The sequence below is a fragment of the Pipra filicauda genome, unplaced genomic scaffold, assembly GCF_003945595.2.
Source record: "Pipra filicauda isolate LSUMZ 115617 unplaced genomic scaffold, ASM394559v2 scaffold200_size1382263_pilon, whole genome shotgun sequence".
In the NCBI taxonomy this organism is placed as follows: Eukaryota; Metazoa; Chordata; class Aves; order Passeriformes; family Pipridae; genus Pipra; species Pipra filicauda.
The window spans coordinates 490,070-631,283 of NW_024104311.1; the positions used below are offsets into that span (position 1 = coordinate 490,070).

The 141,214-nt window shown below is 41.2% G+C and overlaps 7 protein-coding genes and 1 long non-coding RNA gene across 16 annotated transcripts; 7 read left to right on the forward strand and 1 right to left on the reverse strand.

The window, feature by feature from the left end:
* The first annotated feature begins 21,066 nt into the window (after positions 1 to 21,066).
* On the forward strand, positions 21,067 to 29,068 carry GCM1 (glial cells missing transcription factor 1). The gene is made up of 5 exons (XM_027724070.2): positions 21,067 to 21,168; positions 22,934 to 23,186; positions 24,137 to 24,249; positions 25,246 to 25,374; positions 28,463 to 29,068. The coding sequence occupies exons 1-5, from the start codon at positions 21,067 to 21,069 to the stop codon at positions 29,066 to 29,068; spliced, it is 1,203 nt and encodes a 400-aa protein (XP_027579871.1).
* Positions 29,069 to 44,095: 15,027 nt separating this feature from the next.
* Positions 44,096 to 64,820, reverse strand: FBXO9 (F-box protein 9). The gene is made up of 13 exons (XM_027725543.2): positions 64,501 to 64,820; positions 60,646 to 60,723; positions 59,506 to 59,664; positions 59,022 to 59,079; positions 56,054 to 56,153; positions 52,725 to 52,855; positions 51,294 to 51,408; positions 50,639 to 50,757; positions 49,707 to 49,797; positions 48,603 to 48,698; positions 47,655 to 47,748; positions 46,776 to 46,930; positions 44,096 to 45,476 (listed from the first exon to the last, which is right to left on the reverse strand). The coding sequence occupies exons 1-13, from the start codon at positions 64,501 to 64,503 to the stop codon at positions 45,368 to 45,370; spliced, it is 1,308 nt and encodes a 435-aa protein (XP_027581344.1). The 5' UTR covers positions 64,504 to 64,820; the 3' UTR covers positions 44,096 to 45,367.
* A 148-nt stretch (positions 64,821 to 64,968) lies between these two features.
* On the forward strand, positions 64,969 to 92,077 carry CILK1 (ciliogenesis associated kinase 1). Of its 5 annotated transcripts, none has more exons than XM_027725759.2 (14): positions 64,969 to 65,357; positions 70,638 to 70,896; positions 72,772 to 72,826; positions 74,343 to 74,464; positions 76,475 to 76,554; positions 78,876 to 79,008; positions 79,434 to 79,605; positions 80,158 to 80,325; positions 82,658 to 82,954; positions 83,996 to 84,186; positions 84,728 to 84,882; positions 86,027 to 86,155; positions 87,882 to 87,995; positions 88,436 to 92,077. In XM_027725759.2, the coding sequence occupies exons 2-14, from the start codon at positions 70,796 to 70,798 to the stop codon at positions 88,588 to 88,590; spliced, it is 1,872 nt and encodes a 623-aa protein (XP_027581560.1). In that variant the 5' UTR covers positions 64,969 to 65,357; positions 70,638 to 70,795; the 3' UTR covers positions 88,591 to 92,077. The 5 variants fall into 5 exon arrangements, with proteins under 5 accessions (XP_027581560.1, XP_027581735.1, XP_027581471.1 ...); XM_027725934.2 differs by having other exon boundaries at positions 70,717 to 70,896; XM_027725670.2 differs by lacking the exon at positions 64,969 to 65,357 and adding an exon at positions 67,247 to 67,367.
* Positions 92,078 to 93,504: 1,427 nt separating this feature from the next.
* Positions 93,505 to 103,044, forward strand: LOC113990605 (glutathione S-transferase 3). 2 transcript variants are annotated; one of them, XM_027726283.2, is made up of 7 exons: positions 93,505 to 93,519; positions 95,891 to 95,997; positions 97,818 to 97,869; positions 98,616 to 98,748; positions 100,487 to 100,628; positions 101,618 to 101,743; positions 102,270 to 103,044. In XM_027726283.2, the coding sequence occupies exons 2-7, from the start codon at positions 95,911 to 95,913 to the stop codon at positions 102,411 to 102,413; spliced, it is 684 nt and encodes a 227-aa protein (XP_027582084.1). In that variant the 5' UTR covers positions 93,505 to 93,519; positions 95,891 to 95,910; the 3' UTR covers positions 102,414 to 103,044. The 2 variants fall into 2 exon arrangements, with proteins under 2 accessions (XP_027582084.1, XP_027582004.1); XM_027726203.2 differs by lacking the exon at positions 93,505 to 93,519 and adding an exon at positions 95,140 to 95,420.
* A 3,306-nt stretch (positions 103,045 to 106,350) lies between these two features.
* LOC113991085 lies at positions 106,351 to 108,509 on the forward strand. The gene is made up of 3 exons (XR_003541827.2): positions 106,351 to 106,463; positions 107,872 to 107,984; positions 108,158 to 108,509. It is a non-coding gene; the product is annotated as an uncharacterized LOC113991085 (long non-coding RNA).
* A 3,516-nt stretch (positions 108,510 to 112,025) lies between these two features.
* Positions 112,026 to 120,173, forward strand: LOC113991029 (glutathione S-transferase A4-like). 2 transcript variants are annotated; one of them, XM_027727056.2, is made up of 7 exons: positions 112,026 to 112,097; positions 115,526 to 115,644; positions 116,339 to 116,390; positions 117,967 to 118,099; positions 118,424 to 118,565; positions 119,622 to 119,753; positions 119,889 to 120,173. In XM_027727056.2, the coding sequence occupies exons 2-7, from the start codon at positions 115,558 to 115,560 to the stop codon at positions 120,009 to 120,011; spliced, it is 669 nt and encodes a 222-aa protein (XP_027582857.1). In that variant the 5' UTR covers positions 112,026 to 112,097; positions 115,526 to 115,557; the 3' UTR covers positions 120,012 to 120,173. The 2 variants fall into 2 exon arrangements, with proteins under 2 accessions (XP_027582857.1, XP_039236705.1); XM_039380771.1 differs by lacking the exon at positions 112,026 to 112,097 and adding an exon at positions 112,478 to 112,486.
* A 1,281-nt stretch (positions 120,174 to 121,454) lies between these two features.
* LOC113990970 (glutathione S-transferase-like) lies at positions 121,455 to 127,732 on the forward strand. Of its 2 annotated transcripts, XM_027726943.2 has the most exons (7): positions 121,456 to 121,529; positions 122,557 to 122,669; positions 123,328 to 123,379; positions 125,100 to 125,232; positions 126,113 to 126,254; positions 126,887 to 127,018; positions 127,343 to 127,732. In XM_027726943.2, the coding sequence occupies exons 2-7, from the start codon at positions 122,583 to 122,585 to the stop codon at positions 127,460 to 127,462; spliced, it is 666 nt and encodes a 221-aa protein (XP_027582744.1). In that variant the 5' UTR covers positions 121,456 to 121,529; positions 122,557 to 122,582; the 3' UTR covers positions 127,463 to 127,732. The 2 variants fall into 2 exon arrangements, with proteins under 2 accessions (XP_039236704.1, XP_027582744.1); XM_039380770.1 differs by lacking the exon at positions 127,343 to 127,732 and having other exon boundaries at positions 121,455 to 121,529; positions 126,887 to 127,244.
* Positions 127,733 to 131,830: 4,098 nt separating this feature from the next.
* Positions 131,831 to 138,164, forward strand: LOC113990865 (glutathione S-transferase-like). 2 transcript variants are annotated; one of them, XM_027726739.2, is made up of 7 exons: positions 131,831 to 131,928; positions 132,990 to 133,102; positions 133,754 to 133,805; positions 135,526 to 135,658; positions 136,544 to 136,685; positions 137,319 to 137,450; positions 137,775 to 138,164. In XM_027726739.2, exons 2-7 carry the CDS (start codon positions 133,016 to 133,018, stop codon positions 137,892 to 137,894), a joined length of 666 nt encoding a protein of 221 aa, XP_027582540.2. In that variant the 5' UTR covers positions 131,831 to 131,928; positions 132,990 to 133,015; the 3' UTR covers positions 137,895 to 138,164. The 2 variants fall into 2 exon arrangements, with proteins under 2 accessions (XP_027582540.2, XP_039236706.1); XM_039380772.1 differs by lacking the exons at positions 131,831 to 131,928; positions 132,990 to 133,102; positions 133,754 to 133,805 and adding an exon at positions 135,135 to 135,213.
* Positions 138,165 to 141,214: the final 3,050 nt, after the last annotated feature.

Below are 141,214 nucleotides of genomic sequence, written 5' to 3' on the forward strand. Positions count from 1 at the left end.
TCCTCTGGGAGGTGCTCTGAATGCCTGGGATGGTTGCTAAGACAGTTTCCTCTTCTTCACATGCCAATTCAGCTTTGAAATTGAGGGTTTTTCTAAGCGAGGTTCAGTAAGGTGCAGTTCTTTAGATGATAAGCCAAATCTAGAGGAAATACCTGGAAGGCAGAAGCCACAGCACCAACCTGGCCTTCCCCAGTGTGCCAGAGGGGACTGGGCTGCTGCCTCCAAACCTCCCCTTCAAGGTCAGTGGTAAAACGTGATTGCTTTATCATTGTTTTGCACCATGTAGACCCACTGGCTTTGGCCAAAACTGGCAGGAGGTGTGATCTTGGGAACAATTATAGCATCAGTAGTGTTCACACCTGCACAGAAAAGAGTGTGGCTCCTGGCTACTCTTCTACACTCTCGGCAGCAACTGAAAAAAGTGTCTGAGATGGGTCTGTGTGGGTTGGATCAGACATCACCTTACATTACTGATGGACCAGGCAGGAACCTTGGTCACCTGGCTGAGCTTCCAGTGCATTACCTGACCTGGAATTAGTAAAAGCCTTTGGATTACCTCCATTCCCTGATCTCCTGCAGTTTTCCTAACAGATAACAGCTGTGATTGGTGCTTGGGATTATGAAAGAGTCCTCAGAAAGGACTTTCTGTGTTGTAAAGGCTGGAGAGATGAAAAAAGACCAACTGCGGCCAAAGGGCTTGAAAAAGTTTCACGTAAAGTTGGCTGAGGAGAATGTGATAGTTCAGTAGCTATTTCCAGGGTGAATGACCAAGCTTCAAACTGTTAGGTTAAGATCTTGTGCAGCTCATGAGCTGACCAAATCCCTCCCTGCACTTGGGCCCTACAGCCTGAGTGATGGAGAGAGAAGTGTTAAGCTTTTGTTAAGCTGTGAATGGGATAGATAAGCTTAAAGGCCCAGAACACAGCTTTTCCTAGGGTGGTCCTGGTGTGAAGAATCCAAGTGCTGTGTCACAGATGTGTGAACCACCCCTGGGGCCAGGATCACTCAGGCACTTGGATTCCTGACTTGGCAGGAAGAAGAAAAGCAGAGAGAACTCTGGAAGTCTTTGCGGTTGATTGTGTATTTTATTTGATGCAAGGCAGATGCTAAGTAAGCGTTGGAGCTTCTGATAGGACATCTACCACCAAAACTAGGGCAAAGAAACCCCCAGAGCCCCAGACCTAATGGAGAGCTGTTCTGGGGGTTGCTTCTGCCTTTGATATGTGGTAGCTGTATTGAGGTGTAAGTTGATAAAATGTGTGTCTCTTGTATGAGACTGGAATGTATATTGTTAAAAGGTATGCATTATTCAAAAAAGGGATGTAAAAGTAAGCTGGATGCTAAATAAAATTGGAGGCCAAATTAATTTGACTGTGGGTTCTGCTGGGAATCCCCTCAAGGCAGTGCAGGAGATGATAAAATATAGATAGAGATGTCTCGTTAGAGAAATGTGGCTCAGAGTTGTATCAGTACAGAAATTTAACTTACATTGTCACTATCACCCTCTTGCCAAGAATTACTGAACCAACAAAGGTGATTAGTTGTAATCATCAGGATGTTTCAAGAACTGGCTTATAAAGCAAACTTGAATTCAATTTTCAACTTTTAATCCATTTAATTTAAATAGATGGATATACACAAAGGGGTCAAAATGTTTCTCAGTTTCAGTACAGCACATTTGGATGAGCAGGGGAAGCTGAGTTCCCATGACATGACAGTAGTTGAGGCATTAGATTTTAAGTCAAAGCTGCTAAAATCATCTCAAACAGAAAGGGGAGAAAAGAGCAACAAAGGTCTAGTTTGAAAAATAAGTATCTTTTGTTTAAATCAGTCAAACTGGGATGTGGAGAGGAGGAAAGAAGAGTTACATGTTTTATGTTTCAAGGATATATAATGTAGATACTATATTTTCTGTAGGAAGAATGTAATTAGTGGTAGCTGGTAGACTTGATAGTCTGATTTCAGTATGATGAAAGCTTTCAGAATAAATGGGAAGAATGGCTGAGTATAAGGAGGGAAAAATAAAATGAGAGAAAATGTAATGCAGCTTTTCTGGAAATAATCACACCTGACTTACCCGTATTGGTTTTTAATAAAAAATACCATGTAGATAAAGGAAATAAATCTTCCATCCATCTGGAATAGGTTGTATTTTTAATCTTGGAAATTACTATCTAAGCTAGAGTGTGTGGTGACCAGCCAGAGGATCTATGGACAAGCAAGGTCAAACTGATGAGCAGTTGGTTTGTCTCAATGCTTTCAGCCTGAACAGAACCCATTATAAATGTTTTAAGACAGAACCTGGTATGAAAAGCAGGACTATTTGCAGTGATATTTGGAGATGATGTTAGGAAGCACTGTCACTGCCAAGGAAGATTACAAACCCCACAGCAACAACCACATGACCTTGATGGCTGGAGTAAGAGATGGGATTAGTGTAAATCCCCCTTAGGCACAAGTAACAGAATTTCAACTGTTTCCACTGGAGTTTTAGTTGGACATGACTGAAGAGAAGAGAAAAAAAAGATACTTGAGAACCATCTGTTCAAGAACTTATAGCTGCTACTATGAAAAAAAAAGGGGAGGGAAGTCTTATTTGTTAATCGGTCCATTTCTAGTAGGAGGAATGTGCTAGAGTGGGAGAATGAGGATGAGGCTCTGGTGGGACTTCCTTTTGAGGAATACACCTGTTCTCAAAAAAACTCCTTCTAAAACATGCACTGTGCAGAAGAGTTAGGGGAGCAGTCAGAGAAATGGAGAAGTCCTGCAAAATGGGTATTTAGCAAGACCAGGAAGGAATGAGAAGGAATGTAGTCCCACCCAACACAGACATCATGACAGCAGACAGCATGAAGGAAAATGAACTATTTTAAGTGTGTGACACAAAACAAATGGGTATAAGCTACCCAAGAGTCAACCTAGGCTAGAAATAGGGAAAGGGCCTTTGTTGGTGCAGTATGGCTCTGGAGCATTTTTGCCATGCGTAGTATGAAGGTCTGGGGGGTTGCTTGAAGACAAGGCACTGGCCTATTCTAAAGCTTGTAGGATCACAGGGTGTCCTGCTCTGCATTCTGACAAAAAGCAGCTGTTGGTGCCTTTTTGCAAGTGTATTTAAGAAAGGGCAAAACACTGCTCAGCAGAGAGAGGAGTGAGGACAAAAGTGTGAGAAACACCCCTGCAGACACCAAGGTGGGAGAGGAAGGATGGGGAGGAGATGATCTGGGTGCCAGAGCAGATTCCCCTGGAGTCTGTGGAGGAGACCACATCAAAGCAGATATCCACACTGCAGCCCATGGATGACTGCATGGTGGAGCGAGTGGACATGCTCTGAAGGAAGTGCAGCTTATGGAGAGCCCACACTGGAGCAAATTTATCCCAAGGGACTTCAGCCCATGGGAAGGACCCACGCTGGAGCATGAGTAGGAAGGAGCAGAGAGGAGCTGCTATGGAATGACCACAGCCACCTCCACGCTACTTGGAGCAAGGGGGATAGTGAGACAGCCCTGGAAGAAGGGGATAGGGAGGTGTTTTAGTTTTTGTCTTTGTATCTCACTATTCAATTTTATTTTAACTGGAAATAAATTATTTTTCCCAGAACCTGTTTTGGCCATGATGATTACTGCTGAGTGACCTTCCTGTCTTTATCTGAAACCTCAAGCTTTTCATCTTATTTCCTCTCCCAATCCTGTTGAGGGGGAGGGAGATCAGCAGCTGAGTGGCCATCTGGCAGGTGGCCAAGGTCACCCCATGCCACCTGGGCACTTTGTCTGCTTACAAATCCAACAGTTTGGGCAGAAGGCAGCTTCCTTGATGATAAGGAAGGTCTACCAAAGGCCATGAGATACCATGGCACCAGAAGGCCTAAAGTCTTGATACAGCTGGAACTCTTGTAGTCTGGGAAAATATGCCCCCCTGGAGTGAAGCAATCACTCTTTAAAAAGAATTTATCTTGTTTTTTTCAAGTCTAATACATGTTAAAGCAACACATTTTCCAGGAATCTGGCCTGTAATTCTTGGAAAGTTTTTAAAGGCAGTGGAGGAACCTCCTGTTTGCTGCAGGAAGGTAAAGCAGTGGCACAGTGTGTGAAGAAAGCCCATGTTCAGCAGAAAGGTCCTGAATTTCCTCATGAGAGGAATTGCCTCACACCCTTCAGAGGCAGGTGGAGCCCCAGCTTTTCAAACAGGGATGGTCCAGCCATGCAACAGCAAGAAATGGAAAATTGCACTGTTTGCATTTCATTTGGAAACAGGTGAAACTTCAAGGGAACTGAATCTGTTAACATAAAAATGCAATCCCGTATGAGTTGTCTACACCTGTGCATTTGCTGCTCCTGAGCTGGTGTAATGGGGAATGCACAACCCCTGTGGCACAATTGCACTTTTACTGCTTCAGACTTGTCTAAGTAGATATTCACAGTGTTTCCACTAGGATTAGCCAGCTCCAGAGCTAATGCTATGTGGTGATAATTTACCTGGTAAAAGTATTTAAAGTGAAGCCAAATGAAATTTATTCCACGCATACTGAAGCAAGGTATCGTGGTATTCCTGTAATTGATTAGACACACAGTGTCTCCATCCCACTTAGCAAGCGGGAAACATCTTCATCAACTGTTCTGTCTGCCACTGGAAGCCAAATGTTTACTAAATGCTACTAATTCAATTTTACCAGCTGTTGTAGGAAATCAGAATCTCAGCTCACTAAGCAGAAATAGGAGCTTTTTGAAAATAAAATTAAAAAGCCAAAAGAGAAATCCGCAGCCTATGCAGTTACCTAATTGCCTTGCTTCATTTAAAATCAATGGATCTCAGTGCTTCAGGGCCCTTCTAGGTCTAACACTTTTCTGTATATTTAGAAAGGATTGCCTCTGAAAGATCTTCTGTTAATTTATCAATTTGCTTTGCTTCCCACAGCACTTGGGGTTGAAAGGGAGTGTGAGAGCAGCTCTTGGTGTGCTGAGCTAGTAGGGACTTGAGACATCTTAGATGCAAATGCACTTTTGCTCAGTAGAATAGTGATGAGTTTGCCGAAAAGACCAGGAAATACCTCCCATGCATACAGATGGCATAACTATTATCAGCTAACTATTATCAGCTGTGTTTCCTTTTAAAATTGTTTGTACAGATTTTTGCAAATCATCATGAAAAAGACCCTTCTGTTCTCAGAAGTTTAAATAAAGAGCTAAGAAGTCATCTTTACATCTGACTCTGGTTTCCATGTGAAGTAGACTGGAAGAATTGCTGCACAGTCCTGCTGTTATAAAGCTGTACAAGTAGATTTTGAAATGCGTGGGAACTCCTGAGACCAGACCTGGTAATTTGGTGATGGATGCTCTGCTTAGTTTCTCAGCATTTTTTCAATATGTAGTATTTGCCTTGCAAAACAGGAAAATTGGAATAATTAAAAATTAACTCTTGTTTGGTCAGAAAGGAGCAACATACAGGGTTTCAGAAACCTGCAAAAGTATGGGGCCAACTACCTGGCTCCATCTGGCCAATAAAAATGATAGTCAGTGTGAGATTTTACTTTATGAAGTACAAGTAAAAAAGTCCCAAAACCAACAGAACGAATACCTCTCCCTCAATTCTCTCACAATCAAAACCCATCCATCCCACCCTGCCAGAAGAATACTAAAATGAAACAAAACAAACAAAAAACCCAAACACAACTATGTTCGGTTTTGCCTTTTGGCCTTAAAATTGGAGAGAGCAGCTCTGAGCAGCATCTGCAGAGGTGACTTACCTCTTGGGCAGATGATTTTAAGGAGGTTTAAGAATGGTGTAAGCAAGCACTGGGATTTTAAACCAAATCCTCCAATAGTCAGGTCTGGTTAAACCCAGAACTGATGTCCCTTTCCGGCTGAGAGGGAGAAGCACAGGAGGTGGCTGTGAGTCCCGACAGGGACGGTGAGCATCTCGGACCAAAAGCGGGGTAGGGGGATAACTGGGGGCACCCGAGGGGATGCACTGTGAGCCGATGCCCTCTCCTGGCGGCGCCTGTGAGGTGACAGCTGGGGACAGGCTGCTGCTGCCGACACCCTGGAACCAGGAGGATTTCATAGAAAACTGGAGCTGACACCGGTGACAAATATGACAGTATTTAGTATAAGAGAGGATGGTAGATCAATATTTATATCATGATACAGACTTCACAGTCAGAGACTTTTTACTTGCAATTGCACTGTAATATGTTCCTCAAAGACCATGTTTAGCCCCTTCTTAAAAGAGGAAGATGGGGCAGAAAGGTAGGTGTTAAACAGAGCTCCTGACTTATATTGGAAACATCTGCACAGTAGTTTCTAGTAGTAGCACAGATGAACAGAGTATAATTGATTTTGAATAGCAGAGGAATAAACCAGCATGTTGTCTTTTATTTCACGGCTGCAAAGACTCTGTAATCAAGAGCATTTCCTAGTGTGGAAACAGGGGTCATAAAGGAGGAGAAGATTAAAAGCAAGCATATCCTACATAATAGCATTTATGATGCACATGACCTTGATTGCACAAATAACCTTGGGAATGTTGGCTTTTGGGGAAAAGCAAGAGCTCTTTTTTTTTTTTTTTTTTTTAATGATCAGAATGCAGATCTGTGTATCCTGGACTGTTTCAGAGATTTTTACAGGTAGAGGTGAATTTATCTGTTTAAGCAGGGAATAAAAAAGATAAACACTCAAATTCAGCCAAAATCTCAAATCAAATCTATATTTACATTAAAGCTTAGCCTGTAAGTGTTATTAACATAATACATCATCACCTGTCCAGCACATACAAATGACTGGTAATTATTTAATAGCATTCAGTATCTATCGTGCTTTATACTAGATAAATTTAAGTAAGCAAACCCCAAAATCTCTGGCCTTGGAAGAGGACCACGAAGGGTGGTGCTAGGACAGCAGCTCCTCTATATTACAGAAGAAAGCATCCTCCTTGCTGTGACACCTCAGAATAACAAGCAGCTAGTTAGGAAAAAATGAGGAAACACAGTTCAGATGAAAACATTCACAGTAAGAAGAACACACACAGATTGCTAGAAGAAAAAGCTAATGAGAGGAGAGACTCTAGCAGGCAAGAAAGAAGGATACTCTTGTGGCAGTTTTGAGAAGAGGGACAGGAAAAGAAACTGGAGAATGTGAACTGAACTGCTCTCATTTTCAGCAAGGCAGGGGAGATTCTGCACAGATGAGAACACACCACCAGATCAGAATTCTGATTGGCTGCAGTTACTGTCCGTCTCAGCAGTAGGTGTTTGATGGACACCCAAAACCATCCCTCCTCTCTGCAGAGCAGCCACAGCTCAGGCTTGATGGGTAGGTTTCCTTCAAGCAGCACTAAGAAATGTGTTCTCTGTCTTTACTGCATTCTTTCTTTGGTGTTATGTCAAATGGCCACATACACCATCTAGGCATGGTTTTGTTTCTAAGGATGTTAGTCTGGGTCAAATGATTACCAGTTCTGCTGGCAGTCATGCTGCTCTCTTCATCTTGTCTGTACAGAAATCTGGTGCTGGACTTCCACCACATTCACTGATGCTGCTGTTTGCTAGGAGCACCTTCTGGACTTAGCTACCTGGTAATGTTTTCTTTACTGAAAGCTCTTGTGCATTTTATAACCCTTGTCTCCAGTCTTGATGGCTCTTGTTGAGCAGAATCATTTAAATATCTATAGAGGGAGAAACAGGTTGTCATCAGAGCACCACAAATAGCATCCCAATACTGCTGTTGAAAATAGTGTCACATATTAACCCTTGATGCCTTTAGGACGGTGCAGTTTGGCTAGATGTGGGTTGTGTGGGAACACCTCTCTCCTGGCAGCTGGCCTCTGTCCTGGGCAATAGGAGCTCAGCACAGGCTGAGACTAATTTTGGGGGGAAATTGAAATATGCTGGCGTATGGGGGCAATGGAAGAGGAAGGAAAAGGATTGCTGGTCTTCCTCCTTCCCTCAGTCCCATCGATCTTCCTGGGCCTATCCTCAGCACTATGTTTGGCTGGCTCATGCCCCGGGGAAGTGAAGATGGCCAGTATTTGGGGGCGAGTTTTCACTCTCTCTCCTCCATGATGCTACTGCATTAATATACTGTCCCTTCAGATGCACTCACTGCAATGGTCTGACAAGTTCCCTGGGAAGCCCTCCCCTAGGGAATTACCATATCCATTGCCTGAACGCCAGGTGTCACTGAGGCTTAAAGACAACATTTCCTTGCTCTTTATTTTAGTTGATATTTTTCAGTTATTTTGTTGAAAATATGGGAGGGGTTCCCTATGGAAAAAATACATCTCCATTTCTGTCAAAATGATCTATAGAGAAACACAACACAAAAATACTCTCCTACAAGCAGTAGTAAAACATAAATTAAAAGAAAACACACAGTCTTAAGTGTCCAGAAGCCTGTTTGATATTTGTCATACTAAAGCAAATGAAAACAAGCCTTGTCACTGCTAAAAGATCAAATCACTTCAGTGAAGCAACATCTTCTCAAAATAATGATCAGAAACATTTATGATTAGACCAGAAGTACATTTTTGTTGCAGAACTGTAATAACTTTGCTGACTGTTGAGATGCAGGTTCCTCTCAAGGGAAAGGTTATACGTTAATCATTCCTGGTATAATGTGAAGAAACCAGGTCATAAGGACACTGAACACATTCTAAAAATAATGTAATCTGGTGGGGAAATGAAGAGGTCTGCAAGATGCAAAATTAGAGGACACTCTGGCTTGACTCTTTTGTCCTTTGAAACTGAAGATCCCAGATCAAATCATACCTGGGTCTTTAGCAGCATGAGACTGCAATATGTACAGGCAGCATCCCATGTTTAACTTTTAATTGAGTGAGGCTGTATACCCAGCTCCACTGGGCTTTTAGGCAATTTGAGATATTTGGGAGCAGCTTGTTTGTACTTAAGATGTCTGAAATCTCAATTGTCCTCACTTTTTGAGGATGCCTGTGTTTCTAAGTCCTCTGTCTACCAGAGGGCATTGAGATTCAGGGAGCTGCAGAGTAAAGTGGGGGGGATAACTCACTGCTGTCTTCAGCTGCCGAGGGTGATAAGGAGGAGGAGGAGTAGAATCTCCTTGGAGGGGCACAGCAGAAGATCAAGAGGTACAATGAAAGAACAAATGCATAAGTTGCAGCAAGGGAGGATTAAATGTAAGGAAAGAAATCCTTCACAATGAGAGTAAACTCTGGCACAGGCTTTCTAGAGAGGCTGTGGGATCTCCATATGGAGATGCTCAACTGGTTCGATCCTGAGCATCCTGCTGCAACTCTGAAGTTAGCCTTGCTGTGAGGTAGGTGATCTCCAGAGGGACCCTTTATCCCAAATTATTCTGTGATTGTAGCAGTGCCGAGAGCCACAGGAGACAGACATCCGAGGTCTAGTTTACAGGGGGAAGCAACTGCAGTAACATTGCTACTCCAAAAAAGTGGAATGCAGTACCTCGGACTCAGCCCAAGCCAAACACGCCCAAATGGGAGTTGCTGCAGTGGAAAGCCAGTGACAGTTTTGTAGCATATGAACTTTGCATAGATGAACTCTGAGAGTGACTGAGAGGTAGCTTGGTTTGTAACCAGCACTACTGAACTACCCCATTAGTAACCCAGTGGTGCTTATTTGTTCCCATGTCCTACAAGGATTCAGTCTAATAGAGGACTGAGCTCTACAGAAAGGCAAGTTATAAAGATGAAATAGAAAACAAAGCTGGAAGAGAAATGTCTTGCAAACTTGGGGATAAGGGAAGAAAATGTTGACTAGGGCTTGCAGATAATGTTTTTGGAATTTGTTTCTCCAAGGGAACAGCCTGCTATCTCCTACTGAGGGAAATAAAGGCATTTATCAAAGATTTGTTGGTCTTCTTCATCCATGCTCTGTTGAATCACAGCTGGGAGATACTGCCACTCTTTGTGGCAGAATCATGGCTGATGGGACCTACAATTCCTTCTGTTACTGATTACATGGACTGCTAAACCATGCATGTCAACCACTCTTAAACTGGCACACCTTTCAGTCCTGACTGTCAACACTTGCTGTTTCCAAGCTTCAAGTGGTGCGGAAGACAGCTTTGTTCCTGCCCTGGGACACTTTGTCCTCCTGTTCTGTCACAGCCCTGAGGGAACATTGCTGACTCCTTCCTGTAATTGCCTCCAAGTGCAAAGACTCCTGAGATCAGGGAGCCTGAGTCATGTGTAGTGGGGTTTTGCCTTTTTTTTTTGGTCTCTATTCTCATTCTGTCCACTGTAAATGCACTGTAAAATACACAGATCTCTATCAGTTTAATGTGGTTATGAAAGTAAAAGCACACGAAGGAAGACAAAGAAAACAACATGGCCAGGGCAGCCGGCAGGTTGGGTGTGGTGCATGCTCACCCATGAGCACAGGGATTGAAGTGACTCACTGATACAGCAACATGGAGGCACAGGGAGCCTCTCCAACATTTTCAGCTAGCGAGATCATTTATTATAGTGAAATGATTCAGTGACCTTAAGAAGCAGCCAGAGGCTTTCTCTGGAGACTGCTGAAGAGGCCAAGTAACCTAATAGATGGGAAGCTGCACTGAATACTTTTTTTCTTGGTCTCTTTAACGATCTCATCACACACAGCCCATTTCAGCTCTCTGAAAATAGTTGGCAAGTTATTCTTGAGATTTTCCAATCATTTTAGGGCTGGTAATCAATTACCACTGAGGAGTATAAAGCATATTTTAGCCGTGTAGTGTTTATTTTCCAATGTATTTTTGAGACCTTTTGTAACATAAGTGTCCATTCCTTATTTATTAAGGTCACTATAGAGCACTTTCCTCTAGAAAAATAAAAATAAAAATCCACCTTAAGTCAAAACTGGAAAAACACTGTGTATTTGGGCACAAACTGCACATAGCTTGGACTAGAAAGAAGCAATTCAGGCAAGCAGTGAGTTTAGGTGACTTTCAAAGTTTGTTACTCCCAGCTTTACAATTCTGGAACATTTTTTAAATTTCACGTATCTATGCTAAATATGAAGGCACAGCATATGAAACTGGAGCTGGTAACATCCAGAACAAGCAGACAGTGTCTGTCCACAAAACAATTTGAGCACCTTATACACTTCCCTTTCAAACCTGTGGTTAGGGATTGTTGCTTCCAGTTCCCACTCAATTCAAATGGGAGTTTGCCCTTTACGCAGCTTAGGTGACATGGCGATTCCTGAAGTTATGCTGGAGCATTTCCAGCACTGTAGGGCCCTCTGTGCCATCTCTGTGGAAACTGCTGATTTCTCAAGATCCTGAAAGTCAGTCCAAGTTTTCTGCTGCCTGTAGACTACAGGCAGCAGCTTTATTACAGTAAAGCTCTGGTTTCATACTAACAAAGGCACAATGTAAAGAAAGTAAGGAAAGCAGGAAAACTGACACAGGCAGCCGACTGCCCCACAGCATTTTAACCAGAGATCCTTACAGGGGCTGTTTAGCCAAGGAAGGGTTCGAAGGTGGTTGGAAGTAATTTTACCTTGTGAACAATCTTCATAGGTTGTCAAAGACAGTGATAGAAAATGGACCAGAGCAAAGTGTAAGGGCATGTTGCACATCTTGCACCTGCACAAAGTCCTTTCCCATCTTGTTCTCTGTTTTCCCTCAGTGTTGTGTAACGTGGTGGGTGTGATATTAACAGTGGATGTTTATCCCAAATCCGGCCATTTATTTTCTTATTTGCCCTAAGAAGACGTTTGTTCTGAATGAGATGACTGATTCAAGTTTTTTTGTCCTTTTGAAGAATTTGCTGAATGGGAGTGAAAGAGGCAGCTTTCCCTGAATGCCTAACCACTTAAACTTTGCATTCCAAGAAGTTACATGTTTTTGCTTTTTTTTTTTTTCTGTTATGTGACTAATAGACGTCGTAGTGATTGCTGTAGTCATGGCTGAAAAGCCCCTTTGCACAAGTTCCTTATATATAAATGAGTTTCGTGGGTTAAAAAAAAGTCTTGGTGAGCTCAGCTGTTGCTGACAGCAGCAGTCTCCACCTCTGGGATGGTCACTCACTAAAGGCCCAATACCCAATCCCAGTCCTCACTTTCCACATGTGCCTCAGAGAAGCTGTATGACCAAGTTTTTATGTCAGTAGCCAGTATGGGCCTTTTCTTCATGTTGCTTTTTTCTGATTTTCTATACAAAAACTTCTTGGGACTAATTTCTGTGATTCAACTGCCTTAAGGGTCAATATATGATAGAAATCTTATGTGCCCCCAAGTATGCACAGTAACAGCAAGATTAGAAAACATCATCTTTATGTGCAAGGTAATTTATAAGAGCGTCTCTTGCCTGTACCTACTTAGAACTCATATATTTCAAGTATTTTACATTTTACATGGAGGAGGAAGGTCAGCAAAATGAAGTGGGTGAACAGCAGCTGAGAATGCAAACCATCATTTGCAAAGCCAGAGGACTAAACTGTAGTCAATCCACGTGGAAAGGAGAGAGGGTTCACCTGGTGAAGAGGGAGTAGTGAAAATTTGTTTCTGACCAGAGTGCAGGCACAAGCTTTTGAAGAAGGTATGAAAACTGCTGCCCATTAGAGCACTAGGACACCACTATTTTAGAAGCACTCTTGAAGTTGTAATTTCTCATATGGAGCTTTCCAGATTAATTTGCTGCCTTTTTCAAGGTGAATTAGAGTCATGCACATTCTGTGGAAGGAACAGACAAGAACATCCTGACTTTGTTTGTCTTTATCACTTTGCAAGAACTTCTGTCTAGCAGCCTTGAAAGTAATTGGGAAGGGAGAAGGGTGTAAAAAGCAATTTTCACTTGTTTATCAACAACAATAAAAATGGCTTTTTGGCATAATATTAGATGATCCCCAAAGAAGCACCTAGCTAAAATCCAACTAGAAAAAAGGTAATTCAGAAAACAGCAGTAAAATTATTTTGGTATCAGTGCTTTGTAGTGAGCTGTACAGCACTATGGGTCCATTGTTTCCATAAGGTTAATATATATAAATAATACCACATAATCAGTAAGACTTCCTGCCATACCCAGACCATGGGTGTACCCACAGGCTTCTGCCCAAACACACAGGTTCCCTGTCTGCTGTCACCTCTCATTCGTTGTCTTCCTGCTCCTGGTGGCCCCACAGAGGGGAACTGGTGCCAAGGTTTGAGATTTCAGGAAAGTTGATGACAGCTTGCATTTGGTCAATGCACACCGTGCCATAGCTTCTGCCCTAGATCTCTGCTGTCCTATGTCAGTGCCAGTAGCAATGTCCCTGGCTCTGTGGGACCAGGACCATGCTGCACACTGCCCTCCCTCGCTGCTGTCACAGATACAAGTCTGAAGGCTTTAGTTCAGTAACAGTCTGTGCAGAAAAAGCTGCTGGGCTTCATCTTCATGAAGGACAAATGGACAAGCAAAACACAGAGAAAGTGAAAGACAGGCTTGTCCTTCTGTGCTGATAGCAGTAGAATGTGTAAGGAAACCCAGTGGTAGTTAGCAAACTCCTGCTGCAGTTTGTGCCCCAGCATGACAGCGCCTACGTAGGCAGTCACTGGAGTGTGTCATCAAATTACCTGAAAATTGCTGCACCGTGTTATTAGATATGCTGAAAACTGTACTGTATCTTGTTTCAAACACAGTGTCCGTCTTCCGAAGGGGCAGTGGTTTGTTCGGAGCAGACACAGAACAACCTGCAATACCAGGCCGCTCGTGTGGGTGGGCTTTTATAGCAAGGCTGGTCTGACGCTCGTCAAACTGAGCAGAAAGACAGAAAGAAATTCTCCTGTCATGATGTAGTGCCAGACAGAAAAACTACAGCCAGCAGAGCTAAGTAACCTTGGCACAGCAACCTGGTAATGCAGCTGCACGGCTTCCAGTACCTAACCAGCTACCTTGCTTTATTAGAGATTAGATCACCAAAATCACTAGATTTTGGTGAGCCTGGGGTTCAGGTTGCAGGAGTGCCTGACAAGTTAGTCACTCATTCTGCAAACATGACTCAATCAAGGCAAAAGAGGGGAGGTCAGCCTCAGAGCTAAAGAACAAGGCAGCCATTCTAAGCTACTAGTTTTGCTGCCTATTATTTTATATGTAAAAACAACTTGGAAAAGCTGTAGGTATTGTGGACACTGTACTGTGCACTTTCCAGCTAGCTGGGGGATAGGTGAGTGTGAGTGAAGAAAGAAAGCAGGGCAAGGGACATGGGGAACAATGCTGCTGTCACCACTTCTAGGAAATTCATCTATTAGCATGTGAGGATCTTAGCTACAGTGGATTTTTAGAGAACAAGGTGTTGTCTTATGCCATTGGATTACATGATTGGCGTTACAGGTGTCCTAATATGAATCTGTGCTGTGAAGTGGCTACCACAGCTAGAACAGGAGAAAATACAGGGAGGGTTCACAGGCCTTTTGTAGAGGGAAACAAATGGTGGGAGTGAATTCCTTCCTATGGGGATATGGTGGGTATCAGACACCAGCTCAGAAGACTGAGAAACTCAGTTGGGCCCCCTGCTCCTGGGGTAGATACAATAGCAAGGACAGAGAGAACTTACAAGAAAGCAGATTTTTTTTCAAGCCAGTCTTGAGAAAGAGACAGCTTAGAAGTGCACTAATGTGATAGATGGATATTGAATGAGGAAAGATCATGTTGGCCATAATGTTGACAAAGAAAGAGGCAATAATTATCACCTGATCAGTACTGTCAGGGACTGCCCATGTGGGTGGACATATCTTTCTGGATCTGGCTTGTTTCCAGTTCCCATAAGGCAGAAGTGCAGCTGGCCTTCACAAGTTTTGCTGAGTACCTACAGAAATAGTTGCTGGGAACTGCTATGAAGGCGAAGGAGAAAATGTTTGCAAAGAGGATATTGGAGCAACTTTTGTTGGGTTGCAGTAGAAGAGGCCGATGGCATGTAGGGAATTCCAAGGCGTGACAGAAACAACCTCAGGACTGCCAAGCCTAGGCTTATAGCTGGGATTCCTCTCTCCTAAAGCAACAGAGATAGCACCTGGAATCGAAAAGATAATCAATCATAATCTGGCATTCCCCAACTGTAAAAGATCTGATCTTGTGTCACTGTTAAAATTTCCACCAATCCCTTGGATACTGAGCCCAGTCCGATGGGAAAAATAGCTATGATTTCTCAGGAGTAAAGCAAGCTATGCCCTGTTGCAAAGTAAGCAACCAGAACAAAACAGTTTCTCCCACACCGTGGGAGTTGCCCAGGCTGTGGGAAAATTCCTCTCGTTCTTAAAAGTATGGCAGACCAAACTAGTTAGTTTTATAATTCTACCTGAACACTTGAATCTGTGAGATAATGTAGTCTATAGAAAGGGGAACACATATAGGATCTCCCCAGCAGCTGATTATACCAGAAACAGTGGCTGTTCTGAAGTTAGGGCATGATTAACTGATAGGAATTTATTTTGGAATTACCTGCAGCTGAGGATGGATTCAGTAGATATGATTCTCCACCTGACCATGGAGAAAAGCAGCACGTGCTGTCAGAGGTATCAGAAATGAGGCAGTTCCTACAACACAAAAATTAGAATGCATATTGCAACAAGAGAGTGGGAACAAGGAAAACGATAATCATAGTGATATACCAAATTCCTATTGTGGAGCAGATGGACATGAAAGACAACTCATTTAGCAATTACACATTCTTTAAATCACAACAGGTGAAATTACAGAATTGCAAGGAAGAGAAAAGCAAGTGTCAATCCATGAGATGGGATTTTGCATGCATGTGATGTTCATGCCAGGCAGAATTGCAAAATTAAATGTATTTGCACCAGATGCAAAAGCAAGGTGAGGAGTGGAATGTCAGATCAGGAAAAAAAATGAGTGAATGCACTAGGCTTTGAAAACTAGCAAAATAAGAAAGCAAAATGGCCATAAACTAAAGTAATTTTTAAATTACATCATAATACCGTCACTAAGAGATTGTAATAGTTAAGCATATGACCCATAAAAAGCATTCCAACTAAAATTTTAGATAATCCATGAAAGCCAGTGATTTCAGTGAAAGCATTTGAATTTATGATCTCAGTGAAAAAAAAACCAAAAAAACAAATAAAGCCACACAAGCACAAAGCCAAAACCAAAAATCCACCAATATATATGGTTTATACAGTCAAGAAGATCACAGAATCACAAAATATTCTGAGTTGGAAGGGACCCACAAGGATCTTCAAGTCCAAATCTTAAGGGAATGGCCCATACGGGGATCAAATCCACATGCTTTGCAAAGTGTCTGATATGTTAAGAGAAAAAAAATAAAGAGATCAATAAAATGAATAAAAAGCTAGACTTCACCGCCAAAGCGTTACATCTTGTAGCTTTAATAAAGAACTGCCAAGGAATAAAGTAAATATGTATTCGCATACACTCAAGCATCCAAACAGATGATTAAAAAGAGCTCAGGTCCCAAACCTTTCACTTGGAACTATGTTCTTCACATAGAAGAAAAAGATACATTCATAGCAGTTGATGCTAAAACACTGCCCTGGAGAGAGGAGGGGAAAAAAAAAAAAAAGGAGCTTTCAAAGGATTATTGATAGCATTCTGTTCAATAGTGAGTCATTCAACTACCAGACTACCAGCTGAGAACACTGCTTAGGAGATAATGTACAGGTGGAGGAACATCAGTTTCCTCAAGAAGAGGGACTGAGAGGCCTGGCAGAGATATTTACTCTGTGCGATATGAGTGGGTAGACATGAGGTTCATGTGGCAGAGCCTCTGACAAATTGTGCCCCCAAGTGCATCTCTCAGCTGTAAATAGCCAGGGAAGTAAATAGAAAGTGAAAAATGAGAATATTGCAGCTGAATGACTGTTTAGCTGACACAGGAAAAGCTGAGATGATTGAAAGCTGTTCAGTAAGAGCAGTTCAAGAAATTACCATGTCAACAGCAGGATTTGAAAAATCCCCTTATTAAGGTGCTACGATGTGCATCTCTGGTCTGTGCAACACCAGCAGGCAACACACAGCACCTCCCAAGTGGTCTGGCAGAACCACCCTGAGCAGCTGTACTGAGTAGTGACCTAACCCCATGAGGGCAAGGGTGATGCAAGCTACATATTTGTAGCCTGATAAAAAAGAGTCCAAGACATTCATCAGTGTTTGAGCTCTGAGGTGAATTCTCTGCTAATCTGTCTGGTTTATAATCTACGGTGTAGATGTGTCTGTTTTACATGAAGTGACCAGCAGAGAACCCTGCAGAATATGTCACTTGAGACAGCACTCTAGAAAGAGGATATCTGGAAAAAGTAGGAAACAAAATTTTTAAATAAAAGCATTTTTTAAAAAATTGGTCTATGAGTGTGACTGGAGCAGCAAAGCTAGAAGAACTACACTACCTGCAACTGACTTCTTATCTAGAGCAGTCCAGAATTCAGAAATATGGTAACTGAACAAAAACATGAGATTATCAGCCGGTTTTAATCTCAAGGGCCAGTTTTGAGAAAAGAATTAAAGAGAAACAAAGGATAAACAAAACCAACCAAGGATTTAAAAGTACTTCCATCTCCAAATATGTCCATCTTTCTTTCAAAGAGCCAGACCACAAGGCAGAAACTTTCACTTTTGGATACTGAATGGTGAAGACAGCATAAGCATTTCAAATGATGTTGAATACAGGGGTAGCCAACTTGAGGATACGTCAGGGCAACCTGGGAACAAAAGTTTGTCTCCAGAAAATGAGCAACACCCCCAGTGCTTTTTTCCACAGGCAGAATCTATCTCCTCATTACGAATTATGTGTCTATTTGTAGTGAGTTTATGCTCCACATCTGGGAGATAATTATGTTGCTTCATCCTACTGCTTAAGTTTATCAAATAGCAAGATTGAACTGGAAGATAAAATTGTTACTTTTAAGTTTACAGAATGTTTTTTTGGGAAAAAAAAAAAAACAAACAAAAAACAAAAAAACCAGGCTAAATTGGAGAAATATCCTTCAAGGAGTATCAGTAGCACCTTGGTATAAGACTTGTCATCCAAACATGCTTGTTCCTTGATTCCTGTGGTGCTGCACAATGAAACTCAGCAGTAATGAAAGTGAGACCAAAGAAGGACAAGAAGCATGCAAAGGCAAACACCTGCAGTGGAGGAGAAGCAGGAGAGCTTCCACTAGGAGGGAGGAACTTTCAGCGTTAGGGAAAACCATGCAGTTGAAGGCAGGGCACAAAGCAGCCATGGAAGATAGTGCAATATGGGCTGTTGGCAGGACAGGTAACTCAGATCATGTAAAGTTCTGCTGGCTGCACCTGAGATGAGTTAGAGGTTGTCATTGCTGAAAGATGACACCAAAGATCAAAAGGAAGACTGATGGGAGCACTGACAAAAGCCCCTTCTTCATGTGGTGGTAGAAAAATACAAGAAAAGAGCCTGGCTGCTCTGTGACAGGTGACATCCACATGTTCCTGGTGTCAGCCACTGTCCTTCAGCAGAGCTGGGCAGCCAGACAGTGGAGGGCAACCCTTGCAGCAGCAGCTGCTTTCCTCAAATAAGAGTGTGCAGATTATATTGAATTAATTTAACTTCAAAGCTCATGCAAATTGGTAATATACATAATTTCTTTTAAAAATTCATAGTCCTTTTCCTAAATGGTCAACACCAAGTACTTCTAAGGAAAATAGAAGAAATCTTCCTAATCCTTGCTAGTTAAAAATTTTCAAAAGTCATAAAATACAAGGCTTAATATCTCGTTCTAAATGTATTTCTAAATGTATTATAACATATTTCAGATATTATACAGATTAAGTAGCAGATCTTCAGATATTATTTCTTTCCTATGTTTTTGATTTTGTCTTGTCTAGCGTTAAACCTTCATGACATACTAGACTAGACCAGTAGTAATGCTGTAGCATAAGAGTCTAAAGGAATAAGTGCGAGGCTTGTAGGGAGAAGGAAATAATCTTCATTAGACAAACCGATACTAATTATATAGTGATCCAAAAATACATTTCTTTGCCTCATTTTTGAATTTACCAATTGCTTTCACTCTGTGCTCCTGGGCTCTTGGGCAGTTAAATGAGAATCACTTCCTGCTCCCTCTACACCCTTCTGTATTTTAGGAGGGGGGAAGGGGAGGGGAGAGAAAACTATATTTCAAGCCTAAGAAGTTATAAAGCTGCTACATTTTAGTAATAATTAAAGATACACAAATAACAATCATAAATTTGATATGCCACATCATCCTTCAATTAGTGCTCAGATTTTTGCTACTATTTCATCCTTTGCTTTCAAGTAACATAATATGTATGATTCTCTCTAACTTCATTTTTGTGTGTGTGCTATTATGCAATAATCTGTATCTTCCATTAATCTTTATAGTAATATTTAATTATTGTTTTATCTCTATCAATATTGTATAAAGAAGAAACACTCCATTTTCTCTAATGAAGAAAATTAAAAATCAATTTCTAAGTTATCTCATTTTGAAAAGTATTATTAAAAGCAATGAGACTATAATTTTGGATTGTGTATCAAATCATTTCATGTTTTAGAACACAAGTAGTCAAGGGTCATTTGCTTAGCTAATTCAACTAGTTTACTAGTGCAGCTCATATTTTGTTTGTCCTGACTTTACTATCTCCATCTTCATTGTAGCGCAATATGAAAATACATGAAGATCTGATGTTTCTTAAAGCTGTTAATATTTCTGAGCGGCTATGTTCCCTTCTCCTCTGGTGTAAAATCTCATTTGAACCTGTGAGCTGCCCTCCAGAACTGGCCTCAGTTCATATTCCTGAACACACTGGTGCTGACTACCAGGCACCCCTCTGTGGGGGTCTTTTTCCATGGAGGGTGTTTTGCTTCTTTCTTCCCCACTGCCACAGTCTGGGCCACAACGTGTGGCAGTGGGGCTCTGATTATGCTACCAGAGCACCATACAGCCAAATGTTTCAAGTGTTCTTCAAATATCCACGAACTCTTCCTTTAGAGGTGATAATATAACAGATCACAGGTATTTTATAAATAGGTCAACTAAGGACTAGCTAAATCACTTTCCAAGGACAAAGAAACAACAATAAAATAAATTATTCTTAATAAAGTCTATGAAATAGAATCACGTCAAGTAGATTTTACTTCTCTCACTACTCAGTAGTCCTTAATAAATCCTTAAGTGGCATAACTACAATAACCATCCTAAAAATATTGAAACTTTTCCAGTTTCCAAGAAAAGAAAATTGAGTTGCCTTTTCTCTCCTTAGCAAAAGGAACAAAATTTTTCATGCATGAGATCCCAAAAACATCACTATATTATCAGCCCCGTGTTCAGCACAGATCAAAAACACAGCCCCCATACTAGCCACTGTGAAGAAAATTAACTCTATCCAGACAAAACCAGCATGACAGGTTATTAAGCTTGGCTGATACTGAAACTCAGAATAGGGCAGACACTTGCCTTATAAGACTTCAGGCAAAACCTGTTGGTTTTAACAAACATACCTTGGTGGGTTTTTTTTATTTCAATCTGCTATTGAGATAGGAAAATGCAGGTAGCCCAACCTCCTTTTCTACACTTCTCTCATGCAATTGGTAATCTCTCAGAGATGCTAACAATATGTGAAATGGTTGAGCACTACTTCATCTGAAGTGATGAAGCAGACCCCTCTTGTTGCTTGCTTTTGTCACATGCAGTGCACAAAATATCTAATGGGTAAGCAGCGACTCAAAGACCCCTTAACAGCTGCTGAGCTGTTCAATCAGTTTGGCCCCGGAAATATTAAGCCAGAGTTGAATCAGATGTTCAAAGAGCCTGTGAGCAGAGTTACATGACTATAAACTTGGTATGACAGAAGATCGAGCAAAGCAAAACAGATGACACAGGCACGATTTGTGTGCTGCAAATGATGTGTCTGTAACATCACAGGTTATCTCTAAGCTATATTTTCCACTGCCTTGCTGGCTTACAAAACTTTTAATGGAACAAGTTTTTCTGGCAGAAGAACACTGATTTTTATCTTTAATGAGCAGCCTCTGTATCATTTAGCTTCAGGAAACAGCTTCCTGGTTGTAAACTGCTTGAGAGTGCTGACAGCCAGGCAACTTCAAAAGCAGCCAGGGGAGACTTTTGCACTAACTTTGGGAAGGAATTCAAAAATGCTGAAAGGTGCAGATGAAGCTGCTGTGGAGCAGGAGAACTCTGCTTCCCAACATGGAGAAATGACAAGTTGGGATATCAATGACATCAAACTTCCCCAGGTATGTGTCTGTGATTAGAATTTTATTTTGTTCTGACCAGTCATCTCCACTACTGATCTTAAGTGCTTTCTCAGTCACCTATGCCTCGTTGCCTTTACTCTCTTTGTCACCTTGAGGTATGGGGCAGTGTTTTACTGAAAAGCTAGAAAATATTGACATATCTATGCATTTTTCCATAAAAGTATTATTGAAAGAGCTGTTGATGCATGAAAAATAGCAATGCTGAAGATACATTGCTTTTCTAGCCCACTGGTGGATGAGGTGCATAGAAAGCAGAGGGAAAAAAGTTAGCTTCTGCTGTGGGCATTCAATCAGAGATGTCCAGAACTTGTTTTTTGCCCTGGGTAGTACTTTATGAGAAGGGAACACAGCACCCACAACTGCCTTGGAACTGTGGGTGCTCAGTCTCACTTCAGATTGGGCTCCAGGTAGACAAGCTGTCTTCCCTTATGAGGGCAACAGTCTTTCATGGGCACCTAGGAAAACCTTGCTTAGTTAGCAGAGATCTGCTGAGAGGCAGAATAGTGATCTTCCCCTCCCTCTGTCCTTTTCTAGTTCTCTTATCTAAAAGTTTCAACCATGCTCTCCAGTGAAAGCCCACACACCCTGCACACCAATATCACCTCCCTGTCCCTCACCTTAGCATGTTTCTGCCAAATTTCTCCTGCTGCTGTCCTTCAGCGTCCAGATCTGCCTTTCACCTCCCAAACCTGTCTTCTTGCTGGATCCCAGCCTCTTCCATACTATACCAGTGCTTTTTGCCCAAAGCCTCCATGTTCCAGAATATCTCCTTCCCTGACCTTCACCTCAAGGTCGCCTTCACCTGCATTTCAGTCTGGAGGCTTCCTTGACGCCCTTTCCTACACTATCCAGTGGCTACCAGGAGAACATGGGAGTTGATGAGAGTCAACTGGTATTCTTTATGCTGTCATGGATCTCAGTGGCTGGGATTAGCAATTTAAAGGAAATTTCTACTAAGCTTTTCTACTCCTTACAAGACCTTTTCCCTCAAAACCATCAGCAGGCATGTCAGGTGCTTTATGGCTTACTGCATTTTACTGCGTTGACTGTACCCACTGAGATGATGTGTGTTTGGTCTTTTGGGGTTTTTTTCCAGTTTTATTTTTATTATTCCTTATTGTGCTGTCCTTTGGTTTTTCAATCATTTTAGCAGTGGAAATAAAACCTGACCAGGATGTCAGGTTTCTTTGTTTTGGACTTCAAAAAAATCCCTGTGCAAGTCTTTCATGGCAGTTAGGCCAAAATGAACTGAAGATTTACAAATTTGGACATAGTCTCAGTGTGACTCAGTTTTTTCCCTTTTTCCAGCGAGTTGAGCCAAATCAAACCAAATGATTCAGCGTAGCACTGCTTTGAACTGACTGAAAGGCAGAGCAGGATCTCTGCCATGAAAGCTAACGCAAGTTAACCAGGCAGTGACAGCTGCCTACAAGGAAAGTGTCTGCTATTTTCCATCAAGCACCTCACCTTCCACTCCAAAGGAGGTCCTGCACTGAGCTGGACCCATGGGTGAGTGAGAACAACATCCTGGCCAGGCCTTCCTGATGCTCTGGGGCTTGTAGGAAGCCACAGGGAACTGTGCCTTTTCTGTCTTCCCTCCTGACAACCAGCATCACCTGCTGGGGTGCTGGAGTTACCCCGGCTAGCGGACACCCAGCAGGGGACCAGCTCTGCTTGGATCTTGCACAAGCTCTTCTCTTCTCTTCCGCAGCCTAAAACATGGCTTGCTTTGGTTTTTCCACAGGATGTAAGACAGATAGACTGGTTTCAAGAATGGCCAGATTCCTATGTAAAACATATCTATAGCTCAGAGGATAAAAATGCTCAGAGGCACCACAGCAGCTGGGCAATGAGAAACACCAACAACCACAACTCTCGCATCTTAAAAAAGTCCTGCCTTGGGGTGGTGGTTTGTGGCAACGACTGCTCTACTTCGGATGGAAGGAAGATCTACCTAAGACCAGCCATATGTGATAAAGCCAGGCAAAAACAACAGCGTGAGTATGAACACAGCTGTTCATTATATGGGCAGTTCATAAGTGAACACAACATAAATCCAGGTATTGTATACTCTTTGGATTATCCAGCCTTCCTTCTGCCATTCCTTATATTCCAATGCAACTCTTGATTTGGAACAATGCATTTTACATTTCTTACTGTTGAGGAGTAGTTGTCTGCTTGTTTCTTTTATTTTTTTTCCCCCTAATACTTTTTTCATCTCTCTTTCTATTAGTTAGGCATTCCTCTTAGGCCCATGAGAGAGGCTGCTGAGAAAGCTGTGCAGTGCAGGCAGCTTTCTGCTGTGCTGTTCTTGCCAACTTGAGTGCTGACTTCATTATTGCACTGGCCCAGGAGTAACTCAGGAGGCAAGTCTTGCAGGAAAGAAGTTGCTCATAAACCGTGATGACTGGAAAACTGGCCTCACAGTCACAGCACTGGTGCAAGACAATGCAAATAGAGAACATGAGCCACGCGCACTTTTTTTAATGAGACAGTTCCAAACAATTGTGATTGCTCAACAGAACTAGCACATACTGATTTCTGGATCTGATGTATATTTTGACCAAAGAAAGGTATTGCTCATGCACTCACTGAGGTCATAATGATGTCTTCTAGAAAAGTCAAGACAAGAACACATATGACATTCCAAACACTGACAAGAGAAAAACAACTAAAACTGACTGTGATAATAAATTATAAAATTGCAATAAATCTATAATAGAAACAATTGTTGACAGTTATATTTAATAATGGGCAGAATAAAGGCAATTATTAATTTGTTTATATTGATTTTTGCTTATGTTTGAAAGTTTTTTGCGTAGTTTTTCTCAGTGTAGTTTCTGAGCCCCAAACCAAAGTGGCAATCCACCACCAATGAACCATTGTGTCACATGGGATTCGTCTGATCACTGTTGTATAGAAATGTTTCCCACTATCTTTACTCCAGGGAAATGCTGTCCAAACTGCAATGGACCACTGAAACTCCTTTCCTGCCGAGGCCATGGTGGTTACCCAGTTACCAACTTCTGGAGGCATGAAGGCCAATTTATATTTTTTCAGGTTGGTATAAAATTACCTAACATTATGCAAGTTAATTTTAAAGACTGTTTTTGTAAGTTTTATTAAGGAATTTTTTTTTGTTCCAGCAAATAAGGGTCATTGAATGTGACAAGGTCAAATGACTGTAAGGAGAAAGATTTTCACAAAGTCATAAGCAACCTGATCTGACTCTGAAGTTAGTCCTGCCTGAGCAGGAGTTTGAGCTAGACCTCCAGAGGTCCGTTTCCAGCCTAAATTAGCCTATACTGCTATGATTTTACAGCATAGTGTATTTTTTTATTTAGGCTCCTGGGAAAACCTGTTGATTTTGAAGCGTTTTGCCTCAGGTACATAGGAACCAACAAATCCTCAGAAAGCCAGAAATACCATGTTATCTCTTCCCTTCTATAAGGCCCCATGCATAAGCATGAGGCTATCTTGGAGCACTAAATGGTTGTACCCAAGGGATTGTCTGTGGAAAATGCCATCTGTGCTTTATAAGTAACTTATATCTGGAAAAGACTGTATGCAAGTGTTCAAATAATGGGCACTATTTCTGGAGGTTTTAGTCCTAGTTTACTACCATAACCACTGAACTGTCTCCTGCTTTCCAGTCTTTCACTTGTGTGCAGGCTAAATAAAATTAATTCTCTTTGGAAGCTAATGGAAATTAACATGCTGATAAACATGTCTAAAGTGTGAGAAGAATGGAAATAACCACAGGGACACTCTAGCCAAGCTGCAGAAGACCTTGTGGCTTCAGCTGGGGCTCTAGTATGAGGAGTGTCTTCTACACATAAACGTGGTGCACTGGTTTTATGATTTCAGAGAATTTCTACCCCATCCCACTTTATCTGAGATGTTTGTTACCTAAGCTCACATTAAATAATTCATATCAAATATAAAGCATTAAATTAGGCCATAAGTGTGATTTTGGTCTGTGCTACAAATTTTGCTCTCTTAAGATTAATAACAAGGTTGTTTCTAACTTTAACATATCATAATTACTTTCTGAAGTCCAAAGGAGCTCATGACCATCCACGTCCAGAAACAAAACTAGAAGCAGAAGCAAGAAGATCAATCCACAAAGCACACACAGCTTTTTCTGCATCTTCTATAAGATTAAAAAGAATACAGGAGATTGAGGTAACTCTTGTTAACTCAGTGAAATTTTGTGGTCAAAAATCTATGGTTCAAGGCATGGTGGAGGCTACCTGGACTTTAGGTCTGCGTGGTAGTAGGCTTTACACCTCCACATTCTGCCTCCCCATGATCAGGCCAAGAAGGACGAGGGCTGTCCTGAGCATCGTGACTTCCTCAGCACTGCTATCCACTGCTAGTGTCCCCTCTCTGGAGCCAATTTTGGCCTGATTGACAGCAGGAGATTACATCTATACTGGTAAACAAAGCAGGGCTGGAGGGCAGGCTCAGTCATACCACTATTCATGTGGTCCCTGATGTGGATTTGGTCAGTGCTAACTCGTGCTCACAGACAAAATGCTCTAGCATAGGTCAGGAGGACAGTATGTGCCAGAGACCATTTCCTAGCAGAATTTTGGACAAGGTTGAATCAGGTTTTGGTCCCTTCACTGTACACAGCTGGCTTTGAACCTACCTGTGCCCTTATGTCCCATCATGCTACAAGACATGGACAATTAAGAACCTCAAGCTGATGCAGTGAAAAACAGTCCTTGGTGAACTGCAACACAGCCCTTGCATGTCCATTTCACTTCAGGTCCAGAAGTTGCCCAAGGCCAGGATGTAGTCTGGACACCAACAGGCCATGCATTTTGGTCCTTGTTGCCAATGACAATCCTCAGTTTCATTTCATTTAGCAGTATGGGCATAGCTTTAGAGCATCAGCTCTTTCCTATTTTAAATGCAAGACTTACCGTTAGAAAAATTTCCTACAAGTTCTTTGTTAGTACTCTCCATAAATAAAATTAATTGCAAAGAAATCTATGAACAAATTAAGTAGATATTTAATCTAATCAGTATTGACACTGAAGGAGAACATTAGCAGGTTTTTATTGGATTTAACTTATAGTATTGATTGCACCAACTTATGAGAAAGTTGTAACAAATAAACACTTGAAAATTGGGAAATACTTTTGGCAACACCTGAACTCAGGAGGAAGATTTGTGTGTGCCTGTACACGTACACAGAGACACAAACTGTTTACTCTCTGAGTCCATTGAGGGCAACAAAGATGATTAGGGGAGTGGAACATCCCTCTTACAAGGACAGGCTGAGGGAGCTGGGCCTGTTCACCCTTGAGAAGAGATAAATGAGAGGGGACCTCATCAATGTCTACAAGTATTTGAAGAGGAGGTGTCAACAGGATGGAGCCAGGCTCCTCTCAGTGGTGTCAAACAATAGGACAAGAGGCAATGGGCAGAAACTGATGCACAGGACATTGCACTGGAACATGAGGAAGAACTTCTTTACTGTGCGGTGACCATGCACTGGAACAGATTGCTCAGAGAGGTCATGGAGTCTCCCTCACTGGAAATATTCAAGAACTGTCTGGATGCAGTTCTGTGCAATGGGCTCTACAATGACCCAGCTCAAGCAGGGAGGTTGGACCAGACAAACCGCTGTGGTCCTTTCCAACCTGACCCATTCTGTGTTTCTGTGAAAAGGGTTTTATTATAGAATACAATATATAGCATTACCTAAAGGATATGCCTGTTATATACTGTGTATGGTATCTTGACAAAAAACCCTTATCATTAACAAGGCAAAATCAGAAATCCTTACTTCTTCTTCCCCCAGTCCCCCAGCCATTACTTAAGAAAACCCAGTTACTTCAGTAGCAAGCCTGGATCACTTTATTCACAGACTTAATGTCCATCAGGTAGAGAAATGCTCTCCTGCAGGACAGCTGCCCCTGAGCAGGATTTGGCCACCTGCAGACCATCAAGGGCTGTGAGGACACCCTCAGATGCAGGAGGCACTGCCACATCCTTGGACAGACAAGAGGAAGTCAGGTTTTCTCCACACATGTCTCTTGGGACATGTGTCCCAAGCTTCTCCACTGACATGGAGAAGGTGCTGTGGAAAAGTGAGCACACCCCTCCACCTCTGCTTATTCCCCTTGGGTTTTCCCAGGTTTGAAATGGTCAGGTTATATTATTTACTGTCAACTGGCTTTCCAGTTCATGGCTCTTCAGCAGGTTTTCCTTGGGAATAACTCATCATATCTGTGTTCTGCCAAAACTGGCAGTGATACAACTAATTCAGGAATCTGATTTCACACAGAGAGCCTGTGTCGCTCAATCTGCAAAAATGTATTCTGAAGGGATTAAATTTTAATGTGCTCACAAGAGACCAGGAAGGAGAACTTTAGAAAAAGGTATGAGATGGGCCCCAAATAGAGCAAGTGATATATAGGATGTTCTCTCTGTGGCATCAGTGGGTCTTTTGTTGAAGGTGGGCTGGGTCCTATACCAGATTGCTGGCATTTCTTCTCAGTGAGTGGAGAACAGCAGAAAGGTTTGCTACTTTGCGGTCAGAAAAATCACTATAATTAAATGCATGAAAAAGCAGAATTATAAAGAAGAAAGACCTGCAAGTACTCATCAGAAATGATAGCACAAATGAGTGTTCTGAAAGGAATTGAAGTTTGCACAATTATAAACATATAATTAGGGCAATTAAAGAAGTTGTGAAATATCTAGAACAAAGGACCCAGAAGAATAATTCTTGTGTGCTGATCCATCCCTGAATGAAATTTGTTTGCAGGGTAAAAAAAATGTAAAGATAGGAAAATTTATTAGTTAGAAATAGAGTCTTGAAAAGAGACACATAATATTATTGTAGTGAAAAGATCACTTCAAAACAAACAGTTTTTAAAAATCATATACCTAGCTTTTCCAAGCTCCACAGAAAAAAAATAATTCTGTGGTGTCAAGTGTATTAGCATAATTGCATTTTTAGGTCCTTCCTCAGTATATGCTGGCAGTGGATCCCAAGGGCTGTGAACGCAAGGTCTAAACAATTCTTTCAGTGTGAAACAGGCTTTGGGCAAAACCTGAGGAAACAACCCCAAATCTGTGAACTGAGAGCCCTGTTTGGTTTGCCCCTAAAGCCCATGGTCACTCCCCTACAAGGAGGCTCTGCTACACCGTCTGCTTCATTACCTGTATTAATCGAGTGCACTTGTGAAGGTCTCACAGAGGAGGGTTGATAGACTACACCTTGTTTTACTAACCTATGCCTTGCTTTCCCAAGTCTCTGACAGGTGCAATGCCGATGCCAGAAGCATTGCCTTTGCTTCTTTCCAAGCCGGATGCCTACATGATACCTGCTAATTTCAGGGGACATTTAAGCAAAAGCTCCCAGGAGCCAACGCTGAGCAGCTGCTCTGGGCAGCTGCTGTACCCAAGGGCAGCTGGGGAGGATGAGGGCTCTGGAGAGGCATTGACCTGGAGCCGAAGCCCATCCCTTGGGAGGATCCCCAGTGCCGAGAGGCTGTGCAGTGGCCCTGCTGTCCCCTGCACAGCCCCTTCCCACCAGCACTGCGCCCACTTCAGCACCCAGCGTGTCCTGCCTGTGACAAAGGGTGGCCATGTCTCCTTCAGGCCTAACACTGGTCCTCTGGGAGATGGATCCTGTGGAGAGAAATCCCTGCTGACCTACAGCAGCAGCTGCCTCTCTCTACCACCTTACCCTGCACCTCAGAGTGGCCCCTGCTCCAGGGTGAGTGGGGCACAGCCCCACCACCAGCTCTTGGCACCTTTGAGGGGAAGTGAAGGAGACATGAGCGAGGGGGGGGCCCAGGTGGGTCTCAACTACTGCCACAATGACATGGTTTTTAACCTGTACCCATTACGGTGACCAGGTGTAAATGTCTCTGCTCACCCCTCCTCTGGCAAAGCGCCCAATTCTCCATCCCTGTCACAACATGGATGTGAAAGTGCTACCACACCAGTTCCTGCTTTAGCTCCTCTTGCAGGTCCCAGGAGGGACTTTCATACCTGAAGGCTTGTCTTTGTTCCTTTTTTTTAAACTGTTATATTCTCCCCCACTATATCATTGATCTAATAAAAGGTGTCAGATCTTCTTACAAACTGCCTCGCTGCCATTCTGGTTTGGTAGCATCTCAGCCCTCCTCAATACATAGTTTGTTCAAGCTGTGGGACTGTGGAGGGTGCAGATGAATGACCTCAAGAACCACAGCTGTCATGTATAACCTTCTGCACTCTTCCAGCTTCTTCAGGAAGTGATCTAAGTCCCTCCACTGCACCAGCCTTGCACACATGTTGTTTAGAATCATCACACAATGTTTTTGGCTTGGAAGGGACCTTCAGAAATCATCCAGACCAACCCCCCTTCCCATGGGCAGGGACATCCTTTACTAGACCAGGCTGTTCAAAGCCCCATCCAGCCTGGCCTTGAACATTTCCAGGGATGGGGCATCCACAACTGCTCTGGGCAACCTGTTCCAGTGCCTCATCATCCTCATAAAAATATTTCCTCCTCAAGCCCAATTTAAACCTACCTTCTTTCAGTTTAAAACAATTGTTGCTTGTCCTATCACTACAGGCCTTGGCAAAAAGTCTTTCTCTGTCTTTCTAATAAACTCCCCTCATGTTGAAAGGCCACTGTGAGGTCTACTCCAAACTTGCTTTTCTCTGGATTGAACAACCCCAAATTTTGAGCCTGTTTTCATGGGAGAAGTGCTCCAGCCCTGTCTTTGATCAACTTTATGGCCCTCCTCTGGGCCCTCTCTGGCAGGTCCACATCTTTCCTGTGCTGGGGACCCCAGAGCTGGATGCAGAACTTCACATGGAATCTCATGAGAGCAGTGTAGATGTGAGAATCCCCTCCCTTGACCTGCTGGTCACACTTCTTTTGATACAGTCCAGGATACAGTTGGCTTTCTAGGCTGCATGTGCACACTGACAGATCATGTCCAATACACCATTATCCCTAAGTCCCCCTCTGCAGGGTTAGACCCAGTTTCATATACGTATATTTTCAATATATATTGCCTTGCTGCTTTTTCCAACCACTTGTTGTTTCTTTTATTGCAGACTGTAACAAATCCTCCAGCATCCGTTCCATACGTCACCCCCTTTTCTGACCACTACCATAAGCTGTATTTTAGCAGGGCCTATCAGTTTGCTACATTTCTTAAAAAAAGTAGGGTGCCAAATATGAATTTTCTTGCCTGAACTTAGTGGCCAGCTCAGAGATCTTTGGCAAAGATTCCTTCACCTTTTCCCACAATTGACATCTGCATGACTTTCCTGCATGACTGGCCTCTGCTGCTCTCTGGACTGGGTTTTAGGGGCCACCTACACCTCCCCCCCCCCCGCAGAAGGAGGCACTTACGCACAACTCCGCTGCCGCCTCTGCAAGGAAGAGCTGAGGGATGTCATGTATGGCATTTCATGGCTGGTTCCTTTAACCACCGAAGGTAGAGAGCCTCATCTCTAGGGTCTGCCCAGCTGCCAGTTGTAACCATGCCCTGCCCTGCTTGTGGAGCAAGTCAAGCGCCAGAAATCTGAGGCAAAATAAACCTTTCATTGGGAGGAATCTGGGCGGACAGTATTACAAAACAAGTGGCAATAAAAACTTCACATTACCTCAGATTGTGGTGTATCTTGTGTTCAGTCTTTTTTTTTTTCCTCTCGTTTTAATTTTTTTAGATTCCTTTTTTTTAAGACTTTGAAATATATTAGTTACTAGGGAGACCACTCTCCTGGTGAAGGGTGTAGTTCAGAGACACTTAAAAGACAAGAACAAATTGTATTCATAGAGTGTTTCAAAAATGTTTATTGCAATTTGTGAAACAGAGGATGCATAGCGATTTGTTTGATGTGGAAAAAAATCTAAATGTAGATCACAAAGTAACAGTGTGCTATTGTATGTAAAGGTCAATTCACTAAACTTCTTTTTAGTCAGTGAGTTACTCTCACACTGACTCCAAACTTTGTGTGTTTTATAATGATTCTTCAGATCAGTAACTAGGAGAAGGAAACTTTGATCAAGGTTTCTAACAACCTCCACCTCTAAGACAGAAAAAGTAAAATCAAGAGGAGCCATAAGCACTTGTGCTTTGGGAGGTAAATTGCAGGATTAGGGACAGACAGGGCCCCTCGGGCTTCCGTCTCCCATAGCTGAGATTCCTCTGGAACTGCCAAACCAGTCACACCAGTGAGGGACCACACAGGGCATGCTGCCTGCTGCCATCGACTCTGTCTCATCTTGCCTCTCCTCTGAATTCCTTACTTCTCTGCTGCAATACTGCCAGCACCACCTCTCTCTCAGCAATAGTACCATACAGATGTGTGGCTAGAAGTCTCCTTGGACAGTGCTCCCACACCAAAGTATATCAGTTCCCTTTACACCCACCAATCCCTTCCTCTGTTTTTAAAAACTTCCAGCAAAAGGGACTTGATAACCAATCCCATAACCTGTTCCGTGGCTTCACTGTCCCAATTCCAGCTGTTAGCATTTTTTCCTCATGTCTGATTTTCTTTCCTGCAGATCAACCATTTCTTCAAGTTTTTGAAGATGGGTAGCATCCAGTTACTAAGTTTCACAGGCTTCTTAAAGGACTATTACTACAAAACCTCCCTAAAAGAAAGTTACTACCAACCTTTCTTCCTACCTGAGAAGCAAGAAGCTTTTTGTTGGTTTGCCTTGAAGTCTGAATCAAAAGGTTTCCAAAATGAAAGCTATTTCTGCAGTCACAGCTCCACTCAGTAGCTACCTGCCACAGAAGGGCCGTGCCTTCTTGCAGTTTCCATCCTTGTAACTCTGTGCAACCAGGACAGTCCCACAATGTGAGGAGACACTGAGTTCCTGTTCATGCAGCGTTCACACCAACTATGTTTCCAAAAGAAACACATTTCAGGCTCAAGAAGGACAGGTTATTAATTTTTAAAAAGGAGGAAACTAAGATTTTATGATTTTTCTATGGTTAAACACAGAAAGGCTTTCCAGATTTATAAGCTGGGTCATTTTGACCTTTCCACATTTTTGCAGTGACTTCTATGCTGGCAGCAACTCCCTCTACTTTAGGTACATTCAGCACAGTGGGTCAATATAACACCAAATTTGTATCTGTCTAGCTCAAAATACAAAGATACCAATCCCATCTCTGACCTTCACAACAATAAATTTTTGCAATGTGTTTGAGATACATGAAAAGAAACATATGTGTCATTGCTTTAAGCCTCTTTTAACCAGCTGTAAGGTACTGTGCACAACTGGGCTGATAATAATCATAGAATGGTTTGGGTTGGAAGGGACCTGGAAGATCATCTGGCTCCAACCCCCCTGCCATGGGCAGGGACATCTCCCGCTAGACCAGGTTACTCAGAGCCCTATCCAGGCTGGTCTTGAACACCTCCAGGGATGAGAGTTGTTCAACCTCTCCAGGCAACCTGTTCCAGTGCCTCACCACCCTTATAGTAAAGAATTTCTTCCTAATATCTAATCTAAACCTACCCTCCTTAAGCTTAAGACCATTCCCCCTTGTCCTATCACTCACTACATGCCCTTGTGAAAACTCCCCCTCCAACCTTCTTGTAGGCCCTTTTTAGGAACTGGAAGGTGCTCTAAGGTCATCCCAGAGCCTCCTCTTCTCCAGGCTGAACATCCCCAGCTCTCTCAGCCTGTCTTCATAGGAGAGGTGTTCCAGGCCTGTGATCAGTGTAGTAGCTTCCTCTGGACTTGTTCCAACAGGTCCACGTCTTCCTTGTGTTGGGGGGCCCAGACCTGGACACAGCACTCTGAGTGGAGTGTCATGAGAGCAGAGGAGAATGGGAGAATCAGAGGTGAAAGAGCACTGGATGCATTATCCTCTATTTTAAGAAAATATACTGAACACTGTGTTTATTCAGGGTAGTTTCATGAAGAAACTCCAATTGATCTGTGAGGATCCACCCATAGATAACCCTGTAACCTTATTCTCTGCTGCAGAAATGTCTGCTGTGCAAGGCACAGCTGCAGCAGAGCTTTAGGCAGGTAGCAGATATGCAAGGAGGTCAGGGTGTGGATGATTACACAGGCAAGATGGTTTGTTCTGGCTTATTGGTGTTTCTGGTGGCTGTATCTACTGCCAAAGCTAATACAAATATCCATACATGGCACTACATGACCTACACTACTTTTGCAAGGTCTTAGCTCTGAAAGCACCAGTCTCAGTATTTAAGGCTAATTCTCTGGGAGTAATCTCTGTGCTTGCTCCAAAGCAAGTATATTTCTATATAAGGCCTCTTCTCAGGCCATCAGAGAGCTACAGCAATGTTCCTCAGAATTATACATTAGCCAGACTGTTATCTTACAGAAACATAGCTTTTATATTTGGGGTTTTTTTGATTCATGCAGCATTTTAAGGTAAAATCTAGACATATTATAATAAGGAACTAACTCAATACTACAAGGCAGCACCTCCATTTTTTAGTATATTTATTCTGGGAATATTCATTTGAGAAAGGGAAATGTTTCTGTATCAGTCACACCAATGGGGAGATGAGAAAGGCAGAACAGGGATTTGACCCCCATCTCTCCAGCCTTGCAACATACCTTGTGTTTCTTCTGGCCTTCATCTCCCCAGGGTCACTGCCTTTGCATGGGAAAAGGATTGCAGGTCAGACTGAGCACAGACAGATATTTTCCTTTTCAACCCCTTGTAAAAAGCTCCTGCCCTTTTGACAGACCAGCAAGGCTATGGACTATTTTCTAAAATCTGGTACTAAACACATTCCCTGTATTTTTAAATGAAAAAAAAGTGTGTCAAACTGCTGGTGGTAGAAAGAACTGCAGCTAAGGAAGCTTTAGGGGATACATCCTGAGTCATTGTAGAGAGTTTTTCTTTCTTTGCGGCATTTGGGATGTTTACTAATCTGTGTGTCTGATAATCCTGGCACTTTTGCTCTGCTTCCCATCAAGGTAGTAATTTGGGGTTTTTTAATAATTATGGTCAAGGAGTTAGTGTTTTACTTCATTTCAGACAATATGTAGAAGTGGCCACTGTGGTGAATCTCAGCAGGGATACTGTTTGTCTGTGCCAGGAACAGGCTTTACATGTCTGGCATGGGCACTCAGGGGAGGCCGAGGAGGATGGGAAGGTGGCACAGTTTATTTAAGAATGAAAAAAGAAGGAAGTCTGCTGGTGTCAGAGTAAAAATAGATGCAATCAGTAATCAAAGCAGAGCATGAATAGGATATTAAAATTGTGCACCTGAAGCAGTTTGGACCTGACTCATGCAATCTATGCAGGCTGGTCCTGATTCAGTACAGTGTCTCTTCCTCTCTGAGCTGCTGCAGTCTCCAGGTACTAAAGTGTTTCTGTCTTTCACAAGGTGAACTTCACCAACACTGCTCACCTCCTGAAGCAAGGAGGACTCACCATCAATGCAGGAGAAACAGATTAGGGAACACTTTAACAAACCCAACATATGTAAGTCCATGGGCCCTGATGGGAAGCTGGCAGGTGTTACTGTGAGGCCATTCGTGATAATCCTTGAAAAGTCATGGTGATTGGGTGAGTATGAAGAAAGTAATGTCACTTCTGTCATCAAGGAGAACAGGAGGGAAGATCTGGGGAACTAGACTGGCCAGTGCCACCCCAAAATTTGCAAAGGTGATGGAAAAAAACTTCTTGAAAACTCTCTGCAAACACATGGAAGACTAAAAAGTGATCAAGAGCAGTCAGAATGGATTTATGAAGAGAAAATTGTGCTTAACCAACATCAGAGCCTTCTACAATGAGATGAGTGTCTTGGCATGAGGGAGGAGCAGTGATGTATTTTATCTTGACTTCAGGCCGGGCTTTCAGCACAGTCTTCCAAAACATCCTCACAGACAAGCTGATGATGTATGGGCTTATTAAGTGGACAGTGAGGTGGACTGAAACCTCAGCTATGCTGTGATTCTGGGAACACTGAGGATCAGTCATAGCTGTTTCATACTAGACAGTTGCAGTCTCCAGACGCTGCTGCTTGAATTACCTGGGTACAGTGTGGCACATCTGGAAAGTCATCCAAAAGTCTGGCATATGAGGAACACCCTGGGGCAGCAGGACACAGCCTTTGTGGTCCTGCAGACAGCAGCAGCATCAGTCTGAATGACACAAGCATCCTTTGCTCTCCTTGTTGGATTATTTGATTTCTGTGAGCAACATGAGATGATTTCCTGTATGGTACCAACAGTCTCTTAGAGGACAGGGCAAACCAGGAAGGTCTTTGGGCAGCTTTTCACTCTGAACTCATTTCTTCTGTTTCCACTTAGCAATCAAGGAAGCAAAACTGCCTTGGAGGGCCTCTATCAAACAAGTGCTTTTCATTTCTCCAAATCAGTTGTGTCAAGATTCGAACTTCACATCATTTGGCAATTGTATCACTACTGACGTGGTTTAAGTCTTCTGTTACCAAAGGTTGCCCAATCTATTTGTTCTTCTGAAGACAGATAGTCATAAATAATACAAATCACAGCACAAGAGTGACTTCTTTGCTCGCTGGTTTCCGTGACGGGTGGAAACTGTTAAGTAAAGGTCAAAGTCATATGGCGACTGGGAATCCCTTTTGCTTTTAGAGGAGATAGCGAACGTCTGTGTCATGATCAGGTCCCTCAGCCCTTTACCTCCAGCAGAACACTCCTACCAGGACGTGGCAGGGACCAGCTGGCATGGCCTTCCCCTGTCCCAAACAACAGGTGGAGAGTGGAGGGGCAACGACATGCTGCTGTCCTCATGTTTGCAGCCCCTCCACTGGTATCTGTGGGTGGCAAGGTGGGCTGGTGGCATCCCAGCCTTACTCTGGCACCTACAGCAATGAGTAACATATACCACATGAACAGCTGTGACCAACCTGATGTCTGTGGATGCTGTAAACATTTGGTGTCATGAAAAGCTGTTTGCCAAACATCCAGATTTCCTCTGCTCAAGTCATAGCAAAGACAGGAGGTAACCACGATCTTCAGCCCCGTCAGCAGTGGCTGTGGGCAGAGCAGGATCCCTGGAGGCAGGGCCCTCCAAGCTGATAGTAGAAGCAGCAGTACATTTCAGGGCAAAGAAGGGGTGGTCCATGGTCATTGCCTCTAGACTTTCCTGATTCCCTACAGAAAGGAATAGGATTCTGGTCTGAGGGGCTGGAGACAGTAGGATAAGGCTCTACACACGGCATTACTGAGGACCACTGATTCCTGCACTCAGAGGAAAGTCGGGGGGCAGGAGGAGAGCAGGAGAAAAAAGAATGAATGTCTGGCCTTGGGGTGGGCGAATACAGGATGAACAAACAGATCAAAGAGTCCTCTGCCACTCTCCCTTGTGAGTTCTTTGAGTTCTAATAATGGAACAGTATAAAAAACTATTAAAGTGCTATAAAGATTACTTGTGATGATATAAAAACTGAAAATAGATTACATATGGCAAGCTTTCTCTCCACGGAGATACTACAAGTGTCTCTTTTTACCCACTGCGTGCTTTCATCAAACCTGTCGGAACTTGGTACAACTGAATTTTTGGTATATCTGCCAAATCTATCTGGAAACTGGTCAGCGAGTGCAAAAGTTATCGGCAGAAACTGTCAGGCTTGACAAGATTACTGCTTAATACTTCATTTTGTTAGGGAACTGGCCAAGGGGTTCCATAGAGGGATCTGAACATGCTGGATTGATGGACCGAGGCCAGTTATATGAGGTTCAACAACACCAAGTGCCGGGTCCTGCACTTGGGTCACAACAGCCCCAGGCATCACTACAGGCTGGGGACAGAGTGGCTGGAAAACCACCTGACAGAAAAGGACCTGGGGGTGCTGGTGAACAGCAGCTGAACATAAGCAAGCAGTGTGTTCTGGTGGCCAAGGTGGCCAACGGAATCCTGGCCTGTATCAGAAATAACGTAGCCAGCAGGACCAGGCAGAGATCATTCCTCTGTACTCAGCACTGTTGAAGTACCATGCCTCAAGTACTGTGTTCAGTTTTGGGCCCCTCATACAAGACAGGCATTGAGGTGCTGGGGCATGCCCAGAGAAGGGCAACAAAGCAGCTAAGAGTGCTAGGGTTGTTTAGCCTGGAGAAGAGGAGGCTGAGGGGAGATGTTATTGCTCTCTACAACTACCTGAAAGAGGTTATAATGATGTGGGGGTTGTCTCTTCTCCCAAGTAACAAATGACAGGATGAGAGCAAATGACCGCAAGTTGTGCCAGCGGAGGTTTAGATTGGACAATAGGAAAAATGTCTTCACAGAAAGGGTTATCAGGCATTGGAAGAGGCTGCCCAGGGAAGTGGTTCTATCACTATCCCTGGAGGCATTTAAAAGACATGTACATGTGTCACTTACGGACATGGTTTAGGGGTGGACTTGGCAGTACTGGATTAATGCTTGGACTCCATCTTCTTCAAGGTCTTTTCCAATCTAAATAATCCTATAAAAATCAACCTGTAGCTGTAATAGGGCTTGGAATCCCAACTCAGGTAGGTTTTGATGCTGGTTCACTGCAGGGTGAGGCAGCACATTTGCTCCTGCAGGCAGTTGCTGTTATCTAGGTAAACTACAAAATGTGGTCTTTTTTCATCAAAATACTCTCTTTGTCTCCATGATTACTATAACTTTATCAGCTGTTGTCCCAGCCTACCATCCTAGTCCTGTTGACCAATGCAGATTTATAGCAGGGGAGTAAGAGTCCTGTTCTTTGGGGATTTTTTAGCTCTTGCCTGTTCCAAGGCATCAAGCCTGCTCCCAGGCCTGAGCTTCAAAATGAGAGAAAACTTAAGCTCACACACACTTCTGTGCATGCCAACCTCACTTCTATGTGAAACGCCTGTGGTTTGGGCACAGCTACAGTTAGGATTGCCTGGCCAGGTTCTCCATCATTAACCTCATGACGAAGACATAGGGCCAGTGCCGAGGAGATGGGTCAGCCAGTATCCTACCAAACACAGCCCGAATTCTTGCATGAGAGTGAGCCCCACTATCTGTGCTGTCTCCACAACTGTGTGGCTGCTCCAACCGCAGGGCAGGTAACACAGAAAGCTATAGTTTGCATCACTGTGCTTCAGTCTCCCCTGCATTTAGCCATTTGGACACTGCCCAAACCAGTAAGCATCCTCTGCACATAAGGGCTCCTGGAAAACTTGCAGATTCCTACTTTTGTCCACATTTTCAAACTTTCATCACTCTAATGCCTCTGTATTTTGGTAGTCCTGAGGTACTACAGCAGGGCAAAGAGCACTGTATTGAAGGAGAGCACAGCAGCTTGTTCCCTGAGGTCTCTTGGAAAACCTTAACTCAGGCTTGACAGTAAACCTGAATAGCAGTAATCTTTTCTCTGTTTAGATGCCGTAAGTTTAAATTTGGTTTAGGCTACAATCGTTCTATATCAAACCATCTTCAAGGCCTGATGAGAAGCTGAATTGCAATTTTAGGATAAAATTATCAGGAATGCTGTTGCGCTGATGCTCAGTGATCACCAGATGATCAACACTGCACTCTATTCTTATTTTTTTTAATTCCTGTGAATGGTAATGAGATGCTGACAATACACTGTATGATTTTGGTCTCATAAAAGACTCTGAGTCCTTGAAGAAGAAAGAAGAAAAACTTGATTCACTGCGTTGCACATACCCAGACAAATATTCATCTTGTCATCAGATTACTTTCTGTGGTAGTTTTTCAGGTTCTACAGACTTTGGTGGCTTTTTATGTGAAATGTTTAAAAAGGCACACTTTCTTAAAGAGGGAGCAGTTTCCAAACAAAATTTCTGGCAACTGTGGTGTCAGCTTCTATGAAAGTTAGCCCCCCACAATCTTCCCACTTTATTACCACTGGGAAATGCAGCTGACTTTAATATCTGTAGGTTTATTGTTCTCAGACTTTACTTTCCAGATCACCATCTGACTAGACACTGTCAATTACTAATATGCGTACTCAAGGTGAGTTTAAGGGTACTCAGTGTTTTCTTCTCCATGTGATTAAATTTCCAGGCAGACTGAACCAACCCACTATATGTTTGTCATTTAAGGTAGGTGTCAAATTATACAAAACAAAGTAAAGACCTTTTCATTGATTCAAAGTACAGAAGTTGTGGTACGTACCCTGAATTTCAAAGGTCTTCTTGAAGGTTGAATAACAGGAACAATCTTTTCCTTAGGTATCCCCCCACACCCCCAAAAAATCAGTGAGGTGTGGGAAGGCCACAGCCACTGGGAATTACAGCTAGGAAAAAAAACTTAAAAGCCCCTGATACATATACAGTTAATGAAAACTGATTGTAACTGATTATTACTTACATACATATTTATCAAATTTCCTTTAAGAGATTTGTCTTTTCCTCTGCACTAAGCCCCTGAGTCCCATTCCCCACCAGCCCTGAGGTGTCTGCTTCCCCAATTGACTTAAAAGTAAAAATCAGCTGGTTTTGTGAACACAGTTCAAGTCAGACGGCAAGGAAACTGGGCTCTAGGGAAAAGAGGAGAAAAGGGACAAATATTTTGTACTTTTTTTCTTCAAGTATACAACTGAGAGCTGTAGCAATCTGAAAACTCGGGTATCAGCAGAAAAGGAACTGCTAGGATTATGTTGCAGGCTGTGGACAGCAAGAGCTGGGAGAAACTCCTTAATCTGAGGACCGGACGAGACCTATTGATATTCAACCATGTTGATTGGCCTATCTCCTGCAGCAGGATATGGAAACACTTTGTGATGATGTTATCAGACCATGTGGAAACCCCTTTGTTTCTCCCCCCCCATGTAATCCTAGATAGGGAAATGTTAACCATCTTCCCCTCACACGTAATCCTTGTTATGGGAAACGTTAATCAATTGTGTAATCCCCTAATTAACATAATCCCTCCCCTGGTTAACATAACTGGTCCTCCTTATTAACATGTCCTACCCTCGAGACCCTTAAATTGCGTTTCGCGTGTTCAACAGATTCCAGTTTCTACCCCCGAATTGGCATCAAATAGTTTTGGACTTTTACAGAGAGCTAATAAAACTTAATGCCCCTATAAATATATCTTACCTGGCCAAACCAGGTTAATAGACACTGAAGTGTGAAGTACCAGACATAAAACCAATTTCTTATCAGCATAGATAGAAAGGAGTTGCCTGAATGCCCCTTCCAGTGAGAAACCTCTACAGCATCTTCTTAAAAATATAAGAAAGGATTACTTCTTTTTGCTCCCCAAAGACAGCAGGTGATGCAACATCAAACTTCGGGGAAGATCTGCACAGAAGGTAAACGCACCTTCAGCTCATGGGCTCCCCTCCGTGCTCTAGCTGAGGTACCCCATTCGCATCCATGTTTGCCAGTTTTACAGGGTTTCTGGGGAAGATATTAAAGCTGGTCTACAACAAAGAAATTATTTGCACATACTGCAGGACAGGATGTCCAAACACCCCCAAAAGCATAACTCTTGGTCCTGGCTAGGGCCACCAGCCTTTCCCCAATAAACTTGCACTCTGAACAGAAACCTTCAGAGCAGAGCAGGAACTGAAATGATGACCCCTGCTTTGGGGAACATACAATCTCCAAGTGGCGGTGGTTAAACACGCTTCTTTTCAGTGCATCATCCTTCATAAGGATGTTCCCACTTCACATATTGGCTGCCTCAGATCCCATTTGGAGGCCATGATTCTGTCATTCAGATACTTAAAATCCCTTTGAAGAACTGGCCTTTCTGTTTAGTCCTGTTCAGTTGTGTTATTGTGGCACAGAAACCAAAGGAGATGAATGCCTGGCAGGCTAAATGTAATGTGTAAAAATTGCTTGGTCCATTTCCTCTATTTTTCCTGGTATGTTCACAAATATTAAATAAGTTGTAGGGAAAAATACATATACTTTGTTTATGAAGTACAAAGGAATACTTCAAACCGTGGCATGCCACCTCATGGCCGAACAGCGACAGTGCACACCGGCACCAGTAAACGCATCAGGAAGCTGCATCCCAAAGCTCTTGAACAGTACTAAGGTGCAACGACCTGCAGGGTTAGCACTATCTCCGGAAAAAAATAAAACAAAATGGAAAAAAAAATCAATTCCTTTGCAAAAAAAAAAAAAAAAAAAGTTTGCAGTCTAAACCAGGCAGAACTTCTGTTTTAGCAACTTTAGCAATCTCTTACCCTTATAGAAGTAGAATTAATTTGTACACTGAATATGGAAACATGCTGGGATCACAGCGCTTGCAAGTATCTTCTCAAGGGAAAATTCATTCCTTCAGAAATAAAATGTGTGGAAAAAATATCTACTCATCTTGGACTTCCACATTAAAGAATAATTTCATTTGGCAGGATTTATTAGTCTTACTTTTCTTAGCTCTGGACCATATCCAGCTATTTCTCATAGAGCATTCCAAGGCTAAATTAATGAATGTGCAACAGGTATCTTAAAAATATGTCAAAAAACTTTCAATTGCCAAGGAAGGCTGTCAATCCCAAAAGATGCAGGACTGTTTCATGTCTTCAGAAGCAGTCATGTTTCATGGGGTTTTTTTCTATTCATATGCTGAACATGTGTTCCATAAAATCACACTATACTTAACCCAGAGGGTGGCTGGGTGCTGGAACAGGCTCTCAAGGGAAGTGGTTACAGCACCAAGGCTGACAGAGTTCAAGAGGCATTTGGACGATACTCTCAGGTTCATGATGTGACTCTTGGGGATGGTCCTACGCGGGGCCAGGAGCTGGATATCAGTGATCCTTGTGGGTCCCTTCCAACTTGGGATATTCTACAGTTCTATGTAATTTTAACACCTCTTACTGTCTTGAATGATAGGTACACATTGCCATGGTGCACATGGACCCTTTCAAGTGGCCTACACTGAAAGCAGTTTTAGCTGGGAGAGAATACCACTTTTATACATCCCCAGAAGTTCCATTCAATTGCAGACTGGTTCCTCTTCCAAATCCTTTGCTTCAGTCAACATTATATAGGACTTCTGGTTCTAGTAATTATTTTAAGGACTCAGGAACTAGACTCTGGACAGGACAGAGGCAAGGCAAAGCCCTAATTGTTCCTTTTAAGCAAACAATTATGCAAGCCATTTTAATAAGCAAGCTGCTAGTCTTAGCGTAACGGACAAAGCTTGAATCCAGACTGACTATCAAATGGAAGTCTTTGATTTCTTTACAGCTGCTATTAATACTAAGTAACATGTAACATCCATTCTGAAATCAAAACTGTTTTGCAAATGTATGTAAGCTTTTATGTTTTTCTCATCTTGGATAGTAGAAAAAATGGCAATGCACCTCAACAGTTCATCCATTTTAACGTCAACAAAAGTTTCCAAATACACTGGCACACATTCCAAAGGAATTCTTTTCAATTAAAAAAAACTAAACCCGACTCTATTGTTCTCTTCCTTTAAACAAAAAACCTTGTGCAAACACCACATGTTTTTGAAATTCTGACCAGCTCGGTTCAGGGTTATCGAGTGTATCAGGAGCTGAACTAGCAGCTGGAAAATGTCTGCCTGCTGGTCCTTTGCTCAGGGCTCTGCAGTTAGTCATCTACAGCCCACATTACACACAAAGGTTTAACTGGTGCTAATCTCCAATTAGACTGAGACAAATCACCATAACATGTGATCACCTGAGCATCTTCTGTCCACAAACCTGTGCACTCTGTTGTCTTTAATCCAATACATAGAAGATATCTACAGCTCTGAGAACCATGTTTCTGTTACCTCTTGTAGTTCTCCTTGCATTTTTATAAGGGAACTTGTCGCAACTCCCTTCAATAAAGCCTGGGGAAAAAGGACTCCATAGGTGTACACTTTATTGTTTTATTCAAATTACTAATAATTAGTAAAGGACGATTTCTCAGCAGTAAACTAGTTATACCAACTGAAGTCATTATATGAGAATAAATAGGACAATAAAAATAAATTATAAGAACGTAGAGCCTCTAGTTATAGAGGCTTAGACTACTGAAAAGCACTAGACAGAATGAAGGAAAAGCAACTAGTCACCAATTCTTTGCTGAAACGAGTAGTATGTTAATAGTTGGACACGAACAAACAGTAGTAGTATCTGCTGATAAACTATTTTAAAAGGTAAAAAGCTTGACTTTCTAAATGGAGAGGAACAAGCATATTCATCATAGCTCAGTCTCACAGATAGAAGGCTCACATAATTTTCTTGGTGAAGTGGTATTTCATATAATCTCAAAATAATCATTGCTTGAGACTTCTGTTGAAGCAACATCTCAATTTTGTAACTAGCTAGCTTTTCCTTTACGCCCACACTATTTCAAACACATGCCCAAGGCAAGAACAAACAAAAGGTCAGAAGAAGCAACTAAGTTGTGGTATGAAAAGAGCTCTGAATTCAAAGGCTCCTGTATGACATCCAACTCGGTTACTGGAAAAAACTGTACCTCAACTAATAATCAGTACCACCTTCTGACTCTTATGGCAAAACTGTTGACATTTCTCAGCAGGCAGAATCCAATCTGCATCTTTCACCCTCAACAAAAGTATAGGTAATTAACATCTTTCCCTGTTTACAAACTTGGCAATATTTCAAAACATGAAGCTGATACTCTAAGCAGCTGTTTTTCCTTTCAGCAATGAGAACACAATACACTTCTTATTAAATATTGTGTACAAAGTAATAGTGCAACTGCGGTCAAAGGACATAGGGTTGTAGGCAGAGCCTTGTAGCACTAGGGAGAAAACTCATGAAGTTTCAGATATACACATCCTCATTCAGAACTCATGTACCTGAAAACTACTCTACTTTCCTCAGATAACCTGAAAGTAGTGTAATAAAAAGTCATTAAGAGGTTAATTCTACCCATCGGTCTTGCCTAGCATGTAATTTATGCACGGTAGCTCCTAACTAATCGCCATTAACCATACAAAAATAATGATTTCTTGGGAAAATAAGAAATTGCCAGTAGGACTGCATGTTCAAAATCATGATTTATTGATGTATTTTTAATCACGTAGCTCCTTGCAAAGATACACTTTATTAATTATAGAACAAGTATAGTTCTTTCCACAGCTTTCACATTTTAGTCCTCAAGTCCAGGTCAGTATTTTGAAACAAGATGATCAAAAGTAAATTATGCAAAATGGCTTAAAAAAAAGTACACTAAAAAGCTTCAGTTCTTCCAGAATCCAAGATACACACATAATAAGCAGCATTACAATGTCTGCACTACACCCCCAAGCAATATATGCAGAAGCAGCATACAGCACCTGCCCCAAACTTCAAGGTTCACTTCATGATTAGCAGTACACAGCACTTGAACATCTACAGCAGCCTCAAAATTTATCTTAGTACAACAAATGCTCAAAGGGTTTACAGCATCTGTAGCGAGGTTAGATGAAGGGTTATAACACATCACAGTCACGTCCAAGTGAGCCCTGCTTACCTGTGCATTCAAACCTGACCAGATGCACCAGCATTTCACCCTTGCACTGTGACACTTCCGAGCAGGGCCGCATACCTGCAAAATCATCCTACAGTACAAGGGAACAACTCACTGCCCATATCCCTCTCCCCTCCACACACATCCCGCGGAGAAGGCAGGCTCCACTGAACTTCTACCAAGACCAAATTACATTCATAACCAACTGACACCACTGCATTGGTGGGGATGTACCTCTGCAGATAAATTTTATACCTCATGCTTGCTTTCTCTTGTCTGATTTTCTTTAAGGTTGGTGTTGACAAAATGCCAGATCTTAAAGGCAAACAAAAGAAGTTTAATTTAAAGAAAACATTTATTTGAAGTTCTTTTAAGTCACGCAGTTTAACAGATGACAACTTTCTCCCCTTCACATTTCAAGCCTTCACCAGAGACCATACACACTGTCCCATGGACAGTGAGATTTTCCTATGATTCCTTTTGAACAAATCAAATATCTAGACAGAAGAAGACTCACATTTTAAGCAGATTGATTTATAAAATCTGTTTAAAAAAACCCCAAACCAACACAACAAAACAGAACTTTGTTATCAAATTCTTCTCACAAATAAAAGGTGTTTAATACTCCTAAGTTTGATCTGAAAACAAAATCCCTGCCATTCATAATCAAATAGAACAAACTGCCTTCATAAAATTACCCAGAATTTTAAAATGTTCCAAATATATACACATTTATAACTTAAGTGCTTATTAGCTACAACCTTTTACTCATGCAGAAGTTGTGAGAGGAGAAGGTGTTCCTTAGAGCGGCTTTTCTGAAAATGCAGTAAAACTCTTCACTCGTGCAAAGAACAAAGGGGTGTACATTTTGTCAATGTCGAAAGTAGTAACAGCTGTCTCACCAGTCGATCTGCAAAGAGCATTTTAGAAGTTAAATCAGACACTAGTTGTTGTTTAAGTCCCTCAATAATGCAACTGTGTTCCACGGTACAGTGTGTGCACCAAACTAGAGATGGAATGAAGTGCCTTTTGTACTGCCTTGTTCTGAAAGCATTTGAATGTTGGTTGAATCACATTATATAGAATTCACTTCTACTTTCATATCAAAGAAACCACTTTCCCTTTCCACTCTTATTATTAGCTCCAACACTTGAAACGATGCAGGATGACACTCAAGTCATATCAATACTGAAGTAAAAAAATCCCCTTTCATTTGTTTCACTTAGAACCCTGAATTTGAATACAAAGTGACAGTAAAACTTGCATGTTTACAAAACTTTAAAGAAAAGGAACTCAAGTATTTCTGAACATCAGTGACAAGCATACCTCCTCTTAGCTCTGTTTTATACTCATCTTTATTCTAGTTTCAAACTAGTTTCAAAAGGGCACCACCATACTGAGAGATAGAGCAGAACCTGAGAGTACAGAAACTTCATGCTGAAAAGAATTTCTATGATATTGCCACTTCTTCATAGATTAGGTAAGACAACATTGGTTTTTGTAAAAACAATTTTTCTGTTTAAGGAAGTTACCTATACTTCCAACTACCAGCAGTAGATTTTATATTCTCACAGCTCAACAGCTGAGCTATGTCCCTATAAAAATACTGAGTATAGAGATTAAGAACATTGGAAGACAAGGCCTAAATCCACCCAACGTCAAACATCTGGAGAGCCAACTTGCCAGCAGTTCAGAGCATCAGGTGCAAGAGCAGTGGTCATGGCTCTTGCCTGGTTAGTGATAAGAACAGCTGGTCACAAGCCCATGCTCTGCACTGCTGAATTCTATAGTTTGCAAACGTTACAGTTCTCACATGATGAGTGCAGACATCTCTAGATTGCATATCCACAGTGGAAACACATCCCTTCAGTGTGGAGCTTCAGTAGCACACACACTAAGTCATTCAACCCTGATGCAGTTCTGAAATCAACTGTGCATAAATCTTTTAAAAGGCTAAAATACTGCAGTACTACTAATTAGGAAACTTCCCATTATCATTAGACCAGGTTACTAAAATCTTGAGATTTCTTAATGTAAGAGTTCATTATGACATATTAAATCTGGACCAGCTACTGTTTCAGGACATTTGGTTAAAGCTGCTTGAGTCTCAGCATCTTTACATCTTCTCTACTTAGTACTGAACAAATTAAGATCACATGTATTTCTACACATAAGTATCCTTCTTGGCTCTTGTTCTCCATTTACTCACCTGTAGGTTATGTGACAAGAATGATGTATCCACACAAGTTTGTTGAACGTCTGGCGCCCACTGGAGCACAACTGTAGTCCTACATGAAAACTGTGATCTGTTTCTTGAGCAGGAACCCGGCGGAAATACCTGTATTTGTGGTAGTCAACTGGTTTCTGTATAGAGAAATAAGAAGTTTCATGACCTACAAAGAACACCGTGCAACTATTTATCCTGAGGTCTGAATACCTGCGAGGCCAGATTGTTAAACTCTCAAAACTAAGTACTGGTATTCCTTGAAAATACATAAAGTAGATGTTAATGATGGAAGAAGTTTTCACAGAAAGCAATGCAAGCATGGAAGATGCCACCCGGAAAGTGCAAATACATTGTAACACTTCTACCTCCTCACAAATTTCTCTTGACAGGCACTTTAGTAATTAGAAAATTTTGTGATGTAAATGAGTTGACCAAATCATTCAGAATTCAATTAACAAGTACTGCTTATCTAGTTTTATTTAACGCTGTGGAATCTGACTGCACACAGTCAAACCTGATCTCAAAAAATGACCTCCTTCATCCTTCCTTTCTGTTAACAATGTTGACACCTAATAGCACCACACATGGCAATTAAGCCTAAGGGGGAAGAACCGTTGTTCAAATATGAACATGGTATCTATTTACCTGAATAGAAGATCACAGATTTGGGGGAAAAAATATGAGAGATATCACCATGCTTATTTACATTTTATTTTTAAACAATTTAAAAAATCAAAGTAATATTTAATGTTTTGGTGTAATGCAAATCTTTGGGTCCTGTAAAATATTCAGTCTGAGAAAAAACTTATTAAAAAGCCCCCTCATTCACCTATTTCTCCTCTACTCTATTTTTTTACCTACCTCTTCCTTTTTCTTCATTATTACAGCAAATACTTTGGTTTGATTGTCTGTTTCCTGGGAAAGGCGATAATGACCAAGCAAGATTGCATCCGTTCTGGAAGGTTAAAAGGACAATAATGTCAAGGACATAAAAATATCCTGTGTCTCAAAAGTGAAGTACTTATAATACAAATATCAGCAATGAAATAAAGACTGACTGCATATCATAATTAAGGAAACTATTTCTTATTTCCATTTAGTAAAGTGCCAGGCTCACCAATGATACTAAATGATGAAAACATTTTGTGAAGTTGCTTCTAATTTTCCTAAACAGGACAGTAAAGATAAGTTAGTTGGTTCTATCTGGCCTACTGCTAAGTATTTTCAGATTTCTGGTGAACAGCTCAAATCTGTTCTGAAGTTGCAAATGATTTTCTACGTTTTTATGTGCAAACATCAAGAAGCAATAACTTACTCATATCCCATCAAAATCTTCACTTCCCTTTGGTCAAGGAAGTGTGAAAAAGCAGTCAGTAACAATACAGTGTCTTTAAAGGAATTCTAAAACCACCAAGTTAATAGCATGTATACTTCCATCTACTTCCCTTAAAAATTTAAAATCACATAACCCACAAAGGGAATCTAATGACAATATCAGGCCACTAGAAAGAAAGATAGCTTTGCATAAATATCAACATTTTTTGTAGTTCTTTGTGAATGAAGATTTGGGAAGGGCTCTACCCACGTTTGTTGCAAGCGCTTTGGTGGCTAAAAAGGCCAATACAAGATAGGCACGACTGGTTGCAAAAGGCACAGCAGAAAGACTCCTGTAGTTCTATAACACAACATAAATGACGTATTTTTACTCATTTTGCTAAGTCAGAATATGGAATCTGAGACAAAAGTAAATAGAAATTGCTAGGTAAAGTAAAACAAAAATTGTAGAACCAAATACTTTATCTCAATAACCTTGTGTTTTTAGTCCGTAAGCGAGGAACTATAGATTGAGGATCTTCAGGAGTTGTTAGCATCATAACTTGACCATCTGGAAAGAATCTCAAATACCTGTAAAAATATAATTACACAATACAAATCTAGAAAACATATCATTTTGCTATTGGTTTTGTTTGTTTGTTTGCTTTTAAATTCACTGGATGTTACCTTAACTGGTAAGAGCACTCAAAAACACATTTCTTCACATATAACAGAAAAAGAGATCGTAGAATCATAGAATCAGCCAGGTTGGAAAAGACCTTTGAGATCATCAAGTCCAACCCTTGATCCACTACCACCGTGGTTACTAGACCATGGCACTAAGTGCCACATCAAGTCTCATCTTAAAAACCTCCAGGGACGGAGAATCCACCACCTCAGAAATCAAAAGAGAGTTTTGAAGATTAAAAGATCAAGTTATGAAGAGTTGTGAAAGAGAGGAGAAGTTCAGAAGTTTCTTCACCTCCATCAAAGCAAGGCAGCTATCCTAGCATCAAAACTAACCTCAATTAAGTTTCTCCAAAACTAACCTCAATTAAGTTTCTCCATTCCTAGCATCAACTGAGACCAATGCAACACAATCCTAGTTACGGTACCAGTACAGAATGGACAATGTCATATGGACTTTTTCAGGTTCTGTGATCTGATCAATTTTTACACTACTCAGATACTGTGCTGATGTTTGTGAGACTGTAGCAATTGCTATGAGATTCAATGATTTCTATGAACAGTTTCCAGCCTGAACTGTGTCATGTATTACATCAGAAATGTAAAGCAGAAGTGGTTTGGGGAAAGAAATCTATAGCAGAATACTACTGTTGTTACTGTTTAAGCTTTATCCACATGACATGGGATAACTGAGGATGAAATGTGTTTCTAAGCTCATTTCTACTTCTGTAATTTCTATTCTAATACTAAATCCTATTTCTTAAAACCTATTGTCAAAAAATACACACAGCTTTACACACTGTAGCAGTTCCATTCAGTTTTACAGAATTATTAGAGTCTGTGATATCAAGGCCTGGATATAAAGAACTTAAGAGAGAAACATTTCACTCACTCATTGTACAACAGCTCTACCTGTAATATTCCACTTGGTGCCATGCTCTATAGAAACCATCAAGAGATTGTTCTCCTTGACGTATGTATTTTGTCTTGCTGACATAGACACCTAGAGAAAAGGAAGATATAAGTATATGAAGAAAAATTAAGAACATAGAATATTTAAGATAAAATACCAATAATCTAAAAATTTTGAGTGTACTTTTGTTACTTAAATACATGAAAGTTCTTGTTATCATCCATCGCACCTTTCCTTTCTCTTTGCAGATATTCTACAAATTCAAATGCACAAATAAATTCAGCTTAGGTCTAATGACGTCATAAGCATCAAACTGATGCCTTAAGGTCCATCTGTTTTTTGATTTTTCTAATTTTTATAAGTTTTACAAGTAGTTATATAGTAGAAGTAGATTTAGAAGCAGCAGCATTTATTCCCTTACCCTTAGCATAGAAACTACACACATTCTCCAAGCCTTTTACCCCAATTCCCCATATCAATATCCCCTGAATTCCATCAGAAACGTTTACTCTTATCAAGGTAGGCCTATTCTGTTTAGAGAACACTTGTACTTTGGCCTAAACCACAAAAGTACAGTCAAAAACTGGGTGAACATGTGCCCTTTGTGCTCTGAAGAAGATGAAGACTGATGAAGAGGTGGTCTCAAAAAGACCCCAGTCCCAATTCCCAAAGGGCGGATCAGGGGTGGATCAGGGCAAAGGTCAGGGGGTGGATAAAATCAATGACTGGATGGAGAGTCTTATAAAATTGTAACATCTGAGACAGAGTGGGCGCGCGTCTTGTAACCAAATTAAATCCTTTTCTTATCTCATCTCCAATTAAATTGCTTTGGAGGTTTTTTTCCTCAGCTCCTTTAGGCATCAAAACTCAACTAATTGCTTCTGTCACAGTTACATACACAGTTACAACTATTTCCAAAAGTACAGCTTACCATCAAATCGAACACGAGGCCTCTCCAAAAACATCTCCCTCCAGGAGGCATATGGAACAAGTTTATTGCAGCTCCTGCCCCATATTTTCAAACAGACTTGATGCCAGATTTCAGGATCTCTAGTGAAAATGAGAAAAATACAAACCCCATAACTTCCCTATAAATCTTGTTTAGCTTTCATATATCAAAGTAACACACTCTATAATTTAGTTTGGATGCAACTGAAAGAAACTTTCTTCAACGAGAATAGCTCATAATTTAAAATCATTGACTAATTTACTTAATCCTGGAGTATTTGAAAGCCATTTCCTCTTTCCAGTGAAATTCAAGAACACAATGCCATTTTCAGCCAAGTGCAGAACCACAATATTGCAGCAACCTGGCACTTCCCTGTGTGGCCATATGAGGATGACAACACAACAGACCATACTTTGGAGACCTGCAACTCTAACGTACAAACAAGGTAGAGCAAGTAAGACTTTCTGCTGCATTTTTTATTTGCAGTGAAGTCATCTATCTAACATACTATTTAGTGGTGTATTCAAAAGCTGATTAGCACTGTGAGGAGTATAACATGAAAATGTCCACGGGAAGGAAAAGCAGGACATACTTGGCGCAAGGAGAAGCTTCACTCTAGATACATTATCTGCAATACCTGGCACAAATGTAAAATCCACGACAAACAAGAGATAATTGCTCCAATGATCTTAGATCCAGGTCACTTGAAACCACCCATCGGAAAATGTACATAAGTACTTCCAAAGGCAAGGCTGCAAAGAGAAAAGGAATCCTTGTTAGATGGCAACCTGTACATCAATAAGTTATCTGTAATTCCAGGTTTGGCTTTTACTTTCCATAAAAAAATCCTAATTTTTCACATTGTAGCCAGATGCCACAGAACAAAAAAAAATATCTTTAGTCACTTTACATTAGAAAGAAGTCACATAACAAAGGAACAAAAATCAAGAACTGAAACTGCATTATGGTAAGATGATTAGATAAAACATTGGTATGGACTACAAATATCCACACCTTTGATTATCTGTCTTAGCATCCATGTTTCTAAGTTTCTAGTAAACTAGAGGTTGTTAAGACACTTTGCATCAGATACTGAGCACATCCTAAGGGAAAAATATTATAGTATTTCTGGTGAAGAATGCGACCTTGGTCCTAAGCTTTACTTGTAGAAAGAAAAAAAAAACAGCTATAAAAAATTGTCCGGGGAGGGGAAGTAAATATATTCAGCATGTCAGTTACATAGCAGAGGTCTGATCCTGTCCTGTCAATAAAAATATGGGACACAGGATATCAATTCAGCCAAATACATTGCTTTGTACTGCCTAATTTTTCCTTGGGCTGCTGAGGTCTGTGACTATTGTACTACAGTGATGTCCATGAACACCTTGCTTCATTTTATTTTCTTTCCTTAACCAGAACAGAGGAGATTAGACCAAGATTTCCAAGAGCAACTGACAATTCAGGATGCAAAATACACATGCTTTAAAGGCATCTGTTTTTAAGAGAGTTCATAGCTTATATACATTCTCTACAATTTAGATCTCATAAGGAAATCTCAGGATAACTGTCCTAGAACTGGAGCACTGAAAATCATTAACCTTCAAAAGACTTTCTAGTTTTTTTATATAGTCTTGCTGAACTTGAAAACATATTTGTTGCAAAAATCAGATAAAAACAGGAAATGCAAAGATGCATATTCTTCACAGAACAATTGTCTCTTACTTAAAAATTGTAATAAATATTTGCAAACCAAACTAAAAAAACTGGAAAGAAAACTGGAATTTGCTTACTTCAGCAAGACTGTTCCTACCAGTTGCTACATTACAGTATGACTCTGATCCTGAACCTTCTACTCAGTAGTAGTACTACAGGGAAAAATGAGAATAAGATCTGTTTAGCTAGTTGATGACCTTTTTTTCCTTTATATCCAACTATAAAATTAAAAAAAGAGATACTGTGTGAATTTCTTTAAAGGTGACTTTTGAATGAAGAAGACATATGTTTTAATAGAGTGAAACATCTCTATAAATTCTGCCTCTGAACTCTTACAGTGTATTTTAAATCATACCTGAGATATGGGTCTGGCTGACATCAACCTCAGGCTGACAAAGTTTGACTGAAGATTCCTGAAGAGTTAACTGCTGCTGGAAATCCGACAGAAGATCAGCCATTTTGTCATCCTCTTTGTTATCCTCAATACTAGAAAAGGGGGAATGCCAATACTGTGATATTGGACAAAATACACCAACAGATGTCCTCATCTTGGCATCAATCCATTGCTTCACCCTCATTCAATAGAGTTGTTTCCTGTATGTTTTTAAAGCAATCTCATCTCATTTCATCATATGATAAAATGACTACTGCAATATTATCAAATTCATTTATACTTTGTTGGAATCCCTCTGACAATAACAACTGGTTTTTTTTCATTTAATTCCCATCCCAGTTTCTTTCTGCATTTGAGAGTTCACGGTTCACTTTTTTTGTTGGTGTCACTGAAGAATTTCTTGACCCCATGAAAAGACAAATGTCATTTTCACTTTGTCTAAGATATGGCATATGCAGGAGATAAAGTGTCATTAATGAAAAGCTCTATTTTGTAATCCTTGTCACAATGTCAGATATTGAAAACAACTCAGGATTATTTTTTACTCTTGCTTTATTCACTGAAGAGTGATCTTCAGTGGGTTTATTGAACAAAAATGAAGGAAAACTACATTTTTACCTATTCTGTAAACAGGTAGACATCATAAATTTCAGGAGCCAGAACAAGATAGCAGAACAGAAACAATAAGCTTGCTACTCATCAGTAAACCTGAAGGACTACTAAGTGATAAAAGAACATTACCACATTAAAAAAAAAAATCTAAATTTAAGTTGTATGTCACAATATCCTTTAATAGCTGCGTGCTTGCTTGCACCAAATAACCGCAAACTACACAAACTCCTTGACCTCATCACAAAATACTTACTTTCCCCTGACTTGGTACACATCTTCCAGTCACTTTTAAATACTATTCAATTCTACTTTAAACAAGCTTAACAGAATGAGCTGAGAATATAAGCAAGGAACTAGCAGACCTATCAATGGGTTTTAAAGTATCACAGAGAACACAATTATGTTTGGGCCTGTCATAACTAAGGCTACAGCAAGATGTTGCACTGAACATACCTTCCTTTACTTGGATGAATATGATGGTCGGTCCCAGTACGTACAAGCTGCACTGTAGATTGTTTTTTCAAATGTAATTGTGCAATGTTTTTTCTCATCAGGTTCATATGAAACACCTACAACAGTCCTTCAGAAAGCCAAACCACCACAACTAGAATCTCTTGAAAAAACACATCTTCTCTACAAATACTGCTTTTAAACAACAGTTGAGAGTACTGGTTGGTTTTCCCTCACTGTCACGTAGTGCTGGGAACAATTCAGCAACATTTAAAAAACTGAATAAAAATTCATAGCATCATTTAGGTTGGAAAGGACCTCTAAGATCACTGAGTCCAATCATTAAGCCTACACTGCCAAGTCCAGCATTAAACCATGGCCCTAAGTGCCACATCTACACATCTTTTAAATACCTTCAAGGACGGTGACTCAAACAGTTCCCTGAGCAGCCTGTTCCAGTGTTTGACAACCCTTTCTGTGAAGACACAGAATTTCCCTAACATCCAATCTAAACCTCCCCTGGTACACCCCAAAGCCATTTCTTCCTGTCCTATTGCTTATTATTTGGGAGAAGAGACCAACCCCCACCTTGCTACAACCTCCTTTCAGGTAAAGAGCAATAAGGTCTCCCTTGAGCCTCCTTTTCTCCAGCTCCCTCAGCCACACCTCACAAGACTTGTGCTCCAGACCCTTCATCAGTCTCAGTGCCCTTCTCTGGACACGCTCCAGCGCCTCAGTGTCTTTCTTGTAGTGAGGGGCCCAGAACTAGACAAAGTACTCAAGGTGTGGCCTCAGCAGTGCAAAGTACAGAGGGATGATCACTGCCCTGGTCCTGCTGGTCACACTATTTTTGATACAGGCCAGGATGCCATTGGCCTTCCTGGCCACCTGGACACACTGCTGGCTCACGTTCAGATGGCTGTCCATCAGCACCCCCAGGTCCTCTTCCGCCAGGCAGCTTTCCAGCCACCCTGCCCCCAGCCTGTAGTGCTGCCCAGGGTTGTTATGATCCAAGTGCAGGACCCGGCACTTCACCTTGTTGAACCTCATACAACTGGCCTCAGCCCACTGATCCAGACTGTCCAGCTCCCTCTGTAGATCCAGCTCCCTCTGTATATCCCTCCTACCCTCCAGCAGATCAACACTCCTTCCAACTTTGGTGTGACAGAGTCTTAATAGAGCAGAGAATAGAGCATTTTCTGAAGTAAGAAAATAATCCTAAGAAAACCAAGATTTTTACATTACTGTAGCGTATCATCCAGTAGTTTGCCTAGCACACAAATGCACAGCAAGGATTTCATGCTAGCAGCCCATTCAGAAACTAAAGAAAGAGATGTAAATAAAGCACTTGGCTCATCTTCCACTCTTTTGTATTGAGTCAACTGCTGCACTGGAGCTGTATTGCCCTAGGGCAACAAGACTGAACTAGTAATATCACAGGGATATGGTTGTACTTTCCTTTTTTATTCTCCATTTTAAAACTCTTGATTTCTTGTAGCTATCAGCAGCATCCATGGCTGCTGAGAGAGCAATGAATTGGGAAGCTCTGTTCCATAAGCTTGTCTTCTTGTGAGCTATAACAGGGGGTTTGGTGCTAACCTGAATTCTGCCTGCAAAACACAAGTCTTGGACTCAATTTAGGCCAACTTTAAGACACTATACATCCAGTGTATTGAGGCTAGGGGTATTCTGATTCCTGTAATGGTGAAAGACTAGACTACTCAGATTATTGTCTCTGCGCTTCTAAATGTATTGCTTTACTTATTGAAAACGCTCTCATTTAGTTAAGTCAGCACAAGAACAGTGAATAATTCCCTTGCTTTATTAAGATGCTTACTCCATAGTACGAAGCTTTCACTGATTAATCTTTTTGCCATCTACAACGCTGTAGATGATCCTAAATCTGAAAATCAAAAATCAAAATAAAGTGATTGATTTTTTTTCCTTTTTTAAGTAACAAAATAACTATTTGTAATCCTTTCACCTGAAATTAACTAGTTCCAAACAAGCCCGTTACTGTCTTTGAAGGACAATGTAGAAAAGTCTTCCTTGGACTAATGCATCTGTTAACTTTCTGTGAAGCAGTCCATTCAACTGAGAGGAGGTAAGTTTTCCAGATATTAAGAGGCTTAAAACTGCATATCAGAGTAGATTACTGATATGCTTCAGAAACAAAGTATCATGTTTCAATACTCCTATGCACTTGATTAGTAAATTTTGATACTTACCACCTCTTTCCAACTCCATCACCATCTGGGGACCGTGTATAGGTGATCTTAAACTCTATATCAGGTACAAGCTGCATGGCTAGACGATAAAACTTGATGGCTGGAAATAAAGGTTTGATGTTTAAACATATCTGATGCCCATATTAGCTTATCAGAAGATTGTTTTCAGAGAGATGGCTTCAGATAAAAGCACTAAAAAGGTGGAAAATGCCTTTGTCTGAGAAATCTTAGTCTAAACTGTTTAGGTTTAAATTAAATACAGAAGAGAGAAACATTAAGCACCTATTTTCAAAACTAAAAATGACATATACTTTTTCAGAATAAACAGCTATCTCAGGTGTGCTTCAGCTTTTACAAATTTACTTTACTACAAATTCAACTATGGAGTACAAAATTTTACATTAAAATGTTACAAAGTCCTGATGTTGTTTGTTGCCCAGCACTGACAAAGCTTTCTCAACATACCATAAAGATTTTAGGCAGTATATTTGTAAGTGACCATGAGGAACATGAAAGAGAAAAATTATGCAGGTACATGATGTTCCCGGTATAGTACAGGCATTCAGACACATACAGCATTACATACATGAGAAAGATCAATAAAATATTGTTGTAATTTTAAAACTTCAACAACTAATGCAAAACAAGTCAACTTCCCTATGGCAAACCCCTTGGAACTAAAGAAGGCACAGAAGCAAGCCACTGAAAATGCTGAGGGCGAGGAAAGTAGCCTTGCCACACGACTATGGGGTGTGAAGGAAAAACTGACAGATTGGGTTTTGCACACTATTCCTGCACACAGAGAAAGTAATTCTGCCTTTAACATTCCAAAGATCCTACAAAACTGAGTAGAGAAAGAGGTTCAGGAAAATTACCCTGTGGCAACAAACTTATTTAAGCTGCAGTACGTCTTTCTTCTGAGTCAACTCTGTGAATCCTTCTTAATTTGAATGAATTTGCTGCACACACATTCAATATGTTTTAATACCAGTATTAAGATCATGTATTTATATGTCTCTTTGTATTCCCACATTGTGATACCAAGATCAGAGGGCAATTCTTCCACAGTTTTGACTCTTAAAAACCAAAACTCAAATAAAATATCAGCGAGTGTGAAGCTCAAAATTTGTCTAAGGAGTCTAAGAAACCTGAGGTTGGGGTTAGTAAGTGTTCCTATTTCCTTGAGTTCATGTCAGGACCAGTGACTGACAAGTAGTATCCTTTGGCTGCTGAGGATGAGGAATACCAGCAGCCAGCTAAAGAGAGATCAGTCTCAACTTTAGCATTTAATCTTGCAGACACGACCTGGACTGTACTTAAGCAAGAATAAGCTGCTGCACATAACTGTCTCACAAATGTCAGTTATCAGCAGATTTCAGAAGTGGGCTGAAATGCAACTAGGATTCTGGTGACCTGGGCCAGGTCAGCAAATAAAAGTCTGGTCTGAAAACAGATGTCCCAACACATGCTCGGTAATATATCTGTGTCTGGCATAGGACCATGTCTCTAAGGTCTCATGTAGACATATGTGTAGAAACAGTTCAGTTTAGCTTCTTTAAATCTCAAATCTAATTCAATTGAGAAAGATGGATTCATACTCATGCAATCCAGATGCCTGGAACACCTTGTGAATGCCACTCTGATACTTCTCTTCCACTGTGTTTAACATACAAGGAGTGCACTCAAGTTGATGAAGCTATAGCTTTTATTTTATATACACAATGCTTAAATAGACTGCTTTCCTCACTTTTTTTTTAATTCACTCAGAAAGAACCTTCACAATCTACTGCATGATTTCTAGTTCTGACGTACTTTTTTACTGTGCATTTAATCCCACACTCAACATACATTTGCCTAATGTAATTTTTCCCTGTAAAAACATGTAATAAATTAGAAACTGAGACAACTCATGTTATTACCTACAGAGGACTCATATTTCTCTCTGTTTATTTGAGATATAAAACAACAATCAGAATCCCCTTGCAAGAGGAGGAAATCTCCCATGGTGGAGAGAAAATTTTGTATTCAGCAGGTGGCTGAGTTCAGGAGCTTCCAGAGTACTCTCAGACTTGCATATCTTAACTTTTTTTGCACCTGCACTTTAAACACAGTGGCCAAAACCTGCAGTGGATGAGCAGGATGGCAAGTTAAGTTCTGTTTTTCTTTTTCACAGGAAAGAAATAGAAAACTGGTATCTCTACTACTGACCTACAGGCCTTGGCAGTTGGGTAAGCTTCTTATTCTATATATTCTGAAAACTAAATATGAAAAAGAAAACTTTGAGTTTCCATTTTTACTAGTGCTGATAGCAAGAGGGCAAGCAAGCTAAGCACCTTAAATATTTATGGCAAGCCTCATAAGACTACCAGATTTAAACACTCACTTTAGGAATTCTTAAAGGAGCTATCTTAACATGTTGTAGTCATCAAAAAAACTCAAACAAAAAAAAAAACCCCATGAAATAAAATGAACCAACCAACCAAACCAAAAAACCATCATATCCTCCTCAAAAAAACCCCATAAATAACCCCACAACCAAACAACAAAGAATTCCATGGATTAAGTAGTTCTGTTCACAGTGGAATACAAAAGCTGTGAACTTATAATACAGTATAATTGCTTTGATTAATTATTATGTTAATTTTACCTTACAGAAGTCACATAAAGAAGCATTCTATATGAAGAAGCAATCCAGGGCTTCATTAAATTGCAAGATTTCAAGATACTGTTGTTTTGTCTGAAAGCTAGAAATTCTTTCCTTGATTTCACTTTAGCGTCACCTCAACTTTAGAACTGCGATATGATGGTTCCTTTTAAAGCATGTTTGCTTGTTTATCTGAATAACTGAGCTCTCATATTGCTATTAGCCTGTAGTTTAAATTCACTGGCATCATGCAGACTTGCACATAAATCAGACGGTGTTAGATTCCTCTATAACAAGGGTGTTCATTGTAAACTTCTGTGTTACCTTCGTAAAGAGCCCCATTTCGTTCTTCTTCCACTGCCTTCAGGAAAAGTTCTTTTGCCTGCACAGTAAATTACACAGAACATTTCTTAAATTCCTTATAAATACAAGTGCAATGTCCCTTGACTTAGAATTATTTTTGATCTTATCTACTGTACCCTATGAAGGAGATAAAATAGTTCCATAAGAAGACATATTCACGTGCTATAAGCCATAACTGAAATTCACAATCAACAAACTATCCACATTCCAGCTGCTCATCCCTTATCTGCAGTCTTTCAGAAAGCAGACTGTTAAGGTGACACAAAGCCAAATATAAAAACAAGAAAAAACAGTGTAGGATTATGGAAGACATTTGTATGGAGACAACAGGGTAATGACCTCTGTTGTTCCACTAGGTTTAATGCAGCATTAGCTTTTAGGATAGTTACACTGCAACAGTTACACACAAATAAAATCTCAGAATTATACATCTATTTTTCCGTACCTTTTCCTCTTTTGCTATCTCCTGTTTCCCTCTGGCATCTACAGACTTTACTCCAGGTCCTCTTGAAGATGCTCTGCATGGCAGAGGTTCCAACCCACTAGAACTCACACCTGGGGCAAGCTCAAACATCCACTGAGCCCTGAACATCTGGAGCTCTGCCTAAAAAACACGATTAACTATGACTTAGTATCACATATTCAGACAGTATATATTCTGAAGAGAAATTATAAAGTACAAACACAAAAAAGAATTTCAAAATTATGCTTTACATTTCCAAGTCTTAGATGGCTTCAGTGAATTCTGACAAAGAGAGTTAGCAATTGTTTCACAGTGAATTAAAACAAGTGCACAAGTACTTGTTCAGTCTCATTCAATAACACAAGTGCTTTTTTCTGGACTGTTCACCTCAGAAGAAAAGCGTTGGTATTTCAAGAAGTGGTTGTTAGTACTATTGTTACGACCTTAGATTCTATAGAAAAGCGTTCTTTCTAGACACGGTGTTTGTTCTTGTTTGTGCAGAATTATCTTAAGCAAGAAATCAATTAGCTCTTGAAACTAAAATGTAGAAAACCCAATTTTCTGTATACAAGCATACTAAGCTTAATAATTAAGGTGGTCATTTATACAGTATACAAATAAGACCTTACTCCTTTCTCTTTTAAAAAGGACTATATTTTGAGGAAAAAAAAAGACAAGTTATAATTCTTGTCGTGCACTTTTTTTAGCATCTTTTAAGTTACATTTTATATATCTCCTACAATCATCACGACTTCTGCGGAGCAACTACACAGAAATCTAGTATTGTAAGAGAATGCACTTTTCTATTAGACTGCTTTTATCAGCTTTCTGGGCCAGGAGAGAGTGACAAACTGGAATTTCATCCATACACAAACTGCTGTCCAATTTCTATAGTTCTTCAAAGAAATTCCCAATCTGTCACAAACTTTCTTTTCATCCACACGGATAACTGAAGACTGAACTTGACGCTTGGAACACAATGCAAAATTTATCTATCTCACTTTTGGAGGGACAGACAGATTAGGCATTTTTCAGATCAACAAATCTGTGGTATAAATGAGGATAAGTGATGAAGTAACAGCAGTACTATGTTTGTAAAAAACGTTAGCATGAGAGACATACCTGAAGATTTGCTTCACCAGATCTGTCATTGTCATCGGTTCTCACCAAATCAGTGTGACAATCTTCTTCAGCTTCTGCCTAGTAGAGAGCAGTCAAACGTGATTATAGAATCTGCGTAAATCCCTACAGCACATTCACAGAGCTCAACTGTCATGGTCACACGTTAAAAACAAAAAATTAGCATACTCCCCTTTTGATGGTAAAACTTGATTTTAAAACTACTAGTATTGATTGCACTTCCCTATTAATTCCATGAAGGTAAGGTTTGCATTTTAAACACCTTAATCCAACACAGATTACTTATGTATCACTTGAAGGCTTCCATGCATCAGTACACTGGCATCATACCTGAATAAATACAGCCAGTGTCTATGTCAAAGCATAGAACCAAAGCTTCAGTATTAAACAGTAGGTGCTTCATACAAGAAATTAAAATTTAATCACTATCTTCTCACTTTAAAGAAAAGCAGTAGTTTTAATTTGTTTAATATTTACAAAAGCACAAAAGACCAGTGCTTTGAGTAACAACAGATACTTCATGAAAACTATGGGACAATATGGGCAATCTCAAAATACACACGTGAAACTAAACAAGAAAGGTACTGGAAAATAAAATAAAAAACTAGCGTGAGAGCTTGGCAGCTGGTTTTATTTACACTTCTGCTGTGAGACAGGTTAAACAAATAAGACCTTAAATAAGACCTTTGACTGAACAGGGCTCTACACAGGGAGTTAAGACAATCAGTTTAAGAGGAAAACTTAAAAGATGCAAATGAATTCTCATTAACTAAGATTTATGTAATATTTACTAAAACAAAGGAAAACTAATTCTGGGTACAGTGACAAGCCACTACAATGACAACAGCAGCAAAATGTCAGTAGGGAAAAAAAAACCAAAAAACTCGACTAAGACTTTTGTTTAAGGTTCTTCCTGCAGCTGAAGCAAACCAGTTTTTCTACCATTCTGCACTGAAATTCACATCTATAGTTCTGGAAGTACATAATGCAAAGTGAGATTACAAGAAGGCAAATCTGACATTATCACAACTACTTACAGAAGTTTTATTTCCCACTCCTTTCTATTGTAGATAGTGCTCAGACTTCAAAGTGACATTCTGTCAGTGAGATTCTACTGAGCTCTCGAAAAGAAATCTCTATCTCCTGCACAATCAAAGTGCAGAAATCAAAGCATTCTTGTATTCTGAAAATTTATAAAATTTTTTATACCATCTAGAAGTTTTGATCAAACTACAGGATATTGGCAAACTTGATGGGAAGGCAACATTTAATCTCTTTGTCTTGGTGACAAGCACCTCCCTAAAGCTCAGGTGTACCATTGCCTTCAGTTTCCCTAACAACCACAAACTTACTGGATTCTCATCTGTAAAACTAACTGATGTCTCGTTAATTTATCGTTTACAATTGATAATGCAGACAGGGTTGGTCGGTTAAACAGACATTGGATCTGTTTCTACATTCTCACTCTAAGGCTGTACATTTTTAATTTCCCAGTAAACAAGTGAGCCAGAACACTCCAAAGCACTAGCAGCATTAAATCTAGTAAGGAGTAAATAACTTGCAATTTTCATGGGCTTTGATTCCAGAATTGAATTGCAGGCAGTTAATGTCCTACGAGTTACAGCAGTCCTACCACATTATTTTAGCATCCAGGAAATCCGTCTATGTTGGGCAAGCAGAGATAGCCCAGGGATGAGCTAACACTGAAACGGATGTCTGTAAGTACGTTACCAGGGCACTGGGCTGACAGAAATAAGGCCTGATTCTGCCTCCGCAGAGTGCAAGGCTTCTGGTTTGCAGCTGAATTATGTTCAATCAGCTTTCAAGTCTGGGCAGAATAAGCCTGGTTTTATCTGCAAAATGCAGAAACTAGCAATTTCCAAACTAAATCAACACGCTATCTGCTTATGCATAAAGGCACGCCCACTAAAACCTTTAACTCATGGAGTCTGTAAACAAACTAATTTCAGAGTAACAGTTAAAATTACTTAAGAAGTTTACCTCATGTTCATACGTTTCACTATGAAATCTGTTAAACTCTTGATTTTCCTCCCATTATCTCTGTTCAACTGCCCTACTTCTTCACATCTGACTCTCAGTCAGATGTGGTTCTGGACCAACTGCATCCAAAATGTCATTTGATGCTCTTTAAAACCTAAACCTCAATTCAAACAAAAATTCTATGAAGACCTAGCCTACAGTCTAAAAGCTGTCAAAAAACATCATGAAGTTGATTACAACTAAAGCTTTTACTTTTGTCATTACCTCCTCTATATTGCATTCATGTGTGATCTGAAGTCTCCCATATCAAAGGTCTGTCTTCTCTCAGCAGTAGCAGCCTAAATGGCCACCCCTCTAAATTTACCAGTAAAGCAATTAATTCACATTGCTACTGCACACTTAACTGGACTGTAAATCTGATCTCTATTAACAACCCTTCCACTATTTATTTGATCCGCTGAAACCCTAAGGTTTTGCTAGGACAAGCTGAAGCAAGGACCTTCAGTAGGAGGCAGATCATGAGATCAACACCTAAAGCACATTGTAATGTGTAAAAATTGGCTCCTTGTCCCTACTCTGACAATACTTAAGTTATAGTTATAGTTTCTAAAACTCACAGAACACTGTACTGTAACTGTTACTTAGTAGATTAATCCAGACTGTTCATCTTTCTGCTGCTGACCTCACTCCTGCTACAAGTCAGCTGTTACATGAAACAGTGACTTTATCCTGATAGAAAGTCACTGTTTCGTGTGGCTGTTTCATGTGGCTGTCAAGCCACCAAAAGGTCAACATGTCAAAAGTAAACACCTGAATTAAGACTGCGACCTGTAAAAAAAGAAGTCAGCTGAGTAGATTCGACACTGATTTGCTTGCAAAGCTTTAGAAATCATTTACCAAATGCAAAACTAGTTTATCTGCACAGTTTAGTTTTGTTTTGCAATCAGTAATTGCATGCTGATTTCCTCAGAGTACAACAACCTCTTACTAAACCATCTGTCATATCAGGTCCTTTAATAGTTCTGATCTCTGTTTTAGCAAAATAAAAAAAGCCAAGATCAGAAACAGTTTGAAGCTGAGTGTCACCAGCTGAACAGGGCTATGTGTAAACTGAACAGAACTCAGGGAGGAGCAGGTACGACAAAGTGACCATCAGCTAACATTCTGCTTGGTTTTATAAAAAAAATGAGAAAGAGGCTCCATTTTTCTGACAACGTGTTAGAAGCAACACTGAGTTTAAAAATAAGAGTTTTAATCGTAGTGGTGAGCCGTTTTAAGCGCCCCTGTGTGATATAAATAGTTTAACTTTAAATAATCGAGTTCTCATCATGGATACTTGAATCCATATTGAGATGCAGTCAAAAAAGCAATACTGAACCAAGCAGTATTTCTGATACGTTAAATGACAAACTTAGATAACTGGAGTGCCTGGCCGACAGAGCCCTTTAAATTACAGAGTGACTGCGTGCCACCAGATTTTTGACAGGAGGAAAAGGTAGGGCACGCTTTCTGTAATGATACAGTGATTTGTTGGGTGTTCCTAGGGGAGGGTGTTCCAAGGGTGTTCCTTGGCTGCTCTGTCGCTCTCGAACCGAGCAGCCCCACTCACCACCCCAGTATCCTCTGCAGGAGGCGGCCGTGTCTCCCTGTGGCGGGGTGGGATCACGGCACGCTTCCCACAGGCATCACTCGGTGCCCGCGGGCGGGCAGGGCAAGGCAGGGCTGCCTGGCAGCGGCTCGTCCCAGGGGGCCGCTCCTGGGCACACCCTCCGAGTCCCGGTCCCGCCCGGCCGCCCCTGCACGGCGGCCGAGCCCCCGCCGCCCGGGCCCGCTCACCATGCTGCCGACGCTCGGGCGGCGCTGTCCCGTCCCGGGGGCCCTGCCCCCCCGCTCGGTCCGTGTGTCCTCCCTGCCCGCGGGGGGCCCTTAGCAGAGTTCTCGGTCGGAGAAGCGCACCACGCAGCGGGAGTCCCTGCGGGCCCTGCGGACGGCAGCCATCTTCCCGGCGAGCAGGGCCGGCGGCGGGAGCGGCGGGACACGGCCCGGGCGAACCCGCCAGGTCAGAGCGCCGCCTCCCGCGCGGGCCGCTACGACACGGCACAGCGAGGACTCCCCGCCCCAGCGCGCACCGCGGCCCGCACCGCCTCTGCTGCCCGCGGTGGGGCGCGCACGGCCTGCTGGGGAACGTAGTCCGCGACGGCACCCCGGGGGAAGGACGGCGGAGCAGAGTCTGCCGGGAGCTGTAGTCCCGCGGGCGGCGATCCCGGCAGGCGGAATCCCAGGGGCGGGAGCCGAGGGAAGGCGGTGATGTCTGGGAACCGCGATTTCCGCTGTGACCGCGGTCAGGCCAGGGCCCTGTCACAGGCGGGTTACCGACGGGGTAACGAGCGAGCGCTTAGTGCCGCCGTGGAGAAAACAGTGGTGCCGAGGCCTTTGCATCTCGTGGCCCCTGTCCTTTGCCCGTCCAGCTCTGTGAGCACAGTTACCACCTGCTGTCAGCACACGCCTCGTCAGGTTTTCTAAAATAGGACTAAACCTATTTTTCTTAAAGCGTATTTTTCTTAAAGTCTTTTTGTTCTAGAAGAAAACCATGTGTATGAGTCTTTATGTAGGACCTGTGAACCTCTGTGCTTATCAGCTGCCCTGAGTGTTTTCAGGAGGAGGAGGTAGAAGTGTGTGTTCTGCAGGGGCAGGTGAGCACTCGGGTTCCTTCGGGCAGCGGGAGCAGGGAATGGGGATGCAAGGGCTGTGGGAGCTGGCACCAGCAGTGGGTTTCAGATCCAGGTGCCTGTAGAGCTGCTCTGCGGAGAAGAGAGTGTGAGGGCCAGGGGAGCTGCCTGACAGACCAGTGCCGATCCCTAGCTGCGCGGGCGGGGGTGGTGGGGAGCTGGGGGCACTGGGTGCTACTGTCACGATGGCAGGCCCTGTGTGAACAGATGACATGGCACAGCAGCACCACTTGAGGTTTTGAGATGAGGTGATCAAGGCCACAACTGGTTATCATTAGTGCTGCTGCTTGTTTGAGGTTGTAGTCAAAGCTGCTTTTCTCCTGCCTTGGTGTGCCTCTTTGGATATTAAGTATTAGATATTAGAAAAAAATCCTTTACTGTGAGGGTGGTGAGGCACAGAGAAGCTGTGGATGCTCCATCTCTGGAAGTGTTCAAGGCCAGGTTGTATGTGGGTCGGAGCAACCTGGTCTAGTGGAAGGTGTCCCCTGCAGGCAGGTTGGAAAGAGATTATCTTTAAGGTCCTTTCCAACCCAAATCATTCTTTTGGGAATGAAGAAACCCTGCCTCTAAAAACAGAAAAATAGTGTCCTACAGCTGTCACTGGTTGGGTGCTAATACATGGTTGTGCACGTGGGATGTAACAGAGGTGGCTTAAAACGGAAATCTCTTGTGAGTAAGTGTACACTGGTCCTCCAGGCTTCTCTGTGAGTCATTCCTGTCTGTAGGAGAGAATTTAACTCTTTTTCTTATTATTTATTCATGTAAATGTAAAGACTAGCCTCTGATTAGATGGAGGAGTTAGAGGGGCAGCATCCAGAGCTTTGTTTTTCCCCACATCTTTTTTAACAAATTGTCAAATGCTGTGCTCCTGAATTACAGTGCCAGCTCACCCTGTCTTTGGAAACCCTGGGAAAGAACTTTATGCTTTACTTGTAAAAACTAAATGATGAAGTGTAAAAAGAAGATAAGACTTGCTGAATCACTATTACAGTCAGTTCTGATAACCAAATACTTGAGGCCAATTTTTTGTTCCTTGTTTCCCTTTTTCTGCCCCCCTTCCACTATGTCTTAGGCTGTCAGAGCCAGGGAGACCTGCTGGTGCTCAGGTGAGGAAGACTCAGGCCCTCCAGCAGCACTTAAATTGTTGATATTCTTCCCATTTGTTCACAATCTGGTATTTCTGTGTTCCAGTTTTGTTATTTAAGCTTCTCTCAGGGATGTCAGAGAGGCTGGTCATCAGCATGGGGTTTTTGTTTGGCTGGGTTTTGTTTTCACAGAATCACAGAATTGTTAGGGTTGGAAGGGACCTCTGGAGATCATCCAGACCAACCCCACTGCAAAGGCAGGATCACCTAGAGCAGGTGACACAGGAATGTGTCCAGGTGGGTTTTGAATGTTTCCAGAGAGGGAGACTCCACGACCTCCCTGGGCAGCCTGTTCCAGTGCTCTGCCACTCTCAGTGCAAAGTTCTTCCTTATGTTGAGGTGAAACTTCCTGTGTTTTAGTTTATGGCCATTGCTCCTCGTCCTGTCGCTGGGCAGCACTGGCACCGTCCTCTTGGCACCCCCTTTTGAGATATTTATATGCATTAAAGAGACCCCCTCCAAGTCTTGGCTTCTCCAGATAAAACAGGTCCAGCTCCCGCAGTCTCTCCTCGTAAGAGAGATGCTCCAGAGATGTTTTGGTTTGTGTGTTGTTATTTAATTTCGTTAAAACCCAGCTCAGCGCCCCCTCTGCGCGGGGCCCGGCCCGGCAGTCGTGAGGCGCTGTCCCCCCCCGGGGAGCCCCGCCGGGCGGGGGCCGGGCCGGGCCGGGCCGGGCCGGGGGTGCGGGGGGCCGGGCCGGGGCCGCGCCATGGGCCGAGCGAGGGCCGCCCTGGGCCGCAGCTGCTCCGCGGAGCGGCGGGGCCGCGGCGCCGCCATTCGGGGCCTCTCCGCAGACCGGGCTGGGCCGCAGCAGGGAGACGCGTCCGCGGTGAGTCCCGCCGGGCACGGGCATGGCGGGGCCAGGGACCCGCGTTCCCGCACGGCGAGGGACGGGAGCGGGGGATCGGGCGCCGCCGCAGCGCGGAGGCCGGGCCGGAGCCGAGACTGGGCCGGAGCCACCGCTCGCCTTCCCGTCATCGCGCGTCTGCCTCCGGGCTGATGCCGCCCGCGGCTCCTGCCTGCGTGTGCAGCTCATGGGGCACCCCCAGAGCTCCCTCTAACAAACACGGCAGCCGCTGGGACCGCACCGATGGGCACCCGCGGCTTTGAGCCGCGCCTTTCTCTGTGCATCCTGTTCGAGCCGCGCCTTTCTCTGTGCATCCTGCTAGTAACGCCTTCGGGTTATTGCCAGAGCACAGGACAAGTTTAAAAAGACACATGATGATTGTTTACTGTTTGTGTTTCTCAGCTGCGGCAGAGTGATACAGTTTCGCTTTCAGTTCTCGGCGCTTTAGCCCTTCAAACAGGAGCGGCTACTTATTTAAAGGGTACTTTAACGAAATCATGAGTTTGAGTTGTACATAGAGTCGGAAAGAGGTCTCGATACAGTGAATTAGGCTTGCTGGTAAAGGGGCTTTGCTGGCTGATTTCTGCGGGGAAGAAAGTTGAGGTACAGTCTGAACACGGTGTTACAATATGGTGAAAATAAAGGTTTTTACGTTTTACTTTTTAGTATCAACACACTCCAAGATATTTTTGCAGTTTATATCCTGTAATGATGTGAATTTGCATAGATTGTAGTTCTAGACCAGAATCTAGACTAGATTATACATGTTATAGCTGTGCAAACTGTGTGTTAGAGATTCGTTCCCTTCACAGTGATTTCAGTGCAACAACTTTGCTATTAAGCTCAACAAGAAATGGTGATGATTCAGTTAACCAAAGACTTTATTTAGGTTTTGTTCAGGGAGGTTTTGTATAGGTGGATTTGTGCTTCCATAGGAGCTATGTTAACTTCTGTACATCCTGGCTTTAACATACATTCCTCACTGAAATCTCTGACAGATTGTTTTTTCCTCTCTGGGATCTTTGCCTCCCCTTCATGCCTCAAAAATACTTCAATTAATTTGACTGTTTTGGTCACATTTGACACCAGAACTGGATTCACAGAGATAATTTCTTACAAGTTCTGTGAAAATTGGTGGCCATGGAAAGGAGAGGAGCTTAAATTAGTATCCTCAGTAAGGAATAGGCAATTACGTTTCCACTTTATCTGTTCAAGAGATATCAGACAAACAATCTATGCATGAAAGCCATTGGTGATTATTACAAGCAATATCATGTGCTAGTAGTGTTATGCATATTTAGGTTTACTGTAGTTATCAAACCCAAGGCACTCCTCCGCTCTTCACTCGCAGTCCCCTGGAAGGGATATGTGAATGGTAGGCCAGGGACAGCATAGTGTTCTCTGAATTGTAAGCCATCGTATCTGTTATGATTACAATTTCAGAACTCTGTCATTAGGGGAATATGTGCTGAAAAGTCCACAAGTCCCATCCGTGTTGATTTGAAATTACTATATAATAGTATTTGTTTGGCTATTAATAAATATTACCTTTGCTGACTAGGAGAACATGCTAGGCTTTGTCGTCGTTTGAAATTTTTTGCTGAGGATCTGAATAAAGGCTGAGGAGCAAAGGCTTCTGAGCTGTCATCCAGTCATTGACCAGCTGGAGCTGGTCAGCTGACCAGCTTTTTAACCTGGATGCAGACCATTGCCTAAACATGGCTTTATGCTATGCAGGTGCACAGCCTGAAAACCAGCCAAAAAGAAAGTGGTACCCCAAAGTGCCTTTCTTACAGACAGGCTCTGTGTTCCTTGGCAAGCAGTACAAAATGTGGGATTATGTCTCTAGGGTGCTCAGTTGTAGTTTTCTCTGGTAGTGTATGGAGAGAAACAGGTTCTGCTAGACAGAAATTCCTCCTGCCTGTCTGAGACACCACACAGTGTCTGAGATAGAGACAAGCTGTTTCTTTTTCATACACAATGTGTAAAATTGTCAAAAGGTGCATTAACATCGTATTTCTAATTTTTTCCCCTGTATCAGTATTAGTGAGGCTAATAGGCTTAGAAGACTGAAAACAAGGGATGTTCGCATCATCTTGCATCTACAGGATTGTGGCTCTGTACTGATGTCAGTTAAGAATTCCAGCAACGTGATCCTATTACTTTTAAAATCATAATGTGGCTTTGTGAAATAAGGCAAAATGGAGGAGAGATATAAGACTGCTGCAAAAAAAATTGTGAAAACGTACTTAAAATATAGTTTACAGAGGCAGAAGTCACCAGCCATGAATATTGCTGCCTTCTTAGAGATGGAGAAAAAGAGAATGCAGGGACAAAACCCTCATTGCAGGGGAATTCTTTTTTATTCCAAATGTGTGGTTAATTTACATAGAATAGATGGCATTTGTTCTAAACTGTAGTATAGGAAATATCAGCAACAGTTACATTAAACAAGGAGGAGAGAAGCTGTGGATACCCTCTCCCTGGAAGGGTTCAAGGCCAGGCTGGATGGGGCTTTGAGCAACTAGGATGCTGGAAGGTGTCCCTGCCCATGGCAGGGGTGTTGGAACTAGATGATTTTTTAAAGTCCCATCTGACTCAAACTCTTCTATGTTTTTTTTGGTTCATGAAATGCCAGGACAAGAAATCCAATAGATAATCTGATGTAACCACTACTTCTACAGACTGATTCAGACGTAGGACTACTGGAGTGAAATACATTTGGTCTTACCTGACATGAATATAATACTCTTCCTCTGAACACTTTATTTAAGGGAATACATATGTCTGGACCCTCTAGCACAGGATCTTATGGAAAGTCAGGAAATTGGTTAAACTGCTGGCAGCATGACTTGTGAGATGGTGACTTACATGTCTGATAGTTTGTCTAGAACAGATTCCCTCTTATCTTACTGTAAAGCTTTTTTTTTTTCTCAATAGCAGACTATTTTCTCCAAGCTGTGAGACTTTATCCTCTGCTTTTAGTAATAGTGGCTCACATTAGGGCTGTCTACAAGCTTGCTGTAAAGTACCTTTAGTGCCTTAGTACCATACGTACCTTAGTACCATAAGACTGGCTGTGGGGAACACACCTCGTTATGTCAAGGTGCTGGCTGGCCTTTTCTGGTGAGAAACCATGGCGAGTGTATGTGTATAGCTAACAAGGTCTGTCTCTTGGAGGAGGGTGGAGTCTGCAAACAAGCAATCTTGGAAGGGTACAGAAATGAAATGGATTATGTTCTGTGCTTTCAGACCAAAGGCTAAGTCTTGAAAACATGATCCCTGCAACTGTTCACACTGTCCTGAGTGCTCTATATTTATGCTGCCACAGAAAGAACTGGTTACAGTCGAAGGAGAAACACAAGAAACACTAAGGACTGACATGCAGTTGCAGCTAAAGTATCCTCATCATGAATAGGTACACAACTATCAGACAGCTTGGTGATGGGACCTACGGCTCTGTCCTCCTAGGGAGAAGCATTGAATCTGGAGAGCTAATAGCCATTAAAAAGTAAGTATTTTCATACGTTACTTAACTGTGGATAGTCCAGGTTTTTCCTTTCTAGGTCCACATCAACTTGGTCATGCTCGATCGAGTACTTCACATTCCAGTGCAGCTTTTGTATATGGAATTGTATTGGGGCAGCATGCAAAACTCAAGTTCCTTGAATCCTCCAAAGCCCCAGCAGAAGACAAAGAGGGTGAGATATATAGGCTCATAATAGTGCTCTGCTACTATGTGCAGTCAAACATGTATTTTGTATATTATTTACAGTATCCTGCAATGCTACTTTGGAATCTGCAGCCTCTTTGCTGCTGCTTATGTGGATCGTACATTTCATGGTTTAATTTTCAAAGTAATGTTAATACTGCAATGATAATGAACACAATGGATCTCATTGTCCATTATCTGTATCTTTATATGCTATTATATCTGTTCATATTAAGATTTTCTTGAACTTCCTTGAGAAATTAATTTAATTTTCTCTGCTGCTTCAGCAGGGATCCTAGTTTGTAAATGGCTTATTTGTCCTAGCTGTGGTAAGAAACAGCTGTAAAGAATTGCAGGCACCTTCCTGAAATACCGACCGCGACCCAGAGTCATACTTATGGAAAGAGCTTTCATTACAGTGCTGTTTTGTATGAACAGTCAATAGCTGGCTTTATCAACTTTTCTAAATCCTCTGTGTTGAGAGTATTTTTCCTGTATCAAACCTTTTCAGAGGCACCTTTCATTTTCGTTTTGCAACGTGGGAGATTCTCAGAAAATTCAGAACAAACCAGAAGATGGTATTCTGTTAGTTTACATGTTAATGCCAGGCCATTATTAAGAACAGAAGTGGACTGGTGGCTGAACACACAAGACAGTAATTGCAGAAACACTGCTTAACAAAAAAATAATTCAGACTCCTTCATGACATGAAGGGCTTATAGTTCTTAAACTATTCTAAGAACTGATTTAAAACTGGAAACTTGCTACAATATTAAGTAATACTGAATTATTCGTAAACCTGGAAAAGACTCAAAGGATGCCTAACTCCATCTGAAATCCACACTCTAAGCAGTTGAATATTTTTCTAAGTTTTAATCTGAGCTCTTCTGTGTGTGTGTGTGTATGTGTGAACCTTTCTCCTGCTGGTCCTAAAGTGTAGATCTTCATTTAAAAGAACTGAGTCTTAATCAAAATGTGTATGAACAGACAAGACCATACGTTACACGCAAATAGTATGTTCAGAGTTATATTCTGTCTTAGGAGAAAGCAAATCTGCCACACAGTTTGTTTCTGTTAGAGGAGAGTTGCTTATAAGCTTGAAAGGGAAGGCAGAATTTGAAAAGCAGTCCCAATGATAGATGCACCTTGCAAGGGAGGGAGAAACATGGGGAGAGTGGACACAGAAAATACACAGAAAATACACAGGAAATACAGCTTAGAGGGGAAAGGTATTAAAATTACAGAGAAAATCAAAATATAGAGAAGAGGAGCAAGGAGAGTATGATAAAATTGGAGACCCATTGAAGTGGTTGGATCTTCGTCTGATTTGTTGTCAGACTCTACTCCACCACATTGTATACTGGAAAGAAAAATAGCATACCCTGACTTGTTGAAGGCTCTCGATTATTTTCAGCAAGATATATAGATATAGATTAATACATACAGAAAAAGGCAACCCTCTGTAATAGTAATTACTATTCAAGTGTAATTCTGTTTGAGTGTGTATTCTAGTAATTCTATTTAAGTGTACCTTGTGAAGTTTTTTGACAAAGGAGCTAACACCTTATACTTTGATGGAAGAACTGAATTATTAAGATGTAATGAGACTTACAGGTCTAAGACAAGCCAATGTTAACTGTGCGTTAATTGTTATTTTCTCCTTTGCTATTGTAGAATGAAGAGAAAGTTTTATTCCTGGGAGGAATGCATGAACCTTCGAGAGGTTAAGGTACTTGTTTCATTCAATGGTTGATTTCAAATTACATGATCCTTGTAACATTTTGGGATAACATCAAATTCTTCCTGTTCATCAAAAACTCCCCCCAACATAAACTGTGGCGTTTGACGTTGCAGTTCTGATTCCTGAGTCTGCATTTGAACGGAATGTATTTAAGTCTTATAAAAATGCTTATTAAATTTCTGTAGTTCTACAGAAAATCATATGATTGTGGAGAGCTGCCTCCTCCTTGCAGTGAGCAGTGTGTGAGTGTGAGCGTTCCTGTCACAACACCAGGAGTTGATTGGTGTTTGTTTTTCAGAGCTTGAGAACACGTGCCCTTTTCACAGCATTAACTTTTGTACATGCAGTTGTTTTTCTATGGTTGGCTTGAGGGCAGACATTTAACATGAAATTCTGATGCCAGCAAAACTTTAGGGGTATGTTCTAAGGACTTCCTTAATTTCTAGTCCACTGTTAAAAACATGCAGAAAACTTAGGTCACTTTTCTTACAGTACCACATATTGGTACTGTGTTGCTGCAGCAAAAATGAATGTTGAATACACTGAAAATCTAAAAAGAAGGGAGAATGAGGATCCACATTTGCTAGTTTTGGCTGGGGTAGAGTTAATTTTCTTCATAGCAGCTTGTATGGGTCTGTGTTTTGGATTTGTGACCAAAACAGTCTTGGCAACACATGTATGTTTTAGTTATTGCTGAGCAGTGATTGCACAACCTCAGGCCTTCTCTGCTTTTCATGCTTTCATGCCAGCAAGTAGGCTGAAGGTAGGCAAAAGGGTGGGAGGGGACACAACCAGGACACTTGAACCCAACCAACCAAAGGGACATCCCATGTGCCATTGTGCTCAGCAACAAAAGCTGTGGGAAGGAGAAAAGGGAAACATTCAGAGTGATGCTGTTTGATTTCCCAAGTCACCATTACACGTGATGGAGCTCTGCTCTCCTGGATGTGGCTGAGCCCCTGCCTGCCCATGGCAAGCAGTGAATTAATTCCTTATTTTGCTTTGCTTGCATGCTCAGCTTTTGCTTTACCTATTACACTGTCTATCTCAACCCATGAGTTGTCTCACTTTCTGCCCTTCCGATTATCTTCCCCATCCCATTTGGGGTGGTGAAAAAGTTCAGCTGCCCACTAGGGTTAATCCATGATACCAAGGAGGACTTTCCAAGATTGTATTTAGTCTTGATTCTAACTTGGCTATTGCCAGTGCAGGTGCAAGGAGAGTGTTTCTGCCAGTAAGAAGTTACTTACAGAGAAAATGCAATTGTTTTGGTGCCTACAGTGATACCAGATAGCTGGCTTTTGAATGACCAGAGTATTGAATTAATGTGTGGACTGTATATGCATCTGTAATACTTGTAGATCTGGTTCTTGTTCTCAGAGCTGTCTGATTAATTAAAATATTGAAGAGTTTTTGAAGTCAATTATTCTGCATCAGTGAAATAAGGTGGGTTTTTTTGTCATTAGATTAAGACCCCTGTAAAATCCTGTTTGTCTTTTTTTAGTCTTTGAAGAAATTAAACCACGCCAATGTAGTAAAGCTGAAAGAAGTTATCAGGGAAAATGATCATCTGTATTTTGTGTTTGAATACATGAAGGAAAATCTTTATCAGTTGATGAAAGAAAGGTAGGTAACAGCATCACCCATTCCTGATATATAACTTGTGTAATGTACTTTTAGCACCCCTTTTACTGTTGAAAGGACTTTGGATCATTTGTTGAGGGTTAGATCACTATGGCTTAAAGCTGCATGCTGCAGTAGGAGCTGTGGCTGTCACCTTTAAGCATATCCCATCCAGTTTAATGAGAGTTTCCAATGTCTCTTCCCAGATTAGCCTGGCAGGTAAGTAGGGTGCTCTTTTGAGAGTTAGGAACTGTGGGCTTTTGACAGCCCTCACACTGAGGAAGCATTGAACCTAGAACTTCTGATTTCTATGTAGGTACTCCAACCATGCTTTTTCTGTAAGAGAGTGGTTTCACCACCTTTCTTCTATGGCTTCCTCAAATAAATTAATAAATGAAAAGAGGTTGAAACAGTAATCCAGAGGGATCAAATTTTGGATTTTCCTTGCAATTTAAGCTGACATGTCAACAGACAGCCCGTTTCATTTGTCAGCATTCTGAATAAAATCTAGCTTTTTTGTATTTTCTGGAGGATTAATAAAGTCTTAATTCTAGCCTTTGGGCCATGATAATATCCTCCAGAGGATAACTAGGGGCAAAACAGTTCCCTGCTTTGACTTATTCTCTGAGGGGGCCATTTTCCCTCTATGGACCATAATTATCAGCCTGGTAGATGACAGTGATCTTCCTTGATTTAACAAAGTAAGGTTATTGTTGTAACATATCTCTGTGAATATTGCATAAAATACTTTTTTAAGCATAGAAATACCTACTATGCATGCACAGGTGTAGAACAACTTGAATTAAATTAGGTTGTATATGGATGCTAATTTTTAACTATATGATATAATGAACTTTGAGGAAATAGTTCAAGTGTTTAACACAGAAACCAATTATCTTTAGGAATTTCATAGAAGTGCTTGATATCCTGTCTCCTTCTGAAAACAAAAAGGGCAGATGTTTCAGAAGGTGCGCTCTGCATAATATTCTCTACAGTTTAGCTAGGGCTTGGACTTGTTAGACATTGTATAACTCAAACCTTTAGGAATGTGATTTATTTGCTTAATTCTTAGTTAAATTGCCAGACTAATTCTTAGTCTTGCTTGAAGGGACTGTACAGGATGTAAGGCTTTCTGCTGTAATTAAAAAAGAAGGGCAAATATGAAAATCTCTAGTAGCTGATCTTGCTTCTGAAATATGTGATAGTCAGGTTTTATTTGAGAGGAACCGAGCTCAGGAAATTGAATAAGGCTCAGGCTATCTTCTTCATTTACTGTTAGGCTTTCTGAATGAAATTGTCACTGATTTCCACCCCAGACCATCTCCATGTGCTGGTACAGAGCTCCTGATCAGTCCGTCTTACCAATTCCATCTTGGTAAGGGGTCTCGCATTAAACCGCCTGTCGTGGCTGATCTTCCCACCTGAATATTATGAGGAGAAGAGCCTCTGGTTTTCAGTGATAGCAGATGAGACTGTTTTTCTCAGATAAGAGAAAGAAGTAGCAAATCAGCTATTAGATAACAAAAAAGGAAAGTCAAAACTACGTGCTGTATATGCTCTAGATGAGAGGCCGGAAGAAACTGTGCATGAAAAGCACTAAATTAACATGAATCCGTGCTGTCTTGGGGAGTGTGCCTCATGACCTGTACATGTCATGAAGTAAAATACAAGCACAAGGCTGGGCAGAGAAAGGATTGAGAGCAGCCCAGAGAAGGGCTTGTGGGTGTGGGTGGATGAGACCTCAGTATGACCCTGCAGTGTGTTCTTGCAGCCTAGAAAGCCAGCTGCATCCTGATTTTCAGTGAACCTCATAGTCTTAACATGACACATAGTCTTAGTATAATATCATTTGGCAGTTCTGCAAATATGTATAAATTCTGATGGAGAAATAAACTACATGAGAGTGCTTAAAATATATCTAGCAGTTTTATTGTCATTGTTATCTTTTATCTTTGGTTCATAGCATAAGATACTTCAATCATTAATATTTACTTCTTCCCTTTTATTCCACAGAAACAAACTGTTCCCTGAGTCTACAGTTAGGAATATTATGTATCAGATCCTGCAAGGGCTTGCATTTATCCATAAGCATGGTGGGTTATGTTTTACCTGTAAACATTTTGAATTAGAGACATATAGTGTTTATGGAAGTATTTTAATGAATACACTAACAAACTATTAACTTTAGGAACAGGAATGATCAAAAGAATGGCACTATATGAGAGGTTCAAATTACTGAGAATATCTATATTTTATAGTTGCCTGATACTTTCGTCTGGAGGTTTGCTCAGTTCCTTTTCTGTAGGTTTCTGTTTTTTCAGACTGGCAGCTGGTCACTCTCAAACTTGTCTGATGTTAATGGACACATTTTGTGATAGATTTAGAGGCCCCCTGAGATTGAGAATAAAGGAGAAGTTACTCTTTTCTCAAACTACATACAGATACCAAGTAAAGCACATGTTCTCTGTAAGATGCACTTAATAAAGTCTGAGTGACAAACAGATTTTGTTGCATGGCATTCCAACTAATTTTTACAATAATGATAAAAGCTGTAGCTGGTGTACCAGCCAGTAGTAACAAGACCCACTTTACTAATAAAAAACCCTCTGAAACGAACACCTTATTTTATTGATAGCTTCCTCACCATGTTTTGCTGACCTCTGCAATTCTGCCTGCTACATACACTGTAGTGTCTGTTGCTGGGCAGCTCTCTGGTTTATCAGAAGAGAGCTAACATCAGTGGCCAAAGTCCTGGAAGTGAAAGGCTTGTAGGACCAGCATTTCAGTTCTCTTGAAGAACACATTTAACTCTGTTTTGCAAAAAATTTTCAATCTAATAGCTTTTTTCACTCATTTAGTGGCACTTGGATACTCTTCTGAAACCAAACTATAAATTCCAGTCTATTCCAGTGAGATATATAATATGTAAAAATAGAAAAATACTGTGATTGATTTGCAAAAATCGAATCCATCTTTTTTAATAAATTGTCAAATGGATCACAACCTTTCAGAGTACCTTTTTTGTTCACAGACCTGCTACACACTAGACTGGTATGTCTGCCAAGATGTTGCAAATCCATAGTTAAAAACATCTGTAAATGCATGGCAAGCCTGACAGGATGGTCTTGATGGTCTTGCGGCTGACAGTGTAAGAATGGGGGTCCCAAGACTCTCTCTACCACAGTTTTCAAAAAAATCACATGAACTTTTTTTCCCTCTCCATATGTCTCTGTTCTGCTCTTGTATGGCATAGAAATGCCTGTCAAATAAACTTTTTACGTTCTTTATCTATTCAAACTCTTAAACATCCATTAATATTTGAATACACAATTGATTGCTCTTTTTACAAGTTTGCCATGAATTAAATTACCTCACAAGCATTCTGTCAGTGCATTGCATGTCTGTGCAGCGAATACAGAAGTGATTGTACTAAATGCCAAGCACAGCCTTGATTGCTCTGTCTGGTACCTTCCCTAAAGAGGCAGTAGTTCTAGCTGGCACCAGAACATCTACCTAATATCCGTAGGAAGGACACAGTCTGCTGGTTAGTAGATATCTACAGCACTGTGTATTCAATGCTGTCATACATTACTCTAACAAACAAAATTTAATATAGTTATACCGGGCAATGTAGACACATCCCATGCGAATTCTCTGTAGGAGCGTATTCAAAGCCGTGGGAAAAATAAGCATGTTGGAGGGTCTCTGAAAATGAGGTTGTAGAGCTCTGCTAAGGTACTACAAAGGGAGCTGTGTGTAGAAAATGGTGGTCTCAGAGGCCTGCAAGAAAGAAGCACAAGGACAAATTTTCCAGGCTAATGGTGGAAGCAAATTTCAGAGGCAGAAGTCAGTCCTGGTCTCTCATTTGTATTGGAAGAGCTCTTGCCAAATGCTCATTTGTGATCAGGTTTTGCTGAATGTAGGGAGCACTAAAAAAAACCCACTGAGATCCTCTGATAGGATGATGAATAGCTGAGTGCTTGCAGGTTGTTATGATCTCAGATTTAAAAAGAAATTCAAAATGAAAAAAACCCTTGTTTTAATTTGTATTCTGTTTAAAATACCATTTTATATAATGTATTGATATCTTCATTGGACAGTTTTTGGTTAGAATGAAACTAACATTAAATGGTGTAAATTTTTTTATGTTAAGGAAGTGTCACTTGAAAGGGAACTGTCTTGACTGAATGCTCTGAATTGTTTTAAGATAGTCAACTTGTGTATTCTGTTCTTCACAGTGTGACTGAATAACCATTGTACTGACCAGCTCTGTTGACCGCATAAGACTTTGATCTCTATGTGGTGCTATTCCTGCTTCAAAGCTAAGAACTAAAGCAAAACAATCCAGGTGGAAAATAAAGGATATGGCAGTGGGTGACATTGCAATCACATCAATATTTCATTTGAATTTTAGGGTTCTTTCACAGAGACTTGAAACCTGAAAACCTGCTTTGCATGGGACCAGAACTTGTGAAAATAGCAGACTTTGGTTTAGCCCGAGAAATCCGATCTAGACCTCCATACACCGATTATGTATCCACAAGATGGTAAGTGCTAGTACTCGCCTACATTGTGGGAATTTGCAATCAACCCTTTAAAGTAGTACAGTATTGAATTTGTGCTGATTGTAATACCACTTTTGATGCCTCCTCTTTATGAAACTTTTATTTAGGCTTGGCATAATTCTAAAAGCTTCAGTTAGTGCAAGACAGTTTACAGAGGGCAACAGCACAGGAACAAAGAGGGAGGTGGTAAGGTAGATGAGATGCTGGGATTGCTGCATGTCAGGCAGAAGAGAGCTTACAGGAGCTTATGTATGTTTTAATTAAAAAAAAATAAAGTCATACATATAGGATAGGAGCTTTTTAAGGGATGTTTGCTCTTAACAACAAAGAATGATGAGGTAAGTGGTTTCATGTATGTCTGTTTGAATTGCGTTGATGGGATTTGTTTCTTCTTTTCTTTCTTACAGGTACAGGGCTCCTGAAGTCCTTCTGAGATCCACCAGCTATAGTTCTCCAATAGATATTTGGGCTGTTGGTTGCATAATGGCAGAAGTTTACACCTTGAGGCCTCTCTTTCCAGGCGCCAGTGAAATTGATACTATATTCAAAATTTGCCAAGTCTTGGGGACGCCAAAGAAGGTAGCTAAAGTGACATTCCACACTGCAATAGTACTAGAGCTGTTCTACAATGCAGAATGGCACAGTAGCAGTAAGCATAAAAGTAATAAATTTTCCTGCTTACTACTAATTTATGGTATTGATCTCAGATACAGTAAACTAAATTAAAACTTATTTTCTGTGTAATAAGCATTATTTAATTATGCTATAAAACCTGACATTTAGAGGAGGAGAAATAGAACCCTGAACAAAGTCTTTACACTGATTTCATTAGGTGGAAATTTCATTTCGTCTTGCACATCGCATATAAACCCGTGGTTTAAGAGGCTAAAAATGGGAATCATGGCAAGACTCCTGTCTCCTGATTCCATTTGCATCTTTGGCTTGGTCAGGTGTAAAGCAAAACTTACCTCTCACCAGAGGTTTGTGGTGAGAATTCCCAGTGAAATCTTCAATACAGTCTAGAGGAAGCTGTCACAGTCTATTACTGATAGGAGAATATACGCTGCTGTGCTTAAGCACTGATATTTTACAGCTGAACTTTTTCTGTGACTGGAAATCTCATTCTTCCAGAACGACTGGCCTGAAGGGTACCAACTCTCAGCTTCCATGAATTTTCGCTGGCCTCAATGTGTACCTAACAACCTAAAAACTCTCATACCTAATGCAAGCAGTGAAGCAGTGCAGCTCATGAGAGACATGTTGCAGTGGGACCCCAAAAAGCGGCCAACAGCTAGTCAGGTTTGATTTTGTTTTCTTTTTCTTACATGTGCATGTGATGTTTCCTTTCATTGCAAGGCACTGTATACAGACAGTCATTTAGCAGTTGCTTGGGGCTGCAGTTCTTAGAAGGGAGAAGAGCAGAAGCCAAGAACAATTTGCAAAGCAAAGGTTGGTAATTAAAAGAGAGTAATCAGCCTTTGCATGCAACTTAAGTGCTTGGGGTGTGTGCTCAATGATCAAAGGTGTGACTGCAGGATGTGTAAGTACACCTGAATTAAGTATTATCGAGTCACTGTGAATAGCAGCAGAGCGAAGGGAGGATATATGGCTGAAGGCTCTGATGCTGTTCTTCATTGCTATTGATACATGCCGCAGAATCACAGGAATCTGATCCAACCCCCTTGCCTTAGGCAACCTGTGCCAGTGCTCAGTCACCCTCACAGTAAAAAACTGTTTCTTGATGTTCAGAGGGAGTGTCCTGTGTTTTAGTTTGTGCCTATTGTCACTGGGCACCCCTGAGAAGAGACTTGCTCCATCTTCTTTGCATCTTTGAGTTTTTGCATACTTTGATAAGATCCCCATGAGCCTTCTCTTCTCCAGGCTGAACTGTCCCAACTCTCTCAGTCTTTCCTCATATGTGAGATGCTCCAGTCCCTTAATCACCTTTGTGGCCCTTCGCTGGACTCTCTCCATTATGTCCATCTCACTCTTCTGGTGGGGAGCCCAAAACTGGACACAGCACTCCAGGCACGGTCTCACCTGTGCTGAGCAGAGATCACCACTCTCAGCCTGCTGGCAACACTCCTGCTCATGCAGCCCAGGATACTGTTAGCCTTATTTGCAGCAAGGGCATACTGGTAGCCCATGTTCAACTTGGTGTCTACCAGGTCCTTTCTGCAAAGGTGCTTTCCAAGTGTTTGATTCCAGCATGTACTGGCGAATGGGATTAGTCCTTCCCAGGTGCAGAACTTGGCATTTACCCTTGTTAACTTGAAGTTCCTGTCAGCCTGTTTCTCCAGCCCGTTGAAGTCCTGACAGATGGCAGCATGACCATCTTGCGTATCAGCCACTCCTTCCAGTTTTGTGTCGTCAGCAGACTTGCTGAGGGTGCACTCTGCGCCACCATCAACATCATTAATGGAGGTGTTGATCGGTATTTGCCCCAGTATTGGACCTCTGGGATACACTGATACCTCCTGGCCTCCAACCAGACTTTATTCCACTGATCACCACTCTCTCTGGGCTTGGCCATTCAGCCAGCTTTCAGTCCACCTCACTCTGTTCATCCAGCCCAGTGTTGTCTGGATAAGACTGGCTTTTGGTGGACACTCTCCACTCAAGTGCAGTGCAGATGTGTCCCAACGTCCTGTACGTAAGCATTGCCCAGGTCATCAGTATTGCACGTGCACCAGATGATGGTGGTGGTCGTGGTGGTGGTAGCCACTGCTTTCAGACACCAGTACTGTTGTGGTAATAACCAACTAATTAAATAAGCAGGGCACCTTTGGAAAAACAGATGTGATTCTGGATACAAATCTGACTTGACTTCGATAGGACCATAGCTGAACCTTTGTGATTCAATTAGACCTTCAGTATAAATTGTAATTAAAAGCTTTAAAGCCAATTAAAGCAGTTAAAAAATGAAGTAGATTAAGAACTCTCAAAAGTAATGAAAAGCACAAAATACTATATTAAGAGCACTAGCAAATGTTTTACAATAACATGCAAATGGTGAGTAATCTGAGCTTTTAGAAGTTTTTTGTAGTGAGAGGTCTTTGGGAGGGGAAGACCTGAAACAGCAAGATAGGCAGAGATCACTTGCCTTTACTAACAACTCCTTAATTACTTGTAAGGCAGGATAAAAATATTTTTACCAACATGTCTTTTGGCTAATTTTCATAAAGGTTATGTTTCTTTCACTCAATTCAGTCTTGGAACTGGGGGATGGAAGAGATGGGATGTCTCTGGGGCCATTAGAGTTTTGCTGGCTGAATCTGTGACGATGGTGTGTGTGTTTGCACATGTGCATGCCCACAGAGATGAAGATACAGCACATAATGAAACATGCCTTAAGATGCCATATACCTGGTTAAGTATCTTACTTCTGCAGAACCTTTGCCTTTTGTACAAGTCCGCAGAGGATTTGATAACTTGGTATCTGTGGAAACTTTTCTAGTATTGCATCATTTTTCTGAAGTGGATTGTGCTCTCTAGAATCTGGTGCTAAGAGATGGGTCTTCTGCTGTTTTCTACCCTAGAAAAAAAGGAATCTAAATTTCAACTGAGAGATAGAACTGGGGTAAATTAAAAACTTTGGTTTTCTAAGCCTAATATTTTTATTACTTTTTAGGCACTTCGATACCCATACTTCCAGGTTGGGCATGCCCTGGGTGTTCAGGAATTGGGAAAACAAAAGGAACTGCATAATAAATCATCTCTGCATATTAAGCCTGTCCCTCCAGTACAGCCCCCATCGAAACCTCATGCCCGAATTTCATCAAGGCCTTTTCAACAAAGCCAATCTTCTCAGCACTCAGTGTACCCATATAAGAGAGACAACTCTGGGACTGAGCACAGTAACTACTTACAGGAGGACAAATCTAACCAGGTTCTTCTGCCTGCAATTCACAATAAGGTTCCTCAGCAGGTAAAGGTCCATCTAGCATAAGATAAGCTTCCCGATATGTTGCCTGATTATTCCTAATTATGTTTCTTTTTCTGGTTCACTTTCAGCGTTCTTGTACTTTTACTAAAAGGACAGTGAGCGGGAATAAAAAATAATTACAACTTTCTGCTAGAAACTGGAAGTCTGTTGACATATAAATCTGTTGCTATAAAACAAGGAAGCTGATATCTCATTTCAGAGCCATTTTATGCTTTCCTTTGTTCTAGAGCACCACTTAAAGGATGACACTATGATTTCATATGAGTAAAAAAGAAGTACAGTGTTCAAACTATTAAGGGGATTGATGCCAGAGAGAAAAGTATTGAAGTAAATAGAATTGAAATGAGGGGGAGGAGGCTATTGCCTTCATCCATTTAAGGCATCCAGTTTATTGACTGGGAGTAATAGTCATTTTGGACTACGCTGGACATAGAAAACAGCAGATTCTTCTTTCAGCATAAGAACCCTTTCTGTTGGCTGTGCGAGGAGACCGGATTCTTAAGACAGATGATGAGAGCAAATGCTGCTGAGAGATCGACCATAAATAGGGTCTGCACTGGCCACGAGTCGCACGAGATTGAAATGTACTGGTGAGCCTAAATGACTGAAGAGGCACAAATTTGTACCTACGCTGTCCTGCAAGAGAAGTACATTTTATAAATGTCTAGACACAGGCTTGTGGAAACCTAAATGTGCATGCAGTTTTGTACTCCCAGCATGGGTCTAGAAGTAAAAATTGAGCGTAAGGGCGTTGTTTGGGAGGTGCATATTGAAATATAAATAGAATTGGATTTGAGACCCAAGAAATTTCTTCTTCTGTCAGTTCAAGATACTTTATTGCAGGATGAAATGCAGAAGATAAGTAATAATATGGTCTACGTAATGTGTTCTTAGCATGTTTAATGAAAGATGAGGATTGCATTGTTACAGCTCTACTACTGAGAAAAAAAAGTCCTCTTTGTTCCTTCCACCTGGTTTATGCTCTAAGCACGTGGGTTTGTTTCTTTTCAATCTTTATAACAGAAAACATCTGCTGGGTCTGAGAATATAAATGGTGACCTTAAACCAAAACCCAGGCGAAGATGGGGACATCTTGCTAGGACAGTGAAGAGTTCTGAAGACTGGGATGACTTGGAAGACCTTGATTTCAGCTCTTCCATCATAAGAATGGACATGAAAAACAAGAAGAGGCAGAATGATGAAACTCTTTGTAGGTAAGGGTTTTTTTATGTCCATCTGCTATTTGGTCTATTTCTTTAGTCTTTTCCTCTTTCTTAGTAATGTCGCTCTTCATGCTTTCTATGGATCTAGAAACATATATCTGTACAATTCCATGTTCTTTTTTTTTTTCCCACTGAAAATGATGCTTGGTTTAAGTCTCCCCGAGTTAGTCTTTGAATATATACTTTATATTTCACTTGTGGACCATTTTGACATACTCCATGCATATAAACTGTTTTGGAGGACTCCAAGCTGCAGTTTCCATGGACTGTACAGAGTAGAGAAAAACCTACTGAGTGATTTATAAAACATTTTAAAAGCAGAATATAAGGGAACTAGAAACACAAATCTGATTTTCAGGGGCACTTGTATGGCTGAAAATATTCCCTGTTGTCTATGTGTTTGTAGTGTGTCAAACACAGTATAAGGAGATGATTTGTGGAGATGAGAAGTTGAGAAGGAGTTGAGAAGGCCAACTGTGGATAAACATGTGGTATAAAAATTGGACTAAGTGTAGCAATTTTTGAATTATAGATTTGAAAGCATTTTGGACCTGAAGCCTTTGGATGCTGTAGGCTCTGGCGCCAGTGCACGAACTTCCCATGCAACCCTTTCACGGCAGGACACTCCCACATTGCGAGTTTCTGCTGCAAAGCAACACTACTTGAGACATTCTAGGTACCTACCTGGTTAGTAAAACATACTTCTTTCTTTTTCTTCCTGCAATTCCAAGAGCAGTATGAAATGGTCATTGGTACCAAATTATTCTGTTTCCTTATGAAGGATGCAACCGGTCTTTTACACTGGAAAATAAAGTCCTGTACATTTATGTCATGAGTGTATAATACCATGAACAACAGAATAATAGTGGGAATATGCTTTGCTGTAGCTTGGAGTTAAATAGAATGTAGGTCCATGTCTCTATAGAGAATTACATGCCTGTCTTCCTGATAACCTCTGCTATACTAAGACCAGCGCTGGGGTGGGATGAAGTATAGGAGGCAGACATGTCTGCCTGTAGTTAAAATGAGGTGTGTATAAATGTATTCTTTTTTGTAATTTCTATTTATAAAGGCAGTGTTAGCTATTCATTCACTTGTTATACTAACACTTCAAAATTAATTAAGTAAACTAGAAGGTATTGTGACTGCAAACTCAGTCTTTTTTTCCTGAAACAATTGACTTTCAAATTGGCTCACTTAAGTACAGTTTTGGTAGCTAAAACTTGTTTTACTAGAGGAGATTGTAAAACACATTGATCCCAAGCCTGCTTTTCCCTTATCATAAATTGTGAGTGCATCCTTGCATGTTACGTACCCTGTTTAAATACGGGATGTATATGAAATGCAAATAATAGGTGACATATGAACCCTACTACAAACTGTTTGCACAATCAGTGGTTTCAGTAGAGACACTAAAGAAGAGTACAATACTATGAGAAATGGAATTGCCATTATTTGCTCTCAAGTTATCTTGTCATTAGGCTTTTATAGGAAGCGTAGATTTCATTTACTTAGCAAGGTTCACCTTCTGTGATTTGAGAATATTTGTGGCCTTGATGTAAGTAAGGATCCTGTCCTGGGATATAAGCAGCCATTGATGCTAGTGGAACTATTTACACTGTGATGTTTGCAGGATTAGGGCCTGTGCCTAGTCATAGCATTCCTGTATGATGAGAGGATGGGAAGCAACCCAGAGAGTTACTGAGAGGGAGAAGGTTTTGTTTAAGTTGAACCGGACATCTGCTGTAAGATTGTGCATCAGGTAGAATGAATGCAAGCCTGTGTGGCTACAGAGATTTCAGCATAATAATCTTTGCATTTTTTGCAATAGGAATAAGCACAAGGAATAGCATAGTCTCCACTTCAAACAAAGAGTCTGTTCCATCTAATCCATGGCCCAGTTCTGGTTTGTCTGGTAAAACTTCTGGTTTGGGAGGAAGTATTAACAGGATGAATTCAGGTAAGAAGCTGTGCTTAACACTCTGAGAAATGATAATAAGTGGTGTCTTTGAAATTCCCTACAGCTGTATTTTGGGGTCACCCATTTCTAAAACAGTCAGCTCCGAAGGTACTTGCTACCTTGTCTTTTCTTTCTGATAAAATCAGTTATGAGCACTGTTGCCTAGATTTGGAGACTCCCTGAAACTGAAACATAGTCATTTCTTTTACTGAATCCCCAGAAGTCTGTTTTGAAGTACCTCATGCATAGAAGGTTGGACAGCTTAGGTATGTTCAGCTTGAAATACTTAATCTTGCTTTCAGTTTCCCTCTTCAGTTTTCATAAGTCATATTTTCTGGCTTCCAAATTATTTTAGCCCAGCTGGTGCATAAATGACTGTCAATAGAGGAGGAAGCTGGTCTAAATCCATACACACCACTCTTGTTACATGAATAAAGCAAAGAAAATCTATGATCATGTCTTTTAATTGATGTTGTTTAAAATAATGAAATAATTGTAGCTTAAAAAATTCAGAAAAAAAGCAAAACTCTTCAATTTTTCTTCTTCAGGTTTTTTGGGCATTTGGTATTTCAGGTATTTAATCACTGTTGTTTGATTTGAAGTAATTAATTTGTAGATGTTTACATTAGATTTTACCAGATATACTTAAACATGTTGATGTTTCTAGATTGTATCTGTGTATTTCTTTTCTAAACCTTTGCTTCAGGTTTTCATGTGATGTTACAGTTCTGCAGTGCCCTACTTATTTTGAAAATGTTTGGTTTAGAAAATTTGTATTGAATCTTGGCCCAAAGAAACATTTTGGGTCTTTAGAAACTCTGGTTTAAAAAAAAATAAGAAACTTAAAATTTTTGATGTAATTAAATCAAAAATTGTTCTTTCTTAAAGAGTCAAGATGGGAGGACGTTGTAAATAGCTAAACTACATGAGAACCTTTATATATATAGTACATATTTCATTCCTGGCTATTATACAAGTTTTTGCTGCTTTTGTAGCTGCGTAGGATATCGTTAGATTTTTCCCTTTTTTATTTATTACCATCATTTCCCACAATATGCTTTGCCACTGCTCTAGTACATCATAGGCATATATGCAATGGCTCTGGTCTGTGCATGCTAACTTGTTTAGTGTCCCCCTCTGCTACAATCTAGACTCTAGATTGTTTTGTTCCATTTTCAGTGGCTTATCCATTTGACAGGTCAGTCAAATCTGCTCCTGCTCATCTCAGGGACAAGTTTTGTAGCTGGCTTTACAAATTTGGAATGTGAATCTGTACCACATTTTTAAATTGTGCTCTCACTGGGCTTTAGTAAGACCTTGGTGTAGCACCAGAGCCCCATATTTCACTGCATAGAAATCAAGAGTGAATATATTCATAGGACACAGTTGGTGAAAGTCAAACAAAATAATTCTAAGTAAAATGCTAAGCTTTGAGAACTTTGAGAAACCTTGAAAAGGCTGAGATGTCAGGGAGAATTGCAATTCTCCCTGACAGGTACAATTTGTACCTGTTTTCCATTTATCTGTAATGCAGTCTGATGCTGAGAGTTTTGTGAATGCAGGTACATATAGGAGCTGTGAATTTCTAGTGTCTTCAGTTAAGTTCTTGTTTTCATCAGTCCGTGATCAGGCCTGGTCTTGAACATGACCCATCAGTGCACAGCTTTGTTGATAATGTGGGAGATCCATTGTGTTGAGCTCAGGTGTTCCTTGCCATTTCTTTCAGGGCCCATAGGATCAAGCGGTCTAACTAGTGGTTATATCCCTTCGTTTCTGAAGAAGGAAGTAGGTTCTGCTGGGCAGAGGGTTCAGATAACACCAGTTGTGGATCCATCTTCTGGTAAGTATAGTACCAAAGTTCTCTTGGTCCCTTGCTCTGTAATCCATGCTGTATGTATGCAGCACTGAGCTACTCATCTTTGCTTTAACTGGAGCTATTGTTTATAACCTTGCAGAATTTCATATAGAGAAGAATGTGGTTTATTTTTACTTCGTTTATTAAATAGTTGGGTTTATCTACAGAATATTTCAGGGGGACCTAGAGGTTAGTGTGAACCAACTGACTGGCACAGAATTCACTTGTCAAATCAGTGATGTAAATACTCCTTGTCTGCTAAAGTTTAAGGCATTGGATCCACTACTGTCTCACATCAGCAAATTCTAATAAAAAAGGAGGCTTATTTCTTGAAGAAATAAGGATCTGGGCCTGCATCCAGTTGCTGCTCAGTGTGGGAGCTCTCACTGAACCTTTATCTCACATCATTTTCTTCTGTCCTTTAGATTTTGCTTCTCTGACGTCAGTCAGACCCCATCTGGGATGGCCATCCTTCAGTTCCCCCACAAAAAGCTCCCCAAGGTTAATGCCTCTCCCACCACCAGCTCAGCCGATCCATGGGCGCGTTGACTGGTCTGCGAAGTACGGCGCTCACCGGTGACTGTGGAAATGCTCTCTGACCAGTGCGTGTTGCCCATAAAATGGTGGCCAATGTGAGACAATTTGATTCTGTTTTATATAAATGTACATGTAAAAGAGACAGATCTTCTGTGAATGAGACATTTTGAAGCGTTTTTTTTTACTTATTGCATTAATTTGAATGCAGCCTTGTACCTTTTTGTATAAAAATGTTTTGTTATATAATTGGGTCCAGTTATTTTCATAAAACTGATACATTTTGTATATATGGCTTAGGGGATTTGGCATTTTTATACAATAAATTTTTATAATGAACTTTTAAAAAAATTAACTTTTTTTTATTAGATTGAACTTTTTTATAGAAGTGGATAAAAAAAGCAAAATGGTGCAATATTGCAGTGGAAGAGAAGTACTGAGAAAGGGGCATTCATTAGACATTTTCTGAAGTCTATGTGCTAAATGAAGCTGTATAATTTCAGTGATGCCATGTCTCGATGCCATGCTTCTGTTGTCCTATATTCATTTGCTTCATACTGGCTAGAGGAGTGAGTGACTAACAGTCTAAACTCTCCTTTGCAGTCACTGAGACTGCTGAAAGTCAGTGGGAGGCACTTTCTTTTTAAATTTATTTTTGCCTTTAAAAGGTTTTTGTTGGACTGCTATCCAAATTTACCAAATCTGGGGAATCTTCTTGTTTGGTGGAGGGTAAATACCCTTCTGTAAATCTGTTTTCTGACACAGTGCTCTTTTTTCCTGCTTCAGAGTTGCTCCTTGGCATTGTTCACTATGAAATAGAATGTGGATCTACCCTGTTAAATTCATTTAAATGTTCTAATCATTTCTAAGGAGAAAAATCAGATTCTGTTTCTTCTTTTTCTTTTGTTGTGAATATAAAATCTGAAGACATATTTAAGACAGTATTAACAATTATGAAACTTGTTTCAGAGGAAAAGAATATTAGTGATACAACAGCAACAGAGTTTAAGGAAACATATCTATGCAGCTGACTTTTCACAACTGTCTTAAATCACTTTTGGGAAAAAAAACCCCAAGAACAACCACCCAAAACAATCCAGTGGAAATAAGTCCATTTAAGCTTACTGAAGTTCTTACTCAGTTCTTCTTCACTACAATACATCTTCATTTACAATGTGAAGAATATGTAAGCTTCTGTAAATTAGGCCTGCAGGCTCTACAGGGAAAAATGGGACCTTACTTGGTCCTGTTAAGAAAATGTACAATTCTGGTTGATTTCACAGAAACTGATACAGCCCTTTGAAGAGCAGTTTAATTCAGTTTATAAGAGAGTATGAGTTATATCAGGTTATAGAGAAAAGAAAATAGCCCCATAGTCTGGTTTAATTCTGCTCTGTAGAGTGCCAGAGTCCAGCCATCAGCAGAAGATTCATTTAGATCACAGTCAGCATTTGGCTGTTTCCTGCACCTCCTTCCACAAAAGGAAGATAAACAGTTCGGTGCTGTGGGAGAACCTCTTTTAGAGCTGTGTTTTGGAGCAGCCGCCAAAGCTGAAGTATGCCGAGAAGATGCATCTTCCTGCAGAAGTGTGCAGAAATTCTCATCTTTCTGAGCTCATTGTGTGAAGGCAGATTCTTTATTTATGAGACTTAAATCCAGCCTACAGGGATCAGAGCAGGTACAGTTCTCAGCATCCAGCTGTTTTGTGGGAACTGAACAGTTCCCGTGGCAGTGAGATCCTCTCCATGGGATCTGCCAGCACGCTCAAGGGGCAGCTGCTGTGGACTGGAGACTGAGAATGCATTCTGGCCTTTTCGGTGCTTCCCATGGAGAATTCAAGGATCCCTTCCTATGGGATTTCAAGGAAACTGTACCGTGGAGTAGGGTGCTGGCTCAGTGCTACAGGGGGAACCACAGGGAGCACTAGTTACTGTTTGCTCTTACGAGCTCAGTCCACAGTGAAACAGTACAAGACAAAGAGGGAGCAAAAGTGTGCATGTAAGACTTGCACATGCCAAAGACATCTTATGTGTCCCTCTACTCTGTTATCTGTGCATAGCAAGTTATGCATAGCCAGTGCATAACTCCAAACCATACCTAACTGCTCCCAAAGCAGTGATGCCAATGCTTAGCAGTAAAGTAAAGCAGCCATTCAGTTTCTAAAGCATATGCTTATGGTGTCTATGGGTAAGTGGAAAGGGAAATATGTATATTTATGTTAGAACTGGAAAGATAGTTGTTTCTCTTGGTGGAAATAATATCTGTATTTATATCTACATATAATTTAATTTATTTTATCTCTGTCTCAAGAATGAACACCCTGAACCTACCCTAAATATCCCTAGACTTAAGTAGGCAATTTAACTAGTCTGGTCTGTACACTTACTTTCCACGAGTAGGAGAAAGAGATGAACAAGTCATGAGAACAGGCTGCTGAGGCTTGGATTCATCATACATAAGTGTGAGCTCCTTTGTTAAGAGCTGACTCTTTAGACCTGTGGTGAGTGAGAATCATCTCAAAAGAAATCTGTCTCACCTGAGAACTTACTAGTGCTCTGGAAATGCCTGTCTCTCTCCACTAAGGATGGGGACAACTCAGAGATTCAAATAACACAGGATGAATCTGTGAACTTGGCCTGTAATCTCTGAGCCCTTATCAGACCTGCAGTGATTTTTTTGACTATAGCATTCTGGCTTTAGTCAGTCCAGCAAAAAGATTAGAAAAAGACTTTTTTTATTTTGGCATATCTCCTCCTTTCCCAAGGTAAAGTCTTTATTTTTGGAAAAAAAGGTAATAATCTTGATGTTCAGCATCAGTTCTGCCAGTTTTAACTTAGTGGCACAGAAAATTAGCTAAGTATAATGGCAGCACCTGTATCCTTTACTAAGCAAATTTCTACTAAATTTGGAAAAGTTCTTTCTGAGCAGGATGGAGCTGACTAAGTTTATGTATTTTATTCTGCTGTCTCAGTGTGCAATACAGATATGGAAAAGATGGAGGTCCTTGTTATACCAAAATCTGGACAAGCAGCATATCTGAGAATTTATGATACGTAACCTACTACTTTGTGCTTTAATATTTAGCAGGATCTTTATGCAAAACGTTTTTAGAATTGTACTGTTTAGGTTTTCTCAGGCTTAGGTATAATGTATAATAATGACTGTTGGAAATAAAGGAGTCTGACAGTGGATTCATTCACCTCTGTAATCCGGATTTTCCTAAAAGTATTGTGTAAGTGCCATGATGTTAGCCAAAAAACCAAACCCATGCCAGAAAACCCACTTCCATGGTGTTTCTGTATCTAATATGGCTGTTTATATGAGTAGGATGTTCTATAATGTGAGGAGGAAAGTATATACTGAAAGAATATTTTAGAACTTAACGCGGAAGGAAGGGGTAGAATTGTCAGAGTGAGTGAAGAAGTAATGGTTCTTGTTTATTCAGTGTTTTTGTTCAAAAACATTCTAAATGTTTGTTTCACTCCTTCTGTGTCAAGTGTCCTGCCCAGAATAAAGTTACTCTTGAAGAAGTACTGCTGGCTCGAGTCTTGCTCTTTTATTCAGTTTTTAATAAAGGCACTTCAGTTTGCCTTTTGTTTCTTTGGTTTTTAAGTTGTGTGTTGATTGGTGTTTTTTTTTAAATAAACCTTCCCTATGATGCCTTCTCCGAGGGGCACTGCGAGTTCGCTGGCCACGTGGTTTGAGTGCATGTAATTTCTGCAATATCCTTTGAGCTCCATGTAAAGCTAATTGCTTAGTCCTTGGATGTCAGCTCCTCAGAAACTACCTGCAAGGCTGCATTAAAACAGAATATGCATAACACCTTGGAAGGACAAACAGTTGGACTAGATCGTTGTGGGTCCCTTCCAAGGGAAATTTATTCTATTCTATTCTATTCTATTCTATTCTATTCTATTCTATTCTATTCTATTCTATTCCTATTCTAGTCTGTTCTATTCTGTTCTATTCTATTCTTTTTCCACTCTACTCTACTCCACTCTTTTCCGTTCTGTTCCATTCTGCTCTGTTTGGCTTTCAGGGCAGTAGAAGCTGAAGGCTGTTGATAATTTACAAGTCCAGTCCTTTTGTAAGCTCTTTAGGTGGGCTGCAAATCAATTGAACAGGTGAAGAACTAAGTGAAAAGTGCACTTAGAAGAGCAAGGATGCTCATTTTAACTGGTGTGTGTGTGTAATGTGAGGAGCTCATGGATTCAGAGGTGACTGGGGAATTGAAATTGGAGAAGTGCTGAATGGAAATTAAAAAATTTGAATGTGCTCACAGTCTGCAGCGAAAGTAGGGATTATGAGCAGTTTTCTGAGAGTTCGATAAAGGGGTTTGGCGGCACAAAACAATGGCAAACTGCCCCATGCAGCGCCTCACTTGGATGTGTCTGCAGTCTTGGAAGCTTGACTACCCTACGTTCTCCTACAAATGGACCTTGAGCTTGTTTGGAGGTTCTAGCAGGGGAGCGCAGCTACCGTATACCCTTGACCGATGAACGGTACCGTCTCTATCGGGGAGGTCGTCCTCTTCGACCGAGCGCGCAGCTTCGGGAGGGACGCACATGGAGCGTTGAGGGAGGAAGGGGACACCCGCCTAGCCAGCCAGATCAGCCGAATCAACCCTGGCGATCAATGGGGTGACAGATGTCGCAGCCAGATCGCCCTCACATCCAGAAATGCTAAGCTCGCACAGCGAATTTTATACCTCAATACTTCGGACCATCTTAACCTCACGGTGTGCTACTGCGGCTGACAATTCTTTGATACAACCCCTGAAGTCAGCGCTGTGCATCGACGAAACCTTCCAAAACAGACGCGTGAAAAAGTGTTAACGATTTTTTTTGAGGGTTATAGTTCTTTCTAGAGGCCTTTGCGAAATATGCAGATTAATGGCTTCCAATTGGCTTCCGGTTGTGTCGTGGCCGTGACGCGGCGCTGGGCGGGGCCGGCGCGGGCGGCTGCGGAGGGGCAGGTGGGCTCCTTGTGCGCTCGCGGGGCTGCGTTCGCGTGTGGTGGCTGCTCTGGTTCTGTGTGTCAGTAACGTGGGGCTGGGAGTTCTCTTCTCCCGATCCCCCGGGGCCCTTGGCTCGCTTGGCTCCGGTGATGCGGGGGGCGAAGGGGCTGTGCCCGGCTCTGGTTGGCACTCGGTGCCTGACCCGTGGATCGGGTCCCGGTCACGGAGCGCGATGGCTCCCCATGTAACCACGCGGACCGCTCTTCATCTCGTGTGTGCCCAGAGCTTGTCCCCAGTTGGGGGGGGGAGCCGATGGCCCGGAGGTGCCGCCTGTCGCACCTGAGCAGAGATGTGCCCGGGTTGGTGTTCCGAGGTGCGGGGAGGAACAGCGGCCGCTGAAAGCAGGCAGGGAAAATCGGGCCCTGGAATCTTGAATCCGTGAGACATGCCAGGAACAGCTGGTCCCCTGGGCCTCTTCACCGATGTCCTTCTGGTCCGTAGCTAGCGTGGAAGCAATTGCTTCTTGCACTGATATCTATGTTCCCTTGTTCCCCTTGTTAGCCCAGATGGCCTTCATAAATCACAAGGGAGTAAATTCAGATCCTTTTTTCCCCCAAGTCCCTTTTGCTGTTGAGCAAGGCTGAGAATGGGCAGCAATCTAACTGCGATTGTGGCTCCTGGCTGCAAATTGTCGCTTTCCCTCCCTGTAGTGAGAAGACCGGGGAAGGGAGAAGCGCTTTGCCCATCCCCGGACTGCTCGTTTCATCTGATTTCAGTTCACAAGTTGGACTATCTCTTCCAGTTTTGCAGGGCAGGCTCAGTCCTAGGGACCAGAATGCTACAGTTCTTTCCAAAGCTTGTTGATCCCCCGGTATTTACATGACAAGCACCCCCTGTGCCTTCACCATCCATTTGCCTTTACTTCACCGATGTGTGACTTGCTTATGTCCTGTGACCTGCCTGCTGGCGTGCTAGGAGGAGGTCTCAGGAGGGTGCACTGAAGAAAAGTGACTCTTCTGTTTATTTAATTTTTTAAACTACAAGTTAAAAATCGCCTTTGGCTTTTTTCCTACTTTCGTGAATTTAGCTGTATTACAAGCAGCTCCTGTTTAATTCTGTTATTTCACGTAGTTCACATTGATACTTCAATCTTTTTGTCGGTTTCTCATGAACCACTATATTTATTAGGAGTATAGATACTGCTTGGCAATGTTTTTGTTCCCAGTGACTTACCTAAGAGCAGTTGGAGACCCCTAAACAGACATGGGCCAAATAGCCTGGCTTGTTTGAATTCCCATGGTGTGATGCAGTCTCATATTTTTCTTGCCTGTTGGCTAACAAGCAGATCACATGCACCTCCTGCATGCTCAAGGCTTTTTTTCCCCTCTGCTTATGAAGGAGCTCTTGGAAAATTGGAAACTGGAGTTTATTGTTAGCATGCCAGCTCTTTTCCAGTGTTGCTTGAACTGTGGATTGAAGTGACAAGAAATCTCCCTAGAGGAAAAAGAGCTCTCAGTTGCAGCAAGGACTTGCTATTATGGAGTGCTGCACATGAAATGCCAGTATGATAACATCTGATTGCTCTCTTGGCTTATGGCTCTACAGTGGAATCTAATTCCAGCTGAGACCTAAACACTAGTCTATTAAAAGAATAACAGTTAATAGCCTCATTTATGAAGACATTAAAGAAACTAAAATGCTGCTTGCAAAGCACAGTGGATTTAATCAACTGAAAAATCTGTGAAGTTTTGCTTAGCAACAGGGTTTATTAATAGAAAGAAATGTGACCTGTAGAAGGATCAGTAGTGCAACACTGAATCTCTGTATTTTAATCTGGATTATTACAGAAGAAACAGGCCATTCTTCTACTGATTCTGGATCGCGTACTTACCCTGCATCACCACCGCTAGAAAGAAGAGGTAGAGGCTTGAAAATACAGTTCCATACTCCCCTAAGCGTGTGTAGAATTAATGTTTAGATACTTTTAGCATTCTTTGATACAAGGACTGCTAGTTTTGGAAAAGCTGTGTGCTGCCCCTTCTCCTCTTTGATCAAGACTTGGCTCTCAGTGGTGATTGTGTAACTCTAGTGCTAAAACTTGTACTTCCTAAAAGTTTTAAGGATTTTCTTAGTGGTGGCTTTTAATTTTTTTCAGTTATCTCCTACTTAGCAACTTGATGCTTACTTTTCCTGAATTTCAGGAGGATGAAAAGTCTATGAAATAGTCTGAATTGACTGTGCAGCAGTCAAACCAAATCATTTGAGACTGAAACTCTGCTGAAATATTTTGCCAAAAATTAACTTAAATTTTTGTGGTGTGAACTATTATTCCACCTGCCATAAGATTTTCTTATAATTATTAACTGATTATATTTTACAACTCTTTTAGGTAACAGGAAGTTTGAAGTCATGTCTGGAAAACCAAAACTTTACTACTTCAATGGAAGAGGCAAGATGGAGCCGATTCGTTGGTTGTTAGCTGCAGCCGGGGTCGAGGTTTGTTTTAGTGTTTTTAAATCTTAGCTGCACATCGGTAAGCTTGCCTTTGTGGCAGATCACAGGTTATTAGCAGAAAAGAAAAGCTATCCCAAGACACAGTAGTAAATGAGCATTGGCTATTCAGTGTAATTAAATACTCTTACCTCAGGCACACAAAAGCATGGTTTGAGCAGCAGCACAGTAAACTAGTTTCTTGCTTAACATAAGAATGCTTAATCATTAATTAAGCATTTGTTTACTACCCAGAGCTGCTGAGCTGATAGATGTGTTCCTGGCCTGACAAGTGTCGTCTGTGCCAAGTAAAACAGCAATGAATGTACTTTTGTCTTGTCTTTCTGTTTTCAGTTGGATGCTCACACAGAGATTTTTATTTTGTTTTTTGCTCCACTGGCTGCATCCTCCACAGTAAGCTGTAGCACAAAATAAATTGTGTCTTGCTTGCATCATTTAGATGAAGCTTAACAGGACAAAGTGAGTAAACTGACTCGTGTAGGGAAATTAGAAATCTCAGAGCGGGAAGAAAAATATTTGGGTAAAACAGAGAAGCAAGACACCACTTGAAAATATTTTTTGATGGCATATAGTTTACTTATTCATTTGCTATCTTTCTTGGTGATAAACTGATAATTCAGTTTGAGGACAGAAAGGACTAGTAGTTGCCTCGAGTGTCCTCTTTTATATAGTAAGCTGTTACAGTACATACAGTTACTCCTGTACTGAGCTGAGGAATACAAGTTTTTCAAAAAGACCACCAGTCTTTGTTTAAAAACCTTACAGAAGACACAGCTGGCTGCTTCCCTGCATTGTTTGTTCCTATGTTTTAAGTCCCTCTCTCTTCTCTTTTTATTTTTGGTTGGTTTCTTTTTCAAATTAAAAAAAAGCTGTTGATGGGTACCAGTTACTACATTTTATCTTGGGATATTCTTTTCCCAGCTTCTCATCAGCAGAAACCTGGGTTTTGAGTTTTAGACTGTGATCACACTTGCTATGGTTAAACACTGGCAGTGTATTTATTAGTAGGCCTAATCTTCTGGGGTTTACCTAATATAGCAAGTCTTAGTTATTAACATAAGTGGCACAGATATTATGAGAGAGGCTGACTGAGCTAGGCATCTAGGGATTGGTAACATCAATAATTTTGTAGTCTCCATGTTCTGCATTGACCATAGCATGCAGACACGTACATTTAAATGTCTAACTTTGGTATCTTAATCTTGAACTCAGTTTCTCTTTAAGTAGCACTGATTGGACCAGCCATCCTCAACCATATTGAATATAACTACATCATTCTGATCACAGGCAATTCTGTATCTTTTTGTTTCTCATCTTGTGAGTAATTCATCTTTAGGTGTCCTAAACATGCTTCTGTACTAAAGTTCCTGCAGAGCTTACAACTATTACATTATTTTGTAAAAGCTTTAACTTCCTAAGAATTTGTTCCTGTCTAGCTCCCAAATCTAAATATCCCACAGCAGAGCTTTTTTTCCACATTCCAGAGAGCATCTTAAGGACAGCTTAGACTGTACTCTTGATGGTTTCACACTGAATTGCCTTTTCAATACCAAACAAATCATCCTCACTGCAGTTCTTGTTGCCTGTTCTTCTGCTAGGGTTGCCTTCAACAGCATTTATCAAATATGACAGTCACAAGAGATTTTACCAGCACTTCTGTCCTTGGTATTTTCTCCCTTAGAGCCATATCTGGAATGGAAGGAACCATAATGTATAATCTCTTCCTTTTGTGGTGCTTTAAAAGTTTATCTTTTCTAGAAATGTGAAAAGATGCTTACTTCTCCTTCCTCACTCCCTTTGGTCAGTTTGAAGAAGAGTTTTTGGAAACCCGAGAGCAATATGAGAAGCTCCTGCAAGGTGAGTCCCCATGGAGTCTCAAGGAAAGTGTAACCAGACTTTTATTAGAGGAGATGTATGAAGTCTTTGAAGACTGTGTGGGACTTTCTTTTCCCCACAATAAAGATGAGAGGTGTAAGCAGCTGCAGAGGCTAATTTTTTTTCCTGTGCAGACAGATGCAATTGAAAATTTAATGTCTTTCCAACATGGAGGGTTTCTCAGCTCTGGATTCTTTTGTTCTCCATTTGTCTTACCTGTCCCACCTGGTCCCACAAACTTACCCTGGGCTTGACTAACTTTAAAAAATGTATCCTAAAATTTCATTGAATGTCCTGATTTAGCTTTTAAATACTCACCATAAGACAGAAATTTGTGAATCTGACATTTGCGTCAAATAGGCTTCAAATAATGGAACAGTGGAACAGAATTTTTTACATTATTTAGAATCAGACACTTTTCACTCAGCTGATACGTTTAGCATGATTGTCTCCACTGTAATTCAATTTCAGTATAAAAGCTGCTGTACCCAGACCTGACTGCAAATTCAGTTAATTTTTTTTAAAGAAAAGATGTTAATCCACAGTAATTGTTTCTGCAGTTTAATTCATCTGCGCCACTGTAATTTATTGTGTGCATGGAAGAACTCCAGTTTAATACAATGACTACCCACAGCAAGCTCATCATAAAAGTTCAGATCTTCTGAAGACAGCAAGAAATCTGACATGGAGTTACTAGATCAGTTGAGTAATGTGTGTCTTCCCTTTAGGTGGATCCCTGCTGTTTCAGCAAGTGCCCATGGTGGAGATCGATGGGATGAGGATGGTGCAGACCAGAGCCATCCTCAGCTACATAGCAGCAAAGTACAACCTCTACGGGAAGGACCTGAAGGAGAGAGCCCTGTATGTAACAGTTCTTGAATTTATTACAGTAACTCAGATCTATCTAGAATTAATTGCATACTTGCATACTCACACACAGAGAATCATCTGTGTGCCTCAGTGACACAAAACTTGCAGTGAGCCTGAGAGACTACAGTTAGATGCCAAACAATTGATTTCTTCTAACGTTTTTACATAAAAATATTTGAGTCAGGGTTTTACTGTGTTTTAGTGAAAGATTAATATAGCCTGACACAAATATTCGAGAAGTGACAGCTGTGTAAATGCTGAACTACTTTTGTAAACAGAAAACTTGGGAAAGAAACAGTTTTTAACTTTTGCTGCAAAATAAGATCTGTCATTCACATTGTCTGTGACCGTGTGATGTTCCACTGTACTGAAAAAAGTGTGTTGTTTAGGTCCTCAGGAGCTGGGGAGAGAACAGCTAAAAGCTATTGAAAAATTACTGATTTCATATGAAATTAAAGCCAGGTCTTGATGTTGCGACTGTGAAGAAAAAAAAATGTGATTGGGCTACCTCAATATGTAGCATTTTAAATGTCCACTTCCTATTGGTTTTCAAATGAAGGAAAACTGAAGGTCAGCTAGTAAAGCAGCAACTTTACAGTAACCTGCTATTACATGGTGCAAATGATTGGAAGAATTGGATGAAGCAGGTTCTAGCAAGTAACAAAAAAGAATAAGTATTCAGACAAGAACCTCAGTCATAGCTTGTAGCTTCTTTGTGCTGTTACCAACCATCATTTCCTGTAGGTTGCATTCCATATATACTCCTCCTTCAAGCAGAATTCTCTTCCATTGAGTTTTAGATTAAGGCTGGAGCCTGTTCCTGCCATCTTATTAGCAAATATAAATGAAATATATTTGTTTATTTGGTTTTGGGTGGGCCATGGCAGGGGGTGGAGGGAGGCAAGAAGCATCATTGTTTCAAGGAAGACTTGCTGTGAGTACCTCCGGGTTTAAGTACTGGTGCAGTGAATAAGAGCAGTTTTGGAAGACTGGATAAATGCAGGCTAGAAGCTGACAGGCATTAAGCCTGGCAGGAATATCTGATAGCTTCTTATTGCTCAGAGCTTTTTCAGTCTTAAGGAGGCTTTGTTGAGAAGCTGTTGTTTGACAACAAAAAACATTATTAGCCTTATTACACAGCAGGAACTCAAATCTTTTACAATAAAGGATGGTTAAAGATTTTATCAGACAATTTTACCAGATATTTTATCCATATTCGTAGGACTTAATTTAAATGCGAGTCTAGTCTACAGTACAAAACTGCTCTCATAGCTCTGGAAAAATGGATAAAAAGGACAGTCCGAAGAACTGCTGTACTGATAATTTAGCTGGAAGCAGAACCGGGTACGCTTCAGGTTTCCAACCCTATTATTAATCTGTTTGGCACCACTTGGACTTTGGATGAAACTCTGAAGCCAGAGGATTAAGTCAACTGTAGATGACTTCTTATGGTGCTGTGTATTTCTTTGGTGATTCTGAAGTGATCTGTAACACCAAATTTACTCTTTTTTAACCTCTGTACAATCCTGCTTAATCCTGCCCAATGAAGCAAGTTAAGGGCCAACAACACTACAAATACAAGTGAGACTCAGACTGTAACATACTTTTTTTAATTGCAAAATAATTTTCATGAGAGGAATGGGAATTTCAGTTTTTACTCTCATAACACAAATCTAATAAAATTCTTCTTGTAGAGGTGCCTTCTAATTTTCTATGCTTTGGTTTCAAGGATTGATATGTATGTTGGAGGAACCGATGACCTTATGGGCTTCATTTTGATGTTCCCTTTCTTATCAGCTGAGGATAAAGAGAAACAACGTGCTTTTATTGTTCAAAAGGCAACAAGCAGATACTTCCCAGCATATGAAAAGGTGTGTAGGAGGGTTATTTTCTTACATTTTTCTGGGGGGATAGCAATGGGAAACTGGGTATTTTAACAAAGGCAGAAGAAACAAAAGTGTCAGTTCAGTACTTTAAAGCAGGACATAATACTGTCTGCAGGCTGGTGAGAGGAGAAGGTGGTCAGAGCAGTATGAGACAAATTGGGGCCTTTCAGTATGTTTTCTCTCCCATGCCCAGCTGAGGAGGAAAACAGTAGAGCGGCTTTGGTGGACAGCTGGTGTCCAGCCAGGGTCAACTCACCTCAGTAACTCACCCTGCAAAAGCAGTGCTAATTGTCATCTTTGTTTAACACTTCAACAGCAATACACAGCTGTCTTCAAGCCATTCTGGAATCTGCTTAAGCCTGCTGATTAAGCCATACTGGAATCTTGGTGTTTTTCTAACTTGATACTTTTTCTAAGTTTGATACTTCGAGAGATGGGACTCAAGAGATACTCTCACTGGACAGGATGATCTGGCAGGAATAGCTGCTTCTCCGTTTTAAAGACTAAAAAGAAGACAGTTTTTCACTTTGCCACATCTCCTGTAGTGGCTGTCAGAGGGCATTCTGCCCTAGATTCCACTTGTTAAATCTTAGCCCCAGTGTTTTAGGCTGATCATGTCTTACATTCTCTGTTTTTCCACTGAAGCTGTAACTGCATACAGAAAAATTCAAGATTTATTAGACTTTAAAGGTGTGAATACCAAGAAGGTATCTAACCTTGTAGTCCAGTACACAGGGTTACGTAGGGCTATAGGAAGGAACAACGGGTAAGGAAAACCCTGGGATCTTAGATTACAGCTGCAGAATGAAAAGTGATTGCAGGCACTAGGCCCACATCCCCCCACCTAGTAATTGCATGGGACAGAAGGGTGAAAAGGAGACAGTAAGGTTAAAAAAGGTGTGCCTGTGAGTTTTGGAAACATGAACCCCAGCTGGCTGTCCAGATCTGAACATTTTCATCTATGACATTTCTAGGTTTTGAAAGACCGTGACTTTCTTGTTGGTAACAGTTTTAGCTGGGCAGATGTTCATCTTCTTGAAGCCATTTTAATGGTAGAAGAGAAGAAGTCAGATGTCCTCTCAGGCTTTCCTCAGTTACAGGTACCTTGCACTAACAATATGCTCATACGTCTGTAAATGTGATAAATGATGTGTTATGTGTGGATAATTCCATGAAACATTTGTCACCTTCTCATTGTAGTCTCATTCTTTTTGCTTTAGGAAGAGCCTTGTAATATATTTCATCTAGAGAATCTGTTATTTTCTAAAGTAAACCCTGTACACATCTGAAAAAATGCACCCTCCCTTTTTTTCCTCTCCTCACCAGTTCTGTGATACCTTTAAGCAGAATATATTTTCTGGATCACAAGAACTGATTTGAGTAATATACACATCAGAAATCACAGATAACTGTTTCCACTTTATCCCAAGAGGGCTGATTTATTACTGTGGAAAATAACAGGGTTGAAGTGAGGGGGAGTAAAATCCATCCACTGCTAGGACTGTATTCTCCGTCTTGTCTCCATGTACAGCTTGTTAAAGGATGTTACACAAATCAGTAAAATTGGTTTTTTCTTGTGTTACTTTCTGTTCTTTAAATACGACATACTTACTGTTTGCCTTCTAGGCATTTAAAGCAAGGATAAGCAGCATCCCCACAATCAAGAAATTCCTAGAGCCAGGAAGCCAGAGGAAACCTGTTCCTGATGATAAATACGTGGAGACTGTGAGAAGAGTTCTGCGCATGTACTATGATGTGAAAGCGAATTAGTGTGCGGGGCCAAGCCACAGCTGTGCTCGGGGTCAGAGAGCGGCCAGACCACGCACAGACAGTTACACTGCACAGGAAGGCAAAGGGGTGTTCGAGAGGCCTTTCTATGGGCAGTGTCTAGTGCTCTTATACAAAATACAGTAGGCAGGTATATTTTATAACACTTTAATACTAGCCTGCTCTTTCCTTCCTTCATCCTGAGATGTTTTCTGCTAATTTTAAGCAAGTGAAATGGCAGCAAGCATGGTGTGTGTAAGAGTGAAGAAGAGAGAAATGTGAGCTAGTGACTGACTGCTTTCAGCATGTTCTGCTGCTGCTGAGGATTTCTGAGATCCAGATCAGATTTTATATGATGATTGCTTCCAATTTATGCCTTTATTGTTTTTAATATCACTGTCAGCAAATGAAACAAGTGGTTTTTAAACAAGGTAGGAGGGAGGAGTTGGGAGGAGTTTCTCTTGCCAGTTCTACTGGACATCAATGCCTTGCCTGTGCCTTGTACCTTTATAATTAAGCTGCAATTTTATTACTGACTTAGGAAATAAATTTATTGCCAAATGGTATTTTTGTTTAACCACTGTATCTAGAGGATCTGTTCTAATCAAATAAACTTTTTATGTGGTCGCATTGTCCTGTTGTCTCATGAATGAAAGTTGGGGCTTGCAAACATAATTCGTACTTTTCTTGGAAGATAAATTCTCTATATTTTATATGTTAACACAAATGCCTCATGCAAAGGTGTATTTTGTTTGTGTTTATAAACAAAAGAATGGAGATGTAAAGGAGAGGTAGTAAACCATCACACAAACCTGATATAGTTCCTATCTAAGGCCTAGAACCAGCTAAACTCAAAATGTTGTTTCTTTTCCTCTTTTTTTTTTTCAAGTCTGTGGTTTCCACAGACAACTAGACAAAGGAATTTAAAGTGTTTTTAATCACTTCAATAAATGGCACTTATGCCTTGAAAAGCTGCTCTGCAGGATGTTATCTTGGGGTTTTGTATCTGTTATTTATAGTTCTATATTAATGACATAACTTACATAAAAAGACTTGTGCTCAATCCTGAATGGCACAATTTTATTCCTGCATTAGCTGTGGGTTGAGAAATAAGATGCTGCTTGATATTGGAATGCAGTGAGCACACTCATTGGATATTTGATGGACAAGTTGCCCACTTGAAAACTCATCAGTCTCCTCAGCTTCAGTGTGACTGAAGTTTTCAGCACTACAAACACTTTTCCCTCATTGCCAGGTATACAAAGTTTGTACTGATCTACGGTATCTTATCAGTCACCTGCCTTCCTAATGTCAGTTGCAATTGCAGTTTAGTCCTTGGTTTAATCTCAGATTAGTTTAATACAAAAGTTTGGAAAACCCTGTAGTTGTTGATCTTAATTCCTTTGCTAAGTGAAATTTTTTTTCAGAATATGAGGAAAGTTGTTGTATAATGCTGTTCAAAAGTTCCACAAGCAAAGATGCAGAAGCTGTAGGGAGTGACTCTAGCAGTACTTGCTGGTGATAAGCCTAATAGCTGATGGTCATACCTTTTTAGTAAAGGTATGGTACAGCAGCAATGAATGTGAGCAGAAGATCAATTGGTACTGAAGCCTTGTCATCAGCTCTGTATGTGTTTGGGACAGGGTTAACTTCAGCCTAGCTCAAGAGTGGTTGTGTGGACTGAATGCCATTTACACTGCATTTGTGCACTCTTGGAGCACATTTTTCAGTTTAATTTCATCCGGAAAGAATCCAGATGGTACACTCCAAGATCACACTGTGATGGGAGCCAAAGCACAGTTTAAGAAATTCATTTTAAAAACATATTCCTGTTCCAGACCACTAAGGTAGACATACCCTGTAATGTTCCAGGTCTAGTCCAACTGATGGGTCATTTCCTGATATTTCAGTAAATTGTTGATGAGAACTTCTATTGTGTTATTTTTTATTTATCTTCTTCATTTGGATTGAAATGAAGACACCTAAAATTGTTTATATATGAGCTTGTGTGTACTTCTCCATTATAATATCTACAGCCATTAATGCTTATGCTATGATGGCAGGGTTACATGGTGTGATGCAGTGTTGTGGGTTGACCCTGTCTGAGAATGTAGCACTTCTTATTTTAATAAAACCAGTTTGTCAGTTTAGTTTCTACGTTGTACGGAGGGACAGGTCTACAGACTGTAATTGTGATGTTCCAAATTCTGGGCAAACTAGGGACAAAATCAGCTTAGATCTAAGTCTTTTGTAAAAGATGCCCATACTGAGCATCCTTGAGTCCTGGTACAGCATTTTAGACGTAATTATTTAGGTTGTTAGCTGATTTCAGTAATGCTTTCAGGACACATCAGAGTACTTCAGTTCTGTTACCAGCCTTCAAGACAGTAATAAGCAAGTAAAATATACAGACACTTGTTGCTGTTTCTCCTATGTCTTTCGATGTTGCTGGCCCAATAATTCCTGGCTCAAAATTAGTTAAGAATGCATGATAACCTCAGGAATTGTTTTAACTATCGCAAAGACTTAGGCATTAGACAGGCAGTTTTGATGTATTTTCCAAGAAGGACTTGAGTTTGTTCTCAACCCTTGCTCAGGTAAGACATATTTATTGGCATCGTTCTGATAGTCAGGCAAGTTATGCTTAGTGGGGGTAAAGGTGGTGATCCTACACAACCTGTTTTGATTTAAAACACTCTCTGTCCGTGGAATTGCAAGTTCATTTTAAGTTAAAACACTGAGATAATTCTCATTGATTTAATACTGAGTACAGGATATAGGCTTTAGTACAAGTTATGGTTTCTGATGACTGTATGGGATCTTTATAGATTATTCTGCATTGTGTTTGCTTATATTTTGGTAGGTTGCAATTAATTCCAATGGAACTCTACTATCCAAGCACCTCCGAAGGTGCAAAAGAAGTATCAGTTATTCACAGGGATTTTGCAGGTCCCCTGCATGCTTCTTGTGTCTCTTCTTCTCACCTGCATATAGCAACACTAACAAAAGAAAGCAAGATGCCAAATTCAGGGAAAACTAGACAGATTGACTGACTGGAGGGCTCCTAACACTACTTACAGCAGGCATTTGACAGGTATTCCTATGCTTACTGTCACTTGCCAATTGCCACCATAAGCAAAATAGACTTGATCTGAGGAATATTAATTCATTACCAATTAATATAGTTGCATGGTGAGAAACAAAGACTTGAACCCCTTCCTCCCACTCCTTCCCAGACTTCTTCCCTCCTTTGTTACCAACTCTTCTACCTCCCTGCTTCCACCTCCTCTCGATGTTCACAGGGCTGTTTTTCCCCTCACACTCTGTCGTGCAGTGTTTTCTCCCATCTTAAGTACATTTTGCCGAGGTGCCCCCACCTCGGCTGTGGGCTCGGCCCTGCCCTGCGGTGGGTGGGTTGGAGCCAGGTGGAATCACCAGTGTCTGGCACGGAGCTCCCTCACAGAGCCCTGCTGCAGCCCCCGGGGTGCCAACACGCCGTACATCAGTGTCTGGTTTTATGTGGTACAAATAAGCTTGTGAGTCTCTCAGCGGGTTTCCAAACGGGTCGTGGGGATCACTGGGAGCTGCTGGTGGCCTTGGAGCTACTCATGTGTGGTGGTCACAGCTTTGAGGTCCAGGAGGGGGAAGTTCACGTTCCAGAGGAGGTGTGTAGGAGCTGAACATTTGGTCCCTGCCTGGGCACTGCTGGTGCAAAGGAGTTCTGGGCAGGCTGCACTCGGAACCCGAAATTCGGAGTTGCATTAAACCTCAGTCTTGCTCCTAGGAAAAACTCTTCTATTTGCTGCGGGGGAAATTTTCATTCGTAGGCAACTCCTCGGCGTGTTCCCGGGCTCCATTTCAACACCGCAGGAACTGTGGGCATGGAATTAGCCTGACCTTACTTTTCCTGCCCCCAGGTGGGGCTCTGCTCTTTCGGCAAGTGCCCTCTGTGGGCACTGGCGGGATGGAGATGGTGCAGCGTGGAGCAATTCTCAGCCATACAGCCCGAAAAATACCACCTGCGTGGGAAGGACCTGAAGGACCTGAAGCCTGGTAAAGTAACTTCAATCCTCTAAACACCAGATGCCCACTTTTTAACTGTGACTACTTTTGTAGTCGGCAGAAATAAATAATAGCACCTCATGGCAATTTATCTGGAAGGCATGTTTAACCTCTCAGCTTCTGCCTGGAAGCACGTCTGCAAGCCACCTCGGAGGGCAGGGCAGAGAAAGGCATATATTTACATATCACCACCAGCCCCTTCCAGGCTTTGACCTGTGAAACTTTCCTTGTTGCCGTCTCTTGGAATTTTCTTGTCCTGCAGCCTGTGCCTGTTGTCTCTCCTACTTTCACTATGGTCCTCTGAGGAAAGCCTGGTCCTGGCTCCTCTGCAACTTCATTTTAGGTAGGTGAAGACAGCAATTAGAGCCATGGCACTTCACTATTTCACATTTATATGAAAGGGCTAAAACGAAAAATAGCACATTTCACAGAAGATAAAAGAGAAATGGACTATAGGGAGGAAAGTTGAAATTCAATGAACAGAATCAGTATGCTGTGAATGAATAAACAGGATGCATTTAGTCTAGTTAAATGCAGTTTGCCTAAATTCCCACTGATGTGAGAAGCAGAAACTCAGAGGAGGAGAAACTGAAGGACATGGTGCATATTAGCCATATACCAGCTCCCAGCATGGCACTGGCATCCAAAAAAGCTAATGTGACCTCGGTGTATAGTGAAAATTTCAAATTTTCATCGTTGTAATTCCATGTCCAGCTCTAATATTTACCCACGAGCTACCTAACTATAGGCATCACTTAATCCTAATGCAGAACCGGGGACAATTTTTTAGTTATGTTGCAGATTTGTTTATATTGCTTGCCCTACAACTACGACTTTCCATTTCAGACCAATTTCTACACTGCAGCAGAACTATTTAATCTCATACCTGGAAACATCATCCAAGAGAAGATTAAATGGAATGGACAAAGAGCTTGACTTCACCCTAGTGCAGAAAGATTAAATCCTGAAAGGCAGATTATCCCACTACTAATGGTTTTACACCTTGCCTTGTAGGCTTGTACCATCTGACTTGCACATATTTTTCTCTGAGGCTGTACCATCTACTTCTAGGAGAGTGCCTTCTTTCTTGTCATCAGCCCTGAGCCACTTTCAGATGAAGCTGATTTAACAGGCTTTTGTTGGCTTATGATTAGAACTTTTGCCACCCCTATTCTTAGTAGTTGCATTGCTTTCGATCTTAGGCTTTTAAAGCAAGAGTAAGCAACATTGCCACAAATAAGAAATTCCTCCAGCTTGTCAGCCAACAAAGCAATGATGAATCCAGATGAACGACCTGTAGCATTAACAGATTTTTTTACCATGAAATGAAGCCAGGTTCCATCTGCTGTCATTTTTCAACCCCTTTTTCTGACTTAAACCTTGATTTTTGTTCTTCTAGATTTGTACTGTCTTGCACATACAACATGAACAAATGAGTCTCATGCTGAAAACATCATTAGAGAAGAAGCAAAGTTACATTTCACAAACTGTTTTACATTATCTGCAAGAAAGGTAAATGCACAGTTAGATCGTTACTTATAAATGTCATTAAAGCCCATTCATTTTATAATCTTGAACATGCTACCAAACAGTGAATAAAGAGCATCTTAAAGGTGGGATACTTCTAGGCTATATAAATAATGTGTCACTAATCTTGTTTCATTGACTCTTTTTTATGCTGACAGGTCTGTGTAAGAGGGTTTAAGGGAAGGAGAGAATATGTAGGGAACCAAACAGATGTTCCGGTTAGAGGCTCTGAAACAGCAGCTCAGCCAGAGGCCTCTGAGATAACACAGGAATCCACTAAAAGACCTTGGGCAGCCTGGGAAGGAGAGAAAAGAAGCTGCTAATTGCTGCGGAGGAATACCTGTGATGAGTACCTGCACTTAAAGATAAAAATAAGATAGAGAAAACGGTTTTAAGCTAACACTACTTATAGAATATATACTGGTATATATTTAACAATAATAGTGTGTTATTAAAAGGTTTGAAAGGAGTGTGTAAATTTAAAAAATGTGTGTAACAGTATAAAAAGTAGATCCTGTGTGCCTTCATTTCTGTACCCTAGAAATCAATGCTCTAAGTGTGATAAAAGTGTGTTAATGTAAACATTGCACGCCTTTTTCCACCTTTTATCTGGGGACGACAAGGACGAAGAATAAAGCCTCAAACTTATAATGCAGCCAGATTGTCTTTCTTAACAACTAAAAGACATCCAAAAAAGTGTAAAACTGCATTAGACAGATTTTCAGGCGTCAGCAAGAATATTTGTCTTTGAAGATATATTAATACTGAAATCTGTATTAGGGTTATGGAGTCTTTTGAAAATTCTGATGAACTCCAGGGAAAAAAAAACTTCAGTGAAAACAAAAGTGTTTTATAAGAGAAGAAATGGACTTGTGGTCAATAAAACCTATTTCTCTTCTCTGAAAAGTATAAATAAATCTGGTTTTATTTTAAAAGGACCAGAACAAGCAAAAAAAAAAAAGTTTACAGGATGAGAGCTGATTTTAAATTTGTTCAAGTGGTCAAGTTTTATAATTATCTTATTGTAAAAAGTATTTTTAATTGGAAAAAACCCCCAGATTGTTCTCCAGCTTTATAATTGGTCAACATCAGACAAAAATAGGACTGAAATTTCTGCTTTACTTCTTTATATCTTCTTTTGAAAATAAAAATATTCTTTAAACCTGAGTTTAGACTAGTAGTAGTTTTAGTTGTAACAATACACATAAACTGAGAGTCTTAGAAAGTTTCCCAGAACATACCAGAGACCAGAAAGGGGAAACATACACAAGTTTCGATCAAAATATGAAGTCATTATAATACATGAGCTATTTAAGATAAATATTTCACAATGAAATTTGTACTACTAAAGTTATTTTTCAATTGGCTTTGAGACCTTGATCTTGCCTATCTTGTGCCTAGATAAATCAGCCCTTTGACCATACCGAGATATTCAGATCAATAAAGACTAAACAATCCAAATTACAACATTCTGTAAAACAGCTCTCTGTTTAACCTCCCCTCAACAGCAGCACAATGGGTGTAAATCAGACTTTTCTGTGCCAGTGGTCTGGCTGAGTGCCAAAGAGCTTATAGAAATATGTGTGAGGGTGACAAGTCTTGGTTAACCTTGTCTTTGGGCAGCCAGTAAAACTTTCTGAACAGAACCAGAGCACTCACTGAAAGTTTGCAGCAAGTCCAAGCTTAAGTAATGCATGACTTGTTTTAACTATTCACGTGGACTCTAATTACTTTTATCACAGTGGTGGCGTGCTTCAGTTTAGGAGTGCAATAAGCAGCATGGAGATAATCCTCCTACCTTCCTGTGTTTAATTCTTTAGTGGCAGTTAGTGATGTACCCTGTGCTTACCTCTGAGAGGATGCTGTAATCAGGCATGGTCCCCCAAGCCAGATGCTTAGTGGTTTGTGAGGGTTGCACGTAGGCACATTTCGAGAAGACTTTGAACTGGTCTCATCTACAGCACAAGGAAGTGTGTCCACAGAGCACAGTGGGAACCTGACATGCCAGGGCATGGTATACACGTTATTTAAAATATGGCTGTGCCCAACCCCAGATCATTTAAGTGGCACCTGGGCCCTATGCCCGCTGCCTGAAAGCTCATGGGTGTGGCTTAACAAATCATGCACAAAATAAACTTCTTTTCTGCTCTAGAGGTTCAGAACAGCTATTCAAGTTACAGATGGCAGTAACCTCATTGATGTGATACCTTCAGATGTCAAAGGAGCTTTGTAATTACATTATGAAAGGCTGTGCTGGAAGCAAAATAAAAACAAGAGGGAAAGTCTTTCTGTCAAACAGGAATGTGTAGAAGGGGAACAACAGTCAAAGATGGGTGTGGACATGTTCAGCAAATCCAAAAAGCGTCAGAATGCTTTTGCTTGACCACTCATCCCTGAACCTCAAATCAAGGACCTCTTCCTCCCATTCTTCTTTGCCGTCAAGCCTTTTGCTGCCATTGTCAGCATCTGAGACTGCAGAGGGGACCAAATGACAACAGCCACACACATGCTCTGCTGTGGTCACTGTTCCTGAACCAGTTCTTTCACTCAGGTGCTGATACCAAAGACCTCAAAAGCAGGAATAGATTTATCTTGATTTAATACTGCCATCACAGATGGGTATGAACGAATGCTCCTTTCTTAATCAGCTATACCTGTATGTGCCCCATTCCTACTTTAGCCCCATCTGTATTGCTGGTTTAGGCATATAGGGACCACTGGCTGGCACTGCTTCCAGCATTGACACCACACTCAGACCTTCCAAAATAGGGTGCTGTACCCATGCTGCCTGCTAGAAACTGTTTTGGGCATCTGTTGGACTTTTGACCCCTACTTGGGAATTTTGTGTGGGGTAACCTGGTGGTAACTGGGTTTGACATAGAAAATACAGAAGCATGCATTTAATGTTATGCTTTATTCATTAAACTATGAACTCGAGAGGGAGTTAAAATTAGGCAAAGTGTAAAGAAGCACCATACAGAGGTTTTTTTGCTGACGCCATCAACCTCTGAAGCACATAAATTACAAATTTGCAAGAAGCCTCTATTGGAAGTGCATCCTCTAGAAGAGACTGCCAGCAATTACCAGGCAGAGAAACCATAAGGAAACTCCAGCTGTGAAGAAAAAGAAAGTAGCAACTTTGGAAGGATTTCCCCAAGATAGTTACTTAGAGACTTTTGTCCTGAGATTCCCCATTGTGAGGTGCTGTGGCTTTAGACAGATAAAGATAATTTTGATAACAGTGTGGGTTCTGGGAACAGATCTTCAGATTAGCTGTACTGATGTCTGCTGCAGGGGTGTAAAGTGATGCCCAATATCACATGTGGGTCTATGCTAGAGGAGAGACCCTGATCTTTGGCACCCAAATCCCATTTCCTTCTGCTCTGCCACCCTTGTGTCTGTTTGTATCCACTTTCAGTTTTGGTATTTTCACCTGAAATATAGATAGAAGAGCTGAAACAGTTAGTTCTCATGGAAACAGGATAAGAAAATCATAGTTTATTTCATCTCTGAGTATTAGCCATGTGCATGCAATTTCCAAAATTAATGCTATTGCCTTAAGACATGGGGTGAGGTTGTGACAAAAATGGCTTATATCAAGTTATCACTAAGTAAGCTTGATACTATATTTCAAAGTAATGAAGCACTGTTATCCCATACTTTGGGTAACTTTTCTGTGCCATACAGCACTGAAAATAAAAAAGCTGGGTTACTGCTAAGTAGTGAAACAAACCTAGAAACTTCAGTGGTTTGTCTTCAAACACCCTAAATATAACCCAGAAAAATCTATAATTTTCTCAGTGTTTCAATATCTTGCTCTTGTATTTGGGTAAAACTGCTGCCAAAATTCCAAGAGAGCAGTTCAAACAGATGGCTACCATAGAAACTATGAGGTTACCTTCATGGTCTAGTCAAATCAGCAAATTGACAGAGTGTGCCTTGGGTGTCAATTTTCAGAGCCATACGCCTTTAAGCTTAAAAGCATTTGGGAGTTTTTCTCTCTAATTGGGTATGACCAGAAACTCCCCCAAACTGCAAAGTTTAAACAGCCCTGGGGAACCTGCCTGTGCTGGGTGGAGACTGAGTTAAGGCCAGAAGGTAAGTACTGACTTAGAAATTCCTTTTTCTTAAAGCATTTGAGTGATTATTTTAAGTGAAGCTACTTCCAAATTTGCTGGGGTAATGTAAATTTTCTTCTCTCTTCAGTTTGTGTGCCAGACAGACTAAGCATGGCTTGATAGTTACTCACCAGCTGAAAGCTGTAGGAGAGAGAATACCAGAGAAAAGACAAGTTTTAACCAGGAAATTAATCCTGCAGTGCAGTCCAGAGCTGAGCAAGGCAGCCATGAAACTGCTGATGGGACAAAGTGTGGGAGGATGAAAGTGTGCAGGAGACTGTTGCTCTCTTCCGGGTTTGAGCAGAAAAGATGGCCCACTGGACTTTGATCCCGTCTCCAGGGCTAAAGGGCACTTCATGCTGAATGCAGGTACTGCTGTTTCTGGAAGGACATGTCCTCTTAAATTGTTCTTGCATCCCTGAGATGCATGCCCAGAGAAATTCAGGACAGGGTGTTTTTAAGGCTCACTAGGAAATAGGATGGAAAGACAGAGTTTATACAAAAACAATAAAAACATTTGTATGTAGTCAAATTTTTTGTTGAGGTCTTTGCTAGATATTAGGGTAGTGCATACAAAATGCAGTTACTTATTTGGCTGCAGCATAAATTCCTGACATGAACCAATTCTTCAGCAGTGTCTGTGCTAGTGCAGTAGTCCCAAAATGCCCTGTATTGTGATGCATTTTCACTGTGAGAATCAGGTATTGCTTAGGTAAAATAGGAAGGTTTTCCACATCTGTTCTCCACGTTCCCTGCGAAACTTTCGTTCTGTCTTTTGCAAGAGTCAATTTCTTCAGCAGGAGTAGTCAGACATATCTTTTCAAGGGCAAACAACACCAGCTCAGACCACTGGACTGCTTGTAAGACAAGTATTTCATAGGGCTGTGGTGCTGTGCAATATCTCTTAGACCATTTTCTATATCTTCTTTGTCCTTCTGCTGGTATGGTCTGGCTGATGAATGATAGTAAGTTTCTCTGGCAATTTTATAGCTTTTAACGGCTGAGTAATTTGTGAAGCATTTGATATTTTATTTCCATCAGAAGTTATAAACCCACACAGTTTCTATAACTGCCCGGTAGCATAGCATACTCCAAATGCACATTGAGAATCACCATAAACATTTACAGTCTTTTCTTTGTACAGCTAATAGACATTTGTTAATGCAAATAATTCAGCTGTTTGTGCACTCAGCCTCAGACTGAGTGGTGAAGCCTCCACTGCTTCATTCACAGCAGTTATTCAATAACTCTGTTGCTACTCAGATAATATGACCATCCACCAACAGTTCCAGATTAGGATTTAGAAACAACACATCTATTAAATCAGCTTGAGCATTTTATGTTTCATGGGTGGTTACTACACAACTGTGATGTGCAGTTCCTTCCCCAGGTGAAAGGAGTAAGAGTAGCAAGGTTCAACATTAGTTACCATCCCCGAGGCTATTCCTTACCCTTCTTGTGCATAGTCTGGTAGTCTATGAAAATTGCAGCTTGCTTCATCAGCTTGAACGTTTTTACCTTGTTAGTTTTCCATTGAATGGTTCTCCGTCATCTTGGATAATAATTGGTATCAGGGGTTTTGCTATTTGCTTGAAAGATTTACCTGGGGTGGCAGAATCCTACAGCTCCTAAAAAGTGTTTGTTTTTAGGAGCTGGTTTTGGAAGAGTTTGAATGATTTTAACATGGTTTTCAGATAAATGCTACTCCTCTTGCTGAAGAATTTAGCAGATAACCCATATATTCTACCTTTCTCTTATAAATGTTGTAAGTTAAGTGGAGACACCCTTTCCAGCTGAGACAAACAGTAAGGAATGGGTGACAGCTATACAAGATTGCTTCGTTATTAATAAAGCATCAACATACTCTATCAAAAATGGATTGAAGTGGAATGGATGCAGCGTATCTGAGAAGTATGGTAATGAGAGAGGCATTAGTTAGCAGTTGTGAACTATGTAGATAAGCTGCCCTACAGTGAAAGCTTGTCACAGAACGTGAAGAAATTAATAAAACACTATCTTAGAGGCAAATGTAATTAGAAACAGCTATTGACACTTTAAAACTGAACATTATGTTTTTTTCCTTAATGTGTATTTGGATTATATTTTCTAAATTACCTAAAATATCCCGACTTATTCTAGTAACATGACTCTGTTCTACTGAAATTGCTCAAGGGAGAACTCTCGATCCTATTCTTTAAAATCAAGTATTGGCAAAATATGTTCCAAATGTACTTTATTTTAAGTACATTTACAAAGCACTGTGACTTGAAGAAAACATAAACTGGAGTGTACCAAGCCCAATTCAAATGAGAAATGTCAAGTGGATGCAAAGTGTGGCAGATGTAATGTTGCAGCTTTGGTTTTTAGCTCTGAGAAAACTGGGGTCATCTGTAAAATTAATTTTTTAATTGAGGCATTCTACTCTGAGCCATTAGGACATGATTAGGATATCTCTTTTAAAGGTTTTTTTTCTTCCAAACATTAGTGTATTATACAAACATCTTTGTGAAGGGGACTGCTAGTTCTATTCTTTTGGTAATTAGGGCAATGAAGCACGGAGAAATGAAGGCCTGGATTTGGAAATACTTATACTGAAGTGTCAGCACAGATAGTCCAGCTGGTTGTCCCTACATATGAAACAGCTCAGTACAAACACACTGTCTCTGCTGCACACTCCGAGAGAGGTGATGCTGCAGCAAGTGTCAGACAGCCTCTATGCGCCTGTTCCCTGGGCATGCAGGTTCCCCGAGCCCTGGGGAATACTTTTGGGAGCACCTGAAGCCAATGCTTCCAGATTTGGCTTTGAGGGACATCTCAAGGCTGCCAAAAGCAGCAAGGAGACAGGCTTGCCTGTATTGCCAAGAAAGCTCATCCTGTTTCATGGAATAACAGGAATATTAACAGTTCATTTGCCCCTATTTGAGGAAAGAAGTGGACTGCAACTGAAGCTGCAAAATGCATATATGGCTAATAAAGCTAGACAAAGTTCAGCACACCAGTAAAACATGTTTTCCTTGAACTTCTTTTCATCTTTTCAGTGAGGATGATGTCAATGAGGGTGAGTAACCTCCCCGAGGATGTGGTAGGATTTTCAGTGCCTTTGTATAATTGTCTTAAAATGCAGCAAGATTTCCCCTGTAGCTAGGGACTTATACCGCTTGTTTAAACATGTCTGTGTTTGCTTATAATCATAACAAACCTGCCTAGTAGCACTGGGGAAGCTTTACAGGTTCACACATCTTTCCTTTCCTAACAGAGGTGATATGGTGTCATCAGTCCATCTCTCATTTTATGTTTTAAAGCAGATGAAGTTTAAACTTCAACAGGCATAGTGAGAATAAAAGGTGCCCTCTCCCCTCAAAATACTGGTGCTTACACCAGTTTTAAGAGATACTGTTTTCTGCTTAGTATTTTTTTCAGGGAACCAGGAGCACAGCAGCATGTCGGGGAAGCCCAGGCTTACCTACTTGAATGGAAGGGGGCGAATGGAGCCCATACGATGGCTGTTGGCTGCAGCCGGTGTGGAGGTGGGTTTGCATTTGGTACAAGAGTGGTGTTCTCAGCTGGCTTCACTGAGGAACAATTTAACATGGATGTGGACGATAAACAGCTCCGTGAGGGTGGTGAAATTCATTTGGCCAGTGGGACTACATCTTTGTAACTACTTTGTTTGGTGGTTAATACTTGGGATGCAAACTCAGCTGAGCTTAGAGTTTATTAGGGCTATAGTATCAATACCCTTAAGAAATTACTGAAGGGCCTTTAAATAAAGCCCCATTTTGACCCATTATGCTTAATCTGATTTTTCTAGCCATGCAAAACCACCTTAACTCAGTCTTATTAATTTGCAGTTGCAGTGTGTCTAATAGAAGAGTGTTGTTGACTGGGGTGGGGTTAGAAATATTTGATTTACCTTGTGTTTTCCTTGGCATTGGCTCCAACCTGTCTTGTTCCTGTAGATACCTGCTCTCTGTTTCTACCTGCATTTAGGTTATTTCTGAATCAGTGTCCTGATGCAGAAGTGGCCAGGCCCTTCTGCTCCCCATCAGCTGTCAGGGTGTGTGTGGGATCCTCAGGACATCTGGGCTCAAACAGAGCAGCTGAAGATCTGGCCCATTACGTTTTACTTGACTCCGTGTTCTGTGCATGGTTATGTGCAGTCACTTAGAGAAGAAAAGTGTTCAAACACAGCAGTGTAACACTATTCTCTCTCCTTTTTAGTTTGAAGAGGTTTTTTTGCAAACAAAAGAACAATATGACAAGTTAATCAAAGGTAAGAATCCCAAGACCTGAGTTTTAGTCCCTGAAAATATTTCTCCAATTTAGCTAAATTTGTGGTTTAAAAATAGTTTATTTAAATGAATGCAAACTTCTAGGTGCACACCTTGAGTACTGCAATACTAGTTTTGAATAACCTGTTATTTCCAGTGCCATATAATTCCTATAAGCTAAAAGCCATAGCTTCTGTGACTGTCTTTATTGCAGTACATTAAACAGGCAAACACTTCTATTTAATACATCTTATCTATGCTGTTGAACTGTTAGCATGGTTCCTGGCACATTTTTGGTCCATGGCAAATAACACTTGCTAAGCAATTCCTAGGCATCATCTGGGAGTTGTCTCAGACCAAGGGCCATTTCCAAGATGTCATTCAGAGGTAACCATCATACTCTATAGGCAGAGAGGGTGAAGTAGAGTGAATGTGGCCAGCCAGCTGGCCTGAGGTGTTGTGGAGTTGATGGGTATAGATTTACCTCTGTGTTGATTCTGAATGCAGTTAGATAAGCCTCTAAATGAAAGGCTGACATGGCCCCAAAATCTCCAAGAAACCCAGTTTCTGTTTCTGAGACTCTGTGTGAACCCTCTAGTGACAGTTCTAAGCAGAATAAGCCTCAGATATGAAGCTTCCCCTAGATAAAAACATGGAGCCAGCACAGAGACCTGTGGAAAGCCTGACATGGTCAAAGCAGCAAAGACTTCGTGTCAGCCTTGGGAGGGATGAGATCAGTTCCTAAACACCAGTGCATACCCCCAGCCACTGTCCTTGATATCTGCTAAGATGAAATCCAGCAGTGAACCCCACCACAGCCACCCTGGAAGAGGACCTTGCTGCCAAGGTGGGGAAGGAGTTGAGACTGTGAGGAGCATCACAGAATGCACGTGCCCCACAGTTTACCTGCTGCCCAAGACACATGAGAGAAACCTCACAGCAGGCTGAGCTTGCCAAGACATACCAGGAGACTCAAAAGAGGACTTGATGGCATTCAGGCTGAGCTCAGAAAGGATTAGCTGTGTTTAAAGAAATTCTGACAGTAGAGCTAAAATGAACAAAAATAAAAAAGTGGTATTAAGTAGATCAGAATTTAATTTGCCAGTCCAACCCCTGAAATTACTGGTAAACTGCTTTTAATGCTGCATATATATATTCTATGCAACCTGGGCAACCTGTGGCTACACAGATTGCACCAGACATTTTTTAAATTCAGATTTAACATATATCTTTATTCTGATCTTATTCCTTGGGTTGAAAATGCTGGTTCAGGCTTTTTCTGCCAGCATGAGGCAGGGTCCAGAAGTGCAAAGGAGCAGGCACTGCCAGCTCCCAACAGTCAGTGAAGCTCTGGTAAGGCTGTAAAGCCAGGGCCCAGCTGCAGTGCAATGACCTAGCTACAGAAGTGTGATACAGGCTATTTGATCTTTCCCACAATGTTAGTTTACTGCATGAAGTTTTACAGTTAGGACAAGACATCAGTGGTCTCCTACACTGCAAGAGAAATGCGCTCACTCTCTTGCTCTCCCGTCCTGCTTGCAGTCTAGGAGAAACTAACAGGCTAACTCTCTACCCTAGATGGAGTCCTGCTGTTCCAGCAAGTGCCCCTGGTTGAGATCGATGGGATGAAGATGGTGCAGACCAGAGCCATCCTCAGCTACATAGCAGGGAAATACAATCTCTATGGGAAAGACTTGAAGGAGAGAGCCCTGTATGTAACACCGCCTTTCCCTTAATGAGCAATCTGTTATTTGATAGCTACATTATATAAACCAAATTCTATCCTGTAAATCCAGTATAAAGGTATGAGAAAAGCTAACACAATAAGTTTTAACAACTGCTTCTGAAATGCTCCTAAACAGAAGCAGGCTTTTATTATTTTTGAAAAACATTTAGGTTTAGTTTGTGTTTAGTTTTGGCTGTGAAAATTGCCACTATATTGGTGGTATAAAATTCCTCCAAGTTGCCTTAGTTAATTGGAAAACAGAAAAAATAACTTCTGTGCTCTTTTCTACTGTCTTCTCCTGATCAATAGGATTGACATGTATGTGGAAGGAATATCAGATCTGATGCAAATGATTTTGATGTTTCCTTTCTCTCCACCTGATGCAAAGGAGAAAAATCTTGACTCAATTAAGGAGAGGGCAACTAACAGATACTTTCCAGTCTTTGAAAAGGTAAGTGAAAACAAGGATGTGTTTTTATATGTTATATTTAAAATTATAAAACAGTTTGTTTAAAATAAGAACTTGTCTGTATTGCAGGTCAGTTCCAAATCCTCAGCTTTCTTGGCTATCTCAAAGAAGGGGAAACACAGCAGCATGTTTTCCTCTGTTTGTTGGCTTGTGTTGTCAGGGCTGTGGTATTTGAACATCTACAAAGGAAACAAAGCAATATGTTCTCAACTATACAGCAAAACTTTTCACTGAAGTAAAAGCAAGCACACATAATTTTTTTCCTTGAAGGAATAGTTCCATACTTTTACTTGTTTAGAGCACATCTCTCTGCTATATTTAATTTAATTTGGAACAGTTTCATTGGAAGAATGCAAAAATCCCTTGCAAATAAATTAGGCAGAGAGATTAGGAGTACTTTAGTAAAACATAGTCATAGATTTCTGCCCATCCCAGTTCCAAAAACAACAAACCCAACCCATATGATTCATGCATCTGGCAACATTTCCCACTTTGATAACATTAATCTAGTTTTTATGGAAAACAATAATAAAAGATTAACATCATATAAGTTCTTATGACCATAATAACCTGTTCCCAAAGGCAGGGATTTTTCTTGGTTAGCTTTGTAATTCTACATTTCTAAATTTGCTTTCTGGTATCAACATTGGACATAACTTTAAATTAAATAAATGGCTGTTTTATAAGTTCTCTAAGTTGCTTCTTAGTTTCTCGATTATCCCTATTTCTAACTCTATGACTCTTATTAGGCTACTTAAGCATATGATTTTGTCTCTGTTCCCAGTGCCTATCATCATTCCTCATTACTGAATAACCAGAGTTTGTAGTCTGTGTACTAGAACATGAAAAGAACAAGAGTTCATTTTTTCCCCCCAACAACAGAGAATTGATTTAGGCTCACAGCTTCCAGCTGAAAACTCCACCCTGAAATTTCAGATATAACTGCTGTTCAGGTCTACAGCTGTGCTGTGAGGCTTAGCTGCTAGGCAACATATGTCCCATTCTCATCTGCAGCCCACATTCTCCTGTATTCTCCAGGTTTTGAAACAACATGGCCAAGACTTTCTCGTGGGTAACAAATTCAGTTGGGCAGATGTTCAGCTAATTGAAGCAATTTTAGCAGTGGAGGAGAAAATTCCTGCTGTGCTGTCCGAGTTTCCTCAGTTGCAGGTAATTTTGTTATTGAGCATGCATATATTCAGGAGCTAGAGGGAAATCATGAACTGATCATCTGCCCGTGCTGTGTAAATCATGTTTCTGTGCGCTGGAATTTCTGTCTTACTCCGGCTTTCTTATTATTTTTAGGCATTTAAAACCAAAATGAGCAATATGCCTACAATTAAGAAGTTCCTGCAGCCTGGCAGCCCAAGGAAACCCCCACCAGATGATCATTACGTAGAAACTGTGTTGAAAGTTTTTAAGAGATGAAAGCCTTGTCACCTTTGGTGAGACCCAGAATACTGGAAGAAAAAGAAAGGCAAAACATCAACTCCAGCTCAGTAAATTAGTATTGTGGTAGTGAAAAACAGTGCTAAAAATGCAAAACAACCCCAAACAGAAATAAAGCATTCTATTACTCTGGCAATGTAACAGCAGCTTTGTCTTTATTGATATATCAAATGCTTGATTGATATATCAAACGGAAGCAAAGAACTATTTGTAGGGTAGGGAATTTATTAATTTCAAAAAAAGATCAATGCGGCGTTAGTATTGTCAGAATGTAGATTGTTGGAGAAGATATTTTCTGCATGCAAATAAGCTTCAGAATAAGAACTAAAGAAGAGAAGACTCACTGCATCACTTATCTTTTAAAGAAGTAGACTTGTTTAAAGATAACCTCTTTAAGGCTTGTGGGTGAATTGGATTTTTTAAGATATCTCTGCAATGTTTTCCTTGCAAAATTGATTATTTTTCCTCATAAATTAATTATTTAAAACCCCTTGTATGATTCTACCAGAAATTCACTTGAACAAAGTGTAATGGAAGAAACAACACAATCTGTTTTGCAGAGCCAGGTAAGGCAGAGGTGGTTTCTTTCTACACATTTAGGACAGCAACAGAAATTCAGGTTCCATTGACTTTCAAATAAAATATTAGGGCTTACATACACTTACAGCACATGATAACAGCCTTGTGAAGAGGCCTCGTGAAGAGCCCTCATGCAGCAGACAAACATTTGCATAGAAGGAGACTTTGTTCCAACCAATGTTGGTAACCAAATCTGATGCTTAATATTGCCATGATGTAAGTACAGAAAAAAGAAAATTAGGAAAAAAAAATTGGAAAATAAACCTGGTAGGAAAAAACAGAAGAACAACACTTTCCGAAATACTTTACAAGCTCAGTGAAGGGACGTTTCCAAAAATCCTGCTAAATTAGGAGACAGACGGTATTAGACTTTTTGCTTCTAGAGTTCATTATGGCCTCCTATGTGCAGGAATGAAATTCAGTGGAAATGTCCTGAAGGAATACCCCCATCACTAAGCACGGGATAGAAGTTTATGAAGGATTCAAGCAGAATTAGTCGATGTTGCAAAGCGGCAATTGGTTAAAAGTACAAACCCATGAAATATTAAGATGAAAGTCTGACTGGGACAACAGTATTCTTTTAAACTTTGTGAGCTTTTCAGCCATCACAATTATTTTTAACTAACAGGTTGCCAAGCAGTGAAATGAGGAAGCATACCATTTTGTGCTGGAACAGATGTTCCCATTCATCATGACCTCTCATCTATCTTACATTTGTACATAGTCAGCATGAGTCAGGAATTTATTTTTTGTAGGTGAGAAGTAATTAAACAGAACTAATTCGTTTTATTTCCTTAAGAGAGAGGAGTTTCCCATTCCCAGAGAACCACTTGCAATTCTTTGTGGGAGGGGCTACAGATCTATATAATCTCCGGGCAGAGCTACTGAGAACTTAGAGTGAGCTATAGTGTGCACAAGGTAAGTTTTTTGGATTTTGGGCAAGCATAGGGAATTATTGTATTTGAAATGAAGTCAGTGAATGGGTTCTACAGATTGTTTGTACTTTCTTTACTAACATGAAGGTTATATGCAGGTGTACAGAATGAAGAAAAAGAAATGTAGATCTCAGAAGTATGGAGTATTTCCTTATATGTCCTTCTTCCTATTGTAGAGAAGCTGATATGTCATTTAAAAGGGGAACATGGTGGGGTTTTAGCCATTTCCCCTTTGCTGCTGCTAATGCTTTAGCTTTATTGTTGAGACGGTGTTAATAACTGTGAGAGTGGTGTAAACCAGGGGCTGTCTGCATGTTTGCCGCTGCTGTGCTCACATGGTTGTGAATGGGGCAGATGGTGATCTGCCTAGAAATTGTTGCTGCTTTACATTCCAGCCAAGTTGGAATTGTCAAAACAGGCATTGCCCTTTGGCTCTGTCTGTGGTAAAGGCAGATCTGATGTTACCAGAGACAAAATTAATTTCTATGTCTTTGGAGGCTTGTCTAAAGAAATTACCGGAGCAGAGAGTGTTGTAAAAGAGATTGAATGCTTACAAGAAAAATAAATATTCCTTCCTGCCTCTTTATAATGGAGCATAATGGCTGCTGGTGAAAGCACAGCAATTGCTGAGTTAATATTGTGTATCTGATTAAACAGTAAACTGTATGCTGAGATAATGCCAAAATAAACAGAAAGCACAGTCTGCTTTTTGCTCAGAGCAGAACACTTTGGATGCAAATGGTTTTGGTTTGCTTGTTCTCTGAAGTGGGACAATGGTTCTTAGTACATGAGTTCTGCTAAACTAACCTGCATGGATAAAAGACATTTTTAGGGCAAGGTGATACAATGCAGTCTCTCAATGTACTCTAACCTCTACCTCCTTTAGTAAGTCCAAAGTCTTGAACCATAAATCACTGGTTTCAAACAGGACGCCTTGGGAGCCAATGAGAGACTCAAACCCAGCATTCTGAATCTTTAGTTTGCAAAACTTACTTTTTCATTCCAAATAGGAAGAAACTATCAGGCACGTGGAAACATGTCTGGGAAACCCAAGCTGCACTACTTCAATGGACGAGGCCGAATGGAACCAATACGGTGGCTGCTGGCAGCAGCTGGGGTTGAGGTTTGTCTCTGTTTTCTTATACCAAGAGCATGTGACAACTATGTACTTTTAACATTCCCTATGAAAAATGTGACTGACTGACCTGCAGCTTCAAGGTCTGCATTTAGTGCATTGCTGACCAAGCCAACAACGACCATGCGCTTACCCTAAGCAGGGGCAAGTTCCAGTCTCACTTCCATGCGTCTCGTGCCAGGCCTATTGGCAGCACCACAAATGCCTATCCCCTGTAGCTAGTGAAAGAAAAATTAAAACCACAGCAGCAGAACGTGGCTTCTTACCTTCTGATCCCAGGGGTCGAGCACTTCCAGTTCTGAAGACCTTCAGTTAAATTTCAATGTTCAAAATAGCAAAAGACTAATTTTGCTACTACAACATAGATTACCCCAGAAGGTACTCCCTATTATAAATCAAAGTTTTCTTTTTTGCCACTAAGACTTTCTGATATTGAAGCAGAGAGGAGTGTGGGCATCTGTGCGTTTTTGTGAGCTGTGAGGTTTTTGTCATGGTGAAGGCCAATGCACCAGAAAACTTTCAAATATTGTTTATTTTTTAAAAACTAAAATGCCCCAAACACAGGTCGTTGTGCCTTCATTGTCTAAATGAAGAAGAAGCTAAACCATGGAACAACAACTGAACTTTTCTTCTCTATTTCTTGCAGTTTGAAGAATCTTTTGTGGAAAAAAAGGATGATCTGACAAAGCTACAGAAGGGTAAGATACCTTCACTATTTAATAATAACACTAACAATGGTAATGATAACAACAATAATAGCAATAATGATAATAATTTGTCTGAGAACACCTAAGAAGTCTTAGTCTCTTAAAAAGAAAATCTCGACTTGATCGTGTATGATATATCACAGACACACACTGCAGTGTGTTAGGTGGCCTCATCCACCCAGTTGCTTCAATCTTCACTGAATCACAGAAGGGCTGAGGTCAGAAGGCACCTCTTGAGATCATCTATGCCACCTCCCCTTTCCAAGCAACACCACCTACAAGCCATTTGCCCAGTCCATGTCCAGCTGAGTTCTAAGTATCTCCAAGGATGGAGGCTCTCTGGCAACCTGTGCCAATGCACAGTAACTTCCCACAGTGAAAGAGCCTTTCTTTAAGTTCAGATGACTGACTCTCCTTTGATTCAGTTTGTGTCCATTGCCTCCTGTCCTATAACAATGCAGATTTTTGTCATCACATCATCTTCAAATTCATTAGCATTTTAGGTTACCTATGACGTTGCTGTTTTATAATCCATATGAAAACAGAGTTCCAGATCTCCGAGTTTAACCTGTAGCTCTGATGCATTCCTGTTTCCCAAGGCAACTACTGATCTTCTAGCTTCAGCTTTCATCTTTGTGAACATGATATTCACATTTCCTCCAAATCATATTACATGTCTGGGCTCTTCCCTTGGCTTTTGAGAAAAGGCTGAGCTAGGGTTGGCATGTGCAGTCCTACTCTCCTTTAGCAATAGTGGCTGCCACCTGCTGCCTTTCAAAAAATATTTTGAGACACAAGCATAAATGTAAATACACCCTGGAAAGCAAAGAGTTTCTTTGCATGATTGCCACAGACATAGCTGATCAGTTATCTGATCTGAAATAGTATTCCACAAAGCAAAAACTCTCACTCACTCCTCTGATCCACTGATCTCTTTCTGGAGGTTATTCTTACTTCTTCCTTGCTAGGTCAAGGCTTCTGCAGACTCACATCAAGTGATACTTGGGTCTTGCAGGAATCTCAGGGAACTCCCTCGTGATTCCCCACCTCATGCCTGTACAGATGAGATGCCATTGTGCACAGTCAGCATAGAAGTCACAAAGATATTGTGTGCTTTTCTATTTGCATTATATGCTGAAAAGTCCTTAAAGTGTCCAGATTTTCATAATACTTACCAACGCATGACAGAAACTGCTGGATCGCATCCTTCAGTCCTTCTCATCTGTATTAATCTCCATGAAAATCATTTGAGTTAGGGCCATGCCGCACATGTCTTTTTCAGGGCATGAAAACTAAAAGTTCTGCATCTGGGTGCTTGCTCAAATCTGAAGAATCTTCAAGAAGTTGATTGCTGTAATATTAAGTTAGTCACGTGTCGCTGAGAAATGGTTGTTTCATGGTAAGCATTTTCCCTCCCTTCTTGTAGGAGTGAGGAAGATTGCCACCAAAAGAGTTGTCAAGCATGGGAACAGGCTTGCCAGGGAAGTGGTTGAGTCACCGTGTGTAAATGTGGCACCTGGGGACATGGTTTAGTTGTGGAGTTTGGCAGTGTTAGGTTTACAGTTGGACTTGATCTTAAGGGTCTTTTCCAGCCTAAATGATGCAATGATTCTAAATAAAAGATAATATGTGTGGTTACTTTGCCTGACCCCCCCCCAATGGTTCTCATTCAGAGACTGAGTGTCGCCTTGTCTTATCTCCTTTTCCCTAGATGGATCCCTGCTCTTTCAGCAAGTGCCAATGGTGGAGATTGATGGCATGAAGATGGTGCAGAGCAGAGCCATTGCCAATTACATAGCAACAAAGTACAACCTCTACGGGAAGGACCTGAAGGAGAGAGCCCTGTACTGTAACAGTACCACGTTTTCTTGTTAGACCGCAGTTCATGCTACATCTCTGTGTAACACAGGAATATCCCAGCTCACAGCTAAATTCAGGGTGATAGAGCAGTGCTTCATGCAGCACGTGTTGACTGCGACTGCAGGTGATGTCTAGGGCAGTGATATCCAACTCGATTAGATGGGCAGCATGGTGCAAGGCTGCTCATGAATCATCAATCCAAGGTCAAGACAGTTATCAGAAGAAAGCAGTCAGGAGTGCAGACTGTCTTACTCTTGCTCCTCTTCAGTTTTTTCTGCAGAATGTCACAGCAGGCATTTTCACCACATCAGACTCAGGGACATGTGTTTGATGGGAACAAAAAACCTCCTCCTTCTAATAGCCAGGAATTAGAGTAGAATTAGCATTAGTAACTGGTTATTTAACAACAGGACTCTTAGGGTACATGGCTTGATCGGAGGTCTTTTTAAATGCTTCAAATTAATAAGTACTGGTAAACAAATGTCAAGATATTTGTTAGGAATTGTATAGACCCACTGTTTAACTTACTAGGTCTGACTGGATTTTTACACAAGTTTGGATGACACACCTATTTTGTGCTCAGGTTCAGAAAAAACATAGTACAGAGAAGTATCACCCCTAGTGAGAAGTGGAAGGGGGACAGTGTTTAGGTTTGGGTTAGGCACTTTGCATTTGTCTTTCACCCAAGCGCCTCCCACGTCCCTTGATGCAACTGCATTCTGGAGGGAACTACTCCGAGCTATAGATGTGACATACATAGAAAAGGTGGAGATTTCCCAGCACCTCAGCAGGGTTATGCCAGTAGCTGTTGTGGCATTCAGACCTACTGTGTTTGACTTGACCAACTGGATCTATTCCTTTCAGAATCGACATGTATGTGGAAGGAATGTTTGATCTGAATGAGCAACTCATGTCCTATAATTTCCAACCAGCAGATAAGAAGGAGCAACATTTTGCTAATGTGGTGGACAAGGCCACAAACAGATACTTCCCAGTCTTTGAGAAGGTATGTGGCAAAGATGCTGTAGCTAAATCGATACTGTTCTCCTGAAACTCCATCCTGAATCTGCACCAACAATTTTTATTGAGGAAAACACTTAGAGATACTGCTCTGGTTTTGATGGGGCTGGGATGAGGATGGAGACAGGACACTACAGAGGGGACAGAAGGCACTATGAATCTGGGGGATGTGCAAAGCTGCAAAAACCCAGGACGTGCTGAGCTCCGCAAATGTCCATGTTTCAGTCTGTATGTTGTGTCAGACAAAAGAAACTATTGCATCGGCTTTTATGTAAAGTTTCTTCCTGAAGTGCAGATGCCCCTCTACCATACAATCTATGTAAAAGCATTACAGCTCCTTCTGCATCTCGTGAAGCTTAGCATTCAATGCAGCAGCATCAGCCACTTAATCTACAGAAGTGAAGACAAGAGGAGTACAGCTGAGCTGACAGAAAGAAACACAGTAAAGAAGGGACTGATTAATCATGCCTAGGAAGATCAGACCATTTGTTTGTACTACAGGTGTTTGTACTGCATTTCATTCTTTTAAGGACAATTCTTTGCAATGTATGACCTTACTTTGAAGATACCATTTTAAGTAACAGAGAGGAAAAAAATCATCTGGTTCTGTGTTTTTAGGTTTTGAAAGACCATGGACAAGACTTTCTTGTTGGCAACCAGTTAAGCAGGGCAGATGTGCACTTACTTGACACCATTTTGATGGCAGAAGAGTTCAAACCTGATATCCTTGCCAAATTTCCTCTCTTGCAGGTAAATGAATGGAGAGTTTTAATGGACAATGCATTGGAAAGGACCACTGATTTAAACTGGCTGAGAAACAGGGGAGAGTGGGAGGGTGAGGAGAGAAGTGACATACAAAATAACCAAATCTGCTAAGTACTTTTAGCTGGCCTCAAATACTGATGGTTATTGCCAGCTTCTGTCTTTGCAGCCACAAAAGCATAATAGAGGGAACCATGTAGTTTCTTCTGCAGCATCAATGCATAATGTTGCTTTTAGAGCATGGATAACATCAAAATGTCTGACAGTTACAATGCTTCTTAAGCACAGTGTGGTTTTGGTTTTGTTTTGTAGAGTTTTAAAGCAAGAATAAGCAATATCCCCACAATAAAGAAATACCTGCAGCCTGGCAGCCAGAGGAAACCACCAATACGACCAGAAGAGGTGCCCAAAGTGATAGCAATTTTCTACTGAGCAGCAATCTAAAGCCACAGAAACTTTCATTTCATTGTGTTTGCTGATAGTGGCAAAGGGAAATGAATGAAAACAGTGAAAAGGTTGTTGATCTCTCTTTCCTTAGCTACAGCACTGATTTCAGACTACTGTCAACACTTCCTAGGGAAATCTATACAAGCATACCAGAAAATGGAATAATTTACTGATTGGGAGTATATTGGACAACACAAGATATCTTAACTGACTAAGGAGAATACCTGAAATAAAGTCTTACTATTGACACTCAAACCCAGGTTGTTAATTGACTTCCTGATGCTACTTATATACCTAAGGGCTCTCTGGTTCTGGCATTCCTAAGAATTGCTGGAAAATGATGAGAGTTTAGCCCAAACAGTAGGTGATGTACCTGTTCTGGGAAATACCAGGAAAAGCATGCAGGTTCCGGTTAGATGGGGATGATAGATTAGGATTTGGATTTCCTCTGAGCTTACCTTGGAGGATGCTGGGACCAGAGGTCCTGCTGCACCTCTCTTTTGTGACTGGACAGTTAAACTCTTCTACTGCAGCTTCACCAATATTTCCTTTAACTAAAGGTCCACTGTAGCAACTAAAAGCTCTTTGCAGACTCAATGGAGAAACAAGTGCTTGTCACTAACTGTGAAGTTTAAAACTTGTTGTTTGAGGGAGAAGCAGTCAGATTGGTGTCACGTGTTAGAGAGACCTTGGAATGTAGCCTTTCATGTTGACTTACATCACTTTATATTCAATGAAGTTTAGTATAAGTTGTACTTAAGTTGTTCATTATAATCACATAAATCAAGTTCTGCTACTGAGAGGTTAGCAAGACAGTAGAACACATAACTATGTGTCTTGGTCTCAGGAAAGCTGTCCCTGCCCATGGCAGGAGGGTCAAAACTAGATGATCTTTAAAGTGCCTTCCAACCCAAACCATACTATGATTCCATGATATTGTTTAAACACCAAATAAACTCAGGATGTAAAGGAAAGAGCAAGTGCCCTAGGAACAAGTAATGCTCTAGTGCTGGCAGTTTTAAGCTGGGCAAACTCAGGGCACTACAACTCCTGCTAACACCAACAGTTTCTTCACAAGTCATGTCATGCATCTGGAACCCGTCCTTATCATCAAAAAGGGAAAAAGCCCAGCGTTTTTCTGCAGCAAAGCATGTATGAAACAGAGTTGTTGCACGAGCGCTTCCCCTCCCTCCTCCCTGAGGCTTTCAGACAGCACTTGCAGCTGCTGAGCATTGTCGGACACTCAAGCCAGAAACTTGGGTCATGGTTGCCGACTGTGTGCCGTGCAATCTACAGGCACGGCTGGGCAGTTCCAGGATCCTGAGCACAGACCCCCTTGGGCCACGCAGAGCCAGAGCCCCCAGCACACCAACCACCTGGCAACCCGCTCATGGGGCTGCAGCCCCAGCCTCTCCCCAGTCACGACATTCCTGCGACCCCACTGCTGCCTCCGGGGCCTCCAAACCTGTCCCCTGCCTCCTCCTGCCCCGGCCTTGTCCCTGGGGTGCAGCCACCTCAGAGCCAGCCCAGTGGAAATGTTGGCCAGAAAAATTGGATTTGTTACCTGTTATGCAACTGACCAATAATTATGCACTTGAGAGAGACATGGATTATTTATTTCACAGCTCTGCAAGCCTGGGTGCTTGCTGGTATTCCACAAAGCAAGTACACCCACTATCAAAAGTTTTTATACATTTTTGCAAACAAAGACGTTAATGTTCCTTGGCTACAGGTGACACAGTTCTCTTATTATTCTATCTTCTACTGGTTAATGATTCCCTCACTTCTCTTGCTAATTAGTCCACATGTCCAGTCTTTCTCTTCTTTTGGGTCGGTGGGTTTCTTGGCTCAGCGGCCCCTGAGTTGATGGTCGTGATCTCCCCCTGCCACAATTACCTTTCACCCAGTTGGAGCTGATTCATCATAGTTGCTGAGTTGTCTCTATTAGTTTCTTCCTTATCTTGGCAGTTCTTGCCAGATGTCCTTGTGGCCCAGAAATTCTGCATTCTTTGTGTCCACTAGCAGTGGAACATCCTTCTTTCCAACCTTTGTTAACACCCCCCCGCCCGCCAGTTCTGAGATCATTGAAACCTGTTGAGCCCTAAACCTTAACAAGGCAATTCTACTGATAATAATTTTTCTTTCACTTAGAGCTGGCTTCTTAGCTGCCATCTGTTTCACGCATTAAATCTCCTTTCCTCTTGGTTAGGCTTGAAAGTGGACAAAGATCAAACATCAGAGAACATCCTTTCTTAGGAAAATTTTTACATATTCCACATTTTGCAACAGAAACAGCTGCTCCACAAGACTCCAGGGACAAGGCCGAGATGGCTTTTCCGTCAGCCCTGGTTGTAGGGCTTAGGGATGCGTTTGGACTGCTTAATGTAGGTGTCTACCTAGTCAGGTGAGATGAGTTTTCCCAAGATGTCTACACTGTCATTAACTTTCCTGCTTAAACTCAAGTCTTCTTACCTTGCAGTCCTCTGACACAGTGGATGTCAGGTCCTTGTAGGAGTAGTCATTACACCTGGGTTATCTTCTAGAGTTCATTACGGCCAGGCCTACAAATTATTAATCCAACCAAGCTACCTAAGTGTGAGTTTGAGTTTGTGGAATGCTACCAGATGCACCTTGGTGCACACGTCTGTGCAGGAATAGCTTCCTTCTTCCACATTATCTGAGATTCTGCATCATAAGTCATTTCAGTCCAAAATTGCAGGAAACACTGTTTCCAGCAGTGGAGTTTGATCTGCTCCTCTTCAAAAAAACTTTGCTAACAGCAAAATTCAGCGCTCCAAGAAGGCTAGAGAGGAAAGCTGTTATTCCTCAAGCAAGCAAATAAAACCTTCCTATGCAGAGTTCTGTTTCCTTATAAAATATGAACAAATTATTTTGAGTTGGATGTGAACAGAAAACAAAATGTGTGCAGGTTGTGCTTCCATAGCAATACCAGGAGTGGGGTTCTGCTGCACAGAGCAGAGAGGCCTGGGGCTCTCTCTGGCTGCCCTGTAGGGCTGACCATGGTGCCAGAGCACAGGCTGCAGAGCCGGGCTCTGTGGAGCAGCAGCTGGAAGGCAGCAGGTGCCATGGAACATGCACAGTGGCACGGACACCTCTGCATAGGTGACTCAGCCACACTGCAGGCTTTTGGAGGCTGGAGAGAAGAATGTCCCCAAATGTAAGAAGGGGACAGAGGACCATAAGAAAGAAAGGAGCCCAAACAAGAAGGCAGAGGCTACAGGATATGCTGTCAGTGAGGAGTGCCCTTCTGGGAAGCCTGGCTCTCCTTCTGTGCCATATGGGGTACAGAGGGTTCCATTCAGGGACCAGGCATCTCCTGAAAGACAGTCCATTGCAGTGGTGACTGTTTTGATGCCTTATCCTCCTGTGGTTCTAGCTCTAAATAAAGTGTTAAGCTTATTTTTATATCAAGCCATGGACTTCATTGGTCTCTCGGGTACCAGTGGTGGAGACTGATGGGGTGAGGATCATTTTCAGCTACAAAGCAGCCAAGTACATGAACAGGAAGGATCTGAAGAAGAGAGCCCCCTGTACTATAAACAACTTGAGGTTTTTTATTTGACACACTATAATTCATACAACCTGCATGTGTAACACGGGAAAAATATCCCAGCTTGCAATTACACTCAGGGCAATTCAGCAGAATTTTATGGAGATGTTGACCTTGACTGCAGGTAATGGTTACAACAGCATTAACCAGCTAGATAGGCAGGATGGTTCACGGGAGTTTATGCTGCATTGACTTTTTGAAATCAATACAGTTGTCACCAAAAAGCATCAGGAGTGCAGAGGGCAGTTTGCCTTCTCGTGCTGTACTTCGTTCACTGCCTCCTACAGTTGTCTTTGGTGAGCATTTTCAGCAAGTCAAATTCTGGGAAACATTTTGGACAGGAAAAGAATAAAAAACCCTCCTATGCGCAGGAATGAAATTCAGTGGAAATGTCCTGAAGGAATATCCCCATCACTAAGCATGGGGTAGAAGCTTATGAAGGATTCAAGCAGAATTAGTTGATGTTGTAAAGCGGCAATTGGTTAAAAGTACAAACCCATGAAATATTAAAATGAAAGTCTGACTGAGACAACAGTATTCTTTTAAACTTTGTGAGCTTTTCAGCCATCACAATTATTTTTAACTAACAGGTTGCCAAGCAGTGAAAAGAGGAAGCATACCACTGTGTGTTGGAACAGGTGTTCCCATTCATCATGACCTCTCATCTATCTTAAATTTGTACATAGTCAGCATGAGTCAGGAATTTATTTTTTGTAGATGAGAAGTAACTAAACAGACCTAATTCGTTTTATTTCCTTAAGAGAGAGGAGTTTCCCATTCCCAGAGAACCACTTGCAATTCTTTGTGGGAGGGGCTACAGACCTATATAATCTCCAGGCAGAGCTACTGAGAGCTTAGAGTGAGCTATAGTGTGCACAAGGTAAGTTTTTTGGATTTTGGGCAAGCATAGGGAATTATTGTATTTGAAATGAAGTCAGTGAATGGGTTTTACAGATTGTTTGTACTTTCTTTTACTAACGTGAAGATTTTATGCATGAAACGTTAAAATATTAGTCAGCTGCTTCCTAGGAGTACAGAATGAAGAAAAAGAAATGTAGATCTCAGAAATATGGAGTATTTCCTTATATGTCCTTCTTCCTATTGTAGAGAAGCTGATATGTCATTTAAAAGGGGAACATGGTGGGGTTTTAGCCATTTCCCCTTTGCTGCTGCTAATGCTTTAGCTTTATTGTTGAGACGGTGTTAATAACTGTGAGAGTGGTGTAAACCAGGGGCTGTCTGCATGTTTGCTGCTGCTGTGCTCACGTGGTTGTGAATGGGGCAGATGGTGATCTGCCTAGAAATTGTTGCTGCTTTATATTCCAGCCAAGTTGGAATTGTCAAAACAGGCATTGCCCTTTGGCTCTGTCTGTGGTAAAGGCAGATCTGATGTTACCAGAGACAAAATTAATTTCTATATCTTTGGAGGCTTGTCTAAAGAATTACCAGAGCAGAGAGTGTTGTAAAAGAGATTGAATGCTCACAAGAAAAATAAATATTCCTTCCTGCCTCTTTATAATGGAGCATAATGGCTGCTGGTGAAAGCACAGCAATTGCTGAGTTAATATTGTGTATCTGATTAAACAGTAAACTGTATGCTGAAATAATGCCAAAATAAACAGAAAGCACAGTCTGCTTTTTGCTCAGAGCAGAACACTTTGGATGCAAATGGATTTGGTTTACTTGTTCTTTGAAGTGGGACAATGGTTCTTAGTACATGAATTCTGCTAAACTAACCTGCATGGATAAAAGACATTTTTAGGGCAAGGTGATACAATGCAGTCTCTCAATGTACTCTAACCTCTACCTCCTTTAGTAAGTCCAAAGTCTTGAAACATAAATCATTGGTTTCAAACAGGACAACTTTGAGAGCCAATGAGACGCTCAAACCCAGCATTCTGAATCTTTAGTTTGCAAAACTTACTTTTTTATTCCAAATAGGAAGAAACTATCAGGCACGTGGAAACATGTCTGGGAAACCCAAGCTGCACTACTTCAATGGACGAGGCCGAATGGAACCAATACGGTGGCTGCTGGCAGCAGCCGGGGTTGAGGTTTGTCTCTGTTTTCTTATACCAAGAGCATGTGACAAATATGTACTTTTAACATTCCCTATGAAAAATGTGACTGACTGACCTGCAGCTTCAAGGTCTGCATTTAGTGCATTGCTGACCAAGCCAACAATGACCATTCACTTACCCTAAGCAGGGGCAAGTTCCAGTCTCACTTCCATGCGTCTCGTGCCAGGCCTACTGGTAGCACCACAAATGCCTATCCCCTGTAGCTAGTGAAAGAAAAATTAAAACCACAGCAGCAGAACGTGACTTCTTACCTTCTGATCCCAGGGGTCGAGCACTTCCAGTTCTGAAGACCTTCAGTTAAATTTCAGTGTTCAAAATAGCAAAAGACTAAGTTTGCTACTACAACGTAGCTTACCCCAGAAGGTACATTCGATTATAAATCAAAGTTTTCTTTTTTGCCACTAAGACTTTCTGATATTGAAGCAGAGAGGAGTGTGGGCATCTGTGAGTTCTTGTGAGCTGTGAGGTTTTGGTGATGGCCAATGCGCCAGAAAACTTTCAAATATTGTTTATTTTTTAAAAACTAAAATACCCCAAACACAGGTCGTTGTGCCTTCATTGTCTAAATGAAGAAGAAGCTAAACCATGGAACAACAACTGAACTTTCTTCTCTATTTCTTGCAGTTTGAAGAATCTTATCTGGAAAAAAAGGATGATCTGACAAAGCTACAGAAGGGTAAGATACCTTCACTATTTAATAATAACACTAACAATGATAATGATAACAACAGTAATAGCAATAATAAAAATAATTTGTCTGAGAACACCTAAGAAGTCTTAGTCTCTTAAAAAGAAAATCTCGACTTGATCGTGTATGATATATCACAGACACACACTGCAGTGTGTTAGGTGGCCTCATCCACCCAGTTGCTTCAATCTTCACTGAATCACAGAAGGGCTGAGGTCAGAAGGCACCTCTTGAGATCATCTATGCCACCTCCCCTTTCCAAGCAACACCACCTACAAGCCATTTGCCCAGTCCATGTCCAGCTGAGTTCTAAGTATCTCCAAGGATGGAGGCTCTCTGGCAACCTGTGCCAATGCACAGTAACTTCCCACAGTGAAAGAGCCTTTCTTTAAGTTCAGATGACTGACTCTCCTTTGATTCAGTTTGTGTCCATTGCCTCCTGTCCTATAACAATGCAGATTTTTGTCATCACATCATCTTCAAATTCATTAGCATTTTAGGTTACCTATGATGTTGCTGTTTTATAATCCATATGAAAACAGAGTTCCAGATCTCCGAGTTTAACCTGTAGCTCTGATGCATTCCTGTTTCCCAAGGCAACTACTGATCTTCTAGCTTCAGCTTTCATCTTTGTGAACATGATATTCACATTTCCTCCAAATCATATTACATGTCTGGGCTCTTCCCTTGGCTTTTGAGAAAAGGCTGAGCTAGGGTTGGCATGTGCAGTCCTACTCTCCTTTAGCAATAGTGGCTGCCACCTGCTGCCTTTCAAAAAATATTTTGAGACACAAGCATAAATGTAAATACACCCTGGAAAGCAAAGAGTTTCTTTGCATGATTGCCACAGACATAGCTGATCAGTTATCTGATCTGAAATAGTATTCCACAAAGCAAAAACTCTCACTCACTCCTCTGATCCACTGATCTCTTTCTGGAGGTTATTCTTACTTCTTCCTTGCTAGGTCAAGGCTTCTGCAGACTCACATCAAGTGATACTTGGGTCTTGCAGGAATCTCAGGGAACTCCCTCGTGATTCCCCACCTCATGCCTGTACAGATGAGATGCCATTGTGCACAGTCAGCATAGAAGTCACAAAGATATTGTGTGCTTTTCTATTTGCATTATATGCTGAAAAGTCCTTAAAGTGTCCAGATTTTCATAATACTTACCAACGCATGACAGAAACTGCTGGATCGCATCCTTCAGTCCTTCTCATCTGTATTAATCTCCATGAAAATCATTTGAGTTAGGGCCATGCCGCACATGTCTTTTTCAGGGCATGAAAACTAAAAGTTCTGCATCTGGGTGCTTGCTCAAATCTGAAGAATCTTCAAGAAGTTGATTGCTGTAATATTAAGTTAGTCACGTGTCGCTGAGAAATGGTTGTTTCATGGTAAGCATTTTCCCTCCCTTCTTGTAGGAGTGAGGAAGATTGCCACCAAAAGAGTTGTCAAGCATGGGAACAGGCTTGCCAGGGAAGTGGTTGAGTCACCGTGTGTAAATGTGGCACCTGGGGACATGGTTTAGTTGTGGAGTTTGGCAGTGTTAGGTTTACAGTTGGACTCGATCTTAAGGGTCTTTTCCAGCCTAAATGATTCAATGATTCTAAATAAAAGATAATATGTGTGGTTACTTTGCCTGACCCCCCCCCAATGGTTCTCATTCAGAGACTGAGTGTCGCCTTGTCTTATCTCCTTTTCCCTAGATGGATCCCTGCTCTTTCAGCAAGTGCCAATGGTGGAGATTGATGGCATGAAGATGGTGCAGACCAGAGCCATTCTCAATTACATAGCAACAAAGTACAACCTCTACGGGAAGGACCTGAAGGAGAGAGCCCTGTACTGTAACAGTACCACGTTTTCTTGTTAGACCGCAGTCCACGCTACATCTCTGTGTAACACAAGAATATCCCAGCTCACAGCTAAATTCAGGGTGATAGAGCAGTACTTCATGCAGCACGTGTTGACTGTGACTGCAGGTGATGTCCAGGGCAGTGATATCCAGCTCGATTGGATGGGCAGCATGGTGCAAGGCTGCTCATGAATCATCAATCCAAGGTCAAGACAGTTATCAGAAGAAAGCAGTCAGGAGTGCAGACTGTCTTACTCTTGCTCCTCTTCAGTTTTTTCTGCAGAATGTCACAGCAGGCATTTTCAGCACGTCAGACTCAGGGACATGTGTTTGATGGGAACAAAAAACCTCCTCCTTCTAATAGCCAGGAATTAGAGTAGAATTAGCATTAGTAACTGGTTATTTAACAACAGGACTCTTAGGGCACATGGTTTGACCGGAGGTCTTTTTAAATGCTTCAAATTAATAAGTACTGGTAAACAAATGTCAAGATATTTGTTAGGAATTGTATAGACCCACTGTTTAACTTACTAGGTCTGACTGGATTTTTACACAAGTTTGGATGACAGACCTGCCAGTTTTGTACTCAGGTTCAAAAAAAAACATAGTACAGAGAAGTATCACCCCTAGTGAGAAGTGGAAGGGGGACAGTGTTTAGGTTTGGGTTAGGCACTTTGCATTTGTCTTTCACCCAAGCGCCTCCCACGTCCCTTGATGCAACTGCATTCTGGAGGGAACTACTCCAAGCTATAGATGTGACATAGATAGAAAAGGTGGAGATTTCCCAGCACCTCAGCAGGGTTATGCCAGTAGCTGTTGTGGCATTCAGACCTACTGTGTTTGACTTGACCAACTGGATCTATTCCTTTCAGAATCGACATGTATGTCGAAGGAATGTTTGATCTGAACGAGCAACTCATGTCCTATGGTTTCCAACCAGCAGATAAGAAGGAGCAACATTTTGCTAATATGGTGGACAAGACTACAAACAGATACTTCCCAGCCTTTGAGAAGGTATGTGGCAAAGATGCTGTAGCTAAATCGATACTGTTCTCCTGAAACTCCATCCTGAATCTACACCAACAATTTTTATTGAGGAGAACACTTAGAGATACTGCTCTGGTTTTGATGGGGCTGGGATGAGGATGGAGACAGGACACTACGGAGGGGACAGAAGGCACTATGAATCTGGGGGATGTGCAAAGCTGCAAAAACCCAGGACACACTGAGCTCCACAAAGGTCCATGTTTCAGTCTGTATGTTGTTTCAGACAAATAAAACTATAACATCAGCTTTTATGTAAATCTGGCATTCCTCCTGAAGTGCAGATGCCCCTCTACCATACAATCTATGTTAAAGCATTACAGCTCCTTCTGTATCTTATGAAGCTTAGCATTCAATGCAGCAGCATCAGCCACTTAATCTACAGAAGTGAAGACAAGAGGAGTATAGCTGAGCTGACAGAAAAAAACACAGAAAAGAAGGGACTGATTAATCATGCCTAGGAAGATCAGAGCATTTGTTTGTACTACAGGTGTTTGTACTGCATTTCCTTCTTTCAAGGACAACTCTGTGCAATGTATGACCTTGCGTTGAAGATATCATATTAAGTAACAGAAAAAAAATCATCTGGTTCTGTGTTTTTAGGTTTTGAAAGACCATGGACAAGACTTTCTTGTTGGCAACCAGTTAAGCAGGGCAGATGTGCAGTTACTTGAAATCATTTTAATGGCAGAAGAGGGCAAACCTGATATCCTTGCCAAATTTCCTCTCTTGCAGGTAAATGAATGGAGAGTTTTAATGGGCAATGCATTGGAAAGGACCACTGATTTAAACTGGCTGAGAAACAGGGGAGAGTGGGAGGGTGAGGAGAGAAGTGACATATAAAATAATCAGATATGCTAAGTACTTTTAGCTGGCCTCAAATACTGATGGTTATTGCCAGCTTCTGTCTTTGCAGCCACAAAAGCATAATAGAGGGAACCATGTAGTTTCTTCTGCAGCATCAATGCATAATGTTACTTTTAGAGCATGGATAACATCAAAATGTCTGACAGTTACAATGCTTCTTAAGCACAGTGCTGTTTTGGTTTTGTTTTGTAGAGTTTTAAAGCAAGAATAAGCAATATCCCCACAATAAAGAAATACCTGCAGCCTGGCAGCCAGAGGAAACCACCAATACGACCAGAAGAGGTGCCCAAAGTGATAGCAATTTTCTACTGAGCAGCAATCTAAAGCCACAGAAACTCTCATTTCATTGTGTTTGCTGATAGCGGCAAAGGGAAATGAATGAAAACAGTGAAAAGGTTGTTGATCTCTCTTTCCTTAGCTACAGCACTGATTTCAGACTACTGTCAACACTTCCTAGGGGAATCTATATGACCATACCAGAAAATGGAATAGTTCACTGATTGGGAGTATATTGGACAACACAAGATATCTTAACTGACTAAGGAGAATACCTGAAATAAAGTCTTACTATTGACACTCAAACCCAGGTTGTTAATTGACTTCCTGATGCTACTTATATACCTAAGGGCTCTCTGGTTCTGGCATTTCTAAGAATTGCTGGAAAATGATGAGAGTTTAGCCCAAACAATAGGTGATGTACCTGTTCTGGGAAATACCAGGAAAAGCATGCAGGTTCCGGTTAGATGGGGATGACAGGTTAGGATTTGGATTACCTCTGAGCTTACCTTGGAGGATGCTGGGACCAGAGGTCCTGCTGCACCTCCTTTTTGTGACTGGACAGTTAAACTCTTCTACTGCAGCTTCACCAATATTTCCTTTAACTAAAGGTCCACTGTAGCAGCTAAAAGCACTTTGCAGACTCGATGGAGAAACAAGTGCTTGTCACTAACTGTGAAGTTTAAAACTTGTTGTTTGAGGGAGAAGCAGTCAGATTGGTGTCACGTGTTAGAGAGACCTTGGAATGTAGCCTTTCATGTTGACTTACATCACTTTATATTCAATGAAGTTTAGTATAAGTTGTACTTAAGTTGTTCATTATAATCACATAAATCAAGTTCTGCTACTGAGAGGTTAGCAAGACAGTAGAACACATAACTATGTGTCTTGGTCTCAGGAAAGCTGTCCCTGCCCATGGCAGGAGGGTCAAAACTAGATGATCTTTAAAGTGCCTTCCAACCCAAACCATACTATGATTCCACGATATTGTTTAAACACCAAATAAACTCAGGATGTAAAGGAAAGAGCAAGTGCCCTAGGAACAAGTAATGCTCTAGTGCTGGCAGTTTTAAGCTGGGCAAACTCAGGGCACTACAACTCCTGCTAACACCAACAGTTTCTTCACAAGTCATGTCATGCATCTGGAACCCGTCCTTATCATCAAAAAGGGAAAAAGCCCAGCGTTTTTCTGCAGCAAAGCATGTATGAAACAGAGTTGTTGCACGAGTGCTTTCCCTCCCTCCTCCCTGAGGCTTTCAGACAGCACTTGCAGCTGCTGAGCATTGTCGGACACTCAAGCCAGAAACTTGGGTCATGGTTGCCGACTGTGTGCCATGCAATCTACAGGCACGGCTGGGCAGTTCCAGGATCCTGAGCACAGACCCCCTTGGGCCACGCAGAGCCAGAGCCCCCAGCACACCAACCACCTGGCAACCCGCTCATGGGGCTGCAGCCCCGGCCTCTCTCCAGTCACAACATTCCTGCGACCCCACTGCCTCCTTGGGAGCCTCCAAACCTGTCCCCTGCCTCCTCCTGCCCAGGCCTTGTCCCTGGGGTGCAGCCACCTCAGAGCCAGCCCAGTGGAAATGCTGGCCAGAAAAAACTGGATTTGTTACCTGTTATGCAACTGACCAATAATTATGCACTTGAGAGAGACATGGATTATTTATTTCCGAGCTCTGCAAGCCTGGGTGCTCGCTGGTATTCCACAAAGCAAGTACACCCACTATCAAAACTTTTTACTCTTTATACATTTTTGCAAACAAAGGCATTAATGTTCCTTGGCTACAGGTGACACGGTTCTCTTATTATTCTATCTTCTACTGGTTAGTGATTCCCTCTCTTCTCTTGCTAATTAGTCCACATGTCCAGTCTTTCTCTTCTTTTGGGTCGGTGGGTTTCTTGGCTCAGTGGCCCCTGAGTTGATGGTCTCAATCTCCCCCTGCCACAATTACCTTTCACCCAGTTGGAGCTGATTCATCATAGTTGCTGAGTTGTCTTAATTAGTTTCTTCCTTATCTTGGCAGTTCCTGCCAGATGTCCTTGTTGCCCAGAAATTCTGCATTCTTTGTGTCCACTAGCAGTGGAACATCCTTCTTTCCAACCTTTGTTAACACCCCCCCACCCGCCAGTTCTGAGATCATTGAAACCTGTTGAGCCCTAAACCTTAACAAGGCAATTCTACTGATAATAATTTTTCTTTCACTTAGAGCTGGCTTCTTAGCTGCCATCTGTTTCACGCATTAAATCTCCTTTCCTCTTGGTTAGGCTTGAAAGTGGACAAAGATCAAACATCAGAGAACATCCTTTCTTAGGAAAATTTTTACGTATTCCACATTTTGCAACAGAAACAGCTGCTCCACAAGACTCCAGGGACAAGGCCGAGATGGCTTTTCCGTCAGCCCTGGTTGTAGGGCTTAGGGATGCGTTTGGACTGCTTAATGTAGGTGTCTACCTAGTCAGGTGAGATGAGTTTTCCCAAGATGTCTACACTGTCATTAACTTTCCTGCTTAAACTCAAGTCTCCTTACCTTGCAGTCCTCTGACACAGTGGATGTCAGGTCCTTGTAGGAGTAGTCATTACACCTGGGTTATCTTCTAGAGTTCATTACGGCCAGGCCTACAAATTATTAATCCAGCCAAGCTACCTAAGTGTGAGTTTGAGTTTGTGGAATGCTACCAGATGCACCTTGGTGCACACGTCTATGCAGGAAAAGCTTCCTTCTTCCACATTATCTGAGATTCTGCATCATAAGTCATTTCAGTCCAAAATTGCAGGAAACACTGTTTCCAGCAGTGGAGTTTGATCTGCTCCTCTTCAAATAAACTTTGCTAACAGCAAAATTCAGCAGTCCAAGAAGGCTAGAGATGAAAGCTGTTATTCCTCAAGCAAGCAAATAAAATCTTCCTATGCAGAGTTCTGTTTCCTTATAAAATACAAACAAATTATTTTGAGTTGGATGTGAACAGAAAACAAAATGTGTGCAGGTTGTGCTTCCATAGCAATACCAGGAGTGGGGTTCTGCTGCACAGAGCAGAGAGGCCTGGGGCTCTCTCTGGCTGCCCTGTAGGGCTGGCCATGGTGCCAGAGCACAGGCTGCAGAGCCGGGCTCTGTGGAGCAGCAGCTGGAAGGCAGCAGGTGCCATGGAACACGCACAGTGGCATGGACACCTCTGCATAGGTGACTCAGCCACACTGCAGGCTTTCAGAGGCTGGAGAGAAGAATGTCCCCAAATGTAAGAAGGGGACAGAGGACCATAAGAAAGAAAGGAGCCCAAACAAGAAGGCAGAGGCTACAGGATATGCTGTCAGTGAGGAGTGCCCTTCTGGGAAGCCTGGCTCTCCTTCTGTGCCA

What these genes read in the sequence shown, in the direction of transcription:
- GCM1 (XM_027724070.2), top strand. Translation starts at nt 21,067, where the DNA reads ATGCTGAAAGGTGCAGATGAAGCTGCTGTGGAGCAGGAGAACTCTGCT. An exon ending in ATGACATCAAACTTCCCCAG is followed by an intron (nt 21,169 to 22,933) that starts GTATGTGTCTGT and finishes GTTTTTCCACAG; the next exon opens with GATGTAAGACAGATAGACTG. An exon ending in GCCAATTTATATTTTTTCAG is followed by an intron (nt 24,250 to 25,245) that starts GTTGGTATAAAA and finishes TACTTTCTGAAG; the next exon opens with TCCAAAGGAGCTCATGACCA.
- FBXO9 (XM_027725543.2), bottom strand. An exon ending in CAGCCAGACCCATATCTCAG is followed by an intron (nt 51,409 to 52,724) that starts GTATGATTTAAA and finishes TTCTCTTTGCAG; the next exon opens with CCTTGCCTTTGGAAGTACTT. An exon ending in CACCAAGTGGAATATTACAG is followed by an intron (nt 48,699 to 49,706) that starts GTAGAGCTGTTG and finishes ATATTTTTACAG; the next exon opens with GTATTTGAGATTCTTTCCAG.
- CILK1 (XM_027725759.2), top strand. Translation starts at nt 70,796, where the DNA reads ATGAATAGGTACACAACTATCAGACAGCTTGGTGATGGGACCTACGGC. An exon ending in GAGCTAATAGCCATTAAAAA is followed by an intron (nt 70,897 to 72,771) that starts GTAAGTATTTTC and finishes TTGCTATTGTAG; the next exon opens with AATGAAGAGAAAGTTTTATT. An exon ending in TCTTGGGGACGCCAAAGAAG is followed by an intron (nt 79,606 to 80,157) that starts GTAGCTAAAGTG and finishes TCATTCTTCCAG; the next exon opens with AACGACTGGCCTGAAGGGTA.
- LOC113990605 (XM_027726283.2), top strand. Translation starts at nt 95,911, where the DNA reads ATGTCTGGAAAACCAAAACTTTACTACTTCAATGGAAGAGGCAAGATG. An exon ending in TAGCTGCAGCCGGGGTCGAG is followed by an intron (nt 95,998 to 97,817) that starts GTTTGTTTTAGT and finishes CCCTTTGGTCAG; the next exon opens with TTTGAAGAAGAGTTTTTGGA. An exon ending in ACTTCCCAGCATATGAAAAG is followed by an intron (nt 100,629 to 101,617) that starts GTGTGTAGGAGG and finishes TGACATTTCTAG; the next exon opens with GTTTTGAAAGACCGTGACTT.
- LOC113991029 (XM_027727056.2), top strand. Translation starts at nt 115,558, where the DNA reads ATGTCGGGGAAGCCCAGGCTTACCTACTTGAATGGAAGGGGGCGAATG. An exon ending in TGGCTGCAGCCGGTGTGGAG is followed by an intron (nt 115,645 to 116,338) that starts GTGGGTTTGCAT and finishes TCTCCTTTTTAG; the next exon opens with TTTGAAGAGGTTTTTTTGCA. An exon ending in ACTTTCCAGTCTTTGAAAAG is followed by an intron (nt 118,566 to 119,621) that starts GTAAGTGAAAAC and finishes TGTATTCTCCAG; the next exon opens with GTTTTGAAACAACATGGCCA.
- LOC113990970 (XM_039380770.1), top strand. Translation starts at nt 122,583, where the DNA reads ATGTCTGGGAAACCCAAGCTGCACTACTTCAATGGACGAGGCCGAATG. An exon ending in TGGCAGCAGCTGGGGTTGAG is followed by an intron (nt 122,670 to 123,327) that starts GTTTGTCTCTGT and finishes TATTTCTTGCAG; the next exon opens with TTTGAAGAATCTTTTGTGGA. An exon ending in ACTTCCCAGTCTTTGAGAAG is followed by an intron (nt 126,255 to 126,886) that starts GTATGTGGCAAA and finishes CTGTGTTTTTAG; the next exon opens with GTTTTGAAAGACCATGGACA.
- LOC113990865 (XM_027726739.2), top strand. Translation starts at nt 133,016, where the DNA reads ATGTCTGGGAAACCCAAGCTGCACTACTTCAATGGACGAGGCCGAATG. An exon ending in GACCTGAAGGAGAGAGCCCT is followed by an intron (nt 135,659 to 136,543) that starts GTACTGTAACAG and finishes TATTCCTTTCAG; the next exon opens with AATCGACATGTATGTCGAAG. An exon ending in ACTTCCCAGCCTTTGAGAAG is followed by an intron (nt 136,686 to 137,318) that starts GTATGTGGCAAA and finishes CTGTGTTTTTAG; the next exon opens with GTTTTGAAAGACCATGGACA.